Source organism: Larus michahellis, chromosome 3 (assembly GCF_964199755.1).
Source record: "Larus michahellis chromosome 3, bLarMic1.1, whole genome shotgun sequence".
Taxonomy (NCBI): domain Eukaryota; kingdom Metazoa; phylum Chordata; class Aves; order Charadriiformes; family Laridae; genus Larus; species Larus michahellis.
In genome coordinates, this window is record NC_133898.1 from 105,185,695 (window position 1) to 105,310,162 (window position 124,468).

The window sequence follows — 124,468 nt, forward strand, 5'->3', positions numbered from 1 at the left end:
GCCATTTACATATGTAACTGAGAGGATTTTTTAGCTAAGATATCCATCGCCCTCCTTGTGGGTATAATAGTAGAAATGGACAGTAACAATTTACATGGCTAACGTGGTCACAGCCTTGCAATATTGTTAGAGAAAGTAATCTAAACTTATGAAGAGCTCCTTTGACCTACTCATTCAGCTTTCTTAGTCCCAAGATCCATATAAAGGGGGAAGGAAAGTTGCATTTTCAATTACATATACTTGAAGTCGATGAATATCGATGGGTTTTTATTGAATTTATTAGGGATATTAGAGACAGGCAGAAAGACAGTTTGTGCACCCCAAAGCCAGAGGAGCTCTTTCTCGGGGGCCCACTAATTTCAGCAAGTTTTCTCTCTGAAAAAAGATCTACCATCCTGAGAATTAACTGCCTGAATTATCTCAAATTGCATCATTTTGACTTCTTTGGACAGGTAAAAAAAGGAAAAGGAATCACGGAATCACGGAATCTTCAGAGTTGGAAGGGACCTCTAGAGATCATCTAGTCCAACTCCCCTGCTAGAGCAGGATTGCCTAAAGCACATCCCTCAGGGCTGCATCCAGGCGGGTCTTGAAAATCTCCAGAGAAGGGGACTCCACAACCTCCCTGGGCAGCCTGTTCCAGTGCTCTGTCACCCTCACTGTAAAGAAGTTTTTCCCTGTATTTGAACGGAACTTCCTATGTTCTGGCTTGTGCCCATTGCCCCTTGTCCTGTCACTGGGAACCATTGAAAAGAGCCTGGCTCCGTGCTCCTTCAGCCCACCCTTTAGATACTTGTAAACATTAATCAGGTCCCCCCTCAACCTTCTCTTCTCCAGGCTAAAGAGTCCCAGCTCTTTCAGCCTTTCCTCATAAGGGAGATGCTCCAGTCCCATAATCATCTTGGTTGCCCTACGCTGGACTCGCTCCAGTAGTTCCCTGTCCCTCTTGAACTGGGGAGCCCAAAACTGGACACAGTACTCCAGTTGTGGCCTCACCAGTGCAGAGTAGAGGGGGAGAATGACCTCCCTCGACCTACTGGCCACAGTCTTCCCTATGCAGCCCAGGATGCCATTGGCCTTCTTGGCGACAAGGGCACACTGCTGGCTCATGGATAATTTGCTGTCTACCAGGACCCCCAGGTCCTTCTCCTCAGAACTACTTCCCAGCATGTCCGCCCCTAACATATACTGGTGTTTGGCATTCTTCCTTCCCAGGTGCAGGACCCTACACTTGCTTTTGTTGAACCTCATTAGGTTCTTCTCTGCCCAGCTCTCCAGCCTGTCCAGGTCACGCTGGATGGCAGCACGGCCCTCTGGAGTGTTGGCCACCCCTCCCAGCTTGGTATCATCAGCAAACTTGCTGAGGATACACTCTGTCCCCTCATCTAGGTCATTAATGAATATATTGAACAAAATTGGTCCGAGTATTGACCCCTGAGGGACACCACTCGTTACAGGCCTCCAACTGGACTCTGTGCCGCTGATCACAACCCTCTGAGTTCTGTCACTCAGCCAGCTCTCGATCCACCTCACTGTCACCTCGTCTAGACCATACTTCCTCAGCTTCCTAATGAGGATGTTATGGGAGACAGTGTCAAAAGCCTTGCTAAGGTCAAGGTAGAAAGGAAGCTTCTTTTCAATACGTTTAATGTTCATTTCTACCAATAGGTGTGGGAGAAGCCATCCTCTGAGTACTTTTTATTCTGTGGTGGCACAAAAAGTGCCAAATAACAAACATAGAAACCTGCTGATGAAAGAAGTCAGCAGAGTCCCATTTTATTGAAGGAGAGGAGGTGTTAATTACAGACTTCATGGTAACTAAGCTGCCAGGAACTAATAAGTATAATATTCAAATTCAAATGGTGCATTATTTCCTGATTCTTACACGTTCAGGTATTTAGACTAAGGTCAAGATGGACAATATTTTTCTTTTTACTTTTTCTACACTTCAAGTTAAATTCTGTTTTATCTGCAAATACAGGGGAGCACATAAGGCAGTAAAAAAGGCAATTCGGTCTTATCAGAATTAAAGCTATTAAAATACTCATAGACCTGAAGACAAAAAGAAGCTTGAAGCAGACATGCTACATCAAGAGAAACCAATGCAGCTCCAATCAGTAGTATCAATTTTTCGTTAGTGTGCAGCAAGCCCAGCTCTGGTTCAGGTGGGGAGTGCTGCTCCCAGTAGCCAGCTGTTGCCCCAGGGATTTAAGACCTAGATTAGGCCTTAACCTGCATCAGCAGGATTTAGGTGTCAGCCTTCCTTCACTGCTTTGGAGAAATGCCACTTCATTGCCACAGAAGTTGCAGGCACCCATGTTCCTCTTAAACAATGTGTTCGGGACCCTTGGCACTGCCATCGAATACCTTCAGGTGTGCTTCCCTGTTGGCTGCACTTTGCCGCAGGTAAAGGCTTACTCTACCCAAGCCTATTTGGCGTTCAGGTGAGGCATCCCTGTGACCAAGTCTCTTTGAGACCTCAGTCTGGCCTTCGAACCTCTTTGATGCTAACTATGATATAATAAACATCTGAAGTTTAGTCTACATTCGAGTAGAGTACGTCTATACTTGAGTAGACTAAGACTAAGACAATGTCTTGTCACCGAAAGCCCTTGGGATTTCCTGCACGCAGCCTGTTTACTGAGTGTGAGATTCATCTCAACTCATTGCAGCCATCTAGAAGTTAAACTGACAATCTCAGCTACATCACCTCAAAGACACTTCCAGAAGATGATTCATTTCACATACCGTGAACACCTCGCAGATGTTCTTTTCTCTCTGGTGATCACAGAAGGAGCTCAGGTGCCTCACTTAGGCTATGATCGAGTAAAAAAGGAAGAATTTAATGTTAGGGCTCTTTAATCTTACACTTTGGTTTCTTGTAATTTATTATGCTTTGTGTATAAATTAGGTTCTGTATGGGAAGTGTTGGTTGTTTTGTAACCAGTGGTCATTAACATACTTGGACAAGTAATATGCTGTCATAACCTCAATACTAAGAAAAGCACCTTCACACATGGAAGCTTAAACCTGTAGTGTCTGAGATATTGGAACTGGTTTCAAATATTACAGCTGATAGAAGTAGACTATTTTAAAGAAGAATTTTTAAAAATAGCAGAGGAAAGCAGCAGGTCAAACCACATAAGAAAGAAAGTGAGTGGGAAGGATGCAGCTTTATGTTGATGATAATTTTATGCTTTCAAGCTCAAGTGGCTTGCATTATCCTTTCTGCAGCTAAAATTCCATTGTGTTTATGTTAGTTAATCAAAAAATACAAGTCAGTTTTTTTCCCCATAGGCAAAGGATTTTTTGTGAAGGCATTTAAGCTACGTAGTAAGATTTAAATGCATTGAATTAGCTGTTGATTTCCCTTGAATATCTAAGCACACACACACAAATAAGCTCATAAGCTTTTCCATTAGACAATGGTCACATAAAGTAATTAAAAATTAGTTATCAGAGCTTCATTTTTTCAGTAATTTATTCTGTAATTCTTAATAATGATACAGTGGAAGAAGTTTATTAGTGCATTAAGTTTATTAAATAAATATTGCACATGTCATGTAACTGAAGTTTGATCTTAGTTTAGATTTGCAGAGGTACTTCAATTCTATTTTTGCTGCCATTTCTTCTGTCCCACACTGTTCTTCAGAAGAAAGTTTTAACACAGTATTATGGATGCACAAAAAAGGGAAGATTCCAAATATGCAGATAGAAAGAAGGAGCATGATTCCCACTGATTTTTAATAAATTTGATACCTAACTGCTATGTTTTTCATTAAACCATTTTCTGGAGTGATTTAAATCAAAGGGAAAATAGAATCTTCATACCCTAGTGAGTACAAGCAAACTTAGTGCGTGCAGGTATCCTGGGCTGCATCGGGACAAGCGTGGCCAGCATGTCGAGGGAGGTGATTCCCCTCCTCTACTCCACTCTCGTGAGACCCCACCTGGAGTATTGCGTCCAGTTCTGGAGCCCCTACTACAAGAAAGATATGGACATGCTGGAACATGTCCAGAGAAGGGCCATGAGGATGATCAGAGGGCTGGAGCACCTCTCCTATGAGGACAGACTGAGAGAGTTGGGGTTGTTCAGTCTGGAGAAAAGAAGGCTCCGAGGAGACCTTATAGTGACCGACCAGTATCTTAAGGGGGCCTACAAGAAAGGTGGTGAGGGACTATTTAGGGTGTCGGTTAATGGTAGGACTAGAGGGAATGGATCAAAACTAGAGATGGGTCAATTCAGAGTGGACGATAGGAAGAAGTTCTTCACCATGAGAGTGGTGAGACACTGGAACAGGTTGCCCAGGGAGATTGTGGATGTCCCATCCCTGGAAGTGTTCAAGGCCAGGCTGGATGGGGCTTTGAGCAACCTGATTTAGTGGGAGGTGTCCCTGCCCATGGCAGGACGTTGGAACTAGATGATCTTTAAGGTCCTTTCCAACCCTAACAATTCTATGATTCTATGATTTTAAACCTGCATACTCTTTTGGAACTTACACAGCCTGCTTATGCCATGCTTATATCCAAGCATTTAAAAATAGATCTGCCCTTCTCTCCTCATGAAAGAAAAAAATCATAGGTTAGTTATTTTTGGTTTTCCTACCCCAAATCCAAAGTGCATGGGAAAACTCATGCTGAAGTTTTGGTTATCCTTATTTCACAGCTAGTACCTAGCACCAGTGAGGGCTGTGCTCCACTGCCTTGTGAAACCACTGTTCAAGACATCCCTTGTTTAGCGAGGGTTAGGTGGTGTTGAACATGATCACGGTGATGGCCAGCAGTGGGGATTCACAGGCAGCCAGGGCACACAGGTTCTGTGGCAAGTTTGATACGAGACTGCATTCAGGAGAAATAAAATTAGTGCTAACAGCCACATCTTACCCAGGGTTTTTGCAAGGTCAGTGAGCTGCAGCTTTTTCTAATAACTGGAGCGGAGACTCTATCGCTCTGTCACAGTATCTGAAGCATTGCTGTATTCCAGTTTGACCTCACACATACATGAACCTCTCTGGATAGATTTATGCTGTCAGATGTGGGTTTGGGGATTGCATGGGTGTAATGTATCACCGAGGACACCTCAAGGACATGAGGGCCACAGACTAACAAAATGCAGGGTCAGGTGCCTTTGTTTGGGGAATATGAAAGCAAAAGGTTCACAACTTGTTATCTTTTTTGTTACCAGTACCTCCTTCAGTCTAGCCGACACATGGCTTCAGGTATCTATTCTTTCTCCAGATGTCATTCCATGCTGATGTGTTCCGAGAGTTTGGTGGTTATGATTTAAGTACACTTACTACCAGAGGTCCATTTCTGTCCTGCTAAATCCAGATAAATCACACCTGAACTCCCCAAAACCTTGTGAGGGGGCTCAAATAACATGGGAGGTATAACTTATTTTTGTAGTACTTTGTGGGGGAGGTTTTGGAAATCAGAGTAATTTCAGCCTCTAACAGCCTAGATTTTATCCTGAAAGAAAGAACTTGAGAGAGCTCCCATTTGCCTCATCTCTCAGAAAGAGTGCTGGTTATTAGCGATCCACAGTCAACAGAATACGCGCATGGTCTAGCTCCTAGTCTTTTCTGTGGTGCCACATTTCAGACAGCAGAGTTTAGGATGCTAGAGGCCAGAGAGCAATTATGTATATACTAATTCATGGATTATTTGCATTCTTTAGGAATAATTGTAGAATTTGCCACCCAAATGGAAGCTGATAGATCTGAACTAGCAATGTCTCTTGTTTCCTGTACCTTATATTTTACTAACTAGTAACCTAGTAAAACCTAGATGGTGTTAGTCTACTGGTAATTTTATGTGTAAAACCAACCAACCAGTGGTCCAGACATCTGAAATGGCATGAGAAAAGGAAGGAAAAAAGGGTGTGATGAGTAAGAATGGGTTTCTACAGCCTTCGGCTCCCATGGTAACAAAGGGTTTTGTACCAAAAGTTCATGGACTAGGTTTCAGGAGAGAATACAGAACATTGTACAACATTTCAAAGAAAGTTTGGGATGTCAGATATGCGTTACCAGAAGAGACATCATAAGGGTTAATCAACAGATCATTTTTCTTCCTGATGTTCTTGATCTGATTTGAGACATTTCTAACAGAAAGTGAGATATTTTATTCTGTATAACTACATTTCCCTAGCAACAGCTTTAGACGCACACATGCCCAAGCTTCCATTCAGAGTCCTCCTCTCCTTTAGACCTGAGTCATTGTTGAGTTTCCCCCTGTGATATGTAACAAATTCTTTATTTCTTTGTTAGCTGTCTTGCAGATATTGCTTTCTCACTAGCTATTTAGCATCAACTACTTTCCTGTTTTATGTGATTCACTTTATGAAAATTATTTGTTTCCTATTAAATCCTTTGTACCAAAGAACTCGTCAGTCATCTTACCATTAATTTTATCCAAAGCCTGTGGTTTTGATTACACAGTGTTTAATCAAATAAAGAATTATATTTCATAAGTAGCATTATTTGAAATTAGTCTGATGAGCAGAGCAACTGGAGGAGCCAGACAACAGAGCAATAAACAGGAAATGGTGTTGTGACAAGTAATGCAAGGAAGTAAAGGCTATGATGGAAACTGAGGCAGCAGTGGAAGCAACCCAAAAATTTAAAGATGCGTGTTATCCTTGAGAGATGTAAGTTAGTCATACAAAAGAATTATCAGCTGACATACCTTCAATTTCCACGTGCTCTGAAAATCAGAGATAGAACCAAAGAAGAATGGGTATTTGAAGAAACAACAGAGAAGAGATGAACTTTTGGGGACAACTGAGCCCTTGCAGATACGTGCTGAAAAACAACGCCTGGAAAAGAGATATTTTTTCAAAAACAAAAGATATATGAGCAAGGCCAAGGACTGTGGTGGCTCTTGGAGCAGAGCGAGCTGTTGACTGTCAGATTAGATAAGCTGATTATTCCATGTTATTTCTGCTTTGACACAATCACAATGAGTCACAGAAAGCCACCAACTTCAGCAACAATCAAGACGGAATTAATATTTTTAATGCCAAAAAAAAGCATTCTGAAACACAACAATCTTTGTGCTAGCCAATTATTCTACCATACCTAAGAGGACGGACAGAGAGGGAAAGTACTGCATAAATAAGCATGAAACTGCCCCTTAAGCATACTCTTATTTTATTGCATGCGTATTTTAAATTCCTATGTGTATATCCTGAATGAGGATTTGAGGCACTTTATTTTTCTGGCTAAACTTCATTCACTGCCTTTAAATCTGTTGTATATTTGAAACAACAATAGGAGTCCCCTGTTCCTTATAAAAGTTACCTAGGCATCACAAAGTATCCTGTGAAAATACTTGGCATCAAGACATCCCAGCTTCATAAGTATTCTGTAAGAATATCATAATTACCTTTTAAACAGCTTTCAATTCAAGAAACCAAACCCACAAAGTTAAGCCTGTTAACACAAGATAGATATCTTGTGTCAAAGCCAAGTAATTTCTTTCCATTAACTATCCACTGAACTTCCCAATTACATCTATCAAGAGATCAGGGTTTTGTTTTTTCTGTTTTGTTTTGTTTTTTTTTCCTGTTTTGTTTTGTTTTGTTTTTCTTCCAACGCAATTAACAGCACAAAAGAGAAGACAATAAAGAAAGTTGGAGAGTAGCATAAATTTTAGATCAGAAGCAAAGGTGCTTCTCTGGAAGGTCTTCAGGGAAAAAGTGAAAGGGGGAGAATAAGTTTTGTGCAATGGTGTGGCTTCTGAAATGAATTTGAGTCAACAGAATTCAACAGGAGCTTCAAAGGCTGATTTCAGTGATGACCCACTGTCCTGTGAAATAATAATATAGTCAACTGTCTAGTTTTGCAGGAGCTATCAGTAGAATTCTTCTTGAAAGAAACTAAGACTTTTCAGTCAAAACGTATTTACTGGTTACTGACTCACTGACTGATGACAAAGAAGTAAAGCACAGACCAAATCCATCAACAGACAATATGGTTTTCTTATGAAACAGGAACATAAATACCAGAGAAAGAACAGATAAGTCAGAGAAGTTTCCTGCTTTCTATTACAATGAGAGAAAGGAGGCAAATGTTGATTCTGAATAAAATTGTGTTGGCTCTGGTATTCAAGAAATAAGAGTTTTCCTCATGCACTGTTGAACTCCACTACCCAAAAGCCTTGGAGGAGATCTAAGTAAAAGTGTAGGTAATATGTAGCCTTTTACGCAACCACTCATGTTTTAACTTGCAATAAAACTGCAGATACTTAAATGACTTTAAAAGTTCACTTAATAGTCCATTTTTTTGGCTATGACGATGAACCTGCTATGAATTTCTTCCACTGGACCCATTTTGCATAACACATTAAGTTGGAACGTATCCTTGTTATCCTGTAACGATTCCTTAACTGCCATCCCTTATCTACTTAGAACATCACCATGGACTTTGTCTAAAGATCCCCCTTCCCTCTTTGTAAGAGCTTCTTACCATCTCCTACATATCCTTAGATGCTTTCTTTGTTTATACATGGATTTTGGTTCACTATTTGTCAAAAAAAACATTAGTGTCTTTGTCCTAAATTATCTCCTTTGCTCTGAGGTATTCTGTCAGTGTTGTTAAAATAACACCCCTACTGACATTCGAAACAATGCCCATAATGCTTAATATTGGCAAGTTTCCAGTTTACCACTGCATTCCCAGAGATATTATTCTGTGCAGTTTTCAAGTGAAAGCAAGAGTCTCAATTTCAGGAACATGCAGCAAGGGAACAAAATATCGAACTAAGGTGGTTTCAGAGGCGCAGCTTCAATGCCAGCTTGATTTCTTCAAAAGAAGCGAGGTACTTGTTTCCATTGCTGTTGTGTTCAAAGCCTCATTGTTCTAATTACATTTGGACGCATATGGGTTTTTTTACATGTTAACATTAAAACTTTGTGCGTACTACAATGCAGACTTTGGCTTATGTGGGGGATTTTACCCAGCTGAGGGTTAGAATTCCATTTCTTTAGCCCAAGTTTCCTAATGATTTCCTCTGTTCCCAGTTTTCAAAGTTCTTCTGCATCTTTCCGTGACTAATACTAATTAGGGTGCTCTCTTTAAACTCTCATCTGCTCCACCAAGTGTTTTAAAGGGTGCCAAGCACACCATCCAAATTTTGCGTGCTGCTTCTGCCATCTCCTGTATATCTGTTTAATCTCTGACAGGTTTGCAAAAAGCGGGAGAGGAGGAATAATTTAATATTTATCAGCAAAACCAGTTTAAGACTAGCAACAATACAGCCTACTGATTCTTCCTCTAGGAAAAGAAAAACAAAAACAAAGCTCCTGCTCATCATAAGCTAATTGAATAGATTGGTTATTTAGACAAAAAAAAAAAAATGTTTTTTGTCTTATACCATGACTTTTTCATAAGTGGGCAATTTTTAACAAAAAATGCAATATTTGGGAAGTATCTGGGAAATATTTGAAGAAAGTCCTGGTTTGGGAGGTCAGCATTTTATTTACTTGGTGCAGGGCATTATGGTAGAGAGATTTCACAAAATTATGTGAACAAAGACAAATTTGCTGGTTGAACACCCTTTGAAATGAGTGTTTACAGTTACTGTGGAGATCTTTCTAGAATTTAGTTGTGATTGGGTTTATGAGGCCTTTCTGGTTCTACTAAATGAGCTAAACACAGACTAAGGACTAACATAATACCCACTGAAGTTATTATGAGTTATTTATCTACTGAGGCAAGAAATCAAAACTCTCTTTCCTGAGCAGGTTTCAGGTCACCTACAAATAAGCTTTTTCATGCTCATTTATGAGAGTTATCCTGAGCTTACGTAGCAAAAGTCTTCACTCTCAGAGAAGACAACCTTCTCTCCCATTAATCACCTTCTCTCTTTGCCGAGGGAAAGCTCATGTACAGGTTTTTTCTGAGAGCCCCAGAGAGACAAGAAAAAATGCATTAAAAGGAAAGAGAGGAGGAGGAATTTGCAGATGCACGGAGTGCAAAACTGCAGTCTCCTCTTCTGCTGCGGCTTCCTAAGGATGGGGCACGTTGATTGGCACTAGACTGCAGATTGTCCTGCTGTTAGAGAAAAGCAAGGAATAACACTAAGCATCTAAACAGTAATTCAAGAAAAAATGGTCAATGGAAGATGCCACTATTTTTAGATAATAAAAAAGGACAGTCTGAAATGGTTCAGAAGGGCTATATGATTACTGATGTACATGCTCCAAGGATACAAGAAGAAATCAAATTTTCCTACACGAGACCCAAAATCTGCAGGAAGTTCATCTTTAAAAAACAGCTTTTTCAAAAAAGCTATATACAGAACTGTGACTCACCACCACCTAAGTAGTTTAAGAGAAGAAGTTTAAAGAAAAAAGCAAATAAATAAACCCAAGCCTAGCGTCTTGCTCTCTCTCCCGCCGCCCCTCTGCCTTTCTTCCCCTCTTCCCAGGAAAGATTCAGAAGAGTTTATAATGATGAAGAAGCACAGCCCTATAAAACTTTAAAGAGGCAAACAGAAAAAGCTGCTTTGAATGTCTCCATAGCCCCTTTAAGGTCTTAATTTCTAGTCACGTTAAAAGCTCTCCGTACAGACTCTAATTGAAAGTTAAGTGTAGGAGAAGTGAAATCTTGCCTTATTTAAGTCAGTGGGAGTCTTATCATCAACACTGACAGCAGCAGAATTTCACACAGGATATTTACTGTTGCCATTCTGGTAAATAGCTCAGCACCTTTTTTTAACACTCAGCTGGAAACTTTCTAGCAGCACAGTACAACCAAATCTTACAGCCTGATCCTTGCTGTGTCATATAATCACAGCGAATGTGAGGAAATCTATATGGACAGAGGTGACGATAGTTACAGGTTTGTAAGATTGCTCAGGCTTGTACACATGGGAAGTTTTAAGTGACTCATATGAGCATTATTACGTAGTGCCTTGCATATAGGTGACCCCTAAATTTTTTGCAGGCTTCAGTTCTATGAGAATTTAAAATTATGTTTTGCACTGTTCAATTTTTACAGCCATCATGCTTGCAACTATGGAAGGATCCCCACAAGTCTGAAAGTGGAGACCATTTTGTACTTCTTTTGCTGCTTGTTTATATCTACTTACTGTAATTTCCAGGGAAGTGGTGGAATCGCCATCCCTGGAGGTATTTAAAAGACGGGTAGACGTGGTGCTGAGGGACATGGTTTAGTGGTGGTTTTGGCAGTGTTCGGTTGATGGTTGGACTCGGTGATCTTAAAAGTCCCTTCCAACCTAGACGATTCTGTGATTCCTATTCAAATAATTTTGAAATAAAATTAACAACCTAACTTGAATTGCCAGTTTAAATGTTTGCAGCTTTCAAAAAAGCAAAAAGCTGCAAACGACTAAGATTCAAGAGCACAAAGAAATTCTGACAAAACATTTTGATCAGAAAGAAGATACAGCATTAAACTTAGACACCTGTTTAGAACACATGCTATCCAAACAAAAATGCACTATTTTCCTTTCCTATACAGCTATGCATGATTTTGCTTAACATCTTCCTCCCAAAACAAGACTGAGAAGGAGCAGTTACAGTATCAAAACTAGTATTCAGTGGACACACAGAAATACTGGAGAATTTAAGCATCATAAGGGTATTATTCATATATATTTTTGTGCCATTCAAAATGCACAAAAGCTGCAACACAAACAGCAATTTCATGTTTTGGTTAAGATAATGCTTTTTGTCATTGCTGTAACTCATATTTTTTATTCACTAAACTGAAGTTGTGTCCATACTCACCTTTTAGCCCAGCTAGTGATTTTTTTGTAGCGTGACTCCAGAAGGGCATTCTTGCAACAGGAATGTGCTCTGTATTTGGTATAGAAAAACAAAGAGCAATCTGTTCTGCAGACTGTGTGTTTTCCCCTCTTCCTCTCTCTCTTTCTCTTCCTATCCTGTTTCTCTATTTAATTTCTTCATGCTCCTTTCCAGACCCCTTCTAAATCTTTATTGAATAGAAGATGAACTATATCATCTAGATTCTCACCACCTGGCAAGAGCAGAGACATCCTTAGTAACTAAAAGGCATCAGTTCATTTCAGAATAAGACATGATACAATATATTAATTCAATCTATTAAAATGCCAGTGTATTTGACTAAGGGTTTTATGGTTTTCTTTTTCCTTCTCACATGTGATAAATCTTTTCAGTTTTTGTAGCATTATCTTCTTTAATAAGATTTGTTAAAACATACGTACATCTAAGTGACATTTTCTTCAAAACATAACATAACTCTTCTCACTATTGACCATATCAAGTGTTAGGAATGAGGTTCTTTGAATCTCAGGTCTCAATTGCCTTGAAAGAAGATATTGCTGATACATTTAAAAGTACTCTATTTTCTGTCAAAGTAGACTCCGACATTTTCAGAAAAACAAACAACAGATGGGTTAATCTATTTTTATTTATTAAACGATGAGTCTAACAGATTCAAGAAACAAAGCAGTCTGCACTCTGTGCATATGGAGGACACTAAATTGTGTTTTATCATGCTTAGCACTGTTTGAACAAACAACTCTGTAGTGTTCACCCAGGGTGAATTCATTTAATATATTGGGCTCAGTATTTGTCTACAGAATAAAAAAGAAATCCTGTATAAAATAAAACTTGAAGGAAAATGATATTTTCACTTAAAGTTATTCCTGTGCAGGCTTGAAATGGACTTACTATACAGAATACAACAATTTATTGTGGGAAGTCTTCTGTAAATGAGGCTAAAATCATCAGTTTCCTGAAAGACAATTTACAAATAAATATAAAGTTTCTTAATGGTGATGATATTAATGCACCTTCATGTATGTAATCCAGGGTTATATGTTACCCCTTTATTTATTGCTCTAAGGTAACAATTGTGAACTAGAATGCAGGCCTGGGTACAATGCTTCAGGGTACAATGGTGTATCTTGAAAGGGACCATCACTAAGATGGACAAGGGGCAGACAAGGATACTCTAGAGCAGCCGTTGCCTTCGAAAGGTCTGGGTTTGTGGCAAATTGCTACAGCAGATCACCAAGAGGAGACAATTCTGCAAGCAATTTTTCTGTTGTATAATTACGTAGACTCAGTTCGTCCCGTTGTATTTCTATTCCATAATACAATATAAAAATCAGATGCTCCGTGAAATCTTCTCACATAGATTTGGGAATTTATACAGAGTAGTCTATCTTCGATTCAATTTTCTTAGTTTTATGGGACAACAGAAATGTGAATATCTTCCAGTGAGTCGATACATGACTGGGTCACAGCAACGAAGGAAGCAAATTTAGATACTATCCCACTCCGTTATTGACAAATGTTAAAACACAACACATCCCTGATTAAGCTGTCTTGCTGCATTAAAATCAACACATAAGTAAGAAAAATGGAGAGTAGTTTAGTTAAATAAAATAGAACTATGGGAAGTAAGGAATTCTATCACAGTGCAGCGAAGCTAATAATATGTAAACGACAACCTTTCTAACTACATATAAGGAAGTTCTGAAATGCTAATGCTGAAATGTTAAGTTTCTCTCATTTTTAAGACCCAGCATTGTTTTGGAAATTCCAGAATTCTGCAGATCTCAGGGAAGTCCACACCCCCTCCTTCACCTATATCATTCCCTTCAAACAGAAAAACTTCTTGGGAAAAGTAAGGACCTCTAAGTTTTTCTATGCACTTGCTGGAGAAAAGAATGAAAGGTAGAAACAACAATTATATTAATTTTTAAATCTGGCCATTAATCTGATAATTTACTATAGTTTCCCATAGTTAGCCACAATTAGATTTATTCATAAACTCTACACTTTGTAATTTGCTTTTTCTGTATCTACAGCACATCTTAACATTGGTCTTGAGACCAAATCCACAGCGTATTATTTATTCAACAAATATGATGACGGCTAGAGCAGAAGAGACATATAGATGCAAACTACAGAAAGTCGGAATTCTTTCTAGATGAACATCATATCTAAGTTTTACCAATTCTATGTACCTACAAGAGAAAAGGAACTTCAGGCTCATTGGCTGCAGTATTGCAGAAGGATCTCCTTATTGATTCCTGTAGGGATAAACAGATAAATTTCCAGGTATTGCTGGTGGAGAAGTGGACACTTAGAGAGGTTAGTGAAGGAAAAGAAGAAGCAAAAGGAGAACCCACCTTTTCAAAGCTTACCTGAACACCAGCTCAGAAGCAGTTAAGTCACCTAACTTTGTTTCTCTTACTGCATTTTCTCCCTTCAGGGGATTAGAGCTGTCAAGAGATAATGCAGCAGATGGACCATCTTTCTAAAGCACAGCAGAAAAGCTGATGGTGATTATAGCAAGCAAAGGGACATCACTGAAAATCATCACTTGTGACACAAGCACCCACTTTACTAGTCAACAAATGGCATGATTGTGCCTGCTGGGCCAAAGTATTTCCCTGCTGCTCTTTCTGCTGTGATTGACCACAAGTGCTGTTCTAATTCAGGAAGTTGTCAAGGGATACAAACTGTTATTTATACACACACCCCAGAGGCTGGAACAAAGCAGGCATCAAGGAGAAATGAGTGGAGTCGGTACAACTCAATTTCAAAACCTTTTTAAATGTCGCCCAAGAAAGAGTGATGTTGGAAACCAGCCGCACGTGTGCGCGCGTCACCTCCTTTCTGTTTCAGTCATGTGTGTGAGGGGAGTTTGGAAAGTGACATGTGAAAAGTGGGAGCTCAGTAAAGAAACTACCACACTTGTTTTTGGCAAAGCACAAGGTACTCTGTGGGTTTCTTTGCAGAGGAATAAGCACAGATGTGTTTATTCCCCATGACTTCCCACAAGAAAACAACAAGGAAGGTAACTTCGCTTTGTGCTGGTTCCTGTCTTTGTTAAAAGCAAAGCTAAAGAATTGAGCGCTGTCTCGCCTCCGGCTTCCTCACGTGTATTTTGTGTGTGAATAGGTGGCCTCATATCCCAATTTGACTCTTATGGGAAACTGTAGCATAGACTGGTGGGCATAGCAGGGGACCAGTCACAGTTTTATATTCTTTTGCCAAGGAACAGCGTCTCCCACTGCTCCACCTTAAAGCCCTTTAATCATTAATATACATATTTATTGTATATATATATGTGGGTATATATATGTATACATACATATATATTGGGTATATATATGTATATATGTGTATGTAATGTGAGTGTGTGTATATATGTGTATATATATGTGTATATGTATATACACATTCTACTCTAGTGTACTCTAGTCTAGTCCCGGGGATGCGCAGAAGGCAGGGAAAGGAGGTTGGAAGGGGCGGGTGTGGTGGGTTCAGGCGTGGATCCCCCAGTCCCAGTGGCAGGAGTGCGTGGGGAGGCTGGAGCCAGTGCGGGAGCCAGGGAGGGAGCACCAGGAGGAGCTCCATGCCTGGGACAGAGGGCACATTAGAGCGAGAAGGCAGCAATTCGTCACCCAGCTGCGTGAGCAACGCAGCACAAGGCTGAGCATGGGGCCAGTACAGACAAAGATGAAAGTTATGTAGTTTCCAGAGAAGAGTGTAGGGGGATGAGGTGCTGCAGACATGATGAGTCTGGCCACAGTGCCCTTGCCAAGCCTAAGATACTCATTGACATGATGGGAAAGAGGAACACCAGCAAAGAGAAGCAGGCTCAAAATCTACTTAAGGGGTGCCGTGAGGCTGTGTGCCTGTTCTCATGTGATTGAGATGCACTGAAACCCTAACAATACACACATGGTCCCATCTCATTTTATCCTTTTTTTTCAGGTCCTTTCCATCTGCCATACAGAGCTGTGAGATCTTTGTTTGACAAGGAACTTCCCTTCGCGAATCCTCTGCAGAGCTTCTTCACCCAACCCCGTAACCATGGGCAAGGTTCATGGAGGTTCCCTCAGCTTTCATCTCCCATCAAAATACAGCAGATATACCCAAAGACTTTGTAGATGGGTCATGGATCTGAAGCCTTTTCCCTGAAAGGGTTGCTACTCATCAGTAATCATGTTGCTATCAAGCCCCCCAGAAAGGGTTGTGCTTTAACCAGCAGTTCCATCCAAAACATTATCATAATTTCAAGTGTGTTTGCTTGCTTATTCCCTTCTATTTCTATAAAAAGGGGTGGGGGGTGGGGGTAAGTCCAGGTAAGTTAAGTTCCACAACCTGCATTAAGGATTTTTTCACTCTATAAAGGAGATAAATGTAGTACTAAACTTCATACTACTGTTAAAGCTTAAGCTCTGCCAACATAATTCTTCTGTTCACTCTATAATATATGTTGAAAGGAATGTTATCCATCATGTTAGAGGAATGCAAAATGGTGATGCATGTGGGAAAAAACTCAACTATAGTGTGTCTAATGAACTGAAAATAAACAAGAGAAGTTTTATTAATCCATAATTTAGTTCAAATCCTCAGAGCCTGTGACTATTTTTTTTTCCCCGGCAGTAGCTAGGACAAAATTTCATCAAGGTACTTATTTTGCAGTGGCATAAACCAGTATCAATGCCTAACATGGTTTCAATACTCTCTCTCCAAAAGCTTTGAACAAGGTTGCTCAAGATGTCTTGTGATCACATCTCATGGAGTGCAAATAGTTACCTGAGTTCAGTTCATATATTCTCCCGCCAACTGATTCACTTATCTGATCCACAGTATTGATAACAGACTTCAGTCAAACACAAGCAAAGTCTATTACTGTTTTCCTAGGCCTTAACTGCCTTCCATCTGTGTCAGGCAAAGGCAGAACTAATATTATAGCCAAATTATTTGAGAGATATATATATTTATATATATGTATATATAATACAGCTGGGAGATACTATCCAAGAAATAGTAGCTACATCTATAAAACCTCAGGCCAGGCAGGTGTCCTGGGGACCCCAAAAGGTGAGTTTTCACTGCTGCACTGGAGGTGTGAACCTGAGCCCAAAGCATGACCTAACAATGTGAATTCCTTGTGTTGATGCTCTGTTTATTTCCATCACAGTCATCTTTCACAGTACAAAACGTAGCCTACACCAGGCACTCCTGAAGCTCAGAAGTCTCTCCCCAGCTTCTCTTTGAACCCTGACATGAGTGCTTGAACAGTTATTTGTGGCTGCACAGGCTTCTGACACCCTTCCCCTTAGGTCCTGTTTAGTGAACGGCAATACTCGTGCACAAACCTGTTCTCAGGATCACAGTCAATTGGTAGTATTTGATAATGTGGAATTATTCACAGAGCCAGCTTCCCTTGTCACGTGCCTACCTGAGGAGTTTGTACAATATTGTCATACTTTACTTAGGTTTCTGCTAGTAGCTGATATCAGGTGTGATGCATATCGATTAAAAACTTTTAAGGTGCATATTTTCTAATGAGATTTATTTAGTTTATCATATTTAAGTTAGCTTCTAACCTACTGTTCTTGAATGATCTCACGCTTTTTTTGTCTCTCTCTTTATCCATTCACATAATGGAAATTAAGTAACTGAGTAGTAATACTAGTGTTTTTCTCAAAAATTACATAAGATTATAAAAATTATAACCAAGGCAATTTTGTTGTGAGTAATTACACCCTGGCTTTTTCTTGTCTTTAACTGCGTAATATAGATAAGTGCTCCTTCATAGATTTTTGAGGACCCGATAATTCTTTATTATTATTATTATTATTGTTATTATTATTATTATTATTATTATTAATCTTGTCTTTCTATTGACACTTATTTGCTGTTTGAGCAGATGAACAAGTTTAATGGCCACTTAACAAGTTTAAAACATTAGGTCATGATTTTTAAGTACTCTTGTTTTTTTCTAATAGTTCATATCATTGCATATAGGATAACAGAGCCCATTTATTTAGAAGGTAGAAGTCTAGGAAGGCAGAAAGAGCAATGGAGAGTGAGTAACAGTAATGAGAATAATTTAAACCGAAGGACAATGCTGAAAGAAGAATAGATAAATATAAATTGCCCATGAATACGATTGAAGTAATTATTAAAAAGTTTCCTATCTCTTAATTGCTGTCTATTAGAATCCCCACCGTCCCCTTTAGCTTCTGCAGATGGTTATTAGCTTGTACCCATAAGAAGGCTGGGATTTGACAGCACCAGCTTTCACACCCAGATTTTTTTTTACAGTTATTTCTCATCTTTCTTGGCATTTAATAAGTTTGATGGTAAAACAGAAAAATTTTACTTAGGGTAACTGTTTTAACAGCAACATGTGCAAGGAAAATATTAAAATTAAGAAATGTCAGATAGAATTTTAGCCCACAGGAATCACTCCTGGCTGCTTTGGTACCTCTGTCCTAGGTATCCTTTGGTGTCTCCAAGCATCTACTGGAGGTGCAGGACTCCTGCGGACATTCTGCTTCCCCAGCAGCTCCCCATTTCTGCTTACTCCTGACCTGCTTTCCTTTAGGGTTAGATTTTGGACAACAATAGCTTTCTTGACTGGAAGCAGGTTATACAGATGCTTAAGTGTGGTTTCTCAAAACTGAGAGCTGGTATAAATAGCATTGGATAGTTCTTCTTGGAATGGGGAATTTCAAATACTTAAGGTCTTTTCCATATGCTTCTGATTACCTGCCAGTTGTCCCCACCCAATTCGAACTATTAGCTTATCCCACAGGCATACTTGGCATGCGTAATATACTCATAACAAATTTTACTGAGATATTAAATCTATGCATGTTCAGTTAATCTTATATTCTCTAGTTCCAACACAAGCTTTCCATGGAGTATCTTGTCCTATGTCCCTGTCCAGTAATCAATAATTAAAATAAAACAATGTAATGCCATCAGGCACATAAAAAGGAAAAAAATCAATGCTTTGAGTGTCTTCTAATCAGGAGAGTTAAGCCTTCTGTTCAGCATCTGCTAAAGCCATCATCTGCATCACTATGCTTGTTCATATCATAATTGTAGATGCACAATTATTCAAGACAGTGTTACATTTCACACAAAACTCTGAATCTATGTAACCCCCACTTATAGAAGTGAAACAAACCTACATCAATAGTATTTTAAGTTCCCGCATAAACAAAATTAACGGTATGGTTCTATGATATCACATCGCAATTTCAGAATGACTATAACTCCATTCTTTGGAAAACATACTATTTGCCACAATAATGACTACTGCCCTCTGTGAGGGTCACGCAGGCAGGAATGGATACAATAAAGATATTCCCCCCAAAAAAAACCAACAAAAAACTGTTTTGTCATAGGTTTGCAGATTGTTTGCTTGCTTCTGATAAGTTTTAACCTCTTGCTTTCTTTATATTTGAAGACAGTGACTATGTGTTTGTGTAGGTTTGTGCTTCTGCTCCCCATGGACTTTTTGACTGCCAGAAAATTCATGATCCAGTTGACTTACTCTTCTAAGAGGTCAGCCATCAGGGCCACTTGTCTGTGTGGTATGTGCTTGTCTTTTCTCCAGATGGTGGTCATCTTTAGGCTTTCTAGTAATTTACCAAAAGTATTTCCCATGAGTACTTTCCACATTGTTACATTACATAGCACGGTGTAGGAAAATCAGTGGTGACCCTGATGCTTCTGCTGAACATTTCCAATGACCTCAACTTCCTGACTGTAGACTTCAGCCACTCACTCTGTCACATACAGCCAGGAAAACCTACCCATCCTGTTAAATCACAACTTTTTCTTGTAGAAGAGATTCAAATGAGCCTAGTGTCTTAGCCACTTTCTTCTCCCTCCCTTTATTGCCACCTACTGTCCTTCCTTTCTTATTCACTCACATACCTAGTTAACTTATTTTTTCCTCATACAGGACTTTATGATTTTATTACACTAGTTTTCAACTAATAATTTTTAAGAATAAGTCTTTTTCATTCAAATGACAGCCTTAATGATTATGTTGTTTTCCTGCCTTCCTCTCCCACTGTGTATGTATAGTTTTTGCATTTGTTTTGAACCGAAAAAATGCATCTTTTTGAAGCTACCGCTCTCATGCCTTGTCTTCCCTCCTCTCCTCCTCAGTGAAAGTCTTAGTCTACCAGGTGAATTGCTTTTTAGTGAACCAGCCCCTTCTATTCCCCAGATATTCCCTTGGAGCGTAACAATTGTCTGTCATTATTTTTAACGTTTTGCCTCGTAGCATTACAGATCAGAATGTTATAGGGAAAGAGATATTTCCTTCTATTCCTCTACTGTAAAGGTTAATGTAAGAATAAATTTTACTTCTAGAAGTTATTGGGGTTTGGGGCTTGGGTTGTTTTTGGTGTTGGTTTTTTTTTTTTTTTTTTCCTTTTTGCATCAAAAAGAATAAAGTTTGAATAAAGCTGAAGTTTGAGGTAGCGTATACGATAAGCTTTTTGAACTCTTTAATGTTTGGCATTAAATATCCTTTTTGATTAATACATGCTCTATGAGAAAGTACACTGTATCTTACTAAAGAGGAATGAAATTTAACAATTACATTGTTCATTTGTATACTACTGAAGAGTAAGCATGAATTTTCTTCATTCTGACATGACGAGTTGACTCAATCCCTAAAATCTAAGATTTTTTTGTGGACTGTAAAGACCACTTGCATTCAATGCACTGCAAGTTTATTCTCACATTTTTAAGTGAGATTGTAAGTAAGTAAGTTAAGTCTGTGATTACCCACTAGCAGCTCAGAGAAAACACTTGTGGGACATCAGCAGAAGATGAAGCATCCATAAGATTAAGCAGCCACTCAGGGAAGACATTCTGTTGTTTTGATAACAAAATGAATAGGCATGTTTACACTCCCCCTAATCCCCTTCAGCTCTGGACTGAATCGACCACAAAAGTAATACTATAAAACACACATTAAGAAATACCTACCTCCAGTTTTATTATTGAAGGCAATGAAACAAAACAACTGAATGGAGATTCAGGAATTTCATATGGTTGCTAATGCAGCAAAAGCAGCATCAAGACCTGACTCTGTGTCTCAGCCCTGCAGTTGTGTTCATGGGAATTTCACCTCATTAAGGAATATGGAAGTACATCCCGAGGCTGTAACATCTCTACTTACATACATATATACTCTGCTTATGTACCTTTTTTTGCATAATTCAGTTAACTTCATGTTTGTGGCATGACACAAACGGCATGAGCGTTATGGGAAGGGTGGGATGACAGCTGAGGATCTGCCATCAAAATTGTTTTTACGAGGCAGGTTTCACTAACATCAACGGTATGAATCATTATATGACAGCTTGCAAACTGAATGCGTACAAATGGCTAATTGCTTACATTTGAACACAGGACCATGACAGGCTCCCAGCTAACAGAAAACTGTTGGCAGTTGCTCATGAGATGATAGCTATGACTGTGAGAATAGATACAGATGTTGATTCTGTTATGATGTTTATTAAAATCCCATTTCATTTAGCACTGAGATGCTCCCCCTAGAACACAAATTAGACATCAGATTAGGCTTCAGAGGTAAAGGTGGTAGTGAGGCAAATGTGAGAGGACGACTTCTGTTGTACTTCTTTGAATGCATATTCTGTTCCACCCACTCACCCTCTTCACTCCAAGGATTATCTATCAGCAGCAGCTAAAAGCAGGGGAAAAAAAATAATAAAAGAAATCCCCTGAAAAGTTTGTGAAGTCATTCTGTACCTGAGAAAATCTGGCTGCACTCCTTTTGAATCATAACCTCCAGGAAACCTTTATTCCAGTAATTTCCTATGGTAATGCAGCAAGAATTAGTGAGTCAGTAGAAGTTCCTAGTGTTTAGTGCATTTCTCAGAAAGCTCGTGTGTCTTGTAGCAGAAATATCACTCACCACTTTTCAGCTCTCAACCATAGATGAACATGAACACAATCATTGCTCTGCAGGACATTTTGGTAGAGATATACCCTTTAAAACTTACTGCTTACTTTAAAAGTACAAATGGCTGACAACTTAAAAGGAAGAAACAATAAAAAAATCTAAATATGGAAATGGAATAGAATACTTTCATCTTTTTGAAGGCTTTTTTTTTTTTTTATTTCCCCAAATCCCTTTTAAAAAGGTTAATTAATCATCTATGACTGTTCAGTTTTCAGCTGAAAGGACTTTGCAAACATGCCTCTGTGTCCCCTTTCCATTTCCTTTTCTTCTTAGACTGGGTTTCTTCTCACAGGCATTGCTACGAGGTGAAGAGACGAGGTGTCAGTGCTTCCATCCACTTGCTGTATTGCAGATCATGAGTGATTTGAAGAAACTGAAGAAAGATACCACGCAAGTAACACCGCGTGTGGAGAAAGGCCTGTCTTTCTACATTTCATATCGTTGCACTGCATTGCTTCCAGCTGCTCTCAATTTCAGAATTGTTTTCTGTAGGCTGTAATTGTCAAGGTCAGCTTCTACCTTGCTTTGGAGAGAGAAACAAGAGAACACTACTCTTTGTCATCAAAGTCTTCAAATTATGTCAGGTGGATTTTAGCTTTTGATTTAATGTTCTTGTAAGGTCACCTTTAAGGGAATTTTGGCAAGGCAGTATGTTCCCTGAGTAATGCTGAGAGGAATGAGAGAGGTGAAAAGTCTACAGAAAGTTTTTCTTCCACATTGCAAAATCAAGAAAATCCATGACATTTCATGTTAATTGACACAGCTTAAGCTTCTTATTTTGTATCTAAAAAATTAAGTGTTCAGTGTGGACATTCAATGACCTATTAGCACTATAAATTCCGGTACAAAATGGGGTTTTGCTTGGGTTTGCTCTTTGTTTGCTTGTTTGTTTGATCTGACTCCTTGTAGTTGCAATGTAATGGTGGGCACTTGGCAGTGAACCATCTGCTTCTCAACCTGAGAGACAGCATCTGTAACTCACAAGGTTTTGCTATTCTTACTAAGTGGCTCTGTCCCCGCCAGCTGAGTTTAAAACCACTCTGTTACACTAAACTGTTAAGTTAAATCATGCAAAACTAAAGGTTACAACAGCTACAGGGATAAAAAAAAAAGACGCATTGCAATTTTTGTCATCAGTGAGATGGATATGGAGCTTCAGCATTAGCTTCAGCAGGACTGTCCAGTAGATACTGGCTACAGTATGTATATCACAATGTACTATGTAGCCTATTTATCCAAATTTAAAGTCAATGCCAATTGATAGCTCTTTAAGTGATATGGCCATAAGTCCATGCAAAAGATAATAAATAAAATTCACCCCAACTTGTCTGTTTGGCCATAAGACCTTATTTCTCTGAGACAAAGGAGGGAAAGAAGATGCCATACCGCTGCTGTGGTTTGAAATATTCTGTTTGGAAGACCACTGGTTTGCACTCATTTTTTCCACTTCTAGTTAAACTCTGGGAAATTATTTAGTTTCTTAAAAGTACTTCACTGGCATTTTATCAGGGAAAGCTTCAGCCTTGTTCAAACATATTCAGGTGTAAGATCGCTTGTTGGTCATATGGGAGACCATGTCCAAGTCCCTTCGTTGATCATATTGATGCTTTTGTAGCTAGTCCTAGGAAATCCTGGTGTACCTTAGCTCATCCGCCTATGGTGTACCTGAGCTGTTGCCCAGTTCTGGAGCTCAGTCAAGGACTGAAGCATTCTCTGCATAAAACCCACATGAATTTGAGCTCTGGAATCCCTAAGCTAGACAAAACTATAAATATCAGCAATGATTCTTTGAAAGAATGAGTCAGAGGTGATCCATTTTCAGATTAGTCTGTGTAATTAGCTGGAGGGATGGAGAAGCGCAGGTCCTTAGCTTGCCCTGCTTTAGTCAGATCCCATCTTCTCCTTCTTCAGCAAATGCCCCAAAGGTGCGAGACGCAGACACTCCCTGGCTGGGCACCTTGGCCCTCTCTTGCGAAAAGTGAACCATTCTGCTCTGTGGAGAGAAAGACTGGTTTTACTGGGAGGGAAGAATGGCGATTCTGTGAGTGTGCTGGATGAATTTGGTCCCATGGGAATTTAGGCACAGTGCCATTAAGTTTGTAGAGTCTAATAAGACTGATTTCTTAAGCCAGACTTTATCTGGGCTATGAACAGCTATGAACACTTGAGAATTTCATTCACTCTGGTGTGAAAAACATATGCTCTAAGTTAAGCAACTTATAAGTTATTATTCTGAAGCAAAATTCAGACATGGATTCCTGTAATATTTTAAGTCCTGCTTTAATAATTGAAAGTCTTTCTTTGGATATGGCTCTTTGTTTCTTTAAAGTACTCTGCTTTGTTGGTAAAAGGGGCTGTGGTTTCTCTATCTCAAAGGACTGTGGTAGGGATAGACATATAACCACGATGAGAGGATGTGATATGTCCATAGAAGTGTCCAAATGGCTAAATGTACTTGGCTAAAAGATGTTTCCAATAAAATTATCAAAGTCTATAAAGTTTCCGGCAAGGACTTATGACATATTAAGATAACAGTGTCTCAGTAGGAAATAAACCTTGCAAAAAAGTTTTAATCAATACTCTAATCATCAGTATTCAAGACTCCTATGCTTATCATATATTCAAATATTGATTGAAATGCTTTATCACAAGAAAGGGTCTGCTTTAAATGCAACACTACAAATAAGTTTTGCTAAGTGATTCTGATCTGTATTCGGATCATCCTGTTTAATATGTATCAATTATTCATAGTGAAGTCTGGTGGTTAATTGATTGTTTTGAAGACAAGAGGCAGACAATGTTCTGATTAATGTGAGATTTTGAAAGCAGTCTCGCATATGTATTGTTTCGTATCTTCAGATCAAAAAGATCTTAGTTGTATTTCCCCAAAACAGGTGAAAATTGGACACTTAGGACCTTTTATATTCTAAGAATTTTTTTAATTGCTGACTTTTTATATCTTAAGTTTATTGTTAAAAAAGAAATTATAAACATAGCTCTTTTTTGCTAAGGCATTTCAGTGAATATAAAGAAACATGAGAGCTACAAAAGAAATGGGCATACCTCAGGAATTCAGTTCAGGGGGACCCTGTCATTTAAATGCCTTATGCTGACCCAAAACAAAATCTAGTATTTATTTTTGAGTCTAGGTTTTCAGTTTTCGAGATGACTGGGATGTTGTAGATGAGACAAGATTATGCACACATCTTGATATACAGCTATCAAGTGATTGTACAAAAATTAAATACAGGGCGAAGACAAACTGTCTGTTGCTGGTGTTTGTGTTAGAAATAGGACAGCAAACTGTCTTGCAGAAATGCAAATCCTTATTCAACTGGTCTTTTACCCTGTAGAGAGATTTGTAGCTTTGGAAGGATGTTAAAAAAATGATTGCACATGGGTAGCATATGAAACTAAATTGGATAAGCCTTCTGCTACATTTAAACCATCTCTATACTGTTTGTATGTTCATTGTCTACTTGAAGAATGAAGGAAATTGCCAACTGTGATTGATACCAGTCCGGTCTCTTTTCATATGAGCATTTTGCAATGTAAGCAACTGCCATTTTCCAGCTAGATGACATAGCAGGCTGTGTGTGAAATATGATGTGCTGTCCTTTTCCATGAGGTGCAAAAAGAATCCATTCCTTTATAAACCTTGCAGCTGGACGATCAGGTCTGCAGAGACAGCTGAGCAGACTCGGCATCAGCCTGCCTGAGGACTGGTTTATGCCTCTGCTATGGCTTGTCCACTCCCTCTCACTGCAGGTTCCAGACACTGCTGACCACAGATACTCCAAAAACGGAAGGACAAGACGTGCCAGCCCCCTGTCTTTCACTTCTCTCTATTGCCTCTGTCCCATTGCTCTTAGTTAAGCTCAGTACACCCCAACTTCTGCAGCTTTCCAGCAGAGCTCTGCCTCCTTCTTTCCTCTGCCTGACAATTCTCTGTTATAACAATGCAATTATTTAATACTCACAAATGGGAAAACCAAACTATCCACACTCAGAAACATTCTGTCACACTTTATTGAACAAAGTCCATTTTTATCTGCATTCCTGAAATTGTTCCTGCTGCTTCTGTAATTTCCTCTTTCCCTTCATGTTATTTTAATATGTATGGCAGTAGACATATTTAATATGTATGACCTGAGTAGAAAGATGCATATAGAAGACAAATGGAAATAAGGTCTCACAGAACAGAAACAGGAAACATTTTAAGAAGAGATACCAGTAGCCAACACCAATATTGGTCATTGGAGTTCATGTAATGTCTAGTGCAGAAATCGCGATTTGAGTACCAGTGCTCTTAATTATTTAATCCCAGTTTTGGGATATCATTGCTTTTTATACACTTGTATAGCACGTTTAATTCTCAATGCACTTAAAATTCCTCAACATGTAAGGTTCTGCAGATAAAATGCAGTTCATGTAAAAACAGGCATTCCTGGAGAAGATGTTTCAATGCCAAAAAACAGTTAAGCCCCATGGGGATTCACAAAAAAACCCCTCATTTTCTTGGTTTCCTCAGTGGGGACTTTACAGAAGACATTGATTTAGCAGGATCATAAAGGGGTACGTGTTCCTCTGATCGCTTGCCAAGTCCTTTCTCTCAAAAAGAGACTGCTTGACTCTGCTGTTGAAATGAAATTGTTGGGTAATGCGAGCTTAGTTGTGATTGTTCCATTCATTAATGCTTCTTAATGTTACAAATGAAAGAAGCTTTAAATTGTGCTACTAGAAATTAAACACCAAATATCTGGGCTTTGCAGCTTATCCATAGACATATAGGAGTCTAGTCTGAGCTTTGGTGAACGAACTCTGGTTAAAGCTAAAATTTTAAAACCTCTTTAAATCAGGCATCTTTTGAAAATCAATATTTCTACAATTGCCTTAAGTTTTATCTTTTAATATGTGACATTTTAAACATGGTTTATATGGTAATACAATATTCTGTGGATTTCTTTGCAATATGCTATACCGCAAAAGTAATAGCGGTATTCAGTACAATTTTTTCCTCGCTGTTTGCAATACTGAGCATGGAAGAAGAATGGAGCTATTATAATTACCTTATATTTCACTCTGCTGCATATGACAGATGTTAGTCGCACATTTCTGTGTAGGGAGAAAAGCCTAATTGTTGACTTCTTAGCTTCCTCTGTGAACTCTTCAAAATCCCTCTTTAATGCACACACTTGTTGGTCCTGCCAAAAATTACCACTGGTGCCTCTTATCGTCTTCAAAGTCTGTGGTGCACCCTGTCTGAGGGGAGCTGTTTTGCTGAGGGTTTTGCATTGCACAGTTCAGTCCTGCAAAAGGGCTTGCGCTGAGTCCTGGCAAGTGCAGCTGCTGCTTCTCAGGTGCTGAGGGGTCATCTGAAATACAAAATGTGTGCATGAAGGCAAAAAACGCCAGCAGTGAAAGGGAAAAAATACGAGACAAACTGAAATGAGTCACTCTGAACCTCTGCTTTGTGCAGCTTTTACAAATGGAGGGGTTGCGGCCATAAAGAAGAGAAGGACACTGGATAGGTAAGAAGACAACTGCTTGAGCTTTAGTAAGCTCTGTGGAAAAATATAATCCTGAACACAGGAAAATGAAGAGGGACTTGGGAGACAAAAATGGAATCAATGGCTCTTGCACCACTGAAAAATAGAGCTATGTGTTAAGTGGTTTATCAGTAAGAAATATTTACTTTCCTCCCACAAGGAACATGCAAAGTATGTAAGAGGTGATCTGGCAGGCAGCTGAGACAAGGAAAGGTAGTGGGACAGGGCTGTGGGGAAGAAAATACAGTACAAACAGTAATAACAAGTATCTTGGAAAATGTGATGATAGATACAGAATTATTAAGCTTGCATCCATACCACTCATTTTCTTCTGAAGACTGGCATTTTGCAGTACCCTTTGGTATTCAAAATAACAGGTGGTTGTTCTGGGTCTAATTCTGGAGCGGTTCTCTACATAGCTTATAGCTTGAAGATACAGTTCTAATATAGTTTATGGATCAGGACATTAATTTTCTTTCCTACTCCAGGAAAACAACCTCAAATTAAACTCAGCATTGGGGCCTTATCTAGCCTCAAACCCAATGCTTTTGTTGTTGATGAGCCAGGAGATGTCTGTTGGCTTTTGGGCTGCCTTGAAGGTATGGGGCTGCCTCATGGGCTGGTATCTCCCGTATGCTGAGAGCCTCAGCGCTCAGCTGATCACAGTGGTCCCTCCTGGCCCTACAGTCTCTGAAGTGCTCTACCTATCTCAGGAGTAACTGTAGCTGTTTCTTTCAGGATTTCTTTCAAGCTTCTGAAGTTGATGAAGCACTGAGTAATATCAGCAAAATAATCTCAAGAAATAATACTACTTGTCATCTGTATGTTCTGAGCCTGTGTGTGGTCAGTAGCACCATCCACTGCTGGACTGTTCTGTTGGGATTTATTCAAAATTTTTTTGGCATCGGTACTATCAGTATCCATATTCTTCTCATTCATCCACTTTGTAGAATTCACCTACCTTGATGAGAATTCACCTGTCTTGGGACTGCCCAAAAACAGGCTGGTGTATCCAAAATGTTCTGTCTTGGGCAGCCTTTCAAAGGTACAATGAACATTACTGTGTTCTAAATGCATAATTGTTTCCTGCATTTGCAAACCAACTCTAGTACTTTTGAAATGTGTATCAATTATTGAATATTCAAAGCTAGGCTCTATCTAGTAAGCTTTCCACATGATCAGCTACAGCTGATCACTGTCCTGTAAGATAAACCATAAAAATGGATGTGAAGTGCAGCTTCCATTGAACTAAAGAGCCATTATCAAGATTTGAACATGACAAATGTTACTGCTCTGGCTGACTCTCTGAAGAAAAGTTGTATACCTTGGAAGATGGAAATGTCAAAAGATGAGTTTCTTTAAAAAATGTTCCCATAGTTGTAATCACTGTTGAGGTATACAATCACTTGTTCGACTATGCTGTTAAATTTAATTTCTGCAGCGCACGTGCCTTTCAGAACAAGAAAATAATCAAAGCTTACAAAAGTATTTAGGATTAGATTGTGTCTTTAGGTATAACAATGCTATACAGTTAGATACCAGCATATTTATATCGCACCCTTTAACCCTGAGATGTTTTGACGGGAGTAATTTCCTGTCAAAATTTCGGAAACCTAACCTGAATGATGGGAGTAATTTCCTGTCAAAATTTTGGAAACCTAACCTGAATGATATTAATCTAGCTGTTGGAACAGCTAGATTTCCAAAAAGTCACCAATGACTGGAAACCCCTGGGTTGTTACCAGCTGCTTCCTCCCTTTTCCCACCAGGGATGAGGTATTATTTGCTTTGGGCTTTGAAGGAGTGAACTGCAGTACAAGAGAGCTGCCCCTGAGCCTTCTCAGACATTGTTAATAATTGAAAGGAAAGAGACCTGAGGATATTTAAACCTCATCCGAATGCCTAGCTTTTTGTTTTCATTTTAACCAGCAGTAATATCTGTTACTTTTTCAATGAATATAGGCTAGGGAAGTTTATTTATATATTTGCACGTCAGACTAGATCCTGAATCTGGTATTTGAGCCACAGCCAGACTGAGCCCACCTTAGTGGTTCATGGGAGATGGCTTCCAATCTGAGCAGGTGGTGGTGTTTTGTAGGAGAGGCGGTATGAGGTAAATTCAGGAAACACAAAGCGAGTAATTACTACAAGCAGTCAAATCACGGGAAAAAGAGCTCTTGACATAGCTGTCAGACTGCAGAAGAGAGGAGACTGAATATAAGGTGGGATAACCCAATTCAGAACTAAACATGGAGTGACAAGGTTGTTCCTGCAATGACACAGGGGAAAAAAATCTCAGCTAACGTATCAGAATTCTGGACGAGTATTTATGAAGAAAGCAAAAGTTTCACCATTTAAATAAATAGAGAAAAGTCTACTAAAGACAGTGACTTTGGTTTTTTGTGCCAAATCTGGAGCTTTAAAGATTACTGAGAAATTATGATGAGAATCATAGTAGGGTGTTAGTCCTGAGCAGAGAGCTGAGCAGAGGGGAGAGATCATCCTCTGGACCTGCTGGCTGCACTTGTCAATGCAGCCCCCGATGCTGCTGGATGTTTCTGCTGCCAGGGCGCACTGCTGGCTCAGGCTCACCTTGCTGCCCACCAGGATCCCCAGTCCTTCCCCACAGAGCTGATTCCCAGCCCTCTGTGGTGTGGGGGGTTATTCCTACTTAGCTGCGGGATGTTCAGGTCAGGAGGTTCCTGTTGGCCCATTTGTCCAGCCTCCACGTACTGACTGTTCCCTCTAACTTGAGGTTGTCCACAAACTTGCCAACAGGGCAACCTTTCCATTCATCTAGGCCATTAATGAAGACATTAAACAAGTATTGGTGCCAGTATTGTGGTTTTTTCTGAACCAGGAAAACCCACCTTACCCTCAGTACCCTTTCTTCTGCAATCTGGCAGCTATGCCTACAGCCTTTTTCCAATGTCTTGACTGTGTATAGTAATTAATTGCTTTGTGTTTCCTGAACTGATCTCACACCTCTCCTATAAACCACTGCCACCTGCTCAAATTGGAATTGAGAGATATTATTCACAGCCTGATTTTAGCCATCACTTTTGCTGCTCAGAAAAGATACAAGTATGATTGAAAGTGTACGTAACCAGCAATCACTGCAGAAAATATACATTAACCAGCAATCATTGTATCCTCAATAGGATATTAGATGTGGAAGAAAATATTAGTGAATATGATTCCCTAGAAATATTTATGCCAATGGACTCACTGGTGTACCCTTAGAAGCACTCAGAATTTTGCTGGGGATCATTTTCCATTATAATGGCTTATAAAAAGCATTGCTTTACAAATGGACAAGCTGAGACATAGAAGAGTTAAAAGACATGGCCAAGCTGACCCTGTGAGGCTATGATGGCATGAGACATGTCTGAAAACATCTAAAATCCCATTAGATATTGGCCAACATTGCTTTCCCACACAATAGCAACCATGGAATCTAATAATACCCTAAAGTAAGGTTTCTATTTTTCGAACATGTTAGAAAGAAATATCTGCAATACCCTTTCATATTACACATTACAAAGCATATATTTGAAATGCTTGACAGGGAATGAATTTTCTTTTCCTAAATTACAAGTCAATACAGATCAGTCTTGTGGTATGAAGAACAGCATGTAGCAAAGGTAATAAACTAATTTTGGTTATTCAGAAAGATGTGAAAAGCACACACCTGATGAGCCATTGATAGCTATGCTAAAAAACTGTAAAGATTTTATTATTTCCAGACAAAACAATACAGGTGCCTGTCAAAAAGCCTCCCAAAATTGTACTACATTAAAAAAAATAAGTTCTTCCACTTCTTCTTTGAAATGTTCCCTTCTTTTCACGTAAACACGCCAAGATCACGTCTAGTGAGTAACAGCTAACAGAGAAATCCACTGTGTAGAGATTAAAATGAAAATGCAGTGTAAAGATTGTGTTCATGGCAAGAGAAATTAATAACTGCGATGTTAGCTGGTTTGACATCCTCCGTCTGCCTCTTCACACCAATGTTTATGTCGAATCAGTAGCCTAAAACAAGCTATGGAGGAGCAGAACCACCCACTCAAAAGTATATAAAAAAATTTAAACATTAAGTTAATACTTATTGAAACAGATAAATTAGGGTCTATATCTACTCTTAAAAGGGTAGACAAAGCATTGTTAACAATCTGTGTCTAGCAGTGCATCTGAATGTATGTTTTGCCTGTGAAGCATCAAACACTGTTAAACAGCTTTAAATCAGATTTGTGTTGCTGAAGAGATTTTAAACAACTGTGCCAGTCGGTTTGAATCCAGAGAATATATTTTCTTACCAGCAGTACCAGGTGTACAATTATTCTGTTCCAGGACTCCACTGCACTGTCCTTATAAAACTCCCAGCATTTTACTGGTGTTATGCCAAAGAGGAATATTTCAGTCTGATTCTTGCTTGGGTTATGTATGGTTGACATGACATCACGTCCTTTTTAATATCATTGCTAGCTATATATGGATATTTCTGAAATATTGCTAAAATTTTTCACTTTTCTCACATTATTAAGTGCACAAAATCTGTTTTTATTCCTATAAACAAGTATTGGGTGCCAGTGCAGGCACTGGCAGGGGGCGCTGCGGGGTGGCTTCTGTGAGGAGAACCTGGGGCTGGCCTGTGCCAGACACAGCCGGTTCCAGCCGGTTCCAGCTGGCTCCAACTGACCCACCGGAGGGCATGGCAGTGGTGTCCCTCAGGGCTCAGTTCTGGGGCCAGTTTTGTTTAATATCTTTATCAATGATCTGGATGAGGGGATTGAGTGCACCCTCAGTAAGTTTGCAGATGACACGAAACTAGGTGGGAGTGTTGCTCTGCTTGAGGGTAGGAAGGCTCTACAGAGGGACCTGGACAGGCTGGATCGATGGGCCAAGGCCAACTGTATGAGGTTTAATAAGGCCAAGTGCCGGGTCCTGCATTTCGGTCACAACAACTCCAAGCAACGCTACAGGCTTGGGGAAGAGTGGCTGGAAAGCTGCCCAGCAGAAAAGGACCTGGGGGTGCTGGTGGACGGCCAGCTTAACATGAGCCAGCAGTGTGCCCAGGTGGCCAAGAAGGCCAAGGCGGCCAACAGCATTCTGGCTTGTATCAGGAATAGTGTGGCCAGCAGGAGCAGGGAAGTGATGGCGCTTCTGTACTCGGCACTGGTGAGGCCTCACCTCGAGTCCTGTGTTCAGTTCGGGGCCCCTCTGTACAAGAGGGACATTGAAGTGCTGGAGCGTGTCCAGAGGAGAGCTGCCAGGCTGGTGAGGGGTCTGGAGACCAGGTCATATGAGGAGAGGCTGAGGGAGCTGGGCATGTTTAGCTTGGAGAAGAGGAGGCTGAGGGGAGACCTCATTGCCCTCTACAACTACCTGAAAGGAGGTTGGAGAGAGATGGGTGTTGGCCTCTTCTCCCAGGTGAACAATGACAGGACGAGAGGAAATGGTCTGAAGCTGCGGCAGGGGAGGTTTAGATTAGATATTAGGAAGAATTCCTTTACTGAAAGAGTGGTCAGGCACTGGAACAGCCTGCCCAGGGAGGTGGTTGAGTCACCATCCCTAGAGGTATTTAAGAAACGTCTAGATGTGGCACTTCAGGGCATGCTCTAGTGGCAGAGATTGTAGGTTGTTTGGTTGGACTCGATGATCTTAAGGGTCCTTTCCAACCATGAAGATTCTGTGATTCTGTGATTCTGTGAAAAGGTGGTTTAATATTTGTCTTCTCGTTTCTCACTACCCTAATCTATTTAAATTAGCAATAAATTAAATTAGTTTTCACCAAATGAAGTCTGTTTTGCCTGTGACAATAACTGGTGAGCAATCCTCCCTGTCTTTATCTTGACGATAAAGCTCTGACGAGCTTTCTCATCCTATTTCACCCCCTGTCCTGCTGAGGAGGGGGAGCAAGAGAGCGGCTGGGTGGGCATTTAGCTGTTAGCCAAGGCCAGCCCGCCACAAAAGCTTTTCACAAATACAAGTTTCTGAAGATACTTAATTTCAGGAAAAAGAGATAAATTCTGCATCAGAAGCATATACAATTTTTGAAATTTATTTCTCCTTTTTATATTAATTATTATTGAAACAGTTCATGGCGTGAAAGCATTATTGCTGTATAATGTGTTCTAAACTAGAGCAGGGCAGGTTTAGATTAGACATTAGGGAGAAGTTCTTTACAATGAGGGTGGTGAGACACTGGAACAGGTTGTCCAGGGAGGTGGTGGAGGCCCCATCCCTGGAGACAATCAAGGCCAGGCTTGATGAGGCTCTGAGCAACCTGATCTAGTTGAAGATGTCCCTGCTCACTGCAGGGGGGTTGGACTAGATGGCCTTTGAAGGTGCCTTCCAACCCAACACATTCTATGATTCTATGATCTCCTAACGCATTAAGTTCCATTAAGTGGCATGTTGTACCAGCAGCAATGTTACTCAATACACAATACATCCTTATAACTGCTAGACTATGCTATAGCACAACATAATTATTCATATTTTTTTCCAAATTTTCTTAATGGCTTTGAGTATCTATTTGTAAATACTACCTGAAGATAGTAAGTATTTACACTGCCCACATGAAGCATGACCTGACCTGCTGGAGAGCAGCTTGGTGGAAAGAGACCTGGGAGTCGTGGTGGACAACAGGATGACCATGAGCCAGCAATGTGCCCTCGAGGCCAAGAAGACCAATGGCATCCTGGGCTGCATCAAGAAGAGTGTGGCCAGCAGGTCAAGGGAGGTCATCCTCCCCCTCTACTCTACCTTGGTGAGGCCGCACCTGGAGTACTGGGTCCAGTTCTGGGCTCCCCGGTTCAAGAAGGACAGGCAACTGCTGGAGAGGGTACAGCAAAGGGCTACCAAGATGATTAGGGGACTGGAACACCTCTCTTATGAAGAAAGTCTGAGGGATTTGGGTCTCTTCAGTCTGGAAAAAAGATGGCTGAGGGGGGAGCTTATCAACACTTATAAATACTTAAAGGGTGGGTGTCAGGAGGATGGGGCCAGGCTCTTTTCAGTGGTGCCCAGGGACAGGACAAGAGGTAATGGGCACAAACTTGAGCATAGGAAGTTCCACCTAAACAAGAGGAGGAACTTTACTTTGAGGGTGGCAGAGCACTGGAACAGGCTGCCCAGAGAGGTGGTGGAGTCTCCGTCTCTGGAGATATTCCAAACCCACCTGGACACATTCCTGTGCAACCTGCTGTAGGTGACCCTGCTCTGGCAGGGGGGTTGGACTAGATGATCTCCAGAGGTCCCTTCCAACCTTATCGTTCTATAATTCTATGATTCTGTGATTTAAGTCTAGGTGTCTAAATTGCCAGCCTGGTTGTCATAAGGTCCCTTGTCAGTGAGTAGTGAGCTAGGAGTATTTTAGGGAATTTGAAGCTTGTGCTCTTACTGACACTCTAAAAGTTATAAGTCTCTGTCCATAAACTATATTGACAGGAAAACAGACTCTTAATTCAGGCTTTTAATGCTACATGGCATGAGTACTCCAGTTATCCTGAAAGAAGTGAGACGCTGAACTGTTTTCACTGTAAAAATAAAAATTATCTCCCAATAAAAGGTACTGAAAGTTGCTGTTCACTTAATCAGTATATTCTGAATTTATCTTCTTTTGTGTTTGAAAAGCCAAAGTGTTTTATTACAGTAAACACCGGAGACATTCACTTCTAGAAAATCAGTAGTTTCAGTCAGTAGTAAGTAACAGCTGCCCTTTAAAGTTTGAGGCATGTAATAAAGTCTAGCAATATTTTTGTATTATTGTGAATTACTGCTGATTGATGCACTATTCAGTACTGTCATGAGAAAACAGACAAATAAAATAACATAACAGAAATAAATAAAGTGATTTTGAAAGGATAATCCCACTTAAAAATGGCATTCTTTAAAATAAAACAATAAACATTTTTATCTCAAAGCATTCCTCTAGGTACAATTTAATTTACAAAAGAAAAATGAAATCAATATAACTTTCTGAAGAATGATTGAACTGATGATAAAAGGTTTAATGAAAAATTTACTACAAGGTTTTGTACAGATCATCAGTCAGGCTGACATCTCAAATAAATAATCCAGTTATATTTAAGAATGTGAGATCACAGTCTTTGGAATGAACTACAGTTTTTTTCCTAGTCTCATGACATTAAAAGTATGATATGCTTTTTATGTTTACATTCAATTTATTTTTCTTTTCATTTCTTATTTGGCAGAACGTTAATTCTGTGCAAATTTGGTTTATGTATCATTTCACCCTCTGAAAATATTACTGTTCATCTTTCTATGCTTGTCGGATTTTATGAGTAAACTAACTGGAAAATCAAACGAATCCACAACCTTGCTTTGGTTTGACATACGTCTTTCTATAGGGCAACCAGACACACATAAGAGTTTGGGCTTTCTTTTATATATTGCTGTAAAATACAGTGGCTTATTGCAGACCCAGGAGCACAAAGGGCAGCAACATACAGAAGCTGCATTAGGACACAGATATTGGCTTTCCAGTACTGTGCGACTGAACCAATGCAGATAAAATAGTCTGTAGGATTTCCAGGTCACCAGTCATCAAAGAATATTCGATAGGTCCTAGGCTATTTAAGGATCTGATATAACTGTTTTTTCTGATGGAATCACATTCATTTATAGTTATCTGTCTCCAACAGAATGTGCTTATTGTATGAGAACATTCTATAACCTTTCCAGTTTTTTGTTACACCTTTATCTAATTTTTTTCTTTTTTCATTTCCAGATGGTTTCTTAAATTTTAAAAAGTATAATATGTGAAACAGATCATAAAAATAATAATAGTCTCACTTTCCGTATAATACCTACTATCTTTGTATTGCTCCAGAAACTACAACATCTTTTCTTCTTGGTCTTTCTTTTCTTCTCTGCTTCTTCTTTTGCCCTCTATCCTTCCTGTCTTTTGCTGATATATAAAGGTAAATAGAAATCCCAAGCATTTGCACCCAAATTATTAGTAAATCCTAGCACATTTAGACCATAAATCATGTTCATTGATCCTGCATAAGTACTTATCAAGCACATCTTGGAAAGCTACAGCATATTATTCCTCTTTTTAAGAAAAGTGTACAGTTATGAAATCAAATTTACAAGGTAGCATCTATTTCCCTGAAAAATTGAAATAGCTTTGTTTCTCATATATTCATTATTAGCTTACTCTTTTGAGACATACCACTTCTCTAGGGTTATGAAAGAGGGCAAAAAGCTACTGGTTCTAATATCAAGGTACTTGATGGTAGATACAAGTCTGGTGGTTATTCAGAGGAACTAGAAGCTTGTCAATATAATACAATACTTCAAATGTGTCACAGAATCACAGAATCATAGAATCTGTTAGGTTGGAAGGGACCTTTAAAGATCATCTAGTCCAACTCCCTGCAGTAAGCAGGGACAACTTCAACTAGATCATGTTGCTCAGAGCCTCATCAAGCCTGGCCTTGAATGTCTCCAGGGATGGGGCCTCCACCACCGCTCTGGGCAACCTGTTCCAGTGTCTGACCACCCTCATTGTAAAGAACTTCTCCCTAATGTCTAATCTAAACTTACCCTGCTCTAGTTTAAAACCATTGCCCCTCATCCTATCACTACATGCCCTTGCAAACAGCCCCTCCCCAGCTTTCCTGTAGGCCCCCTTCAGGTACTGGAAGGCCGCTATAAGGTCTCCCCGGAGCCTCCTCTTCTCCAGGCTGAACAACCCCAACTCTCTCAGCCTGTCTTCATAGCAGAGGTGCTCCAGCCCTCGGATCATCTTTGTGGCCCTCCTCTGGATCTGCTCCAACAGATCCATGTCCTTCCTGTGCTCAGGGCCCCAGAGGTGGACACAGTAGTCCAGGTGGGGTCTCACGAGAGCAGAGTAGAGGGGCAGAATCACCTCTCTGGATCTGCTGGCCACAGTTCTTTTGATGCAGCCCAGGACGCGATTGGCCTTCTGGGCTGTGAGTGCACATTGTTGGTTCATGTCCAGCTTTTCATCCATGAGTATCCCCAAGTCCTTTTCCACAGGGCTGCTCTCTATCACATCATCCCCCAGCCTGTATTAATAACGAGGATTGTCCCGACCCAAGTGTAGGACCTTGCACTTGGCCTTGTTGAACTTCATAAGGTTTGCTCAGGCCCACCTGTCTAGTTCGTCTAGGTCCCTCTGGATGACATCCCATCCCTCTGGCACATCGACTGCACCCCTCAGCTTAGTGTCATTGGCAAACTTGCTGAGGGTGCAGTTGATCCCACTGTCTATGTCATTGATGAAGATGTTGAACAGCACTGGTCCTAGTACAGATCCCAGAGGGACACCACTTGTGACCCCTCTCCAGCTGGACATTGAGCCATTGACCACCACCTTCTGGATGTGACCATCCAGCCAGGTCCTTGTCCACCAAACAGTCCACCCATCAAATCTGTATCTCTCCAACTTAGAGAGAAGGATGTTGTGGGGGACTGTGTCAAAGGCCTTACAGAAATACAGATATATGATATCCATAGCTCTCCCCTTGTCCACTGATGCAATTACTCTGTTGTAGAAAGCCACTAGGTTGGTCAGGCAGGACTTGCCCTGGTGAGGCCATGCTGGCTGTTTCGAATCACCTCCATGTCTTCCAAGTGCCTTAGCATAGCTTCTAGGAGGATCTGTTCCATGATCTTCCCAGGCACAGAGGTGAGGCTGACCAGGCGGTAGTTCCCAGGGTCCTCCTTTTCACCCTTTTTTAAAAATGGGTGCGATGTTTCCCTTTTTCCAGTCACTAGGGACTTCACCTGACTGCCATGACTTTTCAAATATCACGGAGAGTGGCTTGGCAACTACATCAGCCAGTTCCCTCAGGACTCCGGGGTGCATCTCATCAGGTCCCATGGACTTGTGTATATTCAGGTTCCTCAGGTGGTCACGAACCTTGTCTACACTTACAGTGGGAGGGACTTTGTTCCACAGGTCTCTGTCTTTCAGTCCTTCAAGCTGGGAGGCGTGAGGAGAGAGGCTGGCAGTAAAGACCGAGGCAAAAAAATTGTTCAGAACCTCAGCCTTCTTGTCTGTTGTTACCAGTTTGCCATTCTCAGTCACCAGGGAGGGCACACTTTCTTTGACCTTTCTTTTCTAGTTGACATACCTGTAGAAGCACTTCTTGTTATTCTTAGCATCCCTTGCCAAGTTCGGCTCCAGCTGCGCCTTGGCCTTCCTGACCTCATCCCTACATACCCAGGCAGCATCCCTATACTCTTTACAGGACACCTGATGCTGCTTGAACTGCCTGTGTAGTTCCTTCTTGCCTTTCAGTTTGACCAGCAGGCCCCAGCTCAGCCATGCCGGTCTCCTCCCTTTCTTACTTGATTTCTTACACCTGGGGGTCGAGAGATCTTGTGCTCTATGGAAAGCATCCTTGAAGATCTGCCAGCTGCAGATATGTGTCTCCAGTGTCCTGGAGACATACAGTAGAAAAATGTAGGCTAATTAGCTTTAATTAATTTTAGTCAAATGGAAAATCTTTAAATAAAAATATAGAAAGGCGATTCGGTTGAGAACAGTGAAGAAAGTTTAAAATGTGCTCATTGCACCTTTTGTTGCACATTAAACACTAAAATTTTAAAATACTAACTCTTAATGAGACGCCACACCTGGCTAAGCAGCAAAACGCATATAAGAATGACTTTCAGCACATGCTGGCTGCTTCATTTTGCCTCAAAATTGTAAGAAAGGCTTTTAAAAATGAGTAAGGCATTTCAAAGAAAACCATACAAATTTCCCTATCATATATTATTTTGATAGCTGTTGCTGTTAGTCATAAGAACACAAAGGCATTTCAATCCTTAAAATTCTCACTGAGTTGAAAACACGTCCTGTTTGCAAAGTACAGGCATTTGTCTGTAAGGTGTGTTTAAGCAACGCAACCTGCAATCACTGCCCAGTGTGCTATTCAGGAGCGTTTTCATGCTCCCACATGCGCCCTCTCATTTCTCTTTCATGTGCTGTGCACACCTATTGGATGGGTCTGGCAGGTGTGAATAATTCCCACCAGCTGTCCGACTGTGCCCAGCTTTGTTCCAAAAGCACTCGCAGCCCCTTTTTTTCCGCTCAATCCCTTGTTTGGCGTTTTGATTTTTCGTTATGCTTACCAGTCTGCCATGGGAACTTCAGAAAATATCTCATCTTGCAGCCTTCACACCACTGAAAACAAATAGAAGTTAAAAACATAGATTACTTTGACCTCCCTTCTGCTTCTGCAGCTGTAAAGGTTCATTCTTAAACTGTGGTATAATCTTCTTTCAGGAGAGGTGAGGTTGCCTCTGCTTCCTGCAGTTCTGTGCTCTTTGGCAGAGACACGGTGTCAGTCAGCGCTGCTGTCTTTCAGCTAAAGGCTCCCTGATGGGTGAGCCGAAAACCAGTGGCAAATTGTCAGCACATTGTAATGATTATTTTTTTTTTAAATGCAAGATTTCACCTCAAAATAGTGACTCTTTTGTAAGTCAGGCAAACATCTGTAAATGTGTCGTACTGTATGGTCTCATGGCCCAGGGCTGTACGAGTTGTATGTCAAGGCACAATTTGTCCTTAAAATGTATAAACATCTGAAATGCAATGTACATGAGGAGAAGGGCAACTGTAAGGGAAAGAGCGAGCAGATTCATTTTGCTAAGGCAGCAATGACTGGCAGACCCTTAGAAATCAGTAATTTACCTATGCTCATTGTGCTGCTTAAATGTCTACCAGATTACACTTGAAGGTACTGACTGACAAAGATGGGGAGCCTTGGAAGTCCTTGTAACTTAAGAAAGGGATTTTTGTAGAACTGGAGGTGCTTTCCACATGTAACTAAATAGAAGACATGCAATAAGACAGTCTTGAAAAGAAGGAATATAAAAAAAAAAAAGAATACAGAGAAGTTGGATTTGTAGTAGCCAACCCCCAAAATTCAGGTTTCTGATGAGGCAAATACTTACATTTTGGATACTTATTCGAACCTTGGACACTTCGTATGAATCTGTAAAATCTGCAAAACATCATGCTCAGATTTCATGTGCAACACAGTTTACAAATAGCTGACGTAGGTTATTTTAGAGAGCAAGCTTCAGTTCTTGCATGAACAGGTTCCTAAGGGTTAAAAGACCAAATCCCTAAGACACAATATATTCTACCTCGAGATTCTGCCAGACAGAAAGATACAGGAAAACAGGAGTCTGAAAAAGAAGCTTCCAGCTATTTCCAGAGCCTGAAGCAATATTTGATTCAGTTCTACTGTTCAACATGGATGAAAGTTGAAGATGGTATTTATAATTTTAGACACATTCAACCAGCCTACGAAGGCTTTGATATTAATAGCTTCTCACCTCAAATGTAAAAACAGTGACTTCCATGAAAAATTCATCCGATGATTATATCAGAGAAAAAAATGAAGCGGACAGTGTTGTATATTTAATGGCATCAGTTACAGTATGATTATTGGCATGTTACAAACATTAAAAAAGGACTGTGCTAACACTTTAACCTAGAAAAAAGAAAAGGTAAGAAACACTCTCTCCAGTTTATGTGAAATGTGCCCTACATTTATGTGAAAACAAAACAAGCCCCTAATATATGCCAAAATTGTGTGTCCGTTTTTTTCCTGTGAAAACGGCTACAATAGCAAGCAAACAAACAAACAAAAACCCCAGAACAACATCAAAAAGGTTTTGCATCAGTTCAGAGGGTATAGTCACTTAGAGGGCAAAGTTTCATTCTTTGATAGAGGATAAAAGAATGGATCGTTAAAAAAAAAAAACAAGGATTAAGTGATTAGGTAAAATTAAGATTAATGGTTTCATTCAGAGCTCCATGAAGTCTACAGTTTTCCATTAATTTTAGGCTCTGTGATGGTAGAATCCAATCTTACAGAAATTTGATGTTTATACTTACTTATTCAATAAATAACATTATAACTTTAAAAATATATACTGAATGAATGCAGTTATATCAGAAATGTGTTCAATGACCATAGATCTAGCTGATGACAATGTCTCACCTTGTTCAGTGTTGCAAAATTAAAAGGAAATGAATGAAGAGCTATAAAAAGTCATCAAAGCAAGACAGAAGTGACGGTTTCAGTGGAACTAATACACAGAAAAAGGATTAAAAGCAAATAATTAAAATCATAAAAAAGGAAGCAGAGAATATTAAATTTGAGAGGAACATACACGACCTGACTCTGCATTACAAAGTGATGTAATAATTGTTATAAAAATTTGAAAGCACCAGCAGAGAAAAGCAGTTAAAGAAGGTAGCTCTATGTGAGTAAAATCATATAAGATAATTCTGGCGTATGTAGCTGAAAATTCAAAACTATCAAAACTGGATACTGAATAAGACAGAGTGCAGCCACCACTCCACTTAGATTTTCATTTGTTGCTGCATCGAGGGCCCTTCCATTTCTTATTAGAAAGCACGGGCAGAAAAAGTGGTTACAGCAGAAGGAAAGGAAGGGTAATAGAAACACTGACTGAAGGATGTGTGTCTGTTTTCTCATTTTATATCATATATGACAAGGCAATTGAGCGAAATTGAGAGGTCATCATGTACGCTCAGTTTCTTTCAGTGTCAAATAATGTCTGGCTGCAACAGGGGCGAACACCAAGGAGGCCTGAAGCAAGGACAAGCGCTGCACAAGTTCCCTACAAACTTGTTATATGGCTTTAAACAGATCAGTTTTTTGTTTTTACAAACCTACTGCTGCATGAATGTCAAAGTCCTTTTAATATCTCAGTTAAAAACTGCTGACTGTCTTGTTGGTGATGATATTAGTATCTTTAGGTAACACCATGATAAATGATCTAGAAGACATCAGATTAAGGCAATAATTTCAAGGTGTCATTTCTTTCCAAAGAGAAACATGCCTTCTGCACCTTACACAGAAATAAAAGAGCCTATTGGCATTTCTGTGCCTATTGAACACATACGCAACTTGTGAATGCAAAAGAAATTTTGCATGTGACTCCAGATGAAGGCTTAGGTTAAATGGTGAAGAGAAAGTTTAGTTTGTTCTATTGTCTTAACCACTTGTAGTTTGGTTTTTCTCTCTTTCTTTCAGTGAATTTACAACTTTGATATGTCTGATGAAATAATTTTAACATGAAATCTTGTAACTGTTTTCAGTTTGCAATTGATATTGCAGAAAGTTATTGTAGTGTGCAATGATACGGTCATGGACTAATAAACCGAGGTGGTTAGTAACAGCCATACAACAGTCCTAAAACCAGAAAAGCCACATAAGCACTGAAAAGAGAAAAAGTGAAGACTAGTCACTAATGGAACACAGTTTCCACTAGAATACTTTTTTTATCAACCTGTTGTAGTGGGTCCAGAGGAGGGCCGCAGAAATGATGAGAGGGCTGGAGCACCTCTGCTATGAGGACAGGCTGAGAGAGTTGGGGTTGTTCAGCCCAGAGAAGAGAAGGCTCTGGGGAGACCTGGTAGCAGCCTTTCCGTACTTAAAGGGGGCTTATAAGAACGATGGGGACAGACTTTTTAGCAGGGCCTGTTGCGATAGGAGTTTGGGGTAATGGTTTTAAACTAAAAGAGGGTAGACTTAGACTACATAGAAGGAAGAAATTTGTTACAATGAGGGTTGGTGAAACACTGGAACCAGTTGCCCAGAGAAATGGTAGGGGTCCCATCTCAGGCAACATTGAAGTTCAGGTTGGATGGGGCTCTGAGCAACCTGATGTAGTTGAAGACGTCCCTGCTCATTGCAGGGGGGCTGGGCTAGATGACCTTTAAAGGTGCCTTCCAACCCAAACTTGGTTCTTTTTTTTCTTTTTAAGTATTTGCTTAGAACTTGCATACGCTAAGCTTGATACATTTCAAGCACAGTAAAATAATAATAAGAAAAAAAGTGGGAGATGGCACAGAGAGTTTTGTTTCAACCAGTTCAGGCCTGGTCTGAGGAAAGGGAGCCCCATCCTTGCTACATCAGGCATTAGGGGAATGAGTGCCAAAAGACCATTTCCACTTCTTGTTTATCAGAGGACAGATCCCTCATTAACACCTAAACTGGATAGTTGCTACCAGCAAGGTAATTATAAAGGCTATTTTATAAAAAGCTAATTTTATAAAATTATCTTATTATAACTAGCCTGCTCCTTTATTGAACTTCATATGGCATCTATTGCTGTTTGTACCTATGGTGCTAAGGAATGTTCTGGGAGAGAATAACTGGTACTGATATTACTGTGATTTTATTTATTTATTTTATGAGATTACGTGGACAATTATATTGTCTGGCTTATGATATCTTTTACTTGAATTTTAAGTTTCAAAGGAATTAACATTCTTGGCCATGAATACTCACAAATACATTTATAAAGACCTGGTAAAGCAGGTTTTGTAGTTCTCATTTTGCCTTAATTTTTTTTCTACCATTTTAGAGTATTTAGCTGGTGATTCAAATGAATATGTAATATATGTCACTGCAAATTGCAGTGAATTGCGAACAGTGACTTGTACAGTTAGGGACTATTTTGTCAGTTGTCAAACAAACAGCAAGGACGTCTCCCACACTGGACGTATGTGAGATATCTAGCTCAAGACATGGTGATAAGATAATGTTATAAAAGATGTAAAAGATATAAAATGATGAAATCTACTGCCTTTTTTTTTTTCTTATAGAATTATTAATGGCTTATTCAGGGGTTTTGGGTTGTTTTGGTTTAGGTTTGGGGTTTTTTTTGTGAAGGTAGAAGATGCCAAAATGATAAATCTTGGTCATGTCTTAAGAAACAACAAGTAATATTTACAAAAAACATGGCTTATCTGACATTATTTTTTATCTCCAGAATACTTTAGAATAAAAATAGCCATATCAATGGTGGCTTAAGGTCCTAAATTATATTTTCTTTCAATGACTTGTTTTAGAAAAGGATGCACAAACTGATTCCCGGTACTCCGAAAGAGAGGAATTTAATCAGATTTTAATTTCTTGATGTGAATGGCTTGCCTGTTCCTGAACAATCTCAATAATGGAGTTTTTATAAATAATGACTTTTTAATATTAATTTTGGTGTCGTATGTTCAGGTAAGATCAGTATACTTCTCCCCTTTACAAATTCTCTTAAATCATCCATAAATATGCTAAACAGAATTTCCCAATCCTAACATGAAATTATACAGCGCAAATTTCCTTATCTGTAATACAGTCAGATAACACTCACCGTTAATCTATGAAATAAGTAATTTTAATCCTATTTCAGATGGGAGCTGTCCTAAAGTAATATTCTCCATCAAATTTCTTAAAGCAGAAGTACCAAAATGAGACTGTAGCCAAATGAGCCATTTTTATTATCTAGTCTTTTTGTTTGGCTTTTCATTAGCATTTTCTTTCTTCAGCAATAAAGTTACCACAGTTGGTAGCTTTGATTCATAGAATCATAGAATCATAGAATCTTCATGGTTGGAAAGGACCTTTGAGATCATCAAGTCCAACCATACACACACACAAAAACCAAACCCCTACAATCTCTGCCACTAGAGCATGCCCTGAAGTGTCACATCCAGACGTTTCTTAAACACCTCTAGGGATGGTGACTCAACCACCTCCCTGGGCAGGCTGTTCCAGTGCCTGACCACTCTTTCAGTAAAGGAATTCTTCCTAATATCTAATCTAATTACTGAATTTATCTGCAGTGGAGGTGTTCTCTGTAATTTGATAAGGTACTCCCAGGGTTAAAACAGGGGGACCTCCTTTAGCAAGTGGATTGTATCAATTGTATTTTGCAAGGTTAATTTCAGGTGGAAAAGTTCCCAAAAAAGGATTCTGCTAACTAAGTCTTTAGATGAGTCGCAACGATTCTTTTCCCTCCCCTCCTGGCTTATGGATTTCTGTACAATTAAAAGCCAGACACTCTGAACTAAATCAAAGCTGAGTCTGTTCTATAATAAACCTGCTATTACAGACTCAGTGGGCTCCAGCATCTGGTCCAAGGTCTTTAGGTAAAATCCTGGTGCTGGTGCTTTCTTTGTAGAATGATACATGGCAGGACCAAACATTTGAGCGCCTAATTTGGACAAACATCTCAGTTGCTAAATGCAAGTAAAACAAAGAGAAAGTCATCATCTTTTTTTCTTCCTCTGACAGAATGAAACAAATCCAGCAAGAATGGAAAGAGAAAATTGTGAGTTGCTATCCGGCAGCTGTGATCACTGATTAAAGTGACTGACACATTATGGTGTCGCCTCAGCAATCTTTTTTGAATTGGAGTGCTTGAAAAATGATGGCACTTTCAAGTTTTTAAAAAATGTGAAATGTTTAATGAAAAAGTGGGGTTGTTTGGATTTCTTTCGTTGTTTTTGTTTGTTTGTTTGTTTGTTTTGTTTGGGGTTTTATTTGTCCAGCTTGCTCTGGCTTTTAACAGAGTGAATTTATTAACATATTACTGATCTGGAGACCAATAACATATAGTGACATGGTGCCCTTTAAAGTAAAAGTTAAGAATTCATGCGCCATTAACTAACTCTGTAAAAGCCAGCAGACATAAACACCACTGTGAAGAAAAAACTCTACCTCTCAGATACATAATTTGCAAAATATTGCAACTGTGGATTTGTAACTTCAACTCAGTTGATTTCCTAGGAGACAAAGTTTTATATGGGTAGAAAAATCAGCATTGAAGAGAGGAGAGGAGAATTTTCAGATAAACTGAAGAGCAATCCATTAAAATTTTCACAAGTGCCAGATACCTAAACGAAGGCAGCAGCACAGATATCCCCTGGCCAGCAGATTAATAAGGATGTTCTGCAGATGTGATGTAAGGAGCAGTGCATTCGAGCTGGGCCCTCGCAGCCAGGAAAGGCATCAGAGAAATCCCTTACTGCAATGAGGAGGCTAAGATCTGATGCTTTTCGAGTTTGCAGCTTGTTGTGCGTTCATAGGATCAAAAGATAATTCAGGTCAGAAGAGGCCTCTGATCACCTACTCCAAGCCCCTGCTCCTGTCTTATTCTTTCTTTCTGAGTTTGTAATTACGGGCTTGACTTTTTGTTTGCCTCAGGTATATTTCATTTTAAGCTCCTGCCACGCTGCAAAGATGGGACAGAAAGTGGCAGGGCACAGAGTGCAGTTCCTGTCACATCAGGAAACATCATGTTATTTGGTGTTATACCCTTGTATCTATTGCTGGGGCATATAATGCACACGCTAATTTCACAGCATTGTCCTTTTGTTCACATTTATTTTCAACAGAATCTATGGATTCTCTTCTGTACAGTGTAACTCTCTTCCTTCAACTAAGATGGCAAATAGGAATACTTGATGAGAAAGTATTGCAAGTAATTGTCACTTCCCTGGCTTTCAGAAGTGTGCGATTACAACTCAGTGTTTTGCCAAAGTTCATCTATTTTTTTGAATCTTCTTTCATTGATACATAGACATTTATAAGGCTTATTTGCTACTACATATCGCCATGCTCGCCTCTTGTAGTTCAAGACCAGTTTTATTCAGCAGCTAATGTTGACTCTGTCCAAGTCCTTCTCTCAGAGATATGAAGATTGTGCCACAATGTTCCAGAAGTAACTATGCACTGGATAAAAACATTTCCCTTTAATCAGCTTTAGATTTGCAACTTTCAGTTTCCCAGGATGACCCTATTTCTTGTATTATAAAAGCCCAGCTCATACAGTGCATGATTCACAATCTGTGATTTGTGATCGCTGTATATATCCATATCCTACGTCCTCTTATTCATCAACTTTACAAAACCAGGCAGTGAAATCCTGACCTGGTTGAACTTGGTGGGATTTTTGACATTGCTTTCAATAACACTGGTATTTCACCTAAAATCTTTTTCGCTTTTGAATGAAAGTGCCTTTGTTTTTTTCTTTTTAGAGGGGGAGGAAGAGCACTGAGACACAGGGTGATGGCATTTACATTTTCATTAGATGTACCTCTTCCATTTGTGAGATATAACAGTCAATAGAATCAGAGAGGATGTAAAGGTGAAGCAATCAGAATTCGACAGCGTGGGAATGCGTTGGCTGAAATCTGCATACGCATTTCTTTTGTCAGTATGTGTGAAGACCTGGGCTTAAGAGACCACAGTGACTCATTTGGCTTGCCAGCAATAAGTAAAAATAAGTTAGAAAGAAAATGCAATTCTGCTCTCTATTAAAGAAAAGACAGGCCTGGTTAATCAAAGTTTTAAATGAATTGGGTGTGAAACAAAATTATCCAGAGGTTTAATTTTAGCTGGAAATGAATGTAATTTCCCTCCCCCGTTCGTTCTGTTATGTCTCGTGGCTGATGCTTCACTTTCTTCCCTCCTAGTGAATGCGAACACAAGGAGTGGGAGCCCCTTTCATGCTGGATTGCTGTTAGAGAGCTTTCTAATGTCCCTTCCAGTACCCTTTTTGCACTGGGCCCCTCTGTACAAGAGGGACATTGAAGTGCTGGAGCGTGTCCAGAGGAGAGCTACCAGGCTGGTGAGGGGTCTGGAGACCAGGTCATATGAGGAGAGGCTGAGGGAGCTGGGCATGTTTAGCTTGGAGAAGAGGAGGCTGAGGGGAGACCTCATTGCCCTCTACAACTACCTGAAAGGAGGTTGGAGAGAGGTGGGTGTTGGCCTCTTCTCCCAGGTGAACAATGACAGGACCAGAGGAAATGGTCTGAAGCTGCGGCAGGGGAGGTTTAGATTAGATATTAGGAAGAATTACTTTACTGAAAGAGTGGTCAGGCACTGGAACAGCCTGCCCAGGGAGGTGGTTGAGTCACCATCCCTAGAGGTGTTAAAGAAACGTCTAGATGTGGCACTTCAGGGCATGCTCTAGTGGCAGAGATTGTAGGGGTTTGGTTTTTGTGTGTGTGTATGGTTGGACTCGATGATCTCAAAGGTCCTTCCAACCATGAAGATTCTATAATTCTATGATTCTGTGACAAGCAGGGAAATGTATATAGGGTTTCAGAGATGGAAAAAAATGCACAGCCTTAAATTTCAAATGTAGGAGGTGCGAGCCTAATGGGAGCCAGCAGTTCTGGCCGCACGCTCAGCACGTGGCACTTGGCAAGTGCAACCATATTCCTAAAACTGATGTCTTCACTGGGATCACACTCTCAAACGGCCTGCTGGAACGTGCTAAGAGGGGGACCGTTACTGCTGCATTGCCTGTTTGCTGATGGAGAATTGCTGTTTGGCCAGTCCTATGACTGATTCCCTATTTTCACTCTCTTTTGAGATTTCTCTTTTCAATTTGTAAGCCTGTGGAAGAATACACTGAGCCTAAATAACAGTGCTCTATTGTTGAGCTGATAAATAAAAGTCACATATGACGGTTGTAAAAAGCTGTCAAAATTGAGCCTTAGAATGAATCCAGAGAAATACTTTTTTGCTGTTTCTTCCCTCAATCCCCCAAACACAATCTGGGGAGCTGTATCTCGACTGATTAAGCAATGAGCAGTGTTTAGCGTGAGGTAAGTAAGCTGCCAGCAGCTCCCTGAGCTGAGCAGGTTGGTCTGTATTCCTCCATCTATTTTATTAAATAACATTTCTCTGTGGCTGTTTCACTCATCCCCTGCTCTCACCCCACTCTGTTCCGTTCCACTCACGTTACTTTTCACAGTTATAGTCTCTCAAGCCACAGACATATGTGTATAAACATCTCACCAGCTTTATTAAACTTAGCTACAGACTATGCCTTGAAATATGAAGGTTTTCCTTATATTATAGAAAGGAATGGAAGTTCACAGATATCAAACAGATTTTGCTAGGCTCCCTTGAGAGCCAGGACAAAAATATGCTTCACAAAGCATCTTTTCATGGTGCCTTGCAGAAGCCAGGAAACCCTGAAGAGGCAGCAAGGTTGTTCCTCCTCTTTCAGACCTGGTGCCAGCGAAGGTTCAGCAGGACTCTGCTCTGCCTTCGACAGGGGACAACATGGAAAGAACAACCCTTGAAAATGCCTGTCCTCTAGCTTTCTTCAAACATGTCAAAAACAGAATTGTTCCTGCTTTACAGAGGAAAAGTTGTGTATACAAGATTTCCAACATCTTTTGAAGGTCACACGGAAGCCAGTGAATACCATCCAGGTTTCCAGTCTCCTGTGCTCCGGTAATAGGTCATCAGATAAAGTTTGGGTTTGTGCTATTATTTACTGCTTAGATGCTGACCTGAGAGACACATCGTAGGACAGAAAGTCGAGCAATTATTTTTCAGTGCTATATAATCTCCTCAGATTTCTTAGACAATAAGATGCCATTAAGGATGCAATGAAAAATAGAAAACTGTTTATCAGAAAGGGCTGAGAGTTTGCGTTTTTTGGACAACAAAAATATCAACCAGATAATCAACTCCTCTTAGCAATTTAGAAGTATTTTCTGCCAGGTCCTAAAAATAACAAATGCTTTTGAATTACTGTTTAGGTGTTTGGTCTCGAATGCTAAACATAAGCTCTATTTGGTGAGTGGGAATAGAAAGATACCTCCAGACAGAAGACAAGCTGAATTAAAAAGAGAAAGCAAAAGCCCAAAAGAAATACTGACAATGTCATTAAGTCCATTAAGGAAGAAGCACATCTGCACTGTGCTCAAGTGCAAAATTCTTGTGCTAAGATAAATGCCTCTCTCAAAAAAATAAAAAAAGAAGGATGGACCAGCTCTAACACATTTACTTAGACTGTATATACTTAGAACTTCTGAAGGATGCAGGAAACTTATAATCTACATATTAAAAAGGAAACCAGCCACTATTTTCCATCCCGTTTGTCATCAGGCTTTAGCAGAAGAGGGATGCTATACTCCTCTGCTCCTCTTGAAACTATTTCACTGGCCAGTGACTGAAAGAGTCACCAGATAAGATATCTAAAATTGTGGGAATGGGGACTGGGTTTTGGGGCTGCTTGTTTCTTGAATGACTGTCCAAACTGTTAGACAGAAAGTCATACCTTTCTCTTAAAGCCAGGCCTTCCCAGGCCTGGAGAACTTCCCCTCCCCAGGTGGAGATACCACTCGGTTGCCAGTCCTATGCATGTGTGCAACAGGGTAGGCTCTGGCAGCAGCTCAGAGACTGGTGACCTGGTGGGCCACGGTGGAAAGACCCTTCTCTAGAGCTCTAGAGCAGGATGGGTTGAGGCATGGGATCTGGGCAGCTGACCCCTCAGTCCTGTCAGCAAAGGTGATACCAAAGGTGACTAGAGACAGACCTTCAGGTGGCTGGTTAAAGAGTTCAACAGTTTGGTTTGACCATCAAAATCAAAGTGTCAATCTTATCTAGGTACCTTCAGTGCACAGTAGCAGCTGAAAAAGACATTTTCAGGATCGGTTTTGGAGTCTAACTCCAAATTCAACTGAAGTCCTGTATTGGTCTTGGTCCCTTGTGTATGTTACTGGTTGCTTCCTTTACTCTTCTCTGTGATATCAGAGAGAAGTCTGTGCCTCTGCATTTTTGGGAAGACACAAAGTATTTGCCACAGCTTGTAACCATTGTAAGGTCTTCTGTCAAAGCCCTATGGTCAGTTAGAGGTCTTTTTATTGATTTCAGTAAACCAAATTCAATTGCTTATCCTTCATTGATTTTTAATAACAATTCAGCCCTTTCCTCTAACAGTTTGCTGATTAACCTTTCTTGTAAAATTGAGGTTACCTTCAGAGCTTATAACAAACCAATGCTTTTCAACTACCTGTAGTGCTTGGACAGCTTCTGTACTGATAAACTTCCCTCCCTATTAAATTCAGGATTCAGGCACAAACACTTTGCAATACCTAACTTCTAGCTGCCTGGGTCTTCTGAAGTGGAAACATGTAGGCTTTTAGGAAGAAGATGTGCATATTAAGAAGATGTGCGTAGGAAGAAGATGTGCATATTTTATCCGTCCTTTTGGGGTCCCTGGATGAAGAGGGATGAGAGGGCTCAGTGGGCGATGGCGAACCTCGAGAAGTTACTGCAGCCAGACATCTCTGCTTCCAACTGCAGATCCTGTCATGCAGAGCTTTCAGTTAAAAGTGGGTGGCAATGATACCAGGGAGAGGGACCAGGAAGAAAGGAGCCCTGATCCTCTCCCTGGGATACATGTCACATTAGCAGTGGATGAGAAACAAGAAAGAGTAATAACTAAGGGAGCTTGACCTGTGTGCGAGACTTAACCATACCATCTAAGAGCTTTAACCACTAATTCACTGATTCATATTCCTTCCTTGTTTTTCCTCTAAGTCCTCAGTACGCTTTTGAGTCTGGCTTTTAGATATCTAAGACGTACTTAGTAACATAACAGCTATCTGAAGGGCTCAAAATGATAATTGTTTTGACCTATAACCCGGTGATGGTAGTAGTTATTCAGAAACCACTACAATAAATGGCTGCAGTAATTTGTACTTTTGATGTATGCCTGCTGAGCATAGCCCTTATCTTTGACCTTGGCACCAATGAAAGCATGACAGGTCCCAGAGGTTTTCAGGCATATGTTAGCTTGTTTGAAATTATTACTGCAGTGACCTCTATTTCCAATAATGAAGCATATTTTCAGCACGCTATAATATCAGTGAAAATTTTACATTGTATTCTTCATCAGTTACAACTAGCTTTTATTAATTCTCTCTTTCCCTTGGCTATATTTTGTGTTAAATCAGTTACTACATAATAAATGATAACCAGACCTATGTATATTATCCCCTTTTTTTACAATGAGGAGTTGAATATGCCAAGACCACAGGTTCTGTTACATTTTGTTTTCATTGTTTTGCTCTCAAAATCAAACTTTACTTCACTTACTTTAACGCAGTAATCTGTACTGTTGTAATAAAGAAGCATTTATCAGCCCTCCAATACAAAATTTTATTGCTTGTATTATTTAAAATTATGGAGAAGCCCTAAAGGTGTTTCCCATAAGTTTAGAGACTAAAGCACCCTTCAGAAAACAAAATTAAAATAAATTGTATTTCTTTATATGTATTCTCTTTGGGGGAGTTTTAATACCAATTAACTCAGTCAGGCTTTTTACAGTTTGAAAACAAAACAGAGTAATGATATTCTCTGTAAAGAGATGTTCTCTCTTATGCCATGAAGGTATAACCGATAAAGATCAATTTTCTAGCTGATAGTCAATTGTGGTTAATGGCTACCTCTTGCAGCTATTAAATGTTTGTTGATTATTCTCATAATTTTAATATTACGTATTTCCAGAAATTAATTCAAATTATGGGATTTGAACTGTTTTCTAGACCAGTGTTTCCCACACTGCTTGGTCTAAAAAAATAGTTTAACCACGTCAGTTGGATCTGGATCCGTAGTTTCCTCAGAAAAAAAGATTCTCCCCCGCCCAGCTCCATGTGCTATACAGTCTTTGACCGTAACACATTACAATGTGGCTCATGATGTTACACATTTCCATCTGGCTGCTAATCTAGGCTGTCCTCAATTCCCTTTCAGTAGTTGTGAGAACATACATTTAAATTCTTCCATGTACTGATCCCACAGTGGTAGCTGTTTGAAGCAATCATTCAAGTTTGCAAAGACTCCAGGAGGAAGAAGCAAATTGGCTAGGTACTGCTGTATTGTCAGTGTGCCTTCTGTCTGGCAGAGCAAAAATACTCAGACTGTACCCTGGTCCAGATTTCCACACAATGTGTCTTCCACTTTCCTGCCAAGAAAAAATGTCAGGAAGATCACCTGGTGTGAGAAGAATCTCCTGTCAGACTAATCAAGTGGGAGAGGTTGGATGATTGAATTAGGTTAATGAGTTTCAAGGAAGATCAGGAGGTTATCAACGTAATGCACATAGAAGTCTCTATTGTAGGGGGAACTGGTTAGGTAGGAAAAGGTGCAGCAGTATCAGGAAAATGAACCTGCTATTCAACAGGTCACTTGCTTCCCATCCAGCATCCACACCATACCGCCAAAGAAGGGTTACTTACAATGAAGGACCAAGAGGAAAATTCATTTGCCCCTGAAGATATTTATAACTACTGTGCAAAGTGGAAATAAAATAATGGTAATGGTTGGCTAGTCTCCCTTTAAATAGATGGATACATCAAGGTGCTCCTTGCAAGGAGCTCATACCCATGACAATATGAAAAATTACCAAGGCTCAGCAAGACTCCCTCTGACTGCCATGTTGTGGCATGGATAACACCTTAGCAGAGGTGACAACAGGCTCTGAGCCTGAGGGATAGAGAGAGAAGAGGCTGGCTGTGACAGCGGTCTTCCATCCCTTTAGCTCAGCACAACAGCCACGTAGGGACAGAGCCATAAATACATAGCTGCAGAGGCAGTGGAGAGGTAGTGGCTGCGTGGGAAGATTTGTGGGTTTTTTTTCTTCATCATATGCCCAAGAAGGAAACGGTTCAGTAGGAATTAAGTCATTCTCACACATAAGGGAGAAGAAAAGATCTCAGGACTGGCTTTTCTCAACAGATGAGGAGAGCTAGAATGTGGACTGATGGCAGCTCATGTCAAATTCGGAGATAGGTAGCCTGGATAAAACCCTGAAAAACTGATAAAGTACGGTAAGGGGAACAAATAGATCAATCAATCTACTGAATATTTTAGATGCACCGTAAAAAAGAACTATGTTAAACAAACAAGAAGAAACAAAAATGTCTATAGGTAACCAACACTATTGCTGCACCAAAGCTATCTCTCAGTTGACCATTTCAATAACATGAATGGTGATGAAGAATAATGCCACCTCTTAAGGAATAGAAAGAAGATTCAGAATTTTGTATATCAAGGGCATATGCACTTTCCCTGAGTCCAAATTATAATGATAATTAGACTCACTAGACCTCTGCACAATGACAGAAGGAAAGAACCCAATAGTATTGCTGCCAGATATGGTCTATTGCTGGCCTCTAAAATAACAAGATCAAGTGGAAGAAGCCTTTAGAAAAGAACAAAAAGAAAAAAAGTGTTCGCACAATCATCTGACAGGTAGACTTTGATGTTAATGGCAGGTTTCTAACTCCCAATGTACTGAAGAAAGAGAAAAAGACTATACAACAGGCAAACGGGACATGGCTAACATCTTTCAATCCTGGAAGTTAAGACAGCACCCAAAGAATAGCGGCTTCTTCAGTTCTGAACAACTTTTGAAAACTGTCAGTGTGGGAGACAGTAATCATAACATCACGCAGTGCTTCATTCCTAGAGAAAAAAAGAGACCAAACACTAGGATAGGTCTAAAAGCTGCCGAAATCAATGTAACTTCAATTCTCTAAGAAATATTAAAGCAAAAACCTGGAAAAGCCTACTTATCATCTAGAAGATGCCAAAATGATAAGCAATAGTCAGTAAGGGTTTGTCAAAAAGAAATCCTGTTGAACCAACTCAATTTCTACGATGTGACAATAAACCTGGTAGTTAGGTGAAAGTCCCTATTTTGTATTGAATAGGACTTTTGAACCTGTCCAGCAAGATGTTCACTTGACTTTCTCCAAAAGTACAGCCGTGATTAGCTTACCCCAAAATGGATGGGCAATTGCAGAAAAATTTGTCAAGGTGTTAAAAGTGAAAGGATGAATTAAGTACTATAGGAGGATTTTGTGGTTTTCATAATCTTAAATATTTTCATTAGGGACCTGAAAAAAAGACTCTGCATTAAATGTGCAAGAAGTGGTGAGGGGCTGTAAGCTTACTGAAAGAGAAAGATGAGGATGAAACATCTTGACAAATGGGTTTCTCCCTTTTGTTTTCTGGCAGAAAAAAAATAAAAATAAAAATAAATAAAAATACCAGTCCTGGACAGGAAATAGTGACAATGAAGAATCAGTTACACATAGCAATCAATGGCACGTAGTATCAGTGCAAATAAGAATTTGGGTAATGATTGTTTACACCTGATTATAATTAAGTAGTGTTGCTGAAATACTGGAAGATAAAAACTGAATTGTTTAAAATGAATCACAGGAAGTAATAATTCTGCTCTACTCAGCAGTGATATGGCCTCCCCAGGACCACTGTTCCCAGCTGTTAATGTTACACATCAAAAAGATGAGCCCATAGGAATTATAAGAGAGACAGTAAATGTGGAAACACGAAAATGTGATTTGGTTTGTCAAGGGAAAAGAAAACTGTGGGGAAACATGATGACAAGCTTAAAAAGCTCCTAAAAAAAAAAAAAAAAAAAAGAAGGGCATAAACTTTTTTCATGTTTACTGTGAATGAGACAAATGCTATGGACTAGAATTGCAGCAATGGAGAGGTACATCAGGCAGGTGGAAAAGCCTCTAATGGGAAAGACAGGTAAGTACCAGAGTAGATTGCTTAGGGATAATGTGCAACATCTTTCTCTGCCGGTTTTAAGAACTGACCAGAGATCTGTCAGGAATAATTTAAATGCTGCCAGTCTTGCCTCAAATGGGAGAGGAAAAATGAGATAGACTTTTCTGATTCCCAGATTCTACCAAAAAAAGAGAAAAGAGCGCACAGATGAATACCAGTAGGCTACATTGGATAACTAGTGTTGTTATAGGAAATACTAATTTCCCGCATTACTTTTCCACTGACATTTGTGCACCTCACAGGTATCTTTTGTACAGTTTCAAATTCAGCATTTATTCCTGGATCTCCAGCACATATTCCCAGCAGCTCAGTTCTGTCTTTTTAGCTCAGACCAGTTCGTGGTTCTGAAAGCTTGATAACATTTCTCGTGCAGTGCAGCATAGTGCTTGTACAGTGTAACTAATGAATCACACTGCTATTCCAAATGTTCTCAAAATTACTTTTACTTGAATTAAACACCCTTGATGTCAAAAGCAATATTCTCTATTACTCACAGTCCCATTTGAATTTGTTCCTGTTCTGGGCTAAGGCAATCTGTGATCTCCCAATTTTGACATCACGTTTCGTTTGCGTTTCTTTTTACTGGAATTACATATTGGCTGGAATGAGCTGTGAGTTCACTTTGCCTAATGGATCACAAGGAAGTATGGTCACTCAGCTGGAAACTTAGTGTTTCCTTATCTTAATAGCATGCAGGCAGCTATTGCTTTTTGAATGTGAATTCTTGTTTCTGTACCTCTAATGTGTTTGTCCTGATGGCAATTTCATTATAGATGCAGCGAGCTTCATGCATTCTTTTAAATTAGGAAGAATAATGTTCCACATTTGTTCAGAACCTTTAGACTATTATTCACTGACATAATTTGACTTGTGTTTCATTCTGCAGAAAATGGCAAAATCCAAGCAAATGAAGTTTTCCCACTCACGTTTCATTCAAAAGGATAATGCAGCTTTAATAGGTATAAAAAGAAAACAGTGCTTGGGGCGAATGCACATTTTTCCACAGGAAATGCATAATGGAAGATCACTTAACTATCCCATATGCTATTTTTTTTATGTTCTTAATGGACCCAGCGATTACCTACTGCAGCATCTTGTCTCTGTCAGGAATTGGTACAGGTGCATTAGGAAGAAGCATAGGAAACCGAGTATATACAGAATGATCACTCCTTAGCGTACTTTCTTTTCTTATTAATTTTATAAGTTATAGTTATATTTAGAAATACTTATTTTTAAAATTGGTTGCCAAACACATCCTTTCTAAAGAAATAAGACAATTGTTACTATACAAGAGGGGGGAAAAAAAAGATGCCCCCATGAAAACATTTATCTTTTATATTACTCATTACTGGAAAGGGAGGAAGATCATCTGCGTCAAAAATGTATTCCCCAGTATGAGAACAGAGAGAGAAAAAGCTTATTTTTATAGTGCTTTTAAAAAATTAGAGGTGTTCAATCCCTAGCCCTCTGGTCAAATCATGATGAGGACAGCATTTAAGCGTGTTGCTGGCTGGCTGGGCACCTCTCAGAGGACAGCCCTTTGCTCTTTCTGGAGGTGGGCAGAGCAGGGCTGCCCAGCCTGGCTGGGCACACAGAGCATGCCTTCAGAGCAGGCAGCAGCCTGCCTTCTCCCTGCCCCAGGAACGGGAGACACCAGCTGAGCGGAGGAAAGAAGCGCTGCCATCTCTCACGCACTCCTGGCAGCTGCCTAAATTTAATTTTTGCAAGTACATCCTTTATACTTGCCATAAACTGGCTTGCAGGACACTGATTTTGAGGTAATCAAAAGGGAAATGTTCTCACATTACCCAGTAGTACTCTCCAGGGCAGCCAAGGTGTGCCAGGATGCTCAAGTTAGCTTAGGAGCTCTTTGCAATAGGATGCTGTGTAAAAGAAGAATATTCTGCTCACTGTCACTAGCCTGGAAAGCTCCTTGGCACACAGCAAGAGAGGGATGGACACTTGAATATTTGGGGTCCCTAGGAAATTTGCAACAGACGCAACAGCACAAGCTAAACTTCACTAAACAAGAAAGAAGGAAATGAAGTGACTAGAAACGTCACTTAGTCATGTCTGCGAGAAAAAACAAACACTTCTGAAACACCCTCAAAGCTTCTTCCAGATATAGATATAGACTGGAATAGAGACACCTGTACTTTCACACTCATGTGGTACAGCTCTAACCACTGTTCACGTGCCAGAAAAACTAGGAAAAACTAAATGCAAATAATTTTCACAGACCTGAGGCAACTGTTTCAGAAGCAGGAGCAGCATTGCTGATGCACACTAATAAGTGCACTAGGTGGTGCATTGACCAGTGGCCACATAGAAACACACGTCTGCCTTACAAAATTTGGAAACATCACACCTACACACCTGAATGGTCTTTATCAACACTTCCTCATAGAAGAAAGGTGGGTAAACAGCTCATGGCATGAGCAGTGCATGATGTTACTCACCTAGAAACTGCCTGACTAGATTAATGATTGTAACAATGGAATGAACTTTAATAAATACTACTGCTCACCGCGCAATCAGCAGTTCAATTCAGCGGTGCACTTTTTTACTGCACAATTGGACTTTTTTAGCAGAGAACGATCGGCGGCTACATGGTGAATTCTGAACTAAGGAAGGCTGGGGAAAAAATTCAGCAAGAAGAGTAACTATATGGAAATGGATTAACAGAGCTTTCAAAAGGGACACTGTGACTGCAGCTGTGCATGGCTTGAAAGAGCAAATGATGTTTGAGAGAGGTCTACTGAACATAACTGCTCAGGTTACTAAAACGGCTCTGGCATTTTTTTGCAAATGCCTGACTGGTAGGATGAGAAGTGATTGAAACAGTATAATGAGAGGGAACAAGGCAGCTGATTTGGCTTAGCCCAGCACCAGGCTTCTGTCCCCAGAATTACTACACCGTGATTTATTATTTAAATGCAAATGCTAGCATGCCAAGGTACCACCTCAGTGAGCTGTGTCTTTGCCACATGCTCTTTCTTCAGAAACTTGCAAAAATATCTGTGCAGGTGGACTGGGAGTGCACAACAGAATTAAGGACATTTAATTTCTTTGGATTTTTCTTTTGAGGGAGGCTAAAATTCCTTGTTCTTAAAGTATTCATGAGGTCCAGCAAATGCTCAGTGAAAGATCTCAAGGCATTTTCAATAGTTTACTCCAAGTGTGTCTTATCCCTTGTGCAATAAGGGGTGCTTCAACCCGAGCAGGGAGAAAAATAACTGTTTAAGAAAACACAACACTAACAATGATAAGGCTTAAAGATCCATGATAAGGGCTGACTATTTTCCTACTAATTGCCAGATCAGTGCCAGGGGTGTTCTGCAGACAGTGTACTCTCCTGTATCAATACATCAGAGTAATCTATTTTCTACCGAACTTCTGCATGACAGGACATGAGTCACTGTTCTTCACTTTTTCCTCCATTTTTAAAATAACATTCATGTTTCTGTGCCTTATGAAGATTAATTAATCAGTAATTTTAAATATCTTCAAGATATTCTGAAGGTTATATAATTGGCATTAGGTACTTCTTTACATTTAGTTATCTAGAATGAAAAAATTCACTGCTGATTATTAAATACTTAGATAGTCAGCTCTACATCCAAAAATATCAGTCAATAAATTATCAAAAATATATATACCTAAAAAATGTATATCAATATATCCCTCCCAGGCACATAATATTGCCATTATCAGAGACAAAATCCGTCTGACCCAGTATAGCTGATCTCATGAAACATGTTCTCATGTTTCAGGACTTCCAATTTATGTTCCTAAGAATTTTGCAAGTTAAAGGTCATACATCTTAATGAGTCACTTAGTGGCTTTTGGCAATCCCTTGTTTCATTAATTATGTTGAATATTTTGTAAGAATGGATTGTAAGAGCTTGATTTAAGATAAAAAACAAGTTTCAAATGTTTAATAGTAAAATATATATATCAAACAAGGAGCGCCTCTTTTTACTAGATGACAGACCCATTGGATTTATACAGGTTACTGTTCAAAGTGAGAAAAATGATGCTCAGTTGGATGGCAGCAGGATCATTCAGACCTATATTACTGCTATCAGATAAACCAGGACTGTTATTGTGAGCAAGGATTATAACCTGGGATGTATTTGTGCACCGTAAGGTAGAAGAATAATGATTTCCTTCTATACATGGGAAACCAAAGTGCAGAAAAGCAGAAACTTCCTCAGGGTAACACAAACAGCACTGACAGAGATGAACTCCCAAGATTTTCAGGTTGATAACTGGACTATATATTTAGCTTCTGAATTAAAATGTAACTCAGCTTGCCATCTAAAGTCAGCTGTTACAGGATAATTTTATTAAAATGAGATGGGAACGGAACTCCGAACTCTAAGTGATTACTATAGTTTTATAGGAAAGTGTGAACCAGATATGATCATGGTGATTAAAAAAGACCTTTTCTATACCAGTCAGAAGTCTTCCGCTAAGTACAAGCATATAAGAACCCCTAATAGTGGTGTGTCATCTTTAATTGGTCTTAGAGAAAGGGTGATGTGACACCACTCAAAATAGGGAAGCACATAAAAAATAAATTCAATCTTATCAATTGTTTATTCAATCTTTTAACACTAGAACAAGTAGACATGCCAATAACTATCGATAGCAGCCAATTTAAAATTGCCACAGCATACTACAGTGTTTCCTAACGAACACATCAAATTCACTAACATTCAGAATACTATCTTTACTGAATCTAAGGAATAAATATGCATATAATAAATGCACTCCTCATTATTAGGTACAGAGTCATATATTTTTTAAGAATTTTAATTTCACGTCCTGGAGACATAGCAAGTATTTTATGTTCCTGATGTCAAGTGAACTTGGGAGAGTTTCATATTAATTTTACCATTTTTAAAAGGATTGTAAAGCTTACATAGCTACAGAGAAAGGGCTTGAAGTATGTGGTCTGGATGTAAACTGACCAAAAAACTGACCAAAAAAACCCCCTTTTTAATTTATTTATGATTTACACCAATCTCTTGATTCTTTGAAGTCTGACCTACAATTATTTAACTGTAGGATTTAGCAAGACACTTGTGCTAAAGAATGCAATGGGTGAATGCTGCTTTTGCTTTGAAACATGACATTGATTATTGTCTTCCCATTACAACCAGATTGAGTGCAAGCTACAGTCAACCTAAATAAAGCCCACCAAACCAGTGTCATTTTAAATGATGCACATCTAAAGAAGCTAATGAATGAGATGACTTCTTTCTTACTGTTCCATTCAGCTCAGAGAGAATCACAGCCAGCCTGGAGAAACTGCTAATGAAAGTTAACCGCCTTTTTAAAAATAGAAATCCCAGCTTGAATCTAATGCCTGTGCCTCTGTGGAGTCTAAAGAGAATGGAAATGTAGCTATAAGTAATTTTTGGAAAGACATCACTGAATTACAGTGTTTGCTGATATTCAATAAGCCAATATAAGCCCTTTTGAAGGACTCTCTATACCTCTCTGTGATAAGGAGCTTTATCTGTTGAAAAAAGAAAGAGGAAGTTAAATCCCTGTGTCCTGTTACCATGGTGGGAATTGTATGTGTGGGATTTAACATAAGAAATTGCAAAGGGAACAAAGTGCTACACTAGGCTCAGAAAACTTTTTTTTTTAACTTATTCCATACAATTCATATTGTGGGAAGTTTCATTTCAATTGGAAAAGGAAATCCTTCATGAAAAGAATATTTTTTTCTGAATGGTTAAAATCTTAAACAATTTATTTTTGCTTCAGGCTCTTATAATGAATGATTCCAACCTCTTAGATCACAATCAGGACCTAATGAATTGCTATGGATTCTGTATACACGTTCATCTCTCTCAGCCTCACACAGTTTGGATGAACATATACTATCCCTACATGTGTGTTGAAATCAATCTGAGTCCTTTTGAGGACAAGAATTTGTAAAATCAGGCACAATCATGGTTTTAAGAAGTATGTACCTAACAAGCAAAGAGCACTAGTAAGGAGGTGGAGGAACGTAAAGCGTACCAATTAACTATGCCTAGCAAAGTCAAAGGGGGAATAAACAAAAACTGTGTGCTGTGTGTGTGCTGGTAAAGAGGGATGATACATAATCCACAAAGGACCCTATAAATGCCTCCATTTTTTCAGTGCATAATACTGTTCAAAATGTAGGTCACATTTCCTTTACTATTCTTCATTTTAACCATTCCTACATACACATGAAAACACAGCACACAATGACCCGCCATCTTCTGCAGCAGAAGACCCTTGTTCTGGTGGATCACAGGAGATCCAAGAGATTAACTCATCTGGCTGACCTTGGAGCAACCCTGTGTAAATTTCCACCATTAATACAAGTACCTGTACGTAAATTCATACACAAAATTATGTACCTCTAACTTTAAATCAAGTTCTGAGTTATGAGCTGGAAATCATGTATCAATTTGTTCATATCGAAAGAAAGCACAGTGTAAAGTGCAAAGTGAAGCAAAAGAGTGGTCTCACGTAGTAATTCTAGTGGATGAAGGATTGCATGACCTTATCAGGCAGAATCTCTTACTTCCTTATTCTAGGCACTATGTTTTGTGCCTTTTAGAAAGCAAAGGCTCTCTTTAAGAGAAATGAAATATTGATTTTAGGTTCTAGCTAGACTCCATTAAGATGCTCTTTTAAGTCACATTTTGTCTGCAAAGAGTGGAGTTTTATGAACATAAATCAGTTTTCTAATACCCGTAAGTGAGCTTTTCATAAGCACCCAGAAATAATTCACCCAGCTTCCCTGTGCATCAATAGAACTTGACTCGTAGCTTTCTTATGCACTTTCAAAAAACCTTACCTGCAAGTCTGGTATTGAATGTATCAATGATGACTAAGTTATACTACAGACAGCCCATGTGTTTCTGAATACAGCAGCAATAGAAACAACATTGTGAAAAAAAAAGACAATCAATAACTCACAGAGCATTTCCCTGTGTGTTGAAAGCAGATGGTTTGAAAGTGTATTTGAATAAAGAACGAACTTCACTGTGATACATGGTTTGGGATCACAGAATCACAGAATCTTCATGGTTGGAAAGGACCCTTAAGATCACCGAGTCCAACCAAACAACCTACAATCTCTGCCATTAGAGCACTTCCCTGCTCCTGCTGGCCACGCTATTCCTGATACAAGCCAGAATGCTGTTGGCTGCCTTGGCCACCTGGGCACACTGCTGGCTCATGTTAAGCTGGCCGTCCACCAGCACCCCCAGGTCCTTTTCTGTTGGGCAGCTTTCCAGACACTCTTCCCCAAGCCTGTAGCGTTGCTTGGGGTTGTTGTGACCGAAATGCAGGACCCAGCACTTGGCCTTATTAAACCTCATACAGTTGGCCTTGGCCCATCGATCCAGCCTGTCCAGGTCCCTCTGTAGAGCCTTCCTACCCTCAAGCAGATCAACACTCCCACCTAGTTTGGTCTCGTCTGCAAACTTACTGAGGGTGCACTCAAGCCCCTCATCTAGATCATTGATAAAGATATTAAACAAAACTGGCTCCAAAACTGAGCCCTGAGGGACACCACTGGTGACCGGCCGCCAAGAGGATTTCACCCCATTAATCACAGCTCTCTGGGCACGGCCATCCAGCCAGTTTTTAACCCAGCGAAGAGCACACTTGTCTATGCCATGATTCGCCAGCTTCTCCAGGAGAATGCTGTGGGGGACGGTGTCAAAGGCCTTACCAAAGTCCAAATGCTTCTGGGTCTGTTAGCTCTGTCTACACTGCCAGATGCACCAGCCCTCAGACTCCAAAAGGTGCTTTAACACAACAGACCAGCAGCCTAGATCGCTGCAAAACACATGAAATGGGGGACCAGCACTTACACCTCAGAGGGGCACTTGGCCAGGGCCTGGTCATCCTGGCTTGGGTCCTGAGCCAAGGCAGTGCTCCATCCTACTCTGCGTGAAGGTCAGTCCTGGAAATCAAATTAACAGTAAGAAACTGCTGATTCCCTGCTAACTTCACTCTTTGAATGCTCCAAAGTTTTACTGGCAATTCTGTCCAGTTACCTACTTCTGGGAGGGGAGGGAGCAGATTCCAGGTGGCCAGGTCGGCCTTGAGGGAAGCAGAACAATACCCAGAGAAACCCACTTCGCTTAAAGAAGGGGAAAAACCCATGTGGTCTGCAGTGGGGCAGTATTTATTTGGGAAGGGAGGATTTCTTTAAAAGTAATTTAACAGACAATATATCCAGGTCTTCAGGCTTTTTCCATGGGCAAAAGTAGTACTCTTTACAACATTTTTTACCTGCTACCAGTTAGAAACACATTCGATAATGACCTTATGCGAAGATCATACATTTCTTACATACAAACAACCCCTGATCAGCAAAACTTCAAGGTTAAGCAGACATTAAAGGACATTTTTTCAGTGAGGAGTCAGGAACAGTTTTATTTTTCAGCAATTACGATTTGACATTACTGGTGCCATACTGTTATGGTGGTACTGTGCTTTCTTAGGATTTGCATCATAATTGAAAAATAGTACATATGTGTAGAAATTTGCTATATTTTGCTCTATTGGGAATAAATACAAAGGTGAAGAAATTATTTTTTTCCCCTCAAAAAGGCATAAACAAAGGCATTCACTTCCTTGATCATATAAACACTTATACACATCTTTACAGCATTCCCTGGAGATAGCTTTCACCTGTGTAGATGTACACAGGCCTGCAGAGATTGTTACACCTGCTTCTGATACAGAGTTTGACCCTGCTGAATAAAGACAATAACCGTTGCCCAGACTGGCACTTCTCTAAGGCCACATCCTGACAGCATCCTGAATGCTGCCCCAGGCAGTACAACTGAATCCCTTCAGAACAATGTGAGCAGTGAGCAGCACAGAGCAAAAGGGTTTCAAGGGCTTGAAGAAAGAAAGGAGACTTTCAAAATACACAAAAAGAAAAAGCAATGCTTTTCCCCAGTTCAGCGGAGTCTGCAGTCAGGCCATCAGTCTCATTAAAACCTCAGGAGAGAATAATCGTTGTGCACACTCATTATGCGAACACTGCTCCTCTGGGCTTCTGCCCGCATTTGCAGGGGGGGGAAGGAAGCTGGTGGATAAAATAAACCAGTGCAAATCTCTCTCATTACACCGCAACAAGAGTTCAGATCTTTGTATTCAAGAACACACGTGAACAGAGAGTATATGCGTGATTTCCTTCCCCTTTGCTCCCTATTGTCCTCCTGTGTGAAAGAGAGCATCACCACCGATACTGAAGGGTGTGATACTTTTCCATAGCTGTCCCTCCGGTAAGAAAACATAAAGTTCTTGGCCTCTGGCTACAGATTAATTCACGTGTAATGAATCTTTTTTTAAAAAAAGATATTACAGGAAGAAGTGATTATACAGTCCTATCTTGTCTAGTTAGTGTTTTCAGCAAAGCAAATTGACCTGTTCTCTACAGATACTTTCATGGTCTTTAGACTAACTGAGCAACCTGCCTTTAGAATGAAAATTTTATTCTCTTCCCTGGGATTTATCCAGTTCTGAACACACCGACTACCTGAATTGCCTGTCATTGGGATTTAGCTCCCCTGCAGTATAACTCTAGACCCAAGCCAGTGTTATGGAGAAAAAATTCTCACTGTTTATCCAAACGTACAGATCCATGCATCCACAGATACACACAAGTACTGTATGCTCATTAGCGTGATTCCTGTTTGTTGTCTGCAGCACACATGTCCCAAACAGCCTTTAGGTCTCCCTGGAGCTGCACTTACACATGTGAAAAACTCAGGGTATCTCACGCAGAGGAAACTGTAAATAGCTTTAAAAGCCACTCATGCACCATACTGTCCTGGAGCATCAATCTGAACTATTCAAGCATCTTTCTTTCCCAACATCAGCATGGACTTTCAGGCGTAAACCGAAGGCTTTTCTTAACAACTTTACCTAAGTGTGCCCAGTTTCTCAAGATTTTATCTTCCAATGACTAATAGTTTACCTCTTTTTAGGGTGAGTCCCTGCTGGAAAAAAGCCGCCGCTGTTGGAGCTATATATTAGAATGAGGAGAGGACCCCAGCAAGGGCTTGAGCATGCATTGCCATGTGTAGAAGGGAAGCCAGCAGAGACTCAGGCATACACAGATGGCTTGCCTGCAACCTTATTTAAATAGCAGCTTCACTGTCCCAAACATGAGCACGGCAGTAATGACAAAGGTAATACAGAAATGCAAACGCATTGAGAGGCAACACACCATGAGGAGGCAGAGAAGCATCAGAACTGAATGAAAATCCACAGTAAAACTAGCCAATTAGTGAAATGCCATCTGTTCATCTAAACTTCACACAAAAGTGGGAAGTTTTCCTGTTAAATGGAATAATTAATTCCTCAGGGTGGGGAAAAATGAGTGACTAGTTGTAATTTTTTCCTCTCTATCTGGAATTTTTTATCATATGAATCATTATGCAATTATTTACCTTGAAAATGCCACTAGGGCAGCCTCCCCCACGGTGCTCTAGCATTTTTGTCTGTATCAATGTTGGATGAAAATTGGCAGGCTCTATTCACTGGACATCAAACATGTTTTTGTTGTGGGTTTTTTTTTTTTTACTTCCTTATGCCATCCTTCAGTGCATCTGTGTTAATCTCCTGTCACAGTTCATTTTGTTTTGGGACAGTTTCCCAAGAAGGAAATCAGAGTGAAATGGGGGTGAGTTCCAAGCCAGGCTGGGAGGAGAAGGACCATTACAAGATGATGTGTAATATAGCTTCCAGTAGAAACATGCTCTTGCTTTGGGCTTTCTCAAAGCTTAGCCCAGACTTGCTGAAAAATCTGTAAGTATGGCCTTAATGTTTGCTTTAGAGTGAGCTTTGTTTCCAAGACAAAAGTACCATTAGTTTTTGCTTCCAGACCTGGTGGAAAACAGAATTACTAAACCACTTCTCCCCTTCTCTCTCCTTCTACCCTTTTTGCCTTTATCCTAATGTCAAGACTTTCACAAATTTCAGCAATTTGGCTTCTATTGAGGTCGCACACTTTTAATACAGTTCTCCACAGGCTGTGGATCGTGCCAGCTAGGAATACAGAGTACTTTTTAAAAACTGCTTGTGTGGAGTAAAAAAGAAGACATATGCATCTTCTAAAACCTTGATTGCCCAGTTTCCCTGCTTGCAAGTTTCTTGATGAAGAGAAGCCCTGTTGGCTAATTTATGCCATCTCATTGAGAACAGTGTTATCGTTACATTCAATAGCAATATTGCCAATGAATTTGGACCATCAGCTGCGTCCTTCACACTATGCCAGTACAGTACACTAGGGCTAAATATTTGTCTTTTATACAGAAGTTGTCTGGAAGTTTTTCTTTGATAAAACATTGTGCTGTGTATCATGATTTGATAGATGCAATGCACAACATTGGTGCTCTTATGCTGGTTTTGCTGCAAGGAATAAGAAAAGAGTTTTGCAAGGGCGATGTGGTTATGTTTAGATTAAGGCAGTAGTTTAAATTCATGAGTTCCCATCTCTGTGTTTATGTGGCTGTGACTGTTGGCACAGCTGAGTGAAACCTCCAGATAACCCTAAATTGTTTCATACACAGCCTGAGGCAGTCCATGGCTTCAAGTGCCCCAAAAAACTTTAAAGCGCTGAGGATTTCAGTGACGAGCAGAGTCCGACCTCCTGCCTCAGGCTTCTCCCTCAGCTACCTTCTCCGGGAACAGCTTTGAGTGGTGCCGCTCCACGATCAAGGTTTCCAGACACGGTGATAAAGTGTGATAGATGAAGTAATAACATTCACTGACGTAAGTAATACGGTATGCGCATTTGACAGCTACCCTGGTATAAAGAAAAGCAAAAATTGATTCCTTTCATTGCATTCATTCTGCCTTTAATATGCCCTAACAACAAGTTGCTGCTATACGAAGCAGAGGTTCCCGCTACACAGCCCTCACTCGCTGACCTCTGCCAACCTCCCTGGCTCTGACTGACTGCTGAACAGCACACGGGACCAGGAGTTAGAGACCAAGAAAATTGCAGCAGCTGGGAGTCCCCACATCGAATCTGTCTGGAAATAAACATGGTAACTGGATATGGGTATGTCTTGGTTGAAGGGATGTAGGAGTGCTTCAGAATAAAGCAACGTCACTCTCAGTTTGCTGTTAACACAGGCAAAGACGGAGTCTCCATCCTGCTAAAGGTTTAACCCTTGCCGTGAGGAATGGGTACAAAGACGAAAGCCCGTTTTTCCTACAGGAAACAGGTACCAAATGGAAGGTGCAGCATTAAGTGCCCCAGTGCAAGCTCACATCACATCTCCAGTAAAACATTAAGCTGAAAAGATTTACAAGGAAATCTCCCTATATCTCTGGTTTGTAGAAGTGTAGCTCCTTTTCTTCAGGCTTGCCCTCAGTCTAGCAGCTTTCCTTAAACCCTGGAACGGCAGGAAAACAGTCCCCTTGTCATTCCCCTCAGGGCTTGTCTGGTCCCTGCTCCAGACGCAAGTTCCTCACGTCTGCTTCCTTTAGGTTGCATTCCCCCAAAACATGTAATTTGTTGTACTAAGCTACACATAAAGCTGTGCGGCTTTGAGTCCCAGTGCTGGCTGCCAGCTTGAAGCCCAGAAGCTCAGGAAGACCAGGGGAAGCTCTCCTAGAGGGACCTCACTCTGGCCGTCCGTGGCAAAGCAACCACTCTAAAAAAGCCTTCTTTTTTGCCTAATTGCAGCCTCCTAAAGGAAAGGTATAGGCAGTAAACAGCAGACAGGCAAAATCCAAGCCACATAGTACATCCCCCACCTAAAGACAGGCCGCAACAACACAGTGCTGGTACGGGGGCATCTCAGTTCTCTGAAGATGGCATCCAGGAGGCTGTCCATATGCCCTACCTCTCCCATAATTTGAAGCATTTAAATACCACACTGGCAAAACCTTTCCCTCTCCTCCAACCTCATTTTGCAGCCTGGCTGCCTTCAGCTTTTTGCTCTCAAGCAATTGTGCTCATTAGGTGAGATGTTAAAACACTTCTCTTTTCTCAATTAATTTTAGCAGGAGCATGCACTTACCATGCTTTAATGCTACTGTATAACTGTGTAAAATCATTTTCATCATGCATGATTCTGAAATAGTAACAAGAAATGAAAATCCCTATTACGGCAAGTGTCATCATTTTTTCAGACTTCCTAATGATGATGAGCAAACTCCAGAGCTGGGGAAACCTGGTCTTGCCAAGTTGTGTGCAGTGATTGCTAGTGAGGTAGGAAAAGAGCATTCTGTGCCTCTCAGCCCCAACAAAATCTCAGACTGGAGCCAGGTGTAGAGGCATCTTCCTGGGACTCATGTGTCTGTGTGAGATTCAGACCCCTCAGCAGAGCAATTGCCTTCAGGAATTCAGTGCTTGGGGCGCCCCTATGCAAACAAAACGATTCACTCATAGAATATTAGCAGGCTTAATAGCGCTTTCCATGGAATAAGAAGCCAATTTTCAGGGTGTGATTTGCTATTATTTAGCAGATGGGTGATATTTCTACAACAATAGGATGGAAAAAAGGGTAACAATAATATGAAAATAACTAAGTCCCTTTATTGGCTTGTTAACCATTTTAATTTTAAAATGAATTTCCACTTAAAGCCATCTCAAAGGGCATTAGCAGTGTTCATCTATTAATACTGTCAGTAACATTTAGGATCTGATAGTAGGAAAGCCCTGAAGGATGAGTAATGTAAATTGCAAAAGGAGACAATTCTGCTCAGTTAATGTTAGGCAAGTTCAAACTCTTCCAAAGTTCATAGGTATTCCTGTTCAGAGTTCTGTCGGAAACTGTTTCTAAATATATAGGAATTTAGACAGGGAGTTTTCCATTAGTTATGAATATTGTCAAGTACCAGGTCCCAAGACATATATTATGCTAGCTATTTCTTTACCCAGTTTTAAAGTTTCACAGTTAGACTGACAACTAATCAAAACTTCATATAGCATGCTGTTAACAAGAAATACTGTAAACTGTAATCTGAGTTGGAATTAATTTTTTTGTTTGCCATAAAAATGTTACCTTCCTGTTTTTATAGACCCTTTACTTGTGCTCTGAATAGCAGCAGAAGAGCTGTCTCAGCATCAAGGTTGTTTTCAAAAAACAAATTGGCTTCCAGGTGCAGATGCATTTGCCTGCCTGTTAAATTCCAGGTACTGTGGCATTTCCACTGGCAGCAGCTTTACAGTACTGAGGGAGTATGGAGGTGGTGCTGAGCACGTACATCACTCAGAGCACCAAAGGTTAACCCCAGAAAGTGGATAAAGCGGCATCACTTTGCAAGCCATTAAATTGCTTTGACATGATTGGATTTGTTTCACTTGCATATGGTGTTTTGTTCAAGCCAAGATGACCATTTGGGTCAGGTAAAGATCTAGGAGAGTGGTTTTGAAATTTCTCATCACTGAAGAAACTTAACATGACAGCCCAGATCCTAGGAAGATCTCACAAGCAAATCAAGACTAGCAACAACCACTGACAAAAGTAAGAGCTGCAGCAGTGCAAACCAAGTTGAACGAAATAAAAAAACCCTGGGTTGACTGTAAGACTGTAAGAAAAAAACAGACAGTTGGCTGTAAAAAACATTTTTACAGTGTCATTCACTTCAGAGCTAAATTCTACTCTCTTGAAATCTTGAAGTTTCTGGAATCAATACATACCAAGAGGTTGGGAAGTAGCTGTGTAGATGTCTCAGTACACTTTCCTCTCAAGTACTGGTTTATCTCACTAAACCTAGAAAAGTTACTTCTTCTCTCAGAGCACTTAGCTCTTCTAAAATTGCTTGTGTTATGATTTGCTATAAATTCCAAGTGATAAAGGGGTTTGTATCTAAATTCGGTTTATTTTATGACACTAGAGGCCACAGAAGTGCGTGTTGTACGGCAGTATGATACTAACATTTTAATAATAGCTCTTTCAGTAGTGATGCAACCTAAATTGTGACCCAGGTTTAGTTTAAGAGACATTATTTCAGCGGCAAGGACATCTATTGTATACCACCACCATGAAAAGTTCTTGAAGGAAAAGCTATTACTCCTTTTCTGATGACATTTGAAGCATAAAAGACACAGCACTAAAGACACTGGAGGTGTCACGGGAAATTCTTTGTTCACTGGAAATTCTTTGTTTACTGGAATTTCATGGCAGCTTTTTTCCTCACCTATTTAACATGCCAGCGTTGTTTCTTTCACAGATAATTTTATGACTGAGGATTCCTGTTGGCATCTGGCCTTTGGATTAGCTGAAACTAAAAGGGGTGGAAAGTAGTTAATTTCTTCTTATATTGATCATTGCAATAACCATATTTTAATTAACAAATAAGCAAAACAGTCCTCAAGCCTGTCAAGACTTGTAGCAGTGCTGATAGGAGGGGATGCGTGCCATTAAGGCTTTCTCTTCAGACAGAAGCAGCTCCGGGAGCGTTAGGAGTGCAGGGGCTGTGGGTGTCTTCTCTGCGCTAATGACCCCGCTGATACTAGTGGAGACAAACAACAGAATGTCTTTTCCATCTTTATCCATCGGAAACAGCTTTTGGGAATGGTGGCACATGCCTGTTCCCAGGTTAAACAGTGAGTGGAAGGCAAGCAGTTCAGGAATTAGTGTAGTCTAGACTTAATTGAGGAGAAATTACATTTTCTTCTTTATTTTCCTTTAATTAAACAAATTATTAAAATCGTACAGTTTTAATTGTGGTTGTGGGAACAGGAATATGATGTTTCACTGCAAGTAATTGTTGTATTACTCTAAATGCATCATCTTTGTGAAGTCTACTACTAAAAAATTAATTTCCTGGAAGAGATGATAGATACAATTTACCTAAGCTAGGATAGGAAATAATTATTCTGCAACAGGATCAGAACTCTCTTTACATTTCTTTGGAACTTTTTATCCAGTATGACCATGAGCTGTCTGAGACAATTCTGTGTGGAAGAGCGCATAATATTTCTAACGTGATTTGTGACCAGTGTATGTACTGTAAAGACATTAATGCTAACGATGTAACTCCATTTATTTCAGGCACTGTTGAATCAACCATTAAGCAATATAACAAACTAGTAGTGAGATGGAAGTAGTACTAGATGTAAATAACAGAGGAGGGAGCTTCCTGCTCTGTGACACCAAGGTTTCCAGCAGTCCTGGGTACGACTTGCTATTAGTATAAAAGAGTGTTTGTACCAGGTAAGATCTGAGAGTCTTGTGATGGCTGCGGCTTGTTCGACTCAGGAAGCCTTAATAAGCCATAATAGAAAGCAAGGTAACTTACAGAGAAGACGCTTTTATTTCTCTAGAAAGACTCAATATGCAACAATGGAAAGAATAGATACATAAAGCAGAGTACGGTACAATACAATTAGAGTAGAAGACTATGGCTGTCCCAAAGTAGCTAAAATTAGCTTCTCGATATCACACTCATTTTGTCCACGTAGAATCCTAAAATAACCGTTTTCTCCCCAATATTTTCCCCATGAATTTGCAGCAATCTACAGAAAAACAAAGAAGAAAAAATATCAATTTTTAATTTTAAAGCAGTATTTAAAAATGCAAGGATTAAAATGCAAAATGAATCTTTTGTGTTAGTTTCCTTTTTAAGAAACAGTTTCTCAGATTTGGTACACTGAGAATCAGAATGCATATTTTTCTGATTTATAATCATTTGTACCTTTTTTTTTTTTGATCAAAATTTCAGTTCCAAAACCAGGGCCAATAAAAATGGAATACCATTTCTATAAGGCAGTTTGATAAATTGAAGTTGAAATCATTAGATAGTTCAACTATTGTCTGGAGAAAGTGGACATCGAAACAACAGTGATCAAACTTCCAATTACAACTAATCTGTTAATGAGATACCCAAGATACAAAAAAACTGACTTTTAATAAATTAGGTTTCATTTAGGTAGCTATTGATATACTGAGCAATTTAGTTTCTAATGAAGTCGGCAGAAGTTTTGCCCTAAATGTCAGTGAAACTACCTACCATAAACCCTGCCATCAGCTATGTAAACTCCAAATTACCTTCTGCTGAACACAGGAATGAGATGAGCTGTTAATCATAATCAAAGAGATAAATTTGACTTACTCTAAATGGCTGAAAGACAATGTTTATTTTTTTTTCTGATAGCTTGATAGCATATGCTAACGTTTAAATAGGTAGCTTGCTTTTCTGAATGTTTTAGCAAATAATATTACTTATTTGCAGGCATCAAAAAGAACTGAGTCTTCATGGGAAATCTGAATAACATTTAAGATTTTGAGTAAGATTTGAGACAGAAAAGACAGTGTAGGAAAAAACACAGATATAGATGGGAGATCAGATGAAACAGGCTTTGAAATTGAGGTAGATGACGTTGCAGTTCAAGGGTCAGCATGATAAAAGTTGCCAGAAAGGGCAGGACACTTTAAGGTGAAGGAAAAAAAACCAGACACAGAGAAAGTGAATGAAAGGGAAGAAGTTGTTTTCAGATAATCTGTGTTGTAGATATTTTTTTCTTCTGCCTCAAAACACAGTGCTAAGGATTCACTTACCCAGAACTTCTGTTTCTGACCATTTTTGTCAGCTAGTGCTCCCCACCTGTTACAAGAGATGGTGCTAGTGAGACCTTTGATGCATAAGTTCATATTTGGTAGCTTTAAACACGCAACCAGAAAAGAAAACTTGTCTCAGTTGTCCTAATACCAGTATCAGAGCAAAGCATGACTGATAGATGCCTCCATGTTTAAATAACTCTGCTGCTGATGAAAATGAAGATAAGTATCTTGCTAGCCACAAACCAAATTGCCATTAGGGACTACAAAAACTTAACGCAAATGTAGTTTTAGTTTGTCATTGCAAACACCTGTTTTCATTGACAGAATCTCTCCCCTGGAGAGCTTGCCAGCTGAACTGAACTGAACTGTGTAGGAGCATTGGTGTTTATGTGAACACATTTCTTCAATTCATCTGAAGATCCCTAGGAACATTTTTGTCAAAGATCTCATTCAACACCTTTACAAAAATAGCTGGTGAGTTGGGACTGAAAATGTCCCCAGCTTTTCTCAGCTCAAATTAAATTGTTGACAACCTAATCTGTTTTACTGCACAGTGCGGGGGATGACTTGTAAGCTTACTTGATGTTTCTTTGACATCTTTGAGGACACGCTAAATGTTGCAGCAATATCCCTGAAACCACACAAGAGATTGTCTCTGCCTGACAGGTGATAGGACTTTCATAATTGTGTTACAGCTGAGCTGCACAGTCCTCTGAGTTGTTAAGCAGGAGAAGTTTCAAGCCCATCATCTGGATGTAGTTCAATGAGCAAAAGCTGCACTGCGCACCGTAGGTAGCTAGGTCTATATGGTATGTCTACTGATTGCTTAAATAGCTCTGTCTTGTTTTGCGCTTGTACCATGAATGCTTGTCTAGTTACTATTCACAGGTCATGATACTTGGGTGCCTATAAAAGGGCACAAATAAACAGAAAACCAAAGATGTGAACTTGTACAGGTTTTTTCCACAGTATAAAGTTAATACTAGAACATACAGAGTGCCATTGACAGGGTGTTTATGAGTTTATATCCCACCAATGCCACGTGTTTGAGCTGTATTTGCAGTGCTCCATTCACTTTGAAAGGTAGGCAGCAAAAATATGAAAAATCCCATGCTGTGAATTGGGAAATTAGTAATTTTGTGTCATCTTTGTAAAAAAATTTGAACATCCGCAGTGGCATCAGCTCTTCCTTGTTAACAGTGAACCGTAATGTATATGGAACACCTGCATTTCCAGCCAAAGGGAAAAAAAAACAAGACAAATCAGTGACTAGCAGAGGTGAAGTCTGGATTACAGTTGCAAGCACAAATTGTAGCTACTGCTCATTAAATGCAAGGAATCACAAAAACAATGTTGGTCATAATGACCATTGAATGTAATTGTTTTTTAAAAAGGCCTCATGATGCTTTTTCTTTGAATTACCACATGAAAGTTCAGGGATTATTAATAATCTTTGCCATTTCTTTGTGGAATATATTTCAGATACAATCTGTCATGGTCACAAATTAAAAAAAAAATTAATTAAAAAAATATAATAGGCTAACTGATTTCATATCAGATTCAGATTTACTTTTTTCCTCATGACCATTTGACTAAAAAAAATTACATCAGCTGCAGTGTGAAAGTCCAATATTTACATCAGCCTTAAAGGCAGAGGAAAATTGCCTTGAATTTATATTCAGGTATGCCTGCATTCAGTACCACACATTATCTCTCCCACTTGTTTCTGCAGGATGACAACCAGTTTCTGCAGACTCACGTTTCCATGATTAAATATTTTTCTAACATTTGTTATTTTCTAAAAAAGGAGTCAACTTCTAGTTTCATATACTGATAGGAATTTATTGATTCTCAGAAATGTTTCTAAATGGAAGAAAACTTAGAAATCAAAACGGAAAAGGATCCTTTCTTATCCTTGTCTATAACATAGACATGAATTTAATTTCCCGCGTTTTGTTCCATCATGGTCGGATACAAACAGAGGTACTTGACATATTCGCATGTGATCTTACAGTTTAGAAAAAAGAGCTGCTTACTCAGTAATCCATGCCCATGGGCATTCATCCAGATACTCTAAATTAAAATACATTAAATTAAAGTATACGAGAGTGCAGCCAGCGGGTCAAGACAAGTGACTAATCCCCATTATTCAGGACCTGCCATTCTGTGTCCAGAGCACTGTGCCCAGTTTTGGGCTTCCCCATACAGGAAAGCCATTGACAGGCTGGAATAAGACCAGCAGGAGTCCACTGAAATGTTTGGGATCTGGAGCACATGATGCACAAGGAGAGGCAGAGGGAGGTGGCTTTTTTCAGGCCTCAGGAGAGGTGGCTCAGGGGAGATCTATTTGTTGTCTTCTGCTTGACAAAGGGCACTTATAGAGAAGACAGAGCAGACCCTCCTGATACATGCACAGCCAATGGTCAGATGATGACAGTCACTTTTTTTAGTAAGGGAAATTAAATTGGACATAAGAGAAAAAAGTATTTTACAAGCATGGTTAGGCACTACTGAAGTGAGAGGTTGTGGAATATCTGTCCTGAGAGATACACAAAACACAACCTGAGAAGCCCCATGAACCTTTACTGTGAAGGTGGCTCTGCTTTGAGCTGAGGGATTAAATTAGATGACCTTCAGAGATCCCTGCTAACCTAATGTATTTAATGATCTGAGCGACTTGATCTAAATGACACTGGCCACAGAGGGCACAGAGCAGTTGGACCAAACAATTTAGGCCACAGAGAGTTGGACCAAACAAATTCCAGCCTCAGTTTGTCTACAGTTCTATGAATTATCAAATTTTGTATTCAATGTGTAGAGCTTGTGTAACAGTTTAATAACAAATTATACTAATAGAATGTGATGGGGCAAGTCATTTTCCCTTTTTTTTTTTATGACTGCAGCCTAAAGAGCAGATAATAAGGTCAATTTACTGTTTACTGATTAAAACCAGTCTTGGGTTTAGTGCATGAATCAGGAGCAGGACATAGCAGGAAATGTGGAACGGAGTGTCATCTTCATAGATGACCTTTCCTGGCAGCAGCTGTGGCATGAGGTCCTAGGCCCATTTACCAAGACTTTCCTAAAACTTGGCACTTGTTTGTTCAGGCTTGTTGCAAACACTGGCTGGGATTCGTCAATTCTCATTGGCTAACACACTTCTCCCAGTCTGAAAAAGCATTCAGCTGTAAGGGAAACAGCTGTTGTTTTGTGAACCACACTCTCTATATATTGCTCAGTGATGCAGTGCTTGTAGCCGCATGCCAGTTTGATTTGACATCTTGCCTCCGGGAATGAATGCCAGCTCCATCAAGAGCATTTCTGGGGATTTCTTGGCTCATTCATACTAATATAACTTCTAAGGAGGAAGCAATTCTTTCAAAAAACTCCTAGGTGGAAAGTGGTTTTGAAGTAGTATCTTTAGGAAAGGAGGACATATTTTCTAAAATAGATTTCTCAATTTTCTAAAGTAGATTTCTCAGCATAAGTATTGCATTTGATGTTTGCAATTTCTCTTTTTCCCTTTTCCTGCCTATAGAGTTATACTTCAGTAGTTTTCATTTCAGCCTTACTGATGGAATAAATTCATTCTGCATTGTATGCCTTAGTTGCACCTATCAAATATATTATTGCATCCAAGCACAGCTTCCACTTTACGCTTAATTTAAGTTTAGATTCCTCAGAGAAAACAAATCTCTAAGTATCCTGTCTGTTGCTAAGCCAGGCATCTGAGGGTGAATTTTCTGAGTTATAAAGAAATATACAATATAAATGATTAATATTAAATTCAGCTTGAATCTTAACTACTGTTTTACTTGCTGGTGTAAGTACTACTCCTTGAAATATGAACAAAGATTGACTGAGAGGAATTTGTTAAAATGATCAGATATTTGTAAATAAATTCAGCGGAAATGTTAACCTTCTAAAACTCTTAGCCATCCACTAGGCTGATGGCATCTGGGTAAACTGGATGGCATCTTATTTCAACAATTCAGAAAATGGTCTTATTTTGAAGAGTTCATGTCCTGTATGTTTTCCTACGTACACAGGACTCTGTACAAATATCTTATGTCCTATATCTGGATAATCTTTGAGATTTGACTTCTTTATTTATTTCATATTTTAAAATAGACATTAGTTACAAAAGTTTATTCATTAATAAATTAAAAAGGAGCCCTCATGGAAGGCACTATGGGAGTAAAAAGTAACCTGGTGTATTATTGGATGACAACAGTGGGAAGTGATAACATTCCAGATCATCTTCCCTGCAGAGTAGCAGTTCAGAGAAAGTGTTGGTTGGTCGCTCAAAATCTTCTAAACCAAAATCTTAAAAAAATTAAGTAACTAGGAGTATAAGCCAAAAGGAGCTAAATAAACCATTGGGGTTTAAATGTGAAACCCATATCACCCACTTCTGTCCCAGAAAAGTGAAAGGTCTGTACAGATTATGAAAGGCACCAGTAGTACAGAGATATTATTAATCAACAAAATTTTTGCTTTTGGCATACTGTGGAAAAATAGAATACATAATAGTTCCTTTAATATTTTCAAAAACGTGGTAAATACAGTGTGCTACTTTTCTACTGGTCTCTTCTGAGATTTAAGCAGTACATTGGCATTATTATCCTTAATGTAAATGTTAATATCAGAACTGGAATTAGAATTTGTCTTTTTTTCTGATAGTAAAATACTGTAGGATTTAGTTCAAGATTAAGAAATGTATGTGTCCCATAGAAGCAAGCAGAGGACATCGGGATCCATTCACTTGCCTAAATGCAGGTGTCTAGGGCTATTTGAGATGCCTTAGTGTGCCTGAGAGATCCACATGTTTCTGGCAGAGGTGACAAAGGCCCTGTGAGACATCCACATCCTTTTGGAACCACAGACAGGTGGGAAGCTCTTCGCGCTTCTGGTAGCACCAAATATTTGTGTGGGGGCAACTAATGGACCCATGAGCAATTGTAGCTGAGTTGCCTTCCAGTCTCCACTGATTTTGTTGACTAGATCACTGTCTCTGTGATGAGAATTTGGATATCTAGCACATCGCACTTGCCTGAATCTCAAATAGAACCCCGACATAATTAATTGCCTACTGAAGCATGAGATGAGCAAAGGAGAAGACCGGAAATTATTAGGAAATATACAGTGAATAAAGTATTAGAATGGGAATCAGCCTCCCATTCTATCAGCTTCCACAACTACACATGATTTCAGAATAAATGAGGACAGAATTAAGACATTACAGACTGAAAGACTGGGATTCTGTCCATCTTAAACCACCAGGGATAAAATCAAAGATTTTAGAGAAGCTGGTAAAATTATCATAATAAACAACATGGAAATTACAGTTCTGATATATATTAGTTTTTCACAACATAGCACAAAATCATACATGCTATGGTTTAGTTGAACAAAATTAAACCAGGAATGTATTGTACTAAAAAGGTTGTTAAACTAATCTGGGCTGCTTTTTATATTCCCTTATGACTTGGAGCAAGAGCTGGTTTCGGGACCAATAGATTGGAACGGAAAATGACACTTTAGTTAATTTTTCTTGTAAAACACCACTGCTTTGGAATCTTAATTATGGAACAGAACCCTTTTGTGCTGGGCATTGTAAGTGAAAATGATTCAGTAGAAGAGGAAATCCTGTTGACATTATCTGCTTTCAGAAAGTAATCTTTAAAGAAAATAAACGGGAATCTGTTCATGAATTTGAGAGGTATAAGTATTTTTGACTATTAGTTAAAATCAATGAATGAGAATTATTAAATGATTGTCACTACTTTGTAAAAACTATGACACTTTCAGAGTTGTTGCTGATATAATTTCTTTAATATAGTCAATATTGTATCTCCTCCTACAGTTCTTTTTCTGACAGTTGGTGTTCCTGAGATCCTGTAGTTCATACAGCCAATGTAGTCATTACCAATTTTTCCAAAAGTAGACCTGTCTAAGCTACGTGTTTCTAATCAATGGCATCCCGACTGGTTGAGGATAATCAGAGATTTACAGTGTCTCCAGGGAAGCCAAGGCCTTGGAAGCTGATTGATGTGATAGTGAGCAGCAAATTAGACATGGAGTCTGCTTTAGGTGTGTCAACAACACTAGAAAGAAAACCTAAGAAGCTGGGATTAAAAATAGGGAAGATCAGGAACATTTTGAGTAAAGAAGTATACAAGGTATGACTGGAGCACTACACTAGATCTGGTAAGTCTCTGCAAGGAATGAAAAAACCCAACAGTAACAGGTATTTGTGTGACAAATTGAGAAAAGAGTAAGTCAAAATATGTAGACACTAATGACCTAGATGTTCGTAGGGCTGAAACACCAAGCAGAAAGAGAAAATGAAGTGTCATATATTAGTCTATAGATAGAAAAGGGGGAAGAAGTCCAGGAAAGAAAACATGAAGAAAAAGTATCCCTACAATGAAGCAATTTAGCTGCCAGTGGAATTAGTTCCCAAGTGGAAATGACAGACACTTAAAAGCGAGTTGACACATTCTTGGACAACTTCCATTAGAGAACAACATTACAGTTTCTGGAAGATGACCAAAACGATCTAATAGCACTTTTTTGTCTCCTGTTTTTTTTGTGATTATTCCAGCTTGATATTTACTCCAAATGAATGGCATTTCAAAAGCAAACAGATGCTGGACCTCATTACTCACAGAGACAGGGAATCTATTAGGGTTATTTTTACGAAGCTTTAGACCACTAATGTCCTCACCTTTGGTATTTTTAGGAAAAGCTTTCAACCTTACCCCCTCCAAAATTTCCATTTTTATTAAAAAGTAAAAGAATAAATTTTAAGGAATCATTACGGAGAAGAACTGCCTATCAATTACCGAAAATTACTTTAAAAAGGGAGTTTTCTTCTGTCTGACAAAATATTCTGTAAGAAATACACTACTTAGCTTTTCTAAAAGAAATCATCATGATCTTAAATCAAAAATAACCTTGAATAAAAAGAAGTAATTTCACAAAACTGCATTCAGTCTCCTTCAGGAGAAAAAGTAAGCAAGGTATTTCCATTTACTCAAGGGAAACCAGCTCCAACTGACTCTGCAAAGACAACTCTGGCCCTCTGTCAGATAAAAGGATGAGTACTTGTGTGCTTACATAAAAGGATTTTCATAATTTTGTGTCCAGTTTTATAGTAGAGGGACCTTAGCTGTCCTTTTCAGTAATAACTTTCCCTTGATATTAACTCTGTAGGAGTAGGCCCTGAATGCACAACACTTCCTGACAGTTAAAAATCTAGAATGTGGAGGCTGCTTCAATATTCTTCCACAGAATGGAAACTGGTTTGGTTTAAACATTTTCTAGTTTCTTTTTCAAGAAACTGTATCACCACAATGAAGGTGGACTTCACAAAAGAAGTGTAAAGAAAAGAAAAAAACATAGAAGTTGATAATTAAAGATCATTGAATAAAACAGTAAGAAAGCTAGAAATACAACCCAACACAACAAAAGGGGTTATTAGCAATGGCTTCAAAACTGAGGTGTTTTGTAGGAGAACAGGAACTAGATTCTAGCATGCTTACATTTAGCTTTGTAGGTAAAAGGCTTTTGACAACAAATACGGCAAAGATATTTGAAGAGTGTGTTAAATAATGTTATACAAACTGACTCCTTAAGATTGGAAATGTCAACTAAAAAGAAATAAGGCCTTAAGAATAAAGAAGAATGACACGTCTCAAATCTCAAGGTATTAATTCCTGCGGATCTGTCCCCGTTAGTGGAAGTCGGTGCTTTGCATTAACCTTGGAGTTAAAACAGTTACTAAACGTCAGTGCTCTAGGAATCAGCATTCTGCATCATCTTTCTGACTTCTGCCATTCAACAACATATATCAAGAACAGACTCTTCTCACAGACTGACAGTCCCCATCTACCAATCAAAAATATACAAACAGCAAAATATAATTATAAATCACTCCTGCAATTTTTTTTTCAACCACTTCCACTCACAGTTGCAGTTTCCAAGTTGTACAATTTTTATGTTGAATGTTGGATTCACTGACATCACTGGCAAAACTCACAGATTTACAGGAATAAAGCTAAGATTTGTCTCTGTTTGTTCATTTGTTTGTTTGTTTGTTTGTTTGTTTGCAATGGCTCCTCCCTGTCTTTCTAGAGTGGGGGTGCGTTGAAGATGGGATTGTGTCACATCCTATCTTCACAGACAGAAGCAATGAATTCGTTAAAAAAACGTATACATAGAGAAAATATAAAGGAAATGTATGTATTCTATTTTTAAGGTTATAACTCATACTCATTTTTTTTCCTAATTTTCTTGGTTTTTAAAATATTTTCATTTCTGTTAAATTTTGTATTCACAAGGATCTTAGGTCAAATAAGACAACTGGAAAACCTTATGTAATCTCCAATACTGCCACAATATAAACTTAGAATAGAATATTTCAGTTTGAAGGGACCTTCAACGATCGTCTAGTCCAACTGCCTGACCAATTCAGTGCTGACCAAAAGCTAAAGAATATTGTTAAGGGCATTGTCCAAATGCCTCTTAAACACTGACAGGCTTGGGGCATCGACCACCTCTCTAGGAAGCCTGATCCAGCGTTTGACCACCTTCTCAGTAAAGAAATGCTTCCTGATGTCCAGTCTAGACCTCCCCTGGTGCAGCTTTGAACCATTCCCACGCATCCAGGATACCAGGAAGAAGAGATCGGCACCTCCCTCTCCACTTCCCCTCCTCAGGAAGATGTAGAGTGATGAGGTTGCCTCTCTGCCTCCTTTTCTCCAGACTAGACAAACCCAAAGTCCTTAGCTGCTCTTCATAGGGCAGGCCTTCCAGCCCTTTCATGAACTTTGTTGCCCTCCTCTGTATGTATTGAAGGAACTTCACATCCTTCTTAAATTGTGGGGCCAGAACTGCACACCAGTGTTCAAGGTCAGGCCACACCAATGCTGAATACAGCAGGATAATCCCCTCCTTTGACTCGCTGGTTACACTGTGTTTGATGCACCCCAGGATGTGGTTTTCCCTCTTGATTGCCAGGGAACATAAACCATGGTATTTCCACAGTTATACATTTAATGAGACGTTTCTGACCCTTTCCACCTCTGAAAAAAAAATAAAAATGCTGGTGATCAAACAAGACTTGTTGAAGTCCAAATTCATCCATTTCAAATTTAGGGAACATTTGGATTAGAAAAAGTACCACTCTCTACTATCAAGAGAAAGGGATACCTCCTGAAGATAATTCATCCCGCCTAAGTGCTGATCACAATCAGTGCTAACAAACTGGACTCTAGTACTATGTTTTCTATGTAGGCATTGAGAATTTGCTGTCACCACACTGGCCAAACAATTGATGAAATCTCTTGGGCAAAAATACTGTCTTCCCATAGACTATATATACACAGCATCAGGGGACAAAGATTACTTGGTTCTTCTCATCCTGAGAGAGAGTGGGACAGCAGTACATGCAGTCTAAAACTTTTTGTCTTACTTTCTTCCCTGCGCTTGGTTGTATAGCTGTCATAATGCTACCAAACAAAAAAGGTATAACTATTGCAGGTTATGTCCTATTCTTAGTGCTGTAACACAAAACTCTAGTACTTTTCAAATACTTTCAAATACTAATACCCTTCAAATACTAGGGTTTTGATCTACTCAATCAGACAGAAGTTTAGTTCTTAATCTTATTAATAAGAACGTGGTTAGGGTCACTGACTAGTGTTCTCCATGAGACAAAACTTCTTAGAAAATGGTTGCTGGAATTTGAAACTATGGTTTTGACTGGACTTTTCAGCATGAGAGATGAGTCAAAGTATCAGTGAGTCAATAGTTAAATCATTGCCACAAATCTACCCTATTGAATCATATGAGAGACAGTGTAATGGATTTAAATGCATGAATCATCGGACACCGTGTATCTTTTCCCCATGATCTTCTAATGTATTTCTCTTTGCTATAAAGTATTTTTGGGTGTTGCCATTTAATTTTTAACCTATGATATCTGATGTTGATTGTCTGACAATAATAAAGTAGAGTTTTTTTCCCCCATGAAAGAAAATGGAAAAGCAATCCAAGGCTTTTTTAGTCAGGAAGATAATAATTTGGGTCATGACTTTTAGATGTTGCTTTTTTGTTGTTATTCTGAGTCGAACCTCGAGTGAGGACAAGCGAAGAGGAAAATCCCATGGAATGACACAGAAAATGAAGAGAAAACCACTGTCTTCAAAGCCAAAACCTGAGATGTCAATAACAGCATTCACTGGTATCTTTTTTAAGCCTTTGGACTTTGCACAGGTGAATCATATAATTGTGTATTAAATCTTAGAGTGATGTTGCTCTGTTTTTCTATCCTCTCAACACAAAACCACAAGGTTTTGCCTCACGTGTCAATTTTATCTCCATTAGTGTGGCTTTTTGTGTTAGGAAACATTCAACCAATGCTTTTTCAGGGCACATATATTTCAATGCCATTTAATCTGCTGCACTATTGAAGTCAAAGCTTCCAGTGAATCACTGTTAAAAATAGAGGGGAAATGTTTTTTCTGTTAATGTACATCTCTCAATGTCCTCTTATGAAAGTCCTTTGTCATTCTGGACACCTTCCAAACATCTGAAAATCTATCTTGTTGACAAAACAGTATCTAAGGCTTTTAATAAAATTACTCTTGTCCCCTCCAAGCCTTAAGGTGACAGTCCATAGATCTGATTGTAGCCAAAGACTTGGGCTTTTGGGGCCTTTCTGAATTTTTTAGTGTCAGGGGATCAGCAGATACAGATTTTTGAGTGAAGGTATGGATCATATATTGTAGCTTGGACCTGATACTGAAATGATGCAGAGGAAAGAGGCTAAGAGAAGATTTGTCTGACCAGGCCGTAAACATTAATGATGGATACACTACTTCATTATGCCAAACTTTGAAAAGAGATATATTTGAACTAGAACTGTAGCTATTTAAGCCAATGTACTTCCTCTACACTGAATAGTCTTTGGCATCTTGACACCATCAACAAACCTGCCTCATGTTTTCTTTCCCTATGGACACTACATTTCTCTTCTGTTGTCTTTTCCTAGGTGGAACTAAGCAATTCAGAGGGATATAAGCAAAAGATTAAAAAAAAAAAAAAAAAGCACCCATTTTACAGAGAATCTGCTATAGAATAGACTTGACAGGTTTGTTCCACAACTCTATCTTAAATGTAAAGATCTGAGAGAGAAGTCTGCCACCAAGTTCATCTTCGATGTGAATTCAGTCTACTTTTGTTATTGAGAGATCTTGAGATAAAGATGACAGTTTCACATGTCATTTTTCAGTCATTAGTCTAATTAACATAACAGAGTGCAGATGAAAAAGTAAAAATTACCAAACTTTGACCAATTTGTCGTCTTTAGTTCCATTTACCATTTGCAGTTGCATTGTGCCTCTTCAGCTTCTTTTCATTCTGGTGTCATTAAGAGTTGTAATTGTATGTGTATATCCACATAGATCCATGTATGAGTGTGTGTACATATACACAAACACACATGTGCAAGACATTCTGAAGATACTACCTTACTATAAATATTATACCAGTTAGACAGTCCGTTTGGTTGTAAGCTACTTTCTGATGCCATTACAAGTGGGATTCCTCTAGTCTAACCTAGATATCTTAATGCTAGCTGTGCAAGTCTGATGTTACCCCACGGGCTCTTTTACAGTCAGCAAAGAGAAATAAGATCCAACAAAGCAATCCAACTCGCCTTAAGATAGATACCGAGGACAGAGCAGATGAATAGCCGTGGAAGATGAAGGGAACTATGGCTGCCTAGTAGAGCCATAGGAATCTAACTTTTACACATCAAAACTTAGCTGTTATGAATCCCAGTCTCCACTACTCGCTTTTTCTGCTTACCTGTCTCTGGAATACAGACACAGAAACTGCTTGAGAGATCCTACTCTCTCTAAATGTCAGTGGGGTCAGCCCACCCTGCCTTCAGGTTACTGAAAGCCCAGTTTCACTGCCCATAGAGACTGTGATCAAACCCAAATGGTCTGCCGCCCGCAATGCCCTCTGACTGGCTGTTCCACATCTTCCTCTCCTGCTTCCATGCTGTTCTGTCTTTCCCCATTCTCCCCCTGAGCCTGAGGTCACACAGTATCTCACTGGAGATAGACTTATAGTCCTATCAGAGCTGATTTTATAAAAAAGAAGCCTTCAAATGACAGAAAATAACTAGGAACTTCAAGTTGCAGAAGAAGGGAAGCCAGTCAACGCATTTCAAATCCTTATGATCCAAAGACCAATTAGGCAGTTTATATGTGTATTTCTATTTTTTTACAAATAGATCTTGCAAGCTTCACCAAATTTTATTTCCATTTTACGATCCATCATCTTTTATGTTGTACAATTCATGGGCAGTTTGAGGCATTCTCAAAAATGTTTCTGAGAGATTACAAATATCAGTTCAATATGGTCATTCATTATTATGTCTGCCTTTTAGAAATATTGAATCTCTTTTACAGAATGGGTTATAAATAAAAAATCAGGCTACAATAAACATCAGCCCACACAAAATTGCATTTTTTATCCTATGCGTCGGCATGTCAGCTCCTTTTTCTCTCTCCAGGAACCTCAGCTAAGCAGAATGCAAATAATCATCAATATCTTTATTTGAAGTCCAACTTTAATGAGATTCTCATGGGTTTTTTATTTAGGTCAAGGAGTTTGCATTATGCTTTGCTCAAAAAAAAGTCCCACCCAAGCTATATGTGAGTGGCAAAGAACTTACACTCAGGCCACATATTTTACATTCAAATTATTCAAACTAATGAATGATACGGAAAAGTCATAGCTTAATCCTGAAGACATTAAAATCTACACAAAAGAGTGTTTTCATGGTGCAGAGTCGCATTTTATGACTGGATTTATCATTGCTGGAAACTCAAGTACACCTATCCTTGGGCTTAAACAGCCTCCAACTTGTCAAACTTGAATTCAATTTTTACAGTTAAACGCCTCTGCAAATATTTTTATATGGCTTAATCCCGGAGGTCAGAACACTTATGCATCAGACAATGAAAGGATGGGTAATTCTTTATATCGTTGGATCCATTGGATACTTCAGCAATGTTTAATGGAAGTTAGTAAGTAAATTCATTTCCCACATATTAAATTCCAAACTAGACAGAGGTTTCTTAAATGTCATCACCTTCAGTTTTAATCTTTTTCCTTCACTTCTCACGTCCTTCTTCAGTATATCAGACCGCTTGGCTTTCCTCCTATTAGTAGTGGTTTGCACTGACCATTCAACACAATCCTCTGCAGGGAGCTGCCGGGCTCAGTTAAGGCCCTCAGTTTTTTGCTCGTGAACGGCTCCTTACCTAAGGGCTGCTAACTTTCCCTTCTGCCTTAATCACTCACCTCAGTAGGTTATTCAGCATATATTTGGGGTAGCACGTCTGAGGGAATGGCTGTCACCACCCTACGCTTACACCAAGCGTGCTTCATAGCCCTCCCAACACGGACACCCACAGTCCCACAGCAGCTCATCCCTGAACTGGGGTATTCAAATTGCATTGCAAATTTTACTGTCTAATTTTATTGATTTCTCATGGCCCTCAGATGTACCTTAAATACATACTCATAAATTGATACATACCAGCCGTCCTTCCTAAACACCTTTTCCCAATTCAATCCTCCATTTTTCCACATTAAATTCCAGTTTCTTTCTTTCATTGCTTCATAACATTCACTTTTAGCATACTTCAGGAGCTTTTCCTCTATTAGTCTGGGTCAATACTTTTTGCAACAGTGTATGATCTTGCATAAGCCTGCTGCTTCTCTTTGCTGCTGTGCCGCTGTCTGGCATGCTCTTGTAATTCACAGCCAGCAGTTTCCCCAGTCTTGGGCATTTCCATGTCCTTTACAAGGATATCTTCACTAAGATCATAAACGCAAAATGCACTTTATTTCGCAACTTTATTTTCTTGAACTACGTGTTGAAGATACTCTCAGTAATCTTCCTAGCACAGGCCTGAATCATTATGTATTTGATATTTTAGATCACCTACAAAATATTTGTTTGAGACTCTCCAGTCATTTCTCTGTGTAGCTACTCACTCCATGATTTAATGAATTCGTCCTTGTATATTCCCTCCATGTCAAAGAATAAAGCCCCGTGGTGTGTTCTGTAATTCGAGTCTATGCATTATTAGATACTTATCATCTTAATATAGTGGCGCTGGTCTAGATTTGAGGGGAAATCCACTAGTGTATTATAAATACTCCTCTGCAGCAATTTCAGTCCTGAGTATGTATTCCTTGTGCATCTCAAATAAAACGAGCGGCATCCCAGCAGCAATTGATTTCTGTTTGGGGTGTAGAGAACCCAGACTGCTGTGCCAGTAAACTGCGCTTGTTAATTCGGAGGGCACTGGCAATTTTATGTTTCCATTTGCTCTCTGCTTGGTGGCATGTTTGCAGGAAAATGTGTCGGTTTTGTTCACAACTTGATGCGTGCATGGAAGATTTGTGAATACTCAGCAAAACATTTAATTCTATAAACCAGTATATTTGAAGTTTTAGAGCAAATGTTAGAGTAGATTAAAAGGTGATGGTTCTATACCTCCTTCCTATGCTCTCTAAAATTATCAAAAACATGAAAATGAAACAACCGCAATCTTATGTTGGGAGCTGACAGTGCTCCATCTCTGACACCTCTCATCCAAACCTTTGGGTTCCAAACTGGTCATTGGCATTTTACTACTTTCATGATTGGCAGAGGAAAAGGGTAAAAGAAGACGCTTTACTCACCCAAGGAGTTTGACTGAATGAGTTTTCCATTTAGATCCTGCTTTCTGAGAGTGTCTATAGATTCCCTCTTTGTAAAGGAAAAAATCTTCATACACTTTCATTATAGCTAAAAAACAATAGGCAAAATCAGCAGAGGCAGCAAATATTGCATCTGTTCTTGTTTGCTCCTTGTATTTTACCAGTGAGATTTTTGTTGTCTGTTGGACAGCATAAGTGTACTTTGTAATTACACTAAATTCACTGATTGCCCAGAAGTTCCCTTCTGTAAGTGAACCAAGGGAAATATTCCAACAAAGTTCTCTCAAAGGTCTCTTGTCAAGTTAATTCAGTTTCCTTGCCATGGAAACTCCCTATCATGGACTTCCAATACAGTAAGAAGATATATTGGCCAGCGTACGCTTATATGAGTTTTCTCAATTCCAGTGAAGTCCAATTTAGTAAAACAAATCTCCTCAAGGTTCATGCATAAAATCCTTAGTTCTTAAAAGCATCGGCATATTCAAGAAAACTATTTAACAGACAATATATATCCTGTGAAATATGGTGCAATGATATGTATGCCTTTTTCTGAAACTCAGATAAAGTTCATTAAGTACACAGCAATGTCCTTATGGAAAACTAGATTATCTGTATATATGTTCATCCTGACTTCTAGCTAAAAATGTGGGAAAAAATCACCTTTGTGTCCACAAAAATGTAAGGCCAAAGAGCTGATGAACTGAAAATTTTATGCAAGAGAATGAAGATTAGAATTTGCATTTTCTGTCTATTCATTATTTCCTAGGGATATCATTCACTGTTTTTTTAAGAAAAATGTTTTGTGTTTATTTTCCATATTTGTTCTGCCACTTTAGTACCATTTGTTTTGCTATATGGTGGGCTACCAGAGCCAGAGAAATGAAAATGTTTCCCAGGTCTACATAACCTTTAGATTCCAGTGAACCAGCAGCTTAACTCCAACTTACTTTTAGTTTATGATTTTAACAGTCTTAGATGCCACACAGGTTGGAACAAGAGATTTAGTGAAATCCAGTTTCCTAAAGTCTTGAACCTTGGGCATCCCATAGAGTATAAGTTTCACTGGCCATTTTTATGTGGTTGGAGTATTTATAACCTATGTGCCCAGTATAGATCTGTGGTATCCAACAAGGTGAGCTCATGCTGCATTTTTTTCTGTCTGGCACACTTTCAGATTTCTTTTTCCTACCTGAATATTTTCATAAACTTGAAGAAAATTAACTATCTTTACAACTTCTTGGCCTCTATCATACTTGGGGGAAAACAGAAAACATTCACAAATTTTAGAGAATGAAAGAGAACAGCTCAAAACATGGTCAAATGAGCCCATCTGCCAAGGAAACCTGGCTAAAAATATACTTTGCTAATGGGGTCGCTCACATAAAACATGTGTGCCGATAGCAATAGATGGGGAATAAGCAGCCATGATGCTACCTAGGTGGCAAGTCTGGGGGAGAGCTATATCAGTTAAATCAGAAAAAAATTTAAAGGTTTTTAATGAATAATGTTACGGCTTCTGCTGAGCTGCCTGCAGAACCAGAGCTCACACGTATTGACAGCAGCAGACCAAGTAGAAAATAGCACAAACTTTATCCTTGGTTTCTAGCTGCAAGCTCAGGACTCCATTAGAGCTCTCTGCAAAGATTTCCCCCCTCCCTTTTCCCCGAGGGTCACCAGTGCATAGAGCTAGGAGATTAACTCCTGCAGGTTCCCCTGTTCTGCTGTGTAAAATATGAGCTGTTGAGGTTTCTGAGCAGCAGAGGAGCCTGTGGAGGGAGAGCTTTAAAGAGGTACAGAAAGGGGGGAGCTTTAAAAGGAACAGAAAGGGGGAAGAAGACTCCCACTGGCCTTAGTCCAGGTGAGGGTGTCAGTGGAGAAGTGAAGGGGATGAGTCATTCAAAAAATTACTGTAGAGGCTTTCCTGGATCTTGTTTTGATACCTTGTCCAAAGGGAGGCAAAGAAATAAGAGTGAGGGCAAGGACTGCAAAATTCACTTCTCCCACGGGAAGTCTGAGGCTAGAAGATCTCATCTATTGTCAGGTTGAGACAAGAGAATGTAGTTTCATTTATAAATCATATTGTTCTTTGAAATCAAGGTCTGTATGTTCACTTTCAGAAAACAATTTATTCTTTATCAGCAACTCTAAATCAAACACATGTTCTTGGCTCTGTGAAGAAACATCATACCTAAATTATTTCCACTGAAATGAAATAGAAAATTTTGAAGTGTGTTTCCAGAATAACTTGAGTCTATGTGAGAGAATATTTTTCTGTGATTATACATTATATCTACATTTTGTATGTGTGTATATATGTATGTATGTATATGTCAGTATATATACTTATGTATATGTATATTTATCTGTACATGCCCTGCAATCAGGAGCTAAATAACGGTACAGCCTTTGGAGTTAAGTGGGGTGGGTATGTGAGGTGTAGGGTCAACAGAGGGATGATAATTCAAAATAAAGCACTAAGATATTTTTATTTGTTCAGTGACTTTGTCCTTATATGGACTGTGACTTGGACAGGATGAAATGATCACAGTCTACCAGCCAACTTTTTTCCCTCCCACATAGAAGAGACTTTGCATTTTCCAAAATGAATGGATTAATTATTAATGAATCAGAAGGGGTAGCAATTTTCATAAGGTTGACTGTAGCTCATGCATGAGCTACCTCAGTTATGCTGAGCTCAGATTTATGCATATAAATGCAGCAAATTATAACATTCATTCCACTATGGATTCCTCTGCATAAACGTCCTAAGTAGGAATTTGTGTCTCTAAGACATAGGAAGGTACAAAAAAACTAAAACCGGTTGCTACAAAAGGAACTGTAGTGTAGCACTGTACATTAATGTAGCCTGGTACTTTCTCCAGATCTTTCTCTTGTGTTAGAAAAATAAATACTCCCTTTTTTCCCCCCGAAGATTATGACAGCTGAAATTACAAGTTTTGTAGGGTCAAAACTTTGATGTATTGCCATAAATATGTTAGCTTTTCTTCTGACTAATGTGACAGAAAGGATTATTTTTATTATTTCATCACTATAACTATCAGAGTATTTCCTGAAGTCTGTAAAATAAAAAAAAATATGAATGGGCAATATTAGATTATCTGTTTGAAAGTTTTCAAAGCATCAATGAAACTTCACCATGCTTATTTGAAAATGGATCTTTTAAAAAACTAGTGTTTCATCATTTGCATCTGAAAGTGCTAATCACTCAGGTCCTGTACCATATAAAACAATGATGTATGTCAGAGAGAAATTGTCATTCAAACATGAAAGCTGTATAACAGAAAGTTTTCAATTACTACTGATTCACAATTGTTAAAAAAAAATTTTTTTCTTAACTTTGAATACGCTCAAAAATCCAAGCACATTGATCATCAAACAGGATGACTTTCTACATCATGATCTTGAAAGGATCTTGAATGTTTTCCAGCTATTAAACATTACTTAGTACATTAGATAAGACTGGTCATAAGCACTTTGTAAGTTTTTGAGGAATGACAAGTGAATGAGTAATGAAAAAATCTCTGTCAGTAGCTGAAGATCATTTGCAGGATGTTTTGAAAAAAATAAAGTATGATACAGTTTTAAAATTAGAATTATGCCCTGATTGCATTTGTAGTACGGGAAGATAGAAGAGAGAATCAGTGACAAATTATTGGGTCATAACTGTGACTCATTTAAAAATCTCATTACAGCAAAAAGAATAAATGGAATGTGATTTCACTCAGTGATATACACTCTCGGTTATATACTCTTCTTTAGATCTTGATTTTTCTACATACAGCATTACCTTAACCTGATACAGACATTTTCTCTGAAAAAAGCATTTACATTTCAAAAAATTGCATGAATTATTTAGTGGTTAAAGCCTAACAAATGGCTGAATATAGATTATTTTATGTGAAAGATTTAGTCCTGACAGATTAATTCAGCAAACTGTGCATACATGGATTATGAAAGCAATATTAGAGAGAGGACTGAAATTTTATCTTGAGGATCCTAATTTTTTCATTTTCTTAAAACAAGTGGAAATTACTCTGATCACTTCTGGATCAAATGCAGCATAGGAAAGAATAATTTCCTTGAGCAAACAAACTTGGTCAGAACAAAAAAGACTGATAATATTGATCTTGTTAAATCTGAGCTTCAGATTAATTGCAACTGCCCATATAAAGAGCTTTAAGAAGTAATTTTAACTCCATCATGCACTGAAATGAATTAAATCTAATAATCAAGACCATTTCAATAATAAATTGGAGGTTATGATAATTCATTATATAGCTGGGGACAGTAGAAATGCAGAAGTCCCCTGAAGTAAAATGCATTGGTTTTTCACCAGCCATTCATCCAAGAGGGGGGAACATCCTGCACTATGACCTTTCCCCATCACCCCAAACCCCACATCCCTCAACCTCTCCGGTTACACTGCCCTGGGGTATGAGCAGGAACCTGCATTTCCAAGTGCTGCCAGCAGCATCCATGACTGCAATCAGATAGTATTCAGGCCAAACAACTCTTTTGGAGTCCCTCACTCCCCACTGAAGTCTCTTTGTTTCTCTAAGAGGTCAGGGATCTTCGTTGCAGGGTTCAGCAGAAAAAAATCAAAAGGGAAATTCTGGGGTTATTCCAGCACTAAATGATTTGCTGGAGGGCCCATAAACTGCAGTGCTGCCTTCAGAGGAGAGCAGGCTTGGTGGGTTGACCTCAGCCAGTGGGGGAATCAATCCCAGCCCTGGAAAGCAGAGCTTTGTTAACATTTAACTCCTCCTGCACAGCCCCAAATTCCTATTTCATCAATGAGCAAAGAACTGTCGTGGGAAAAAAAGTACATTTCCAGCACACAGATATTGCGCAAATTTTCAACAAATCCAGCTCAAGGTCATTTTACTCATTATGGACTCTGACGTGGTAGAGCTGCCTTTGAGGGCACTACTTGCCCAGAAAATGTCCCTGGATGAACCACAGTGCATATGTCTGTTTTATTCACTGTGGAATGCAATTTGTGTTTTCTAATATTTTGATACAAGGACACTGGACACTTAAATTATTTCAGCAATAATATCATCTTCCAAACTTACCATACCTTGCACTGGTCCATTGTCCATGATTTCTTTCATTATATCCGTTTCCTAAGGGGAGGTGAGAGCAGCAGCAGAGAGGGCAACGAAAGATAAAACATTCTATTAAATAAAATTATAACTCATACCAATTTATCAGTGTGTATATATATATATGGTATAAATGTACCATTGTACTTGTATTTCTGCCAGAGAATATTTGGGTTACCAAATGAAAAAAAATCAGAAGCATGTTTAAGGAACACTAGTGCAAAGTTATGAATGCATACTTTCTTTTCTATCTTTAATTTCTATAGGGCCACAAAGCGGCAGCTTTAAAGATATGGTGTAAAACTGAGAAGCTATAAAGAATTTTAACTTTTCTGAAAATACAAGGCAAATATAAACAGAAATTCACAGCTCTAGTCTTCCAGTGAACACATGTCCATAGGCCAGATGATTTTCAAGCCCCAAAGGAGAAAAATGGGTAAGACAATGGGTGAACAACATGAACTTACTTTTGAGGAGACCCTGTAGTGGGATGCACACCGGTATAACTGATTGGATTCTTCTAAAGCATTGGGACATGGCCCATTTGTATAGTTTTTTCCGATTTCGCTTGACACATAACAGTGATTTTCACCTGATGGTTCCAGGTGATCATTCCAAAATGATGGATAACAAGCATAGGATACAACCCTGTTCAGATATCGAAAAGAAAAAAAAATTAAAAAAAAAAAGTTGATAAGAAGCTTGCTTAAACAGTTTTGCAGTTTTATTTCAAGCTTTTAACTATTTTACAACTGTTGCATTTCAAGTAAATTCACAGAGTCCCTCATTCTTCAAAAGTGTCAGCGTCTCTCATCTTCAACTGGAAGGCGTTTGCTGCAATTCATATGCATGATGTTTATGATTAAGTTTCAGCTGCATCAGACCTCTCCACACCCTTCTCCAAAGACAGGTAGGGTAGAAAATGTGTTTCAGCACTTGTCATTTAGTATATTCATCTCATTAACGATGCATGAAAGTTTCACACGGCATAAGATCAATAAATTACCAATGTTGTCAACACGATCCATTCAGCAAAAATGGCTTGTGAAATGGGTATATTTGCAGCAGAAATTTTTTAAGGGAAATAAATAATTTTCTAGTTTTATCTACATTTTCTACAGGAATGATGGTGAAAAGCTACAGGTATTTTTACTTCTTTTAGCTAAAAAGTCTCTGACCTTCCATTTTTCTGATGATATAAAAGGAACATTTTTGTGAACATTTGTTGGGATAAAAAGTCTTATATTCATTTTTTAAAGGTTTGCTTACAAACTGGTGTCCTCTTCGCTTATGAGTAAATGTGGTGCTTCTTCCCGAGAGGTATAACCCGTAGTGATTAATACCAATAGCTTAGTTGACACCGACAAAAAGGTTCTGGAGGGAGTGTACCTCCTTAAAAGAGAACTGAACCTTTGCTACTAGAAATGGGAGATAAGAACAAGTGAGAACAGACTCAGAAAATGTTAAGCCCTGAGCTTTTGGTACATTAATGAACAATCCAACCGTAGAGCAGTACGAGAGGAACCATTTGGACAGGGGCTGGTGACTGGGTTCCTCCACCTTGATTCACAGGGGGAAACAAAAATAATATATTATGCGGAGTGATGTTGTCAGGATAGACTTTGCTCAGGCGAACCAGTGACAGAGTATATGACATAGAAGAGGTGAGACTGGGAAAGCATCAGAGAGGTGGGACTTACTGCAATTTTACAATTTTTCTATTTTGCAGTAATATTCAGGCTATTCCTTCCTTAATGGAAAAATAGGCTTGTGCCTGGAAGTGAATGTGGACCAAAGGACAAACAGAGGTAAACTTTGTGTCTTATAAACATGTGGCATCCAGTGTCCACAAAAGTCTGGGGGCTATCCCAGGGGGCTCAGGCCACAGGGCTCCTCCTGTCAGTTACTGGTTATTGGCAGCAAAGAGCCTCTCAAGGAAACTAAAATGACAGATTGTGCCATGATATCACAGGTGTATGCATGTGTCTGGTCTCTACAGCTCATGAAAACATCCTGGCTATTTCTTAGAAAAGCATTTATCTCAAAAGGTTTCCTAAATGCTGAGAGAGTTTTTGCTCACACATACGGCATTTAAATTTTTTCTAGCACTTATTATAAATTTGCATTAAAGCTTTCAATTTCAAGTTTTCAGAGTTTATCTACAGGAAATATGACTCATTTTTAACACTTTTAAATTAAATTCTATATTCTACAGAGATGTTAATTTAAAAATATCAAGTCCAGTAATAACTGGGTAGTTTCTATGCTAACAAAGATTTCAAAACCACAAAAATCCATTTATGAAAAGAATACTGGGAGAAACATGCAATAGCAAATATGTGAGTTGCATTTATTTTTTTTAAATGAAACAAAGATAAACTTGGAATAACGGGGAAAATTTCATCTGTCTGACGTGTTTTGGGTTGCAGGCTTCAAAGACCTGAAGGCAGTTAACACTGATGTTGTCAGAGGAGTGATTGTGGAGGAGCTGTGATAGCTCATCTAAGACTTAAACCCATGCTAATTTTAGTTTTGAAAATCTCCAAAGTGCTAGATCAAATGAGGTTTGAAGCACAGGTTAAGAGCCTTCATTGCATCCAAGAATGGAGAGGGGCAGTGAAAATAAGAGGTGGTTTCAAGGTAAGGTAAGGAGGGGTTTTAATTCTTTACCTTGGCAATACATCAAATGAACTCCTGCTTCATACACTAAATTTGTTTCTTTCAAGTACCTTATTCTTCAGCCATTTTGACTGCTTGACTAACGGAACATCCTTTTTACTTCAATAAAGTGAAAGAAACCAAGCATACATTTAAAATGTGCTTACTAATAACCTGAAATACTCAAATAAAGGCACACTGAATCTTCCACTTACTATTTTATCCTTTTTATGAGATATTGTGACCTCCTAGTTTTCTACACTACATTGCTAAATGTTTCCAAAACAATACAGTATACTGTGATAATGCCATGGAGGCCTATGAGAAAGTCTCTTTTAAAGAGCATAATTAAATAGTTCACTGAAGCAGAGTATTTTAAAATAGGCAGCCCTATAAAAGGGGGCCAATTATACTGAACTTTCTGACCCTGGAGAACTGAAAACTGTATTTCCATGCAGTATGGAGGATAATTATGTTTGCCTGCGTATAATTAGTTGTCAGGATTTTTGCAAGAAAATTTTTGCTTCAGCTGCTTTGAATAAGACACAGCATTTTCCCATTAGCATTTGGTGGTAGAAAAATTGACCCTGAGGAGTATGTCTTTTTGCTAACCAAAGTCTTTTTCCCCCAACTGGACCAACACACCCAGGAGCTGGAAAAGTAATAATTATGCTATGTGAAAAGGGATTCATAAAATCACAGAATCACAGAATGGTTGGGGTTGGAAGGGACCTTCAGAGATCATCTAGTCCAACCCCCCTGCCAGAGCAGGGTCACCCAGAGCAGGTTGAACAGGAACGCGTCCAGGTGGGTTTTGAGTGTCTCCAGAGAAGGAGATTGTCCATCTAAGGATTGCCTGTCTAAAGCTGTTAGGCCTTAGTTCTTCAATCTACTTAATTGCTTAGGTCTTCAATCTACTCTCTGGCAACCCCTTTTAATCCCTTCTGAGTCTCTGAAGGTATTCTGGATTCCCAGATATCCAATGGGGAATAGTAAGTATTTAGGCCAAATATACACAGGTTGTTATAATTATTTTTAAAATTTATTGTGCTTTCTTTCTATTGCCAGGTAGAAGGAAACTTTTGGTGTATATATATGTATACATATATATAACATTTATAAAATGTATCTATCTCTATGTACATGATCATTCTAGTCAACACTGATCACAGGTTTCCAAAAAAAATAAAGGATTGCTGCTGAGCGCAATCAGCCCTACAAGGCAGGTTAGGTGAGCAAATGTAGTCCTCGGAGCACGAACCAGCATAAGCAGGGCAGGAGTAGGTGATCGCAACCCAGTGCAAGGAATGGTAAGACACCTATTCCTCGGTTGTACCTAGAAACACCCCAGAGGGAGCCAACAGAGGAGAAATTCATTCCCGGGGCAGGGATTTTTCCCCCCCACTCCTTTCAGCTGGATTGTCCTGCTGGAGTTATCACAGCTTCTGCATGGATGGGTCTACTTCTGTGGGGTTAGAAGTGAAGCACCAAATGATGCACTGGCAGTCCGGAGCTGTGTGGTAATCCAGACATCATGACTCACTCTGAACTAACAGTCATTTTTGAATTTTTTCACTAACCATAGTTTCTGCAGTCATGATTAACATAATTTAACAGCTCTTTGCTGAAACATGAGTTTTCACGTGCTGAAGTATCCACACAACAGTAAACATGAAAAACATTTCAAGAAGACCTTGCCAGAAGAGCCATAGAAGAAAAACAGAAATAAATGTGAATGAGTTTATGTGCATGTACACATACACATATACAAAAATACTACTAGGAAAAAGCAGCGTCCAGGGAGGAGCAGCAAAATTCTGTGTTGTGTTCATACATTCTTGGCAGAATTCATCTGAAGTCATGTTTATATGTTCAATTTATTGAAAATTTTTGTGGTTTTATTATATTTATATGTTTTAATTTTGAGATGAGAACATAATCTAAAACATTAGATTATGCTATTAGCAAGGTGGCCAAAACTAATAAGAATAATATCTTTATCGTACCCTGCAACTGCTGAGAGCCCAAGGTCCAAATCAGACCAAGGCCTGATTAGAAGTAGTATTGGCATTCAAGCATGTAAACTTTTTACTACCTGAAAATTAATTGTTTCTTCCGCATTCTTAAAGACTATAAGCTTTTAATTTCCCTTAGCAGCTAAAATAGATGTTTTCAAACCACATTGATTCCTCCCAAATTATGGCTTGTAAGTGAAATGCCTAAAATTAATAATAATTGGAAATAGAATACAGATTTATTCTGTAGTTAATGGAGGAAGACAGAGAGAAAGAGGGGGAATTAAACAGTGATTCAGCTCCACTTATAGCAGATTTCACTGTTAATTGGATGCTCAGTGATTCTGAAAAGTCAGGTCTCAGCACTGGCCTAACCTCATTGAGCTTTCTGGAAGTCTTCCATTGACTTCACTGGGGATAGTTCAGGCCAGCATTCGACTTTTCTGAAAATCTGTCAAAAATCTGAGATAAGAACACTTCAGAAATCAGAAAACCAGAAGCTTTAAAACAGCATTGAACACTTGCTGTGAAAATTTACAAGCCCACACAGAAAATCAATGTGCTTTCTCCGTTTTGCAGGGTATGGAGATAATGAAAAAAATGATTGCAATATACTGGCTCATAAAATAAAAGTCACCCGAAAGTGTGAGGAAGCAAGCACTATTTAACAGGTCTCATTCAAAAGACACTTCAGACTTTTATGTCATACATTTCCATTTTTTTCATTCTCAAAGGTAAAGGGTTATGGATTATGGTGTTTCAGATACAAAAATGATTCAACTATCAGCCTGGTGAATCAAAAAGGTTAATTCTTTTTTTATTATTTTTTTATACAATTTGCTCTTGGCCACTGTTGGCAACAAAATATTGGGCTAGATAGAACCTTGCTCAGACCCAGCACAGCAGTTCTTGTGTTCTTCCGGAATCTGTCCTCACAGATATTTTCTTTAAGGTGTTTATTTGTGTCTGGAACTGTTGGAAGAGGATTTGAAATATCATTTGAACTTGAGGAAAGAAAATAAGGACTTAAAAATGTTGTTTATAAAAACAGATAAGTAGAGACATTTTCATGTGTGGTACTTTGATGCCAAATCAATGACTGGGGATAAGTATGGGTAGCAGACAAGGTCTGTTAGAGCGCAGTGATGTTGTACATGTTGGACCTGACTCCATGGGGACAAGAAAGCTGGGTGAATGACTGAGAAAATAGTCTTGGACTGCAGAGATTTATTGGAGATCTCAAAAGTCTCCAAAAATTTGTGATGGTTCTCACAACTGCCCTACAGATTCTTTACTCAGTCAGCTGCAAGAGGCTGGTGAATACCATGAGGCATCTCAGGTGGCTAGGTGACCAAGCAATAACACAAGTACTTGGGACTTTGGAGGCAAAAAGACACTTCACAGGTGTACTCTGGTGAGCTGAGGTGTCCTGTCTGTATCTTTCCAGGCTTACATTGGTCAGAAAGCCTGCTCTGCACACCACTTGCACACCGGTACTCTGTGGTCAGTCCAGGAACAATCTTCTCACTACTGCGTTTATGCCAGCCCGAGCTCCTGCGTGGGCACAGCTAGGTTGGTAACAAAGTGCCTCATACAGCTTCATCCTGCCTTGCTTTCCTTATAGAAATAAGCTAACTCTTGTATACTTAAACTGCCTCTGAAGAACAGCCTGCATCACTCACCACACTGCTTCAGGTAAAAAGAAATACAGCTTTCTGGTATAGGAAGAATCATATCATTATGGGCTCACAGTGGTTATGCCCAGATAGGGATAACAGTCAGAGCGAACAGATGACTAGGAGGCTGTCCTATTGCTTCATTCTCCAGGGCTTTTCCTCTAAAAATAGCTTGCTCCAACTGTTGTGGAGATAATACTCATTAAAATGGATTTCTTATCTTATCTACACCAGCAATTCTTGTGCTCCTGTCCTTAACATGGTAGGCAAGCAAACAGTCCAGTGAGAACGAATTGTATTTACTCTCTTAAGAGCATGAGTTACTGATTAAAAGGAGCCTGTTTTTCTAGTTACAGAGAAGTGTGGCTTAAAATGTTAAGCTATAACTTTCATCTCTTCTTGAATGAAGCCTTTGCCTTTATCCCCATGAGGTGCTATGGGGCCTTTGCTGGGTGGAATCCATTACTGCCCACTGTAATCACTCACCTAAAGGGTCTCCCTCTCAAAACCTAGATCAAAACTAGTTTGGTGTTTAAACCCTGAGAGAGAAAGACAGAGGAACATACGATCTATCCCCATGACCGTACAAAACCTGTGTCAGATCAGAAACAGTTTGGTATGCTTGAAGAAAGCAGAATGATCACTTTGTACACTGTGTCCATGTGAGTGACAGTGCTCTGGTCTTGACCTGGATCCCCAGGCTACCATGTCAGCTATGATGTCTGATACATCACGTCTGACATTCTTTTGCTCTTGTCATGGTTTGGTTGGTTGGTTGGCTTTTAACTAAGATTAAAAATTGACAGATGGCACACCTGAGATCTCTCTGGCTGTCAGTATCAGGTATATCAAAGACAGAGTAAGGGATGAGAGTGTATGAAAGTGAGAGAGGAAATAGGTTTTGGTATGGAACAGAAAGTACAAAAAAATTTCTGATAATGTGAGTAACAGCAGAATGTAATTATACAGTATATAAAATCTGGTTATCGAAAATTCTCCTGGAAGCAATTTCCAGGCATATGAAGTTCAAGGAGTTGACTGGGAACAAGCAGCACAGATTTACCATGGCAATTTGTCACTGATGTGATGATAAGATGATGATATGATCTGACCATGATGAAATGACCGGCTCCATGGAGAATAAGAAAAGCATGGGATATCATTTACCTTGACTTTAGCAAAGTTTTCAAAATGGTCTCCTGTGGTGTTCTTCTAGTTTATTGGACTAGGTACATTGCTTACAAGGTCAGCAACTGAACTGGACTGTCATGCTGAAAGGGTGACAGATCAAAGTGACTGGTGTCAGTTTACTAGTGGCATTCCTCAGGAGTCAACACAGTGGCAACACAGTTTTGCATCTCTATTAACAATCTGGAGAGTGCAACACAAGGCACCCTCCGTAAATTTGTGGAGGTTGCCAAATTGGTGGGGAGTGCTTAGTATGCAGGGCTTCCATTCAGAGCAATGTTGACAGGCTGAAGAAATGAGCTGACAGAAACCTCATGAAGTTCAACAAAGGCATAAGGCAAATCCGGCCTCTGAGCCAGAACTGCCCATGCAGCAGTACTGGCAGGGCACAGGCTGTAAAGAAAACACTTTCACAGAGAAGGACCTGGGATCCCGATGAGCAGAAAGTTGAATGTGGGTCAGCAATGGGCCCTCTCCGCAAACACGGACAATCAATACTTGGCTGTGTTAGCAAGAACACAGCCAAGACATTGTGAAAAGTGATTATTCCCCTCAAACTGTCACTTGTGAGGTTACATCTGGAGTACTGTGTTCAGTTCTGCTATCCCCAGTAAAGACACTGACAAACTGAGCAAGTCCAGTGGAAGGCATTTAGGGGACCAAAGCATATGATATGCAAGGTGCTGCTGAGGCAGCTGAAGTTGTCAGCCCAGACAAGAGAAAGATGAAAGGGGATCTAATTACTGTCTTCGACTACATAAGGAGAGGTCTTAGAGGAGACAGAGCAAGATTCTTCTTGGAGATGCACAGTGGAAAGCTGAAAGGTCACAAGTTGTACAAAGATTAGATATAAGAAAAAAATGTTTGACCACAAGAGTAGTCAAACAAAGTGACCTGCTGCAAGAAAGGTTGTAGAACCTCCATCCTTGGAGATACTCAAAATATGATCAGAGACAAGGCCTGAGCAGCCTGATCTAATTTCAGAGTTAGTCATGCTTTGAGCAGAATGCTGGACTAGGTGACATCCAAAAGTTCGTTCCAACCTAAACCATTCTGTGATTCTATAAATTATTATGTGTCATTTTAAAAAGTTTCTAGCTGTTCTTGTGGAGTTTGAGAGCTGTTGGCTTTGCTTAGTTTGACCTGAAGGAATAAGGGCCTTGGTATAGTCCTTCCCACAGTGTTACATTCTGGCATGAGCTTGGGATGGGGTGATTACAATTTGCTTTATAGAAAGACAATGTTTGATCCTTTTGAATATTCAAAATGTTGTCTCATGCAACTGGCTGCTTACTCAAGGTTGTTTAAGATCAAGAGCCTGTGTCCCAAGAACCACAGAAGCTCTGAGTCCTTTTATGGTATTGCCTTTGATATAAAAAATCCTTTCTTGTTTGTCTTGCTGTTAGAGAGGCTACCATCTTCCCCAGTTGTATTACAGCTGATGACAACACCTAGAATTAATGAGGCTTAAATGGGAGCTGGGTGGTTGCAGAATTTTCTCACTGAGACCCCTCGTTCAAAATAGTCTTTGTCTTTGCTTGTTTCTTTGGGAGTGTTTTGTAGTTCCTGGGCGTCATGAAGGTGATTTAAAGAAGGTGTAAATGAGAGAGTGATAGTCTTGATGAAGTCATACAGTTAATTTGACCTAGGACAGAGCTAAATGCCTCTTTTTGAAAAGTCAGAAATCATCATTGTAACACAAGCAACCTTGTAACTTAAGCAACTGGTTCAAGTTAAAACAATCTAAAGAGACAGATAAAATATTTACCCATGTGTTTTCAGATATCTCCAAGCACCATCAATACTTCCACCATTACATCCATGTTGATTCTTGGTATCACAAGAGATCAAATTCTGAGCGGAAAGGTTGTCTGTGATCTGACCCTTAGAATGAATTGCTATTCTATCTGCTGCAACACCTGTTTTGAAATAAATTTCCTGTTATCAAAAACAAATAATTACTCACAACTTCACACTGGTTATTGTGAAAGAGGGATTGAAACAATACAGATATAATCTGTACCAACTTTTGGGAGAGAGGATTGTGAAACTGCAAAGCGTCACGAGCAACTTTTCTGTGGTATTATAAACCCATAGATTTACTGGTTATTATAAAGTCACACACATTTAAACATTATGTAATTTAGTCTGATAATCTCTACCATGTTTGTAAATGCATATTCATCTCTGGTTGACTTCAGCAGAAGATGCAAATACTCCCCCACCTCTCTGCAGCTGAATCTCCAAATCTCTTTTCTTTCTTTTCTACCTTTTTTCCCCTTATTTGAAAAAAAAAGAAAAGCAAAAATGAACAGTCCTCTGAAGAATAAAATTCAAGACTGAAAGTATGTATTGGGTTTACTGGAAAGAATATTTGGAAAAGCTGATATTAATATGTAAATGTGGGATTCATTGGACCTGCTTCCCTTATCACATAAAATTCCTCTTCTGAGACAGACACCTTAGATAACTCAATCAGATAGTCATAATTCTAAGTACTAATATCTTTATGGATTGATCTAAAGGCAGACTATGTTAACTAAATTGTAGGTGAAATTAAGCCACTTCTCTTTTCTTTAACAAGTGACAATGAAATGATTATTAAGCCCCAATCCCAGTCATTAATTGTGCTTAAATTAAATTTTTATTATTGTTAGCCGTATTGTTAGCCCCCCATCAAAATCAACACTAACTTCAGTGAACTCTGGATAAGACTTCAGAAGAGTGAATTTGCCAAGGGCAGCTGAAAACAACTGTGTTTTGTGATTTTGTGAGGTGTCACATGATAATGAATTTATTTTCATAGGCATAAAAGGTTTTTACTGAAGAGTTTTGGAGTACTTACAGGAATTACTCATGATACGAAAAAATGACACAGCAGTGCTTGTCTATTCATTGAGCAACAATTAATCGTACAACAAAGGATTGAAAATTCAGATTGAAAATGTTAAATGCACTTAAACAACATGGGAAGACATCTCATAATATTTAGCATTGAAAATAATTATGTGAATTAAAATCAAAACATTTATTTATGAAAAGGAAAATTTAGACTGAATATCTTAAAAGTCTTTCCCTCGGTGAGCTCTATTCATCTCTGCAGTAATCGGTCAGGAGGGCTGTTAGAAGCTCTCTTGGTTTTCTCTTTTAAAACTACACTGGACAAGACATAACTGGTAACAGCGTGTGTTTGGTCTGGCTTTGGCAGGGAGCTGGGATTAACTGACCTAAATGCTCCTTTTCTTCTCTTACTGCTGTGATTTAAAGAATCAGTTGCAGAAACCTGCACCCATGAGGACCCCCTGGCCGGATCAAGTCATAAAGATTTATTGCATAATTTTCTTCTCTACTTTTATATATCCCAATATGTACTGAGATTTATTGCAGTAAGAACAATGAACATAACTGATTGCTGTAGATTCTTTGGAGAAAGTGACACAACACTTAGGCCCATTTTTCATAAAACCAGAGGTCGTAGCACATGATGTTGAATTGCATTACTGACATTTCTTTGCTTACAGAATTTGAAAATAGTTCATTCCACAAATATCTGAGCAGTTTCAGGGTTTTCTTCTCATAAAATTTTGAAAAGATTGTACATAATTTACTTGAATAGCAGGGCTTGGACAATGGCAAATGCACAAATATATAAATACACGTAAAAAAAATAAAGCCTACCCATTTTAAGATTTCAAGTCAAGTATGTAGCTGTGCAAGCAAGGGATGAAGATTTTTTAAAAGTTACTCTACCAGTTATGATAAAATACATTAGTCAATTCATTTTATACTTTCTGTCACCAAACCTCCCCCATGTTACACAAACTTACACAAAGCAAACAAATCTCTACAGCTTAAATTGACTTTTTAAGACTTTGGTACAACTTAGAGGGAAAGCTGTAGCAATTTTAAATGTTCCTATTTGCTGACAAAAGGTGAAGGCAAGCAGAAATTACTTCATTACTAATCACTACAAATTTTCATCGCACATTTAACATCAATGATATTTTTAAAAGGAGAAAAAAATTGATATTACTTGCGGTTGAAAAAGCCCAGGATGCTCCACAGTTTCGTTGATCCAGAGGATCATGAATCCACTCAGGCCAAGCATAAGTGGCTGCAAAAAATGCAGGAAATTTTTCTTCTGGAAGTGAGTTTCCCTAAAACAAAATGTAGGAGATCTGTAGATGCTTCATTTCCTAAATTTGTCTTAAATTTTACCCTAATTTTCTTTTTAAAATTCTTAATTTTTAAATTGAGGAAAACTAAAGCATTGGCACCTGTGGTTTCCCAAGCCCCCCTGGGGTGGTAATCCTGTGTCTGGGTGCTCTGGACTCTCTGAGAGCAGGGGAGTTCTGGCACTCCACTAACTGAGCTGGAAAGCTGAGCTCCACAGCTGCCAAACTGAATAACCTGTCCAGTTTCTCCCTGATTTTTATCTCAAACAACAATTCCCTGTGAAACATGTCAATTATGACCCAGCTGTCATTTTTGGAAAGAAAAGCCTTCTGCTACAAATAGCAGTGAAGTCAGGTACCTGTTACCTCATTCTCCTTTACACGTGGCTGTAGGTAGGAAATTTTAGTTACCATGGGAGAGGCATCAGTACAGTCTATCATTGATTTGTCTTTCACACAGAGGTTTTTCAACCGCCAGCACTTATTCTCATCAGCAATCTGATGTTGAGTTGATGGGAATTCATGGTCTGCTCACTAAAGCCATTTGGAAAGCCGTTTTTGGCATCTTTATCTCTCAGCCTTAATTTGCGTCCTCCAAGCTTTGCACATATATCTGCATATGCAAGAACCATCTGGTACAACAGCTAATAATCTGCTCTGTGTTCAACACATCACAACTATTGACCCTTTTTTTTACTGTTGAACTTTACAGAATGATTGCTTATACTGTGCAGGGGAATAGGAATGGCAACACAGAATTGCAATATTAGGCCATCTAGTCTATCAGTTTGTCTCAAACAATTGTTGATAACATCTGTTCCAGGTGAAAATACAATACACAAAATATGACAATCTGATCCTAAGCAAAACATTCCCTGATTCTTCTTTCTCAAAAGCAGGCTTATACCCTGAAGCACAATGGCTTCTATACCATTCAGATTCCTTTATTTTACTTTGATTTACTTAGTTTTCTAATTATGTACAAGACTACATACATTTTCCTAAGATGATTTAAAATTTGAGTCCAGTTCTTTCAAACTATTTCAGGACTCTTTGGGTAACCAAACTTTACCACTTTGTCTGTATTCAGCTCGCTTTGTTGAGTACATTGTGAAACAGCGGTGCCTCCATTCGGCTTGTACACCTGGATTTCCCAGGAAAACCCACAGTTGAGAAGAAGTGGGTAAGGAAAAAAGAAGCTTGTACCTCATGTCTGTGTCTGACATTACATTGGGATACAGCCCCAACACAGAGACCGACACAGTCTGGGCATATGCCCAGACCCAGCAACTCTCAAGTGCTTCTAGGCTCACTATGTTAGATGGAGATTGTGAGTCCTAAATACCATTAAAGTACACTGCAAGCTGTTAAGTTGCTTAAGTGCTTTTGAAAGTTTTGCCTCCACCCATAACAAGCCAGTAATCTTTAAAATCTTGCTAAAATATTTATCTCAATATTTTGATTAATCCCTTTCAAAAGCCTGCTTTTTCAAAAGCTTGTTAGATACATGGGACTTGCAACCACAAATGACACACAGAAAGTAACAGCTAATTTAAAGAATCTCTTGCTAAATTATCGTTATGTTCATTATTAATGAGCAAGCACAAGCACAATATTTACTTTGAAGATGAATCATACAGGTGAAATCCCAGACAAATAGCATTTCTTTTACATGATATGACTGCTCACTATCAACCAGTTAACAAGCAAAATTTGTCAAAGGTTGTTTAGGTCACTTATGTAGGCAATGGCCGCTTACAATGCTACAAATGAGGCATCTGAGAAAAGCAAAATTCCAAATAGATCTTTGGCCTGAGACAATGTGTTACTTTATGTATTGCTAAACTACTGCCAATATAGTTAATAGCCTCATATTGTAAATCCCAGTGCAAATCCCTCATTAACCCTCAGCCTTGCCATTTAGAAATGCAGGACTGACCTGTAGCCAGAAACATTAGCTTTTTGCCTGAGAAATTGCTATCCCGGTATTGAGAAGCATTGCTGTTCTATGACAAATAATAAGTCTAGACAATTGTTTCTCAACGTATGCTCCATGGACCAGCATCAGACAGCACAATGCAATCAGCAAAATGACTGGCAAGCTATTTTTAAACCTTCGTATGTACTCTCTGCAGCGAAGCTAGCAGTCTGGCCAAAGCAGGAAGGTAAGTGGATATAAAAGAACACTAGTACTTCGTCTATGACTTCTTCAGAAAAGTTTGATGGCCCATCAGAGGAAAAAGGCTGAAGATTACTGAAATTGTAAATGTGGAAATAGTTTTTCTGAGGAAAAGCAATATTATTTTTTTTTTAAGGTAGGAAAAATGTTCTGGACATCACTTGCTTTGTGAAGACAAAATGGGCGTGCATGACCTTCAGTTTGCAGGAGGGAGATCTACAGCTGCTGAGCTTTTTTACCATGAAAAGCCATATATCAGAGGAACAGCTGGTGTACTTTGTATACCTTCAGCCTGTCTTTACGAGTTCTTTGATACTTAACCCAAAATGGTGCCTTTTTACTGAACCACTTGTTCCATTTTCTTGTAAAATGGCACTTAGGCGAGCACCTTGTTGCCGGCAGGTGCAGACCCCACCATTGCAATGTACCTCTTGCCAGAACATGTGCTGACAGAATACCACCAAACATGTATCACAATGTGTTTTAAAGGTGTGGCAGTTATTTTTATGCTACATAGAACTTCAAAAATGATTACGCTATCTATCTCCTGCAGGAAGTAAACACATTCACGATGCCTTCTCAGGTAATACACGTGACGCTATTGGGAGCTTCAGCTTTGTCAGGAGTCACAACAGTTTTAGTGGTGTATTTAGCTGTCGGTCCACCTTCAGGTCTAGCCATACTCTGCAGCAGAAGATCCTCAGTTCAAATTTAGTGTCTTTTAGGTATTCTAATGTGTCATCATGTTTAACTACCCTTCCAGACCAAAGCATCACCTTATTGAGCAGGTATAGTCTTTTATTAATAGCAGAGCTTTTAAAAGCTCTATGAGCAACTTCAAGAAGTTTGTGTTTTCCCTAAGATGAAATGTAGCGCTCTCACACCGTTTAATCTGAAGTTATGTTATGAAGCTATATTTGTAGTTGGATATATCAGTCAAAGACTCTCTACTCCACAGTCAAACTTTTCAACACTGCTGAGAACTACAACTCTGCCGTAGATGTAAAGTAGTTACACAGAGAGGCTTTACATTCTTTAATCTTCCATGCAATTGAGTAAGAAGCCCCTTCTACACAAAAATGCCTTTCTCAAGCATACCCAAAAGGCAGTAGAAAATAATCAGAACAGCAGGCACTTAGGTACCAGAAACTGTCATTTATTCCCTAAGTAGTAGACCAGTGGCATGCTGAAGAAATGTTTTTTATTTAAAGTGAAAAAAAAAAAAAGTGCATTTAGTGAATGGGTAGTTATGGTTTTCTTTCGCCATTAGCAAAGGTACCAGGTTTTAATCAGGTCAGCACATGATAGAGCCAAAATGTCCTGAACCCTAATTGTAGCATTTTTATCAACTAAATATATGACTTCGGGCAAATGACTTGCAGTTTTCTCACTTGCAATTTGGGAAAAGCAGTAATAATCCCAAAGAATGCATGAATATTTAATTAGTGCCAATTTATCCACAGTAAGTAACTAGTACCTTGGCCTGCAGGGGAATTAGTACTCAACAAAGTCACTTAAAGGTCAAGCCATTAAGGTTTGGAGAATGTCTCTGAAAAACATTAAAAAGTCATTATTTCTAAATTTCATGATTCATATCTTTTTACTCTGTTCTGAGCTGTCACCTAGTTACAGGTGAACCTTAACAGAAACACTGTCATGAAAACTCACTTGTTTTTTATCACTTATGACTTCATAAGTGTGTTAGTATGCTTCACAAAATATCAGTGACGGAAAATTATTCATGGAAGGCAAAGTGTGTCTGAAAAACTGGTAAAACACTTATCTTAAATAGTGCCTGGAAGTTAACTACATGGATACTGTTGGTTTGCCAATTGGAAGAATCTGTTGATGTGCTCCTGGTAAGGCAAATCCATGCTATGAAGTTGTTGCATCGTGCACTGATGGTAGTTATGGAGCTGGCTATGACTGAAGAAAACCTTTTTCTTTTTTTTTTTTTTCATGTTTTTGTGAAGTGTTAAAATGTGGCAGATAGATAGATAGGAAATTTTCTGAGGGAGAACTAGGACACTAAAGAGATGATCTAGTTGAAGATGTCCCTGCTCATTGCAGGAGGGGTTGGACTAGAGGACTTTATTCTATGATTCTATGATGTTCTTCTAGAAAACTATAGAAGGGCACATAATCAGGAAGACTTGGAGCTTCACAGGAACCTTCAGAGAAAAAAACTTTTACATCAAGACTAGCTAAAACAGAAACCACTGGATTAGGAGCAAGAAAGTTCTAATAATTCTGAAGAGATGCCATAGGTAGGAGACAGGCTTATGCACAATTCAGAGCAATTTTCTGCAAGATCAAAGAATTCTCCAGAAGCTGAGAAAGTCATACAGAGATTATTATTTTATATTTTTAGCTTTTATAAGTAGAGAGAAAGTTTTCTTAGAATCTTGTACAAAGCTTTTGGAAGTAGATAGAAAGATTTCTTAGAATCCTATGCAAAGCTTGTGCTTCCAGCACATGTAGGACTTCCTGAGGGCTAAATGTATGAGTATGCAAAGCTGGATTTCTGGAGACGAATTCATTGAAGCTCCTTGGATGTCTGGCAGGGTCAAAGGTAGTTGGGTTGTGACTCACAGATTTCATAAAAAGATAGCGGAGAAAATATGCCTGCAAAATGTATCAGTGGAACAAAGGCTGTAAGTAGTGTAGCAGTTAAAGAAGTTACAGGAAGTTTAATAACAATGATTCAATAGGCTGCACATTATGCAGGACCACTGAGTGAACTACCGCAAACTCAATGTAAAAGAGCAACTATCATAAAGGATTTCTTGTAACCTTCCCTTTCTTGTTTTCCTAGGTGGGATTTGTCTCGCCTAGCTACATATCTAGTAATGTAGATGTCAAACTCTGATCTAGGTACATGATATCCACTTTTTGCTTCTGCTATATAAGCATCACGTATTCCTCAAGGAAAAGCCAACAACAACAAATCTACCCCAGTTCTCTTGAGTCTCAATGCAGTTCACTTGTAATTTGTGGTAGATATCTACTAAGTATTTCATTAAACTCTTTTATGTCGTTGTCTTATTTTGACTTGCCATCTTCAACTGAAACGGATCCTTCTTTGTCTGTGAAGAGTAGTCTAGCAAACCACATGAGGCAAAACTCCAAAGCTTAATTTCTGTCACCTTCTGGCTCTGACAGGCCTCCATAGTGTAATTTTGAGCAAGCTGGCCATTCTGGGCCACAACCCACAGAGGTACAGGGAGCTGATTTTGTGTGGGACAAAGAACCAGTCTGCATCAGCCAAAAGGGTTAAGATAGATTGTTAAAATTTAATGTGAGAGAGGCACATGGCCCTCCCCTTCTTTCCCAAATTCCCTGTCAAGTGGTAGCTCTGCACTGCTATCCTCACAAGGCCTTCCGTGATGTAGAAACCCTTCTGCCATACACGCATACAACAACCATCAGTGACTGACTTCAAATAGATAATCAAATGGCATCACTTGCCTGAACTATATAGAAGCCGAAGATAAAAACCTGTTATATTTAACATCGTTTGCAAACCTTTGATCTGTCTACTGATTCTTGCAATTTTTTCTAATTTTGCTATGGTGAGGTAGTTATTTTTTTCAGTCTATGATTTCCATAATTTTGGGTCTTCTCAGAAAGAAGCTAAGTAACTGATCCAAAGCATTGGAAAATCTACTCTGGATTCCATAAATATGCAGTTCTTCTTTAATTGTTTAACCTGCCTAAATAACTTAAAGCATATTTGCTTTGCTGTGGAACTAATTTGAACGTAAATATATGATAGGAAATTTAATTTAGCTGCCATGAAAATGGCCATGGCCAAAAGGTTTATAAAGCTGGTAGTAGAGAATCATCTCATTTTCCTTTGTTTCCCATCATTTTTCTTTCCATTTGGCCAAAACCTCAGCCTCCTACTGCATCTTTACGTTGCTTTATCCTATGGGCTTTCAGAACTTGCCGCTTAGTCTCAGCTGTTAGCCTTAATGAACTATGCCAGATTTATTTTTTTATGGTTACAGCTATATGCGCAATGATTAGCAAATGGAGAGGATAGTATGGAACCATCCTAAAGAAGCAAAGATTTCAAACACCAGTGATCTACAATAAGTTAATACTGGTGCACAGCTTCACAATGGTTAGCATTTACTTTTGCTCCTCCTTGTTTGATTTCCATTAATAGGACCACACACTCTACGGCTTGGAGAAATATTCTGGGAGCTTCACATTCAACATCGAAGCATTTAGTGTTAAATTTCTGCATCATAGTCTTATAATTGTTCATGTTTATTTTTCCATGTGATAAAGTTATTAAAAAATGTAACAATTTTACATGACACTTACTGGACTTTCTCTCATATTCAGCAAAGAATGAGATGGAGGGAAGGTGCCCAGGCGCTTTTTGAAACCTTCTTCCACTGTCATTCCCCAGAACTGACTGTAGTTGTCAGCCTTCCATCTTCCACACAGACAGAAAAGAAACAAAACCTAGGTTAGAGATACCACTCACATTAATACCTTGCTCCTTTGTAAAAGCACCACTAACAATAACAGCCAGAAATAAATCTTTCAAATTACATTTCAAAATCTTGTATTTGGTATGTATGAGAAAATATTTAATATGGGCTCTTCCACTGAAAATGAGTGTAGGATAGAGCAACACAGCAGTATATGAAAAGTGGTGATTTGAGGTCAGCATCATGTCAGCCTGCAGAAGTTGAGCTTCAGAGAAGTACCGGAAAACAAGATGCTCAGTCAGAACAATTACTGTTGTATTGAAGTTACACTCAAATTATGCTTCAGACCAGATGCCCACAGAGAACAAAGAGCTTCACGTAGTGAGCCTTCAAGCTCTGGTGTACCAGCAGCGAGACACTTGAACCCAGCAATAAGCCCGGCTGAGACCTTCTTGCCTGAGTTTTACACCAATAGCCAGCTTGAGAGAAAGGGCTCCCCATGGCTCTTTAATTATTTTCTCCCTACTCTCAGGTAGACTAGACTCAGATTGTAGCATTAACCCTGCAAACTATATGCACAACAGAAAAAAACCCAACCTTGCAGCCATACACGTTTGGAACACACTGAAATTTATTATGACTGGAAAAGAGCTGAGCCACAGGGGAGAACCTTCTCTTTACCCATTTCTTTATTGCTTATCTATGTGGAACAAGGAGGTGGGATTCACACTGCCTAAACGAGAAGCCTCGTCGCTCTTGGTCTGCCTGTAGTCAGTGAAGAGTGCAAGCACCTGCAGAAGTTGAGTCATATCTCAGATGGGCTTAAGCACCCTGTGGCAAACCTCAATGCTTACCGCTGGCAAGAGAGAGAGGTGAAGGGCTCCAGGTGCCTAACTTAATTGTCTGTCCTAACTCGGTTGGTTTGAATGTCTCTGTTAGTTCTGTTTTACGTCAAACCAGGACACCCATGAAGTACACAATGTTTCAGCATTGAGTCACAGCTTGAAATCTGGGCAGGTTTCATCGCTGAATTTAGCACCCCAGCTCCTAGGGAAGCAACCCCTGCATCTCCCAAGAATCCCAAGGCAGGTGTCTGGTACTGGGGTGTCCCTAATCCCTCCAAACTACCTGAAGGGAAAGGAACTGGTAACAAGAAAAATACCAATGCCCCACAAAAATCTGATATCTTCATCCCCATTTGGCCCGTTCTCTCCTTTTCCAGCGCTACCTAGAGTCCTGTTATGTGGGACAATGGTCCTGAGGGAGGAGAAAAAATGACTTTAAATATCTATCCCAAGTAATAAATAAAGTGAAGAGTAAGGGAAGATGATGTAAATGGCATTTTGTGAGCAAAAAAGACTGTACTAAATTTGGAGAATGTTTTAGATGGATGTTTACAGTGTCAACTCTTACCAGCCTGAGACTTTCAATAACTTTCTATTTGAAACTCTAAAATCTGACAGAGATTTAGGAAAGTTTCACGGATGTACATTTACTGTCAAATTGCTGTGTTGTAACTGGGGAAGAAAGGGGTGGGGAGGACTGCATAACTTGTAACTTGCACATACATACAATAAGCAACACAGTGGTTTACAGCAAAACCTTAAAATGAAAGTGTTCTCACCCATAATCTCCAGAATTGATGTGCTGAATTAAGTCTTGGCGAACAAGGCACACTTCTTTTGAACACTTCCAGAGACTTTGGAAGCATTTGCTGAAAGGGCAAGAATATCACTGAAAATGAATTGTCAAAGGAAAAATATATACTTTAACAGCAGAAGGAAGATGGAGGAAAAAAAAGCATGAACAATATAAATGTCACATGGTATTTATGAAAACACAATGATACGTTGTGCTACTTCACTACCTAATCAATCCTAGTTGGAGCAAGGTGGGAAGGTTTACAGCTTGTGGGAAAGGTTGCATTTGAAAAACTTTGCTTCCATCTTTATGAGACCAAACCAGAGGAAAAAGGCAATGTCCTGTAAATGAGATGTTTTGAGGAAGTTTCACTCTGGAAACCCAAAAAGGAGCTGTGTGGCCATAGACACCTTACTGCAAGGACCCTGGGCTAAAGGCAGGGCAGTGGGGGCCCCAGCCCCATTTGGATGCTGCTGGAGTCCCGCGGGCTGCCCTGGGACTGGATGTGTAGGGCTGGTTTTTGGAGAGGCAAAGCTGGGAGGAGGCTCAGGCAGCCAACTGGCAGCAGAGCTCCCCTGCCTGCGCTGCCCGCTCCTGTCCCAGGGCAGGGAAAGGGATGCTCAAACAGTTCAGCCCTTTCCTACATAAATATACATATATATATTCTTCTCTTATGAAATAACGTGAGGTCTCATCACTTGTGCCAAGGAAACAGAGGAAGATGTTCTAAAATAATCCCCTAAGATTTAATGGTATTTGTCTTGTCTGTGTTCAGGTCAACGCCCAGGACCAGGCTGCAACAATTTCGACTCAGGTCAGAGCAGCAGATTGACAGAACAGGAATAGAGTTAGGCCAGTGAGGAGGAGATTTTAATACGCCCATTTTCATATCTCAATTAGAAAGCCCATTGACCTCTTGCCATTCTTCTAAATTGGCCGTAATCTAGTCCTACAATACCTTAATACAGTACTACTCTTACAGCCATTGTGATTTGATTACATGTTTAATATGAATTTAGGGATGCTCACTACCTTAATTCCTGTTTCATGACATATGCTAAATGAAATTCAATTTGCTGTTCTCTGAAACGTTACCAGGAATTGCAGTTGTCTTTAATTATTGTTCCTTCTCCGTAATATCGGCCGTCTTTATAACAACCTGCCAACATAACATATACATGTGTGAAAAAAAAATAATAATTTTTAAAGTGAATTATCTCAAACCTCTGGCTACTACTGAATTAATTGGTTGTATGTGGTATGCATAACTTATTTAGTTGAAACCTAAGTCAGCAACATCTATTTCCAGTTTCTTCGAAGTAATGAATGCAGTTTGATGTATTTTAATTTTTTGCCGGGTACATTATCCTTCATAGTAAATAAAATCAGCAACAGATTCAAAACACCCATTGAAAAATTATTATCTTACATGTAAATAAAAACAATTCTTCAAATAACATTATTCTCCAGTAATAAACTTAAAAAGAATACATTTCTAATAGAAATAAGTTAAAATAGAAATAAGTTAAAATATAAATAAGCTTTTCCAGTTGTATAATTTAAAAAGAATAATAACTATTCCAAACCTTTTGGTGTTTTTTTTTTCCTCGCCAGCTTAATTCCTCTTTGAAAAACGGACAGATCAATTATGTTTCAAGGCAAATGTATGTTTCATATACTCTCCAAAACCCTGTATAAATCTTAAATGGAGTGATGATTTTTCCAAACAAATACATGCCTTCTAATTTTTTTCTTTGATAACACTTCACTGAGAAAAGACTTTGTGTGTGTTTTAAGATCTTCCACACAACCAGCGGACTTGATTGTCAAAGCTTCAGTAAAAGAAGACCCAGAGTGCCTGAGCAGGGCTTTGGATCAGGTCTATAAGAAACGTTGTACATTTATCACATGGATCTTTGTTTTCCAGCCTATTCTCACGGTTCCTCCACTGGTCAGCCTACAGGTAGAGATCATGTTCCTTCCCCCACTGAAAGGGTCTGGAGCCAGAACACCCAAGTTCTCCTTTCTCCTCCATTTTCAAGAAGCTTAAACCATATTTTGTATTAATATGGTGTTGACTTGCATTTGCACTGTATCACACTTTTTTCCCCACCGCAAGTGTGAGGAAAGCCATCCCCCTCTCATGGCAAGGGCTGGAGTTTGCCTGCCCAGACATAGACAGGTATGCCGTGGCTGCCTAGGCCTCCTTTATTGGCAGGAGAGAAATATGCACTTCTAAGCCCCAGCTAATTTCATACCGAAGTCCAGAAGTAGGCTAGAGCTGATGAATTAATTATAAGTGCCTATCTTCCCCTGTTAGTCGTACAGCAGGCTACGTTACCGAGCACAGACATAGGTGAGATATATCCCACCTAAGCAGTCGGAGGCCCAAAGTGTCTGCTCTAATTCAGCTTCTGCTCAGATCCGAGACATTTTTCAGAGAATACCCCAAGCAAATTACCGAAGTTTCACAGTTTGTCACAGTCTGCCACAAAGTCAGCATCAGACAGCAGCTGGAAGGAGGCACCAAGCAAGCTATTTCAAATATATCGAGGGAAGGAAGCGTTGATGCAGCATCTGAGGAACATGGCAGGGCCTCGCTGGAGCTCTGCTGGCAGAGCCCTAGAAAAAGTGAAAATGTGGACAAGTGCAGAAGCAGCTTTCTAATAACGTATGCTTAAGGAACTGAAGATTAAAATTATACCATTTCTTTAGTCTAGCTAAATTAAGATTTAGAGGGCCAGGAGTGCTGCCTGAGGCATCAATGGCAGAGAGCAGAGGTATCTACACCAAAACACACTGTTTGTAGGAGAACACAGCGAGATTGTCTGGCTGTGAGTATATTAGATTGGAATATTAATATGTTTAGTGGGAAATTAATTAGTTGGAGAGGCAGCCTGATGGCTTTATGAATGGGATTATACGATGTGAAAATCATGATTGGAAGGAAGGCTATTTGATAAACGAGGTCTTCCTTCCCAGTCCAGCGTTCCTGTACCCTTACAGCTCTTATTTCATTTGCCCCCAGTATGGATGTAAGTACTCCTGTCGGTGAAATGTCTCCAGGTTTACTCACTTGTAGGCCAGATCCTGACCATGTAGTGTAGAAGCAATTAGTAAAGAATCTGGATGTCACTTATATACCATCACCAGGGTGAGAACCAGTGTGTCGACTCTGAGAGGGTTGTTTGTACCATCAGAGTAATTGAAATAAAAAGATAATATAAACAATAAAGATAGTCAATAAATAAATCTCTAACAGTTCTTCTAATAACAAACATAAAAATAATCACAATAAAAAAATCCGGAACTTTGGTTTAGTATCTAAGGCAGGAATGTGCACAGTTTCTTCTGAAACTATACAGGAAAGTCATTGAAAGATACTGAATGCTGAGTTCATAAAGGCAAAGTGGAAGCAGTTCCACATAGTTAAATCTAGACTGGCCCTCAGCACGGAGCACCCCCATGGGAGAAGTCACAGCGCAGGTTACTGCTGCCGTGCACCAAGGCAGTGAATAGGTGGGGATCCAGAAATAGAGCACCGAGCAGTTTTATTGCTGCTGATCATTCCAACCCATGTAAAACACTTCAGTTTATTGGTTTATTTAAAGAAATATGACTCAGGAAGCACTGAGAGCAAAACCACTGGCAACCAAAAGATCAAAATCTTTCAGGTGAAAAGAACTGTGGCGTATGTGGTCTTCTAGTGCTTAAATAATTCTCAGCCAAAGGCAGAAGTGTAGTCTCAGTTACTAAAAGTCAGCTAATATACTTACATCATTTCTAAAAATGCTTCATAGTTTGCTTAATCTTCAAGCATTCAGTCCTTTTTATTTCTCCATTTTTTCCCTCCAGTTAGATTCCCTCTTCCCTGTTCCTCAGACATTCCAGTTCTAGAAAGTTCCTTTAGAGATTTCTTTTGTTGTTTTTTTTTTTTTCCCCTGCGGTATTTTGGCTGCTTTATTATTTTCCTTTTACCGTTTAAATTACTTACTTAACAAATACCCGATAAACGTATTTTAAAAAGCTGCAGACTTTCCATCAGGATCGCACTTTAAGGATGAGAAAAACAGGATCTGCTTTTGAGATGAGATATGAAAAAAAGATCTAAGCTCACCTACAGGACAAATAAAGGTGCTTGAATAGAGTAAATGCAATTGCTACCTCTGGCAGGTATGTACGGTCCAGGAGTTACAACCCAGTGAACACACATGCAAAAAATTGGACTAAGAAAGGCCTCACCTTTTCCCCTACCTATTCCTATATCCTATCTATTTCCCCTATCCCCCTCACCTATTCCCTTATCTAAACCTTCTGTTACACTTTTACCTTCTAGAGGCAGACCTATGGCAGAACCCCGTGGAAAACTGCTGAAGGTTTCGTAGTGATTCGTTTCCCTGCAACAGTTTGCCCAACCAGACCCACGGGCTGCCAGCTCTGGAGCAGAAACTCTGCTAAATGTTTATGTAGAGCTTAGGCCAAAAACCCCCTGATCTCTTGGAAACAGTATACACCACTGCACCAAATAAATATGAAACAAATGTCTTTATTTATGTAAATCACAGAACATTCTTTTAGATGGTTAGAAACACTTTGGGGAAATCAAATTTGTTTTACAGCATTTCTGTCACTCCCACTTATCAGATTTTGGCTGCCTGCCTGGTTTAAGAGCACAGCCTCCTGAAGAGCTTGTGGGCTGAGGGCTGGAATGCAAGCAGCAGAGCTATTGCAAAGAAACAGTTAATTTTAAAAAGTCATGGTAGTGGTTTTGTTTATTTTAGGCTTTTGAAAGTTTGGTACAGTCTCCACATTTTCAGCCAGATTTGGTCTACCGATAGTAAGAAGCTGCAGAGTCTTAAAATCCACAATTATAAACTTTTCTCACCAGCAGAGACATTGCCCATGCAGGACCCAAGGGAGGACCAGCTGCTTGTAGATCATTTTTTTTTTGCATTCTCCAGTTCTCAAAAAAAAGAGCCTGAGTTTAGAGTAGTCTTGGAGGAACTTCCACTACAAAGCAACTAGTAAGAGACTAAAATATGCCAGAAATCCTTGTTCTAACCACATCCCTTCACCTACTCCTGCACCTGAGCTGTCACAGGAAAAATAGCGTCCCACAGGAAAGCTATGCTGGATTAAAACCATTGCAGAATACCTCAGAGCAGTAACATTCAGGATAACCCTCAGTTTTCTTGGTGATTTGTTTGTACTGATGGACTTGCTGTTCATCTCATGTTAATCTGTGAAACTCTATTGAAACTGTTGAGATTACACTAATTTTGACCCAGTGAGATTATCTCTGAGAAGCTTCGGGTAAAACAGATGTTTTGTCCAACAGAAATATGATCTAACCAATGCTAAAAATATGTCCCTGGAGACAAAGAAATAACAGCGAGCATAATTCTTACCCCAGTTTCATACTCAGTGTCTCTCTCTGCTATGTCTTTAGTCACATTTTTTAGGATGTATACACTCTAAAGATTAATCAGTAATTTTACTTCCAAGTATATTTTTATGATGCTGCACTAAAGCCAACTGAGCATTTTCTCTATACCTACCCGACGTTGGAGGTGGCCAAGGCTCATCTGACCTGGTGGGCTCAACGGGGTGGTCACAGACATCCCAGTAGTCAGCACAACAGTCTACAGGGCCAGGAGAATTGGAGGCACAGAACTGGTCACAGTAACATATAGCTGCTTTGGAGACGATGTTAAAGCTGCAGGCATCATCTCTTCCTGTGCAACAGCCCCGTGCCCTGCAGGACCTTCCCTGATACAAACTCCTTTTTAGCCTGTTCCACTTTGCAGAACCACCGTCTTCAACAGAGTAAAGTCCTCGGGGGACGTTTCTTCTCGAGTCAAGCTGCTTTGCCATCCAAACTTCACTCGCAATGCAATATAAGAGCAATATCTGACTTTTGAGCCACATTCTTCTGCCTCTTTCAGCCTTTTTTGAGGCTCTCTGTGCTTCAATTTATCAGTAAATGTTCATTTACTGTAGATGTAATACCTTCAGTTAGTATTCGGAAAGAAATCTGAACAGGAAGCTGCAGACTACGGTTTTCTAGGAAGACTCTGTATGTGTTAATTATTAGTCAAACATGTTGTAAACTGATTTATTTGCCCAAGATACAGAGATACTGGAAACAGTACAACTATGTATTCATCATTATGAAATGCTGGGTGCATTCTTTTGCAAGTGAGAAAGATTATAGTAGAGATTTCAGAATAAACAGGATATACGTGGTCCAATATTTTAGGTCTGTACTTTTAACTTCTAAAATGAAAAGAATGTGAGGAATGAGTACATGGTGTCAAAGGAAGTTCTCTTTCTTTCGGGTTTCATTTATCTGTAACCAATATGTTCTCCATATGACTAGAATCTTTGTAGCACTTAGATTGCATTCCATCTACATTTTTCATTCTGATGTGCAAGGCTATATCACTGCAGTAAACTTATCCTCCACCCCCCATTTCAGTCTTGTTCCCAGTGACCTAGCTTAGCTTTATATGCTTCATTTTGCACTGTTTTACTATGGGCAAATTCAGAATAAGTCAGGCGATATTCAGTATAAACTGTTACCCAAATATATACTTTTTAAGGTGCATTTCTTTAGTCAAAATGAACTTGGCAATCGTTGTAAATAGCGTAATAAATGGTGTAATAAATACTCACTGATGTGCGCTCATTCCCATTTAAAAAGAAATGGATGTATTAATAAAACCACAAAGAAAACTGGAGCAGATATCAAAAGGTAAGCCTAACAGCCTTTACTACTTGATCTATGATCTCCAGGTTTTTGAACAGCAGACCTGAAGAAATATGTATGGTGCTGTTGCCAAAACTTAAAAGATTCAGAAAAAAGCAGCAAAGAACTTTGAAGTTCCTAGTAGAGATAGCACATGAGGCTAAATCGCAAAAAAGATCGTAGATTCAAATCCTGTTACACGACAATTTAAATCTCCAAAGCTGAACAAGCAGACTTAAAAACCAGTCATCCGTCTGTCTCCATTTTGTAGTAAATGAGAGGAACCTGGAGAAGTTGATGGCACGCTGTTTTCTAGGGAATAAAGGGGATCTTTCCCTTTGTAACTTCATCTGGGCTGTTCGATGCTGCAAAAAGTGATAGGACTAAAGGACAGCTTCTTTTGAAAGCACAGCTGGCAGCACAGCTGGTTTGGATGCGTTGCCATGAATGGCAGAGACATTAAGAAGTACCGTGTGTATGTGTGTGTGTATGTATGTTTATATAGATGGGCTTGTAGCCCAAATGTTCAAGTCTTTAATACAATTTCGTGCCAACGGTGCTTTTGTTGGACCTGCCTCCCACACTGTCCCCACCACAGCTAAAGAACTGTGGATGAGGGAAAATTGCATCAGACCACGCGATTTTTGTTTTGCTCTGTTGCAAGCAGTCTTCTGTGTAGAAGTTAATAGAAAGGCCAAGGTCAGCAACGTGCAATCACTGTACATCATATAATAGGACATAAATCTCAGCCTTCGAAGTTGCTCTGTGCTTTCTTTATTAAGTTAAGTTTTGTTTATGAGACAAAAATATGGACAATGTTAAGTCTGTCACTGACTGCTGTAAGGCAGCAAATATAATGTGAGGAAAATGAGAAAAGACATGTTCATGGAAAGTCAAGTGAAGTGCTTGCTAGAAATGATAATCCAGTTCTGTTCCTTATGTCTATGCAGCTCCATCAGTTCCAGGAGATTGGCTCGCGATTTGCACTGACATTAGCAAAACGCAAATCTTCTGTGTTATTACAAACCTTTGGAAATATTTTTACAAAGTTATCTCCTTGCTATGGATGCATAAGAAAGAAAAAAAGCTACCATACGTGGTAAATGTTCTCAGCCAGTCAGATTAAGTGAACAGGCATATCTGTGTTTTAAGTTACAGACCTCTGGTTTCATTTGGGTTGGTTTGGTGTTTTTTTTTTAAACTTTCAACTTTAAAGACTTGCTGATGATAAACCAGAGGCAAGGGATTTGCTTGGAAACGACGTGAGCTATTTTACAAAGGAATGAGGTTTCTTTTAAAGGAACATGAAAATGTAACTTGTGCTTCTGAACAGCTTTGTTTTGTGACACAAGAAACTGTGCTGAAACTTAATAAAATGTGTTTTTCCCAATCATCAGTGTGTGTTCAAAACTTAAAAAAATCCAATGCTGTGGTTCAGCAAACATTTTTATTTCAGTAGTTTCCTTTGTAAGCAAAAGTAGCTCTCTGTTCACTGTAGGAAAGCACACATTGACATACCTGTAACTATTTAGAAACAGTTGAACATGATCCTTTCGAGTCTCTACTGAAGATTAACCTATTCCGAGCATAACAGCTCTGCTAAACTTTTGAGTTAGGGTTCTAGTGCTAGTCCTAATCTGCACAATTAAGTACAATAATGTCTGACTTGTACCTGTTTCAGCACTACCTGATGTCTGCCCTTGAGCTTCAAAACAACACCATGTGTTTGGCAGGAATTCAAATAGTAATATCACTGAACACCTGGTGGAGTAACAAACAAAAAACAGTTTTAAATGTCCAAGAGTCTCTTTAAAGTTGGAGATGGATTATTCCACAGCTTTTCTTTCAAAAGTCTCCCTGATTTGTCAGAATGAGCCATCATAAAAATCTCATTTCTAATCACCTTTGGAGTACAGGCGGTAGCAGTGGCCAGTGAGGCTCTGGGTGCTGAAGGTCACTCCCAGAACGGACGACAGAGTCCACTTCATCAGAAGACCGTGGCACCTTGCCTTCTCCTGGCTGCCTCAAACGGACTAGGGTCAACCCTTGGGCCCAGACCCAGGGGGACAATTGCAGTACTCTTACCTTGTGCCAGGAAAATGAAGTGACTCTTGGCCAGTTTAGGAAGAAACGAGGACATCAAACCCCAGTTCACTCATTTGTCAGTAGACATGACTCAGTTCATCAGAGAACCCATGTAATTGCTTATCTCCAGTTTAAACTCTGCAGCGACACAGGCTGTCTCTTTCTCTGAACTCAGAAGGAAATTTAACTCGTGACACCTTGCACAAAATACATCACTGATTTCTAATGGCTGCAATACTGTATACTTACTACTCTTTATTATTAATGGCTGAAATGCAGTAAAAAATTTTAAAGCAAAAGCATTTCACCAAATATATTATCCCACAATGTCTTCTCTCTCAATGGCAGAAGAGCATTCGTCATAGAATCATAGAACGGTTTGTGTTGGAAGGGACCTTTGAAGGTCATCTAGTCCAACTCCCCTGCAATAAGCAGGGACATTTTCAACTAGTTGACGTTACCCAGAGGCCCATCCGACCTGACCTTCACTGTTTCCAGGGATGGGGCATGTAGGTACACATCTCTGGGCAACCTGTTCCACAGTGTTTCACTACCCCCATTGTAAAAAATGTCTTCCTTCTATCTAGTCTAAATCTACCCTCTTTTAGTTTAAAACCATTACCCCTTGTGCTATCACAACGGGCCCTGCATCCTCCCAAACTGTGGGTGAGTAGCTTCTAGATGTGTTTATGCAGAGAAAAGCTGTGTGTTAAAGCGATTTTCTCACTGTCACTTTGGTCTCCATATGTTGGGAGCAGGCACAGGATTGGGGGTGTTTTCACCCTGTTTGGCAACAGCCTGGCAGCTCACTGCTGTGGGTTGTTGGCATGGTATCAAGCAGTGCCACTTTTAATTCAAACATTTCAGGGATGCCCATCTCAGTTCTTATGATGCTAATCCAGGTTACGTATAACTCAGAATAATGGTGGTTTAGGTGACACATTTTATCAGATATCTAAGCAGAGTCCTGCCACAGTGCGACTTGCTATACACAGCCTCTGGGACTAATGCACCGAGTTCCTCGGGTATTTAAATTAACAGATTTAGGGTCAAAGTCAGAGGTAGAGGAAGAGAAACTGATCCCAATTGCCCATTCCAAAGAAAACCCATTCCTCACACACACAGCTACACACACACAAGTGCTCAAGCACTCAGAGTCAACAACTACAGGTAAGAGAAGATGACATTATAGGTGTTACATCGTACTGAGTGGCTGCTACAGCCTCATAGCCTTTTCACTCTTCCCACCACAGTAATTCGCCATGCACACTTCCCACCCCAGCTGCATCCCTTGGTCAACCTCAGGGAAGCAGGTGCCGTCTTATTCTCCTTATAGTCAGCCATACTCCGGCATTGCCCTGAGGTCAGCAGCCCACTCTGGGCTCAGTCAAGTAAGTACATGTGAAGAATGGGGCAACCTATGCACGAAGCAGCACAGCATGCATGCAGCCACACAGCTGCGAGTGCGCTTCTAAACAGTGCTTCGCTAGGGCTTGCAGAACGGGTAACCGCAGTCATTGTGGCTTATATCTGGATAGAAACCTCTCAGGAGACACAACCAGGCATGGAAACCTTGGCAGTGGCCTCAACGTGTCATGGACCACGTGCCACCTTTGTTATGCTGTCAGTGATGATTACTGTGGACAGATTAGCCTGTGCATGGCTGCACATAGCTTCACAGAGGTGATGAAGTGAACTTGCCAATCCCAAACCTCACCAACTGGTTAGAGGTGAAGGAGAAGGGAAACATGATGTGTTTCACTGTCAGTATGCGCTCTCAGAAGCTGTTGTGCTGGTGATGCCTGTACCTACTGCTGTTCATCTCAAATGTGTGGCCCTATCTGATCCCACCAGTGAATGTTGGCACCCCAAGTTTAAACTCTTCTCTTGCCCGTGGGTAGACTGACAAGGGCAGAGGCAAAAGCAGCCTCACAAAACAATAGTAGAAACCTGAACAGTTTCTCCATTAGTCTTACCACCAAGCAGGCTTAAAGGTGCTTCAGATTCGTATTAAGTTTGGTGTTACTGCAACGTGAGTGTCACCAGTCCACTTCTAGAGAAGCCGGTTTGCAGTAGGCTCTTCCCTTAACTTGTAAGCTACTCCATGCCATTTGCTTTGGGGTGTATGACTTTACTAGTGTGGAAATAGCCTAGGATTGCGCTCAGGATGGTTAGAATACTACTCTTTGCACAAGTGAGAGCAGTCTTACATAGAAATCATCAGCCTCATCCAGGCTCATCAGTTCAGACATCTTTTACAACATATAAAGAGACACTGCAAGAATGATATATGCAACTAATTCATATGAAACAATTATGCCTTGGCTAATGCACATACTAGATCGCCGTTATTAACATGTTCACAACCTCAGGAAGGTAGCCAGTGAGCCTGTGGAGGGTGGGCAAGCATCAGTCAGGTGAGGAAGGACTCGGCTTCTTAATCCTCATCACAGGCTGATCCGCAGTGTTGATGAGTTGACACTTTCTGATTCTCTGCTTTTAAGGATTTTTTTATGCCTTAAGGTATAGATTTTTTTTCATTTGTATCCTTGAGCTGCTACTGCTACACTTTTAACAATATGCTTCTCTCCGTGCTTTCACTTTTCTCATTT

At 39.4% G+C, this 124,468-nt stretch overlaps 1 protein-coding gene across 2 annotated transcripts; it reads right to left on the reverse strand.

Annotated features, from left to right (window-relative positions):
- Nucleotides 1-71,216: 71,216 nt before the first annotated feature.
- TINAG (tubulointerstitial nephritis antigen) lies at nt 71,217-119,144 on the reverse strand. 2 transcript variants are annotated; one of them, XM_074578351.1, is made up of 11 exons: nt 118,582-119,144; nt 114,119-114,182; nt 113,007-113,096; nt 111,270-111,384; nt 104,617-104,740; nt 102,352-102,502; nt 93,514-93,694; nt 93,022-93,067; nt 87,903-88,008; nt 73,122-73,167; nt 71,217-72,079 (listed from the first exon to the last, which is right to left on the reverse strand). In XM_074578351.1, the coding sequence occupies exons 1-11, from the start codon at nt 118,949-118,951 to the stop codon at nt 71,963-71,965; spliced, it is 1,410 nt and encodes a 469-aa protein (XP_074434452.1). In that variant the 5' UTR covers nt 118,952-119,144; the 3' UTR covers nt 71,217-71,962. The 2 variants fall into 2 exon arrangements, with proteins under 2 accessions (XP_074434452.1, XP_074434453.1); XM_074578352.1 differs by lacking the exon at nt 73,122-73,167 and having other exon boundaries at nt 71,855-72,079.
- Between the last annotated feature and the right edge of the window lie 5,324 nt (nt 119,145-124,468).

What these genes read in the sequence shown, in the direction of transcription:
- TINAG (XM_074578351.1), bottom strand. Translation starts at nt 118,951, where the DNA reads ATGTGGCTCAAAAGTCAGATATTGCTCTTATATTGCATTGCGAGTGAA. An exon ending in TTGGCCACCTCCAACGTCGG is followed by an intron (nt 114,183 to 118,581) that starts GTAGGTATAGAG and finishes TTATGTTGGCAG; the next exon opens with GTTGTTATAAAGACGGCCGA. An exon ending in TGAATATGAGAGAAAGTCCA is followed by an intron (nt 104,741 to 111,269) that starts GTAAGTGTCATG and finishes ATTTTGTTTTAG; the next exon opens with GGAAACTCACTTCCAGAAGA.